At 41.8% G+C, this 140,726-nt stretch overlaps 6 protein-coding genes and 6 non-coding genes across 40 annotated transcripts in view; 2 read left to right on the forward strand and 10 right to left on the reverse strand.

The window, feature by feature from the left end:
* Positions 1-7,799: 7,799 nt before the first annotated feature.
* On the reverse strand, positions 7,800-35,766 carry DHX9 (DExH-box helicase 9). Of its 4 annotated transcripts, XM_015635657.3 has the most exons (27): positions 33,529-35,766; positions 31,273-31,413; positions 30,203-30,317; positions 29,847-29,959; positions 29,332-29,477; positions 25,975-26,021; positions 25,433-25,566; positions 24,673-24,762; positions 24,419-24,580; positions 23,024-23,101; positions 22,524-22,715; positions 21,765-21,906; positions 21,189-21,271; positions 19,922-20,078; positions 19,654-19,754; positions 18,840-19,053; positions 18,552-18,646; positions 18,331-18,404; positions 17,547-17,699; positions 15,999-16,159; positions 14,255-14,366; positions 13,468-13,629; positions 13,239-13,366; positions 11,912-12,141; positions 10,237-10,352; positions 8,761-8,961; positions 7,800-8,289 (listed from the first exon to the last, which is right to left on the reverse strand). In XM_015635657.3, exons 1-27 carry the CDS (start codon positions 33,637-33,639, stop codon positions 8,001-8,003), a joined length of 3,747 nt encoding a protein of 1,248 aa, XP_015491143.1. In that variant the 5' UTR covers positions 33,640-35,766; the 3' UTR covers positions 7,800-8,000. The 4 variants fall into 4 exon arrangements, with proteins under 4 accessions (XP_015491143.1, XP_033372375.1, XP_033372376.1 ...); XM_015635659.3 differs by lacking the exon at positions 7,800-8,289 and having other exon boundaries at positions 8,765-9,010; XM_033516484.1 differs by lacking the exons at positions 21,189-21,271; positions 21,765-21,906.
* Positions 35,767-35,963: 197 nt separating this feature from the next.
* On the reverse strand, positions 35,964-45,477 carry NPL (N-acetylneuraminate pyruvate lyase). 3 transcript variants are annotated; one of them, XM_033516499.1, is made up of 12 exons: positions 45,452-45,477; positions 44,557-44,625; positions 42,889-42,962; positions 42,451-42,538; positions 41,256-41,313; positions 41,101-41,176; positions 39,773-39,865; positions 39,311-39,459; positions 39,050-39,096; positions 38,185-38,269; positions 37,817-37,856; positions 35,964-36,740 (listed from the first exon to the last, which is right to left on the reverse strand). In XM_033516499.1, the coding sequence occupies exons 2-12, from the start codon at positions 44,619-44,621 to the stop codon at positions 36,589-36,591; spliced, it is 927 nt and encodes a 308-aa protein (XP_033372390.1). In that variant the 5' UTR covers positions 44,622-44,625; positions 45,452-45,477; the 3' UTR covers positions 35,964-36,588. The 3 variants fall into 3 exon arrangements, with proteins under 3 accessions (XP_033372390.1, XP_015491200.1, XP_015491201.1); XM_015635714.2 differs by lacking the exon at positions 45,452-45,477 and adding an exon at positions 44,830-44,959; XM_015635715.2 differs by lacking the exons at positions 38,185-38,269; positions 45,452-45,477 and adding an exon at positions 44,830-44,960.
* A 12,941-nt stretch (positions 45,478-58,418) lies between these two features.
* On the forward strand, positions 58,419-64,760 carry HEBP2 (heme binding protein 2). Of its 2 annotated transcripts, none has more exons than XM_015635720.3 (5): positions 58,419-58,643; positions 60,359-60,443; positions 60,545-60,680; positions 60,768-60,933; positions 61,334-64,760. In XM_015635720.3, exons 2-5 carry the CDS (start codon positions 60,369-60,371, stop codon positions 61,506-61,508), a joined length of 552 nt encoding a protein of 183 aa, XP_015491206.1. In that variant the 5' UTR covers positions 58,419-58,643; positions 60,359-60,368; the 3' UTR covers positions 61,509-64,760. The 2 variants fall into 2 exon arrangements, with proteins under 2 accessions (XP_015491206.1, XP_015491207.1); XM_015635721.3 differs by having other exon boundaries at positions 58,419-58,639.
* LOC117244826 lies at positions 62,828-62,902 on the reverse strand. Its single transcript, XR_004498621.1, has one exon. It is a non-coding gene; the product is annotated as a small nucleolar RNA SNORD47 (small nucleolar RNA).
* Positions 63,482-63,557, reverse strand: LOC117244820. Its single transcript, XR_004498615.1, has one exon. It is a non-coding gene; the product is annotated as a small nucleolar RNA SNORD79 (small nucleolar RNA).
* A 1,085-nt stretch (positions 64,761-65,845) lies between the features above and the next one.
* LOC117244829 lies at positions 65,846-65,926 on the reverse strand. The gene has a single exon (XR_004498624.1). It is a non-coding gene; the product is annotated as a small nucleolar RNA snR60/Z15/Z230/Z193/J17 (small nucleolar RNA).
* A 320-nt stretch (positions 65,927-66,246) lies between these two features.
* On the reverse strand, positions 66,247-66,328 carry LOC117244819. The gene has a single exon (XR_004498614.1). It is a non-coding gene; the product is annotated as a small nucleolar RNA SNORD24 (small nucleolar RNA).
* A 237-nt stretch (positions 66,329-66,565) lies between these two features.
* LOC117244832 lies at positions 66,566-66,632 on the reverse strand. Its single transcript, XR_004498627.1, has one exon. It is a non-coding gene; the product is annotated as a small nucleolar RNA SNORD75 (small nucleolar RNA).
* A 748-nt stretch (positions 66,633-67,380) lies between these two features.
* On the reverse strand, positions 67,381-67,459 carry LOC117244827. The gene has a single exon (XR_004498622.1). It is a non-coding gene; the product is annotated as a small nucleolar RNA SNORD74 (small nucleolar RNA).
* Positions 67,460-68,289: 830 nt separating this feature from the next.
* ZBTB37 (zinc finger and BTB domain containing 37) lies at positions 68,290-87,819 on the forward strand. Of its 9 annotated transcripts, none has more exons than XM_015635706.3 (5): positions 68,290-68,401; positions 70,173-70,271; positions 72,522-73,474; positions 74,742-74,841; positions 77,055-87,819. In XM_015635706.3, the coding sequence occupies exons 3-5, from the start codon at positions 72,552-72,554 to the stop codon at positions 77,541-77,543; spliced, it is 1,512 nt and encodes a 503-aa protein (XP_015491192.1). In that variant the 5' UTR covers positions 68,290-68,401; positions 70,173-70,271; positions 72,522-72,551; the 3' UTR covers positions 77,544-87,819. The 9 variants fall into 9 exon arrangements, with proteins under 9 accessions (XP_015491192.1, XP_015491194.1, XP_018863143.1 ...); XM_033516491.1 differs by lacking the exon at positions 68,290-68,401 and adding an exon at positions 68,537-70,045; XM_033516492.1 differs by lacking the exon at positions 68,290-68,401 and adding an exon at positions 68,537-69,875.
* Positions 87,820-89,187: 1,368 nt separating this feature from the next.
* On the reverse strand, positions 89,188-107,164 carry SERPINC1 (serpin family C member 1). Of its 2 annotated transcripts, none has more exons than XM_015635709.2 (7): positions 98,187-98,314; positions 94,750-95,128; positions 92,855-93,070; positions 92,404-92,541; positions 91,895-92,288; positions 91,493-91,557; positions 89,188-91,281 (listed from the first exon to the last, which is right to left on the reverse strand). In XM_015635709.2, exons 2-7 carry the CDS (start codon positions 95,122-95,124, stop codon positions 91,108-91,110), a joined length of 1,362 nt encoding a protein of 453 aa, XP_015491195.1. In that variant the 5' UTR covers positions 95,125-95,128; positions 98,187-98,314; the 3' UTR covers positions 89,188-91,107. The 2 variants fall into 2 exon arrangements, with proteins under 2 accessions (XP_015491195.1, XP_015491196.1); XM_015635710.3 differs by lacking the exon at positions 98,187-98,314 and adding an exon at positions 106,905-107,164 and having other exon boundaries at positions 90,759-91,281.
* Positions 107,165-107,264: 100 nt separating this feature from the next.
* Positions 107,265-140,726, reverse strand: part of RC3H1 (ring finger and CCCH-type domains 1) — a 57,940-nt gene continuing 24,478 nt past the window's right edge. For 5 of the 14 annotated variants that reach the window (XM_015635674.3, XM_015635675.3, XM_033516487.1 and 2 more), the window contains exons 2-20: positions 140,596-140,726; positions 132,919-133,039; positions 131,435-131,674; positions 130,148-130,323; positions 129,140-129,340; positions 127,892-128,024; positions 126,233-126,351; positions 124,574-124,686; positions 121,638-121,919; positions 121,094-121,311; positions 119,449-119,825; positions 118,311-118,442; positions 117,603-117,773; positions 114,609-114,819; positions 113,081-113,171; positions 112,830-112,965; positions 110,722-110,892; positions 110,020-110,135; positions 108,877-109,030 (exon numbers count right to left, since the gene is read on the reverse strand). The exon at positions 140,596-140,726 is cut by the window's right edge and continues 235 nt beyond it. In XM_015635674.3, coding sequence (XP_015491160.1) covers positions 108,877-109,030; positions 110,020-110,135; positions 110,722-110,892; positions 112,830-112,965; positions 113,081-113,171; positions 114,609-114,819; positions 117,603-117,773; positions 118,311-118,442; positions 119,449-119,825; positions 121,094-121,311; positions 121,638-121,919; positions 124,574-124,686; positions 126,233-126,351; positions 127,892-128,024; positions 129,140-129,340; positions 130,148-130,323; positions 131,435-131,674; positions 132,919-133,039; positions 140,596-140,726 — 3,293 coding nt within the window. Of the gene's footprint in view, positions 109,031-110,019; positions 110,136-110,721; positions 110,893-112,829; positions 112,966-113,080; positions 113,172-114,608; positions 114,820-117,602; positions 117,774-118,310; positions 118,443-119,448; positions 119,826-121,093; positions 121,312-121,637; positions 121,920-124,573; positions 124,687-126,232; positions 126,352-127,891; positions 128,025-129,139; positions 129,341-130,147; positions 130,324-131,434; positions 131,675-132,918; positions 133,040-140,595 lie in introns of all 14 variants that reach the window. The other 9 variants (XM_033516488.1, XM_015635686.3, XM_015635685.3 and 6 more) reach the window with 9 other exon arrangements.

A 140,726-nucleotide genomic window follows, 5' to 3' on the forward strand; every position in this document is an offset into this window, starting at 1 on the left:
GGCTAATGATGGTGACATCAGCTCCTGTATCTAGCATCATTTTGACTTTTTGTTGTTTCATTCTTTGGCGTAGGGTGATTTCAATTACTGGTCAATGGCTCATTTGTTAAACAAGATTCACCACTGTATCTCCAGTAGATCCAAATCCTCTGGCTCCACGTTTAGGGGTGCTTCAAAAAATATTTTTTTCAGTTACTACCTTTTGAAACAACACCAATTGAGCGATCCTTGTCCCCTTTTTAATCGTGAGAGGAGGGGCTAATGTGTAGGCACAAATTTGAATTTCACCGGTGTAATCAGCATCAATAACTCCTGGGAGAACAATGAGTCCTGCAACTCCAGTAGATGATCTTCCAATTAGCAAAGCACCAAGTGTGCTGGTGATAGAATAAGTGGGTCCTGTGTACCAGTTGGGATCCAGTTGGGATCTTGTGGATGGTACTGTCAATGAGAGTGACATCTACTGATGCTGCCAAATTAATTCCCAGGCTTCCCCTGGTTGCTGGTGGGTTGAGTTGCTGTATAGAGTTGAGCCAGCTACTTGTGTCCCTGTGTGGCGACTCTTCGCGCTCTTGTTCATGTGTTTTTTGCAAAACAACATGCAGTAATAGCATGATTATCTATCTGGCATCGATCACACCATACAGTAGCTTGGCAGGACTTTAACAAGTGGCCTCTGTTGCCACATCAGTAACAAATATTTGGAATGATAGTTAGGTTTGTGTCCATTTCCCAATCTACTGGCCGCAGCACCAAGTAAGTTTGTAGTTGGTTTTATGGCTTCTGCAACTGCATTGGCTACAAGTTGTCCTTGTTGTGACTGATTAACTCTCAGAGCAATATCCAGCATGTCTCCCATGTCTGCTTGTTTTGGGAGCGTGGCAAGGATAGGCTTTATTTTTGCACTGGCATTCTCAAAAACTAACAATCTAAACATGTTCTGCTTTGCTTCCTCTGTCATGTCATTTTGAGCTTTCAGGAACACTGACAGACAATAAAATGAGGATATAGTTCTGTGGGGCCTTGCCATACTGCTGTGAAGGAAGGATGAGGCTTGGAATCAGACACAGCATTAAAAGCTTGACGAGCAAGCTGCGCTGACAAGTGATGCGTTGTAAGGGGATAATTTAATTGTACAGGCATGTGACTGTAGATTCCTGAATATTAGTGAATATATAGCGGTGATCATGAGAGGATTAAATCCATACAGTATATCGTTTTGATCTCGAGGCCGATGGGCTTCCAAAATAGCTAACCTTCTCCATTCCTTCTCCCAAACCATAAATTGTGATGGAGATAAAAGCAGATGTGCTAAGTTCTGGCTGTCTGTGGGACTATTAACATCAGAGGTGAATAACTAATCCAATGCAGTACTTGCAGCTTCAGACTTAATGCCATGTTCAGTAACTGTCTTTTTGGCTTGCTGCAGGATTTTCCAGTCATGCTGTTCATATCGTGGATTTTGCTGGTCATATAAAATAGGGCAAGCTATTGCTCCTGCTGCTTGCCATTCTCCTTCAAGGATTGCATATCAAATGATGCCAGTCCATCTTTGGCTTGATTTTTGTTTCTTGTTCTCTTCTTCTAGGGTAGTAGTAGAAGCTGAATAAGATTGTGGTGTTAACAGTGTCTCCAAAGGTGGAACAGATGGTTCAGGATGTATCATATCCTGTAGTTGCTGAACAGATTCTCCTTGCTGTCTCAGCATTTGCTGTGGAGCTGCTTTCTCTTGATGACACTGAGCTCCACTTGTACTTGATGACTGCTCAATACGAGCTTGCAGCTGTTGCACAAGTTGTTTTATTTGCTGTTGCCATTATTATTAATGGCATTAATGTTGCATAATTATTAATGGCATATAATTAACTATTAGAGAATAGATCTTTTTTCAATGCATCATTACAATTTATTGGTTCTTCTCCTGCCAGTGGTAGCCCATCTTCTGAATGCATCAACACGTCATCATCTAGAGGGAAAGGAACGTCTTATGGTTTTCCCCAGTGAACAGTAGATGGCAGTGACGGATAGATTTTCGGCTTGCAATCTGGGGCTTTTATTTCCACTGACATTTGGGGCTCTGCCTGGCTGGGGCTGGTGCCGTCTCCTTCTGGTGGTTAAAACAGTCCCAACTTTGCTATAGTCTTTTCATCAGTCTTTGTAGAGAAAAAGAAGTTCTCTTTTGTCAATCTATGGAGTTTTCACAAGAAAACCATTTTCTCATGGTTTTCTATTTCTCTGATGCCAGCCGCCTGGAAAACTCTGCCATGAGTTCTTTCTTCTCATTCCACACCACTCTGAGGTGTGTTCATGGGCCATTAGGTCAAGGGGTGTCATTTTAAGGATGAGTTATTCAAAGCCAAAAAGTTATCTTCATTTGTCTTTGTGATCATTTCTGGAAACAGAAGTTTTCTCTTTGTCTCTTGAGGGCCACAAATCTTCAACAACTATCACTTCTTTTTTCTTGTTCCAGCATTTCATGGGATCACAACTACTTCACCATTTGCTTAGATCCACACTTGGAAATTCTCCTTTCCCCCCAAAATACTCTGTCATGAAAGGAGTTTTTTTCAGAACATTATTGTCCATCTACATAGCTTTAACAAAAGAATATTTCAGCTTATTAAAGCATCTCCTTTTTCTCTCCCCATCTGAAGCTTAATTCTCTTCTTCACTGTCTTTGATAGTTTATAAAGTCTCTTTACGTGTTGATTACTCTCTTTTTCTTTTTGTGGAAAAAAAGTATTAATCTGCAAGTCTCATCTAGGTAGTGAAAGGGTTAAAATCTTGCTCAGGCCTTGTAGATGGTCTTGTGATCTCTGCCAGAGCAGCGGCTGGAGCTGTCTTCGATGGAAGATTTTTCATGGCTGCTCTTGGGGGAGTGTGGCGACTATCTCAGCATGCCTCAGGTCAATGTATTTCCCTCCCCTTACTCAGCAGTCTCTGGTGAAACTCAGCAGCAGCAGAAACTGCAGTTGAGCCAGGGATTGGCCTGGCCCGGCAGGCCCACTGTACAAGGCCCAGCGAGCCCTCCAGGAAGGGGCTCCTGACACTTCACAGTCTCCATCCTCCCCGGGACCCGCAGAACTCCGGCCAGCCCCGCTCTCCCCGCAGCCTTGTCTGGCCTGGGCTGGGGGGAGGCTGAACTGGAGCCCTGTTACTTCTTCAAAAGCCAGAAACCAAAGAGAGCAAGAAATTCCCGGGCTTACGTCTTAAGGTGGTGTTCACAGGTTGATCTCACTTTTCAATGGTCAAAACTACTGTAAATTCTCAGAAATGACCTGTTACTGGCCAGGAGAAAAACTCCCATCAGCCTCCAGCAGATTTAACTTCCTTAGGTGTTTCTCTTTGTTTCTTAAATGCCAATCTATCACACCATCAAACAGTGAGAAGTTTTATTGTTTACTATTATTCAATTTCTGTTAAATAAACAGGTTTTTCCACTTCTCTCCAAGGAAATCTCCTTTTCCCAAACCAGCTGGGGAGGAGGGGCCATTTGAATTTTGCTTTTCCGGGGAAAACTCATTTAGAAGTTCTCCCCCAAATTTGCCCTAAACTAGGACAAATACAGAGTGAAAAGTAGAGGACAAGCAGAAAACAAATGTAGAACAATTCTTTGGGAAGGTCACTTATCAGTGCATGGAGTGAGGCAGAGTGCCTGTGTGGCAAAGTGTAGAATTAACCCACCAATAAACCCGCCATGAAATGGTGATCTGGGTTATATGGTACTCAAACTCCATTCAAAGTACTTTGGTCCTATCTATTTGTCAAACAACCGAGCAGCTGAGCATGAAATGAATAACAACTGAAGTGGTTGTTCTGCTGGAATTATACACTGAAAGATAAATTACCTTCTGAGATGCTTTACAACAAGCAACATAATCAAAAAACAAAGAAAATCCTCAAAACCAAACAACCAACACTAGAGGTACCTCTTCTTCCTCCTTGGAATCTTAAACTCCTGGGTACCACCTACCAGTTTTTTCCCAGGACTGGTAAGGTAGGTAGGACTTCTCAAGGCCAGGGTGGACTTTCAGCAACATGGTCATGGAAGGTGTCCATGCCCATGGCAAAGAGGTGCAATGGAATGAACTTCGAAGTCCCTTCCAACCCAAACCACAGCATGATTCTATGATTTATGACCGAACCTTTGACTTTCTGTTCTCCATCCATAGGTAAGAATTTTGGCCCAGCATTATAGCAATAGAGCCACATTATATATTGATATTATGCTTTTTGCTCACTATAATGGAGATTTTCTGCACTTGCCTTCTTTGGAAAATGCACTGATGCAGTTGGGACAACTCTTACTCCCCTTTCTCCCAAAACATCCAGATGGCTATTAATTCCTTTAGTAGAAAGTAAGAGGAAAAGTGATGAAATACACATCAGGCACTGACTGTAGGTCAGGAGTTAACATGTGTGTGAAACCAGTAGATAGGGGAAAAAACACAGTTCTCCATGTATTTTCCAGTACAGTCTTTCTGAACATCTCTTTGCAGATGGCAGGAGGAAAACTTGGAATTTTATAATACAGTCCTGGTATCTAAAACCTCTGCTAAAGGAACCGACTGCAGGAAACAGGGTGGGGCATATTTATAGATTGCTCTTAAATTGAAAACTTTGCTTATTTTTTTTTTTAGTTGCTCAAATGTAGGAAGTGGTACTCAACTCTGTGAGGTGGAAAATTTTCCTACAGACCCTCAATTTTAGCAACATAAATTGAATGTGGCTTTAGTAAGTGGTACAGTGGAGACCATGAGGTCATTTTGCCAGAGGAATATGAGGCTGTAAACTTATCCCTGTTAACTAAACACATTATTATTGGGCCTTAGTATTATGTTCTCTTCTAATTTACCTTAATGATCCATAGCTCAATACAGTCCTGATTAATGGTTCTCAGCAAATGATAGGGAAGTGTTAAGTTCCCCAGGGCTTTTAATGGGATTAAAAACTTTTAATGAGAAAATAAACAACAGAGGAGAGCTTGTTAGCTACTGCCTAGGCAAAAAATAGCACTGCTGGAATACAGAGAACAAATCTGTTTCAAATAAGACATGTTTATAACAGACAATGTTTGAACTGACAAACTGCTTCCGGGTAGTCATTTCCAGAACTTTTCCCATCAAAGCTGCAGGTGAGCAGACCAGATCCAGATTTAGAGGGGTCTTCTCAAACATATGACTTTCAGACTTAAATACAACCTCATGGTATTTCATGCTAAGCCACTCACCTTGGTCAAGTTGTACCCATGACATTAGCTTCCCTCTGGCTGGCACTCCTCACTCTTTTGATTTGGAGGCAGAAAAAAAAAGAAAAATTAGTGACTTGCAATCCTAATTTTGAAGATAAAAATTTAACTGTTAAGTGTTATCCTTCATATTATGATTTTGAGGCTACTCTTAATATTTCTTTTCTCCTTTTCCACTTGGAACTGGAAAACCAGAAGAAATCATTATTGTTTCAAATTCCCCTTATGAGAACTCTGTGATATCAAAAGCCAAAAATATTTGATATATGTGATATACAAATCCAAGGTGCCTCAGGTCAGTGCAGCAGAAAGCAGTCGGTGGCACCATGGCTCAGGCAGTTCTTTCTTCTTGAATTTCAGTAATTCAGTATGTTGAACAAGACCCATGAGTGCTGTGGGACTCTGGCTTTTTTGAAGCAACACACAGATCCATACACCGGCACAGTAAACTCACTGCTGGCTCTGTCTTTACTGGGAAAACATACATGTCATTTCAGGTTAATTTCTGTTTTTCTGTATCTCGATTGCTTAAGCTCCTCATTAGCATGTCAGTCCTTGTTTAGACTGTGCCATTCATCAAGTGCAGGAAAGGATTATTGCTTCTCCACTTAATTTGCCATGATGGATTAGATATTAAAAACAAGACTGAATGTTGTTAAGCAGTACTTTCATGTTTGACACTCTTTAATATATAAAGCAGTAAACACATAAATAAAACCGTAAGTTGTCATTTGTAGACGCTAAGAAGTCCATGGCTCCTCCTCCCTTCACAACCTGCAGCTGAGCTCCCAGACACACTTTCACTTTTTTCAACACCTGGCTGTTCCCTTAAGAGCTCATTAACATTTTTACCAGTTCTTGTAAGCAACGTGATATTAGAAGCATAGAGTATCCTGAACTGGAAGGAACCCACAAGGATCACTGAGCCAAATTCCTGGCCTTGCACAGGACACCCCAAGGATCACACAAATTAGACCTTAATGTGAATGAATGGGCCTGTGGTGGGCTTTAGCAACCAGTAGGGTATTAATGGTAATATTTTTTAATCTTTTCTTCCCAGTAATAGTAAACAATAGCTTTATAGTTACAAATTAGAAACAATTCTGTAAATAGACCAGAGAAAGATCAACTTCACTCTATAAAGGAAATTTCTTTAGCTAGGACTTAACATCAAATACCCCAGTAAAACCGTTTTTCACTAGTATCATAGAATATTGTACATATACTTGATAATACCTGGTATCCTATTCTACTTCCTCACCTTGCATCCATCTCTTGCATCCCATTTAGATGCTGACCGGTAACAGCCAGAGGAAATTAGAAAGTTTTAACAGATATATTAGATCATAGGCCAGACTTGTGAGTTTGATACTAAAATTAAGTAGAGTTATCTTTAAAACCACTGGACTTCTGCTTCATGCTTCCAGTTTGGTGCTAGTAAGATGACTGAGAACACCATGTGTGAGGGCCAAGCCAAGGAAAGCAGTTTCTGTCTGGATGCAGTGACTACAGATTTGCAAAGGGAAGTTGGGTAATGCTATAGCACATTTTCTAATATCCATTGGTGCTGACTCCCCCGTAAGATTTTCCTGGGCCCAAACAGGAAAATAAAAATAATTAACATTTTGGTAACAGTGGCATGGAGTGACAATTCTTCATCCATTCATTCTTCAATCTACAGAAAAATCTGCATCAGCAGAAGGAAGTGTGGGGTTTACTGCAGCAGAGCATGCAGGAGATAATACATGCTCCACAGTAAATCAAATGTGGAAATTAATATAAATCCTCTGTAATTCAGAGCAGGATTAAAGAAGCAGTGCTTCACCCTTACCTAGTTTTTAAGAACTCTTCATGAGAACACAAAAAATGTTGAACTTGCTTTGCAACCACCACCATCTCCCACACCCCAGTAAGCACAAATAATTACTGGTTCTGCAGAGGCATTAGTGGAGAGGTTAATTTTATCAGACTTGGTAATGGAACAGGGCTGGAAGGCTTTTTATCCCTTCTGTGTCAATACATTTCTGTGAGCACCAGGCAGCAGATGAGCTTCCCGTGTCGGGAATCCAATGTGTTCCCATTAAAGAACTGTCCTCTTCCACACAGATATGAAGGAATGAAACCTGACTGTTTGGGAATAGTAATGAACACTGTCTTGAATGAAGGGAGAAATTCATGCTTCTGAGATTGCTCCAGGTTCTGCAGAGGCCAGCAGCATCACAGCAGTCTTGGAAAAGGTATTCCATGTTCCTGCACGATCTGGATCACTCAAAGAACTCGGCACAGAGGGTTACACAGAATGCAGGACGCTGGCTGCAAAGGAACCTAGTGCTGCCTGGCATGGTTAGAAAACCACTGCAGCAAAGACTGTTGGTACAGCTTGTTAGACAATGAAGTGAAATCCCCACTAAGCCTAAGATGTTTGGAATCTGTTTGGCAGGTAGTAGTTTTAGACACCGAAAAGGTTTCCTCAGAATGCCTTTTATCTCCCACAGTCACAATTAGCAACAGAAACCTTTGAAATTCTAATCCAAACACAGAATCAAAGGTATAGCATGCAAGTTTTTAGAAACAAACTCTTTATTTAGAATAAAATCATACAACTTGCAGGAAATTCCCTAAGGGCGCGATATATTACAGAGCTGTAATTGTACTAAGGAACCAAAAAAGGCATACAAACTGGGAAAAGGAAGAAAGGAATTTGGGAAGGAAACACACTTCGGTTAAGTGGAAAGACTCCACTGAACTATCACTACCACCCATCCCTGCCCGAATCCCTATAGCCTCCTTGGTAGCCCCTGCCTGCTCCTCGGTAGCCCCTGCCTGCTCCTCGGTATCCTCCTCCTCCTCGGTAGCCACCCCCGCCTCCGTAGCCTCCCCCAGGACCACCAGGGTATCCTCTTCCCACGGAGTGCCAGCTGGAGTTGCCACCATAGCCTCTGCCCCTGTGGCTGGAGCCATGCACATAATCTCCCCAGCCTCGAAGGTTACTGCCATTATTGTAGCGAGCCATCTTGGGCGGGCGGGGGCCATCCCCGAACCTGCGAAAGATGAATAACATACACTTGAAGCAATCTTACAAATAACATCTTTTAAAGATGGGAAACAGCATGATCCTCAACTAAGCCACCTCAATTTTCTGTGAACACAATATGATGGTCGAAGTGCAGCTACACTTCTGCACCATTTCCACTTCAGAAAAGTTTCCACTTCAGAAGCAAGGGATGGAAACAAGGAGCAACACAGGGGTGTAAGCCCAGTCAAATATGTGTTTTCTTTCCAGGAAAAGGTTTGCCCAAAGTAAATATGGATTATCTTTTCTTTAAGAGATAATTTGTGTTTTGGAAGAGGAGATGACAGCTTTTATTCCTGAGAGCTGTGTCCTTGTGGAAACAGGCAGTGTAATGTCTCTGCATCAGGCTTTGAGTGCAAGCATTTCACGCATGCTCAGAGCATGGGACTGAAGTCAAAGCCTGAAGACCCCATCCTCACCTCCAAGCTCCGGCTCTCACCTGGTGCTGGCAGCTGTGAGTGCCATCCCTGCCGCAGCTGGCCGGGACAGCTGCCGGATCACATTCAGCATCCTCTCATATGCAGGGTCCAGCTGCCGGATGATCCCAGGATCTTTGGTCACTTCAACCACGAGGGCCTCCATGGCAGCACGCAGAGCAGTGATGCAGGCAGCTGCCAAGTGTGGCATCTTCAGCTTGATCCTGCAGCACAAAGAGGGTGTTAGAGCTGCCATGACTTCCAGAGGAGCACCTGGGAAGAAAGAGGTTCTGAAGAGTGGCTTTTCACTGGGCCAGAAACCTACATTCTCATCTCAGAAGTTCTAATTTGCCACTGAAAGTGTGAGAAATTCAGGGGGCAAATTTGAAAAATCCCTAAAATTTGGCATTGTTAAAACATAACTATTCTTCTGGCAAAATTTGCTCTTGAAATTTAACAAAGGGCCATGAAGATGTTCTGAGGGCTGAAGTTTCTCTGCTCCAGAGACAGGCTGGGATAGCTGGGGGTGTTCAGCCTGGAGAAGGAAAGGCTCCAGTGAGGCCTTAGAGCCCGTTCCAGTGCCTGAAGAGGGCTTTCAAAAAGGAGATACAGGCAGACAGTGATAGGACAAGGGGGAGTTGCTTAAAATTGATGGAGGGCAGGGTTAGATGGGATATTGGGAAGCAATTTTTCCCTGTAAGGGTGGTGAGGGCCCTAGCATAGGTTTCCCAGGGAAGCTGTGGAAGTGTCAAAGGCCAGGGAACAGGGTTTGGAACAACCTGGTCTGGAAGGTGAGATTTAAACCTGTGGAGAGATTTAAAGTTCTTTCCAACCCAAACCATTCTGTGATTCTATCATTTTATGCTTGGATAAATTCAACACGTAACCTCTTGCATCAAAACAGCAAGATACAATACATAAAATAAATTGAAAACATGAAGCTCCAAGATTTTGAAAGGTCCAACCCTCAAACTGTTAGCAAATTAAGCTTAAGGATTCTTTGTGTCTGTTTTACTGACTAGGAGGTAAAACAAAAAAAACAAAACAAAACAACCATTCAGACGGTATTTGGTGATGGCCATAACATTTACACTGCCACAGGCATTTTTCTCCTCAAGCCGTGTTTCTGTGCCTTGAAAACATGGTTTCCTTTGCCTGTGGAGGAGCTTCAAAACACATAGTGCCTTTTACCTTTCAGTTAAAGAGGAAAAAACCAGCAGTTTTTATGGAAACTGCCTTGTCCTGTTTTCAGTTTAAGCAGATGATCTGCATGAAACAGGCTCAAATTAACCTTCCTTCCCCACAGGAAACAAAGGTGATGCCTTCCCAACACACCTGTGACACATGGCTTGCTCTGGGATCCCTGTTCTATAGACATTTGGTTTGTGATAGCTGCACTTCCCCTCAGTCGGGGGGTCAGAACTGGATGAGCTTTGAGGTCCTTTCCAACCCATACCACTCCATAATTCCATGATTCTGAGCACCAAGGAGATCCATACCAGTCATCCACCAGAATGATCTCCCCATCTGACAGGACTTTCTTGGAAGCAAAGAGAAGCAGCTGCAGTGGGCTCACCAAGGTCATCGTTTTGGCAGAGATGGCTCGTGTTCGAATCTGCAAGTGAAAGAGGAAAATTACTCTTGAAATGGAAAACAGAGCTCTACACCTTCCTCTGGGCACTGAAACAAGAGAATTTTGTTAAAAAAAAACAAACCCAAACAACACACAACAAAGCTAGGTATAACATTAGGAAATTGCAAGAGTATGTGCACATACAAAATTGAATGCCAGGCAGAGGTTTACAGGGATTCAGCACTGTCTGGTGTGAAACCTCAACAAAAAATATCTTCCATTTAAAAATATTAATTTTCCATGTCTGTAGTTATGCAGCTTTTGCAATTGCCACATCATGCTTTACCAGCCTGAAAATGACAAGGGCACATCTGAATTTTCTTCCCACCCTTCAATTACTGGGGCTGTGATAAAAAGCTTTACTGGGGTCCTACTCATGCAAGTGTGGAAGTTGCCAGATGTCCAAGCAGTCGCTGCTATGTCATGTTACACTGACCTTGAGCTTGAACTGGGAAGTTGGACAACATCAAGCCAGAGATAACAGCCCTGCCACATGGCTCCTGACCCTCAGTTTAAAGAGGAATAAAAGAGGTATCTATTGGGCAGGGAGAGAGATGCATACAAATCCTTCCTGCATCCCAGCCTCACACAGGTGCTGTCTAAGCTACTCTTAAGCCACCATCTCAGTCAGTCTCCATTTGCTATATAGTATTATTTTGGTTTAATAAAGCAAAACTGTTTGAGCTCAAAAGTCTTTTGTTGGGTTTAGGGGAATCTCACTTGAGAGAGATGGTCAAGGTGAATCAAAGGTCTGACCCTCCTGGGGTCCAGATACAAAGGGTTAAGAAGCAGCAAAGCCTCACCACAGCTCTGGACTATGGAATCCAGATTGTCAAGACAAAATCCCTGTACCCAAAGGACTTAAAATTCTGGTTATTACCAAACACAAAAGCATGGCCTTCCTTTGCTCCTTGAGCAGGAGTAGCTGAGCTCACGATGGCTGTCACTGGAGTACAGGAGAGCTCACAGGTGTTGCAATGGACATGCACAGAATGTACATCAAAATCATAGGATGGAAGAAAAGGTCATGGAGACCTTTTGGGTGATGTTTGGGAAATGCGAATTACCCTTGGGAGATGACGCACTACCTATAGGCCAGAACAGGAGCACCCCACTGCCATATTCCAAGTTCCTGTTTTCTTCCTGTATTCCTAAGAAGCAGAAGTGATAAGGGTAAAAATTCTCTGATTCCCAAATAGTATGGGAGAGCTCCTAAAACAAACTCTTAAAGAAGATAATGATTTAAGTCTTTCTATCTCTATGACCTGGCTGTTGCAGAAAAACTCACAGTAACTTTCTGTAGACCTCTACTTCTACTGAAAGTGGTTGACTGGAAGTTACTAGGAGGCTGAGTAACACCAAGACCATATAACATTTACTCTCTGGAAAGAAAACCAACCAACAAACAACAGCCCCCCCCTCCACCCCCCCAAATCTAGGTAAATATTGCAGTCAGGTTTTTTTCTTATGACTTCTTTACCAAAAAGAGCCTCTTGAACCATTTGGCAGCACATGATCAAGAATAAACCCAAAGTCTCTACCTTCTCTCCAAAAACGAAGAAAGGTGATGGATACTTGATGTCCTGGCTGCTGAAAGGGCAGTTGACAGATGATTTGTGGATGAGAGCATTGTGCCCCTCGGTGGTAAGAATCTTCCTCTTCTCCTTGTGGTAGCAGACATTGGGGTAGACCCCAAAAGCCAGCAGGGAGATTACAACATCCAGGTTATTATCAGGGCCAGTGTTGTTAAACGGCTGAATCATCAAACATTCTGTTGGCAGAGAACAGAAGAGTGGCTCAAATCCATGGGACATGTAGGAGAGCACAAGACAACTATTTAGGATCCTGGATCAATGCAGGGCTGTTTAGGATCCTGGATCAATGCCTTTTCTGACTGAATCAACTGCTAGATGTGATCTCCAATGACCTCTGCACTCAGACCATTTAAGTTCTACATTCAATTTTTAATTTCTTAATGGAGAATGAAAAGCTGAAAAATACTACTACATAGAGGTATTTTTCTCTCCCAAAACAAAAGAGAAACAAAACCAAAGAGAGAAGAGTTTGCCCAGAATGTGCTGTACCACAGTGTGTTTACTGTATTTGTTTTGGAAACAAATCTTTTGGAAATGTTAAAATGAATGTTTTTATTAGTTCATTTGTTACAAATCTTCCTCAGAGTCTCTGGCAGCTTGTTTTCAAGTCATCTTGCTCAGAATGAAAGTTATGGATAAATGCAGCAGTGATCTTAACAGCATAAGGAGGGGAAAAAAATTAAAGTAATTTAAAGAGAAAAAAAAAAAATAAAGAAAAGGAGGAGAGAGAAGCATCTGCTTAATCCAGGCAGCCATGCCACTTCACTGAGCTCCTTGGCTACATTAGACAAATTCAGAACCTGGCCAAGTTTAAGATTTTTTTTCTCTAGAAAATGGAATAATTTTGGACACTGCTGTACATCCCCCCTGCAGCGCAAACCCAGGAAATCATAGAACAAAACACTGTTCAGATCATACAGACTTCACACTACGGTCTATGGAAAGAAAGGGGAAGCACAGCACATTTTGGAGATGCAACAAGTGAAGGAGAAAGGAAGTCAGGGAGGTAACACTCTAAGGACACCTGTTTAATAGCCTTTTAATCCTGCTGCTCTAACTTCAGCCTCCAAAATCTCCGTGTTGTACCACAGCCATCACAACTTTAGAACACTAAAATTCCACCTGAACGCATCTGTAAAGGTGGGGCAGTGTTATGGCAAATCCACTATACTCCCCTTGTATTGGGTGCTCAACATAGATGATCCTGGTTATTTATTTATCATCTCAGAATGAAATACGCAATCATTAAATTACTGAATTTAATCAGAATCACCTTCTGGAAAGCCAGAACTAATAAGTATGTCTTTTAGCTGGACTTTTGCTTCCCAAGTCATTCTAAGAGTGGCCATGCTGAGTCTTTTGTGTTCACAAAATCTTTTCTCTGCTTCTTCACCACCCATTCTGAAAAACAAACAGAGGGAATTAGAAGCCTGACCAAGGAAAGGAAAAGCTTATGCTGTGTTACCATAACTTCCCATCACCTACTGTGCCAGACAACATACCTTGCATCATCCCAGGCTTGGAAGACAGAGAGCAAAGCTACATGATCTGAATACCTGGTCCCAGCAAAATTCCTATGGACATAACCCAGGCGTTTGCCTTCACTGATGAAAGGTTCAGGGAAACAGGTAGCTGCAGAGATGGTACATAGAGCATCTCCTACGCTGAAAGAAACCATAGAAGGGATTAGGCTCATTCAGAGTTAGTACTGCCAGCATCTGCTGCAGGCTGCAGATATCAGGCAAAACTAAACTAAAACAGCTAAAGACCTTAGGAATTTGGCCTTTATCTGCTAGAATTTTTCACTGAAACACTTCCCTGGAAGTGGATGTTGAATTAGCTCCATCTGCCCTCCTTTCCATCCATACACCAGCTTCTTCTGGTGAAAATGTCCCTACAGTAACCACAGGATCCTACAGATATCACAGTGACAAAGAACAGATCTTATACTAAAGCAAAATGTGGAGACTGATCTTTCTCCTTATGTCATTGTTAAATTCCGTATCTCCCCACCCCTAGCTCCCTATTATACCTAAGTGTTTCAAGTCCCACTCTTAATTCAGAAATATTCAGCCTCCACTGGTGTCTTGCTGTTAACTTAATTCTGTCACCACTTTATTGCCTACACTGTAAGTTATTTCTTCTCTGGTCCATGAAGATTCAGTCACCTCTCCTCAGCTGCAGCACTTATTGCTCATCTAGATATATTAGTTTTTCTCTCTTGCACATATCAAGAGGCTCAGGAACTCAGAGAAACAAGAACATGACCACTGAGACCACTCAACTTACTAAAAAATACAGCCCATGATCATCATCTTGCCCAGACGAGGTTCAATGGGAAGTTTGGCCAGGATTCTTCCAAGAGGTGTCAACTCATCATTGGAATCCAGGGCATCAAGCTCTGAAACAAGATCCCTTGTTATCAAAGAGAATTAGCTAACCCCAGAAATCTTTAGATAGGAAACTAAGATTTTTAATAGTTGTGTTTACAACAAACCCCAGTCAGATTTAAGTTTAATGTTGGTTACACTGTTGTTGTTGAGGTGAAAGTTTTACTTAAGCTTTACAGAATTTTTACTACCTCCTCTGCAATTAGAATAATCACAATGTAATTCACATACGTAATTTTCTATTCCTTTTTAGTCTGCTTTTGTACAAACCCCTATTACACTATTAAACCATCTATTATCTAATGAATCTAAAGTAATTTTTGCCTCAGGAAAAATCAAAGCAGCCCTGCCACAACGAGCTGTAGAATCTTCATTGCCATTGCCAAATCACACAACTCTCTTCATCAAAAAGAGAACACACAAACTCTCTCTTCCTTGAGGCTTCACCTACCTTTCCCTCATCCCATTACCTAAAAATTATCACCTGTACTCATCCTTGAAGCTACTAAAGGTTTTTTCACATTAAAAAAAAAAAAAAACCAAACAAAAACATAGCAGCTTTGTAGCCTCAGCAATTAAATGGGAAAGGAAATCAAGGATTCCTTGGCCACTATCAAATCCATTTTACCTGGTATATATTGAACCCAAAAGCCTAAGGAATACTTTGAAGAATAACATGTTTCACCTTCCTAAGAACATACTAGCAGTGTACCTGCACTGAAAAATCACCCAGGAAAGGGAGACACCCGCAGAAACAGCTATTTCGTGTCAGAACTGAAGACGTTTGACTTTTCCTCTGGCTCTACTGCACAGTATGAAAAGTACTAATAATTTTCAGAACAGAAAGTCATTAAACCTGACTACATATCCCCAGCTATATTTTTTCATTCTGGTCTCCCACCTGTATACAAGCAATGTAGGCTCAGCGCACAATTTTTCCATAAAATCAACAATCAATAGATATTTCCATTGTTAAAAATTGAAGGAAGGGCTTATTTAGTGACATTTACAAAGTGTGCTGAGATTTGAGGTCACTTTTATGATCTACATCTAAAGCACAAATTTCGAGTTCTTCCCTGCTCTATTTTCTTCATATTCTAGTTAGCTCCTTGAAGAGAGTGGGGAGACAATCCACACCTCAGTTTCTTCAGTTTTCATGCAGATTTAATTAACTGGAGATTTAAGTTCTTGACAAAATCTGAGATATTGGGTCAGCAAACTGTACAAAGTGGTAATTATTTAATAAACTACCAACCTCTGTTTTTCAGTACTTTTATGGCAGCTTTCTGAATGCCTCAAGCACTGCACTGAGTCTATGTCAAACACAGCAGTGCCGCAGCTGAAAAACAGGAAGCTGAAAGCTAACATAAGTTACTGGTAAAACAACAAAATAAGTCTCAAGTTTGAAGGCTCAAGTTTCTAAAAGAAATGACACTCCACTGGGAATTCAAGTATTTCTTTAGCTGCATAAACCACTAACACATGATGACTCCAGGTTGCTCTGTCAGCCAGAATATGCTGCTCCACCAATCCCTCCAGAGATGGTACAGCCGTTTCTCAGAGATCACATACATGGAAAACCACTTGGAGCCAGTTCCACTAGCCCAGGATTACTACCTAGCCCCATCGGCACATGAGGATACCTCTCAGCATGCGTTCCGCTTCAATCACTGCGTCCAGTGGGGGCGGCTCAATGGCTTTGGCCAAAAACTGCCTGATCCCTCCCAGCCGCAGCAGTTTGATGCTCAAAGCAATTTCATGAAGTGGTGTTCGAAACATTTCAGGCGTCATGTGAGTCTGAAGTCTGGAATGAGAACAAAGTCCCATTTCTCTGAACACAGGCTTTGATCACCATGAGGAGTGAAATCAGCAGAAATCACTGCCCTCCTCTGTCTCCAAGCCCACCCATTGGCTCTCTCTGTGCTCCTGGAATTTGGGCTCTTCTATCACAAAATTCTGTACTTCTCCATTCTCCTTTGGGGTAAATTTACATTGGGAATGCAGAGGTAATAGTCCTCACATCTCCACTGCCTGCTGTGAGTTCTAGCATGAACTGACCACAGAGAGCCTGCAGGGCTGGAGCACAATTACCAGCATGGGTATGTCCAGCCCCAGATTTGCCCTTCACAAAGGATAAGAATAATTCCTTCTCTGATAAGGAAGCTCTTATACTCCTGAGAGACAACCTGCTTTCAGCCTGCCCTATGAAAAAACATTTTTCTAGTGCAGCTAGAAAAGGTTTCAAAACACCTTGAACAGACACCCTGATTCAGCTGGCACCCGATTTAGATGATTTCTGTAAAAAAATCTATCTGTACAAGTCCACAAACATTCTTTCCTAAGCACCAAGGATCTTGCATATTTTGGGTTTATATTCTCTAAATGAAGTAATCTTAAAACCGTGATTACTTCAGTAGCCTAAAATCAGTTCACTGTCAAAAACTGTTAATTAAAATCATTGCACTGTACTCAACAACAGATCTAAATAAATTCAAGGAGAGTTTCTGATCAACTGAGGCTTTCAAGAGTTTACAAGAAGTTGAACATCAAAACACAGCTATGCTGTTACAGCCAGAGAAAGGGGCACAGAAACCTTCAGCAGAGAGATCAGAGTGTAACTAACAGCTGTATTGCCTTCTCCAACCAGCAAAGAGATTTCCATGACTCTAGTAATGGAAAAACAGCCTGGCAGAGAGGTGAAAAATTTAAGCAACAGGTGCTAGAGCACCATGAAGGGGCTTCCTGGCAATGGAATGACAATGGAGAGAAAAATAACTTCTGCCGTCCCTTTTTTTTTACCACTTTCATGTCAAAATGGCCTGTTACATGGCAATGCCAGGTGCCCCCAGTGTTTGAAGGCAGACTAGGGCCTTGTCCTCATTACAAAGCTCTTTTCCTTTCCTCAATTCCCAAGCAGCATTGCTCTCCTCTTGAGAGGTTTGGTAGGTTGCAGTGACACTCTTAATTCTAAAATCATGAACTATTTATCCACTTCATACTATGGTTAAAAGCGTAACATGTGTACATTTTTTTTTAAAGCCAAAGAACTGAGGTATATCAGTGTGAGCCAACATCATCCATCTCTTCTCTGTGGCTTCTGCAGTGATTTCCCCAGTTTGACCTAAAGCAGCACTCAACAGTTCTGGGAGAATTCCCTGAAGGCATTTTATTTCTGGAGACCACAGCCTCACCTCTCAAAGCGAGCTCTGCTGCACAAATGGAAACAGAACCCGGCTCGCACACGCCCAGCTCTCCCTTTCCGCTGCTCCAAATTGGTTTTTGATGCCCAGACTGTAGCATAGTTTGTCATATTGTTGTGAGCAGTGAACAGCTTCACTTTTTGCCTGTTACAGGAAAAACACCACTAAAGATCAAACGTCTTTCATCTTAAGCCCTGCCAAATCAGTTCCTATTTTATGGCTTGCAGACACACTGCTTTTAAGAAGCCAACCACCCCCAAGCTTTGGTTAGTCAGGCATCAGTCTCAAAACTAAAGCATCACATGCTTTCTAAAGCAGTGCCCCAAACTATTGCACAGAATAATGTTCTCACAAATGTCCAAAAAGCTTAGAATTCTCATCAGTTCATGAGCTCTCCATGTGTAGTTTTCTCAGAGAGCATGCACAGCAAGGCAGGAACCATAACAGACTACAAGAATCTTCCTCTTTATCATCAGCTAGACACTGATTTGTAAAACTCCTTTGGCAGATGACGTCTATCAAACTGGTGTGGAGACCCAGTGACACCTCACATGAATACTGCCAGCGTGACCAACCCAATCCCCTGAGATGCCAGCATGCTGTGTCACTGTGCTGACCAGCTAAAGACAATGCTAATCTGTCCTGAGGGAGTTAGAGTCCACAAGCTCAGCTCAGGGAGTATGGGAACACAAGGCACTTCTGTGCACCCGCAAAAACCTCTTTTGCATTCCCAAGGGTAGGATTTATGAAACAAAAAGCTGCCTCATGAACTCACTTGCAAGAGTCAATAACAAAGACCACATCATTGATGGTAATGCTGGTCTCAGCAATACTGGTAGATAAAATAACCTATAAAAACCAGGAAATGCAAAGTGACATTATTTGGTCTGAAAAAGCTGATAATGCCCAGCAAGATAAACTACAGAATTTATTTTAAAAGCCAGCAATATGTTCCCCAAAAGCCCAAGAGAACTGCATACAGAGAAGGCTCCATACTTTGGTCACCCCTGGAGGCACAGGATCAAACACTCGACGCTGCTCCTCTAGAGGAATCTGGGAATGCAAAGGTAAAATCCTGTACTGTTGGCCTCCTACAACAGGAATACAAGAAGGTTGGTAACTACTACTATGTGAATCTCATTTCTTCTTTCCACAACATAAAAATTTCTGGACATTCACTCTCACAACAAATTAGCTCCCTAAGCCACTCATCCAACTCCCATATTCACACAGGCAGTAGTTTCCTTGGGAAAAGATTAAATATAACAAAACAGCTGCTGGTACCAAAGCGCGGGTTCATTTCTAGATGCTTCTGCATTGTATAGATTAAATTCCAGCCAGGCAAGAAAACCAGGACAGCTCCTGGGACATTCAGAGTCCTGATATAAATCAGCAGAGCCTCAATGAGTTCAAAAGAGGTTTCTCTCTCGTTCAGCTGAGCCATGGAGTGCTTTGTTTCTGGGCCATATTCATCACTGCAAATAAGGTTGCAGTTGGTCTACAAAAGAAAAATACAAGAAAGGAAATAATATAAATTAATTTACTCAAACTACAGAGATTGGCTGGCCAGGCAAATAAGAAAATGAGGTGTGTGGGTAGATGCCTTTCAAGGAAAAATGGCCATATAAAAAAAATTTAATTAAGTGACCCAAACAAAAGCTTCAAACCTTCAAATTAAAAGTTGAATAAAACTGATATTTTCTTGACAATGTATGTAAGCATTGACAATATCAGCTGCAAGAGAAGAAGGGAGAGAATATAAATTTTCACCCTAAAAAGGTACCACCAAGCTCATATTTCTCTATTTCTTCTTCCAAGGTTATCAATCTTCACATTCAAAAGCACTGCAGTTTTAGCTTTTCAGAGAAGTAGGTTGACAAAACATGAAAACCTTAGTTTAAATGAAAAAAAAAATTCTTCAGTTTACAAGGACAAGAAAAGATTCAGTTTGACCGCTGAAGTTAACAGCAATCTCAGATATTAAAAATAGGAAAGCTGCTAGAGATGTTTCACTTCAACAATGTCAAATGAATTACACTCAAGCTGGAGTACTAAAAATGGCACTTGTTCAATTTTTCATATTAAAATTTAAACATACATTGTCATCTTCACCACTTTCTTCATCTTTCTCTTTCTTTCTCTTTTCCTTTGGTGGAGGGACAAACTGAGTCATTTGAATACAATCTTCCAGAAAATAATCTGCAAGGACAGACAGATGATAAGGACTTACTGCTGGAAGCCTGTGCAAGGGAACATAATTCTTTACACCATTTCTCAAGAGTCTCCTGAAAGAAATCAAGATGTTTCAGAGTATGAATCCAAGATTGATAAAAACTCAAGCAGTTTCTGGAAGCACAAGGATTTACCTTGGACAGGAAAGGTTCTCCCATAGACCTCGATGATGGGACAGTTGAAGAAGTATTCACAAAACATACTGGTATCAATAGTGGCAGACATGAGGACAACCCTGATTTCAGGATATGCCTGAATGACATCTCTCAGCACCACCAAAAGGAAGTCAGTCTACACAGAAAGAGAATAAGAGCATCATTAACTTCGTATCTGTAAAAAACAGTATCTTCCCAAGAAACCAGAAGGAATTACACATTTACTGAGCAAGAGAAGTAACAAGTAGAACATAAGTATTCTAAAACCAGAAACAGTTGTCAGTGCTTTATTTTCAAACTACTGGCATGCCTAGGATAAGTGATTTTTAGGATATCCAGTGTAAATAATGATTTTTCTTTTCTACAGAAATAGCTTGCTTCCGTCCTAACAATACATTACAACCCCAGGTATTTTTAAACTTGGCTTACATATAAAGTAGCCATAATTCATAGAATAAACAGGAATTAATCAGTGCAGGTGTGTGTGGTGTTTGTAGTTCTGTTTAAATATGACACTTTTTAGTTCTGTCATGCAGATAGTTAGGGACATACTTAGCTCAATCTCACTCACAATTTCCAAACTTGTATTTTACATCATTAACATACATTTAATAGACAAGGAAATGCATCAGAAAAAATGTGTGTTGAAATTTTATTCAAATGAATCCCCAAATTCTGTCCAAACAAGCTCAAATAACATGTCAGAACTTCACAGTCTCTCTCACTCTTGGTATGACAAAGCTGAAAACTATACAGAATAATCAAGGGAATGCCATTTCAAATTATATACAATACCTCTACTAATTCTATAATCAACTTGTATTTTACTTCATGTAAACCCTGAATTTCAATGTATCACTATCAAGACTACAGGTTCTGTGAATATCACCAGTAATATAACAGTGTTAGTAGAAACAGCACTCCAAAATAACAGTGTCATTCACCGTGCTCCCCTACTTGGACAAGATGTGTTTGTACTGTGGTGTTCCATTTTCCAGAAAGGACCAAGATACAGGGGATCCTAAAGGGAAAATAGTCAGAGGGCAACAAGGAAGCACAGGTCCTGGCTCTGCTACTTAGATAAGGAATAAAGAGTTCTAAAAACCTTATCAAAGAAGGAAAACTCACACATCTGACACTCAGTAAGACAGTTTCCTCTCACATGTTGGCTACTACACACAAACACATACAGAAGTTAAACAGAACATAAGCATATAGAGATTAGGACTGTCATCAGCTAACTCACGTTAATGTCTCTCTCATGGATCTCATCAACAATAACATGACTAATGCCACGGATACCAGTCTCCACCTTTCTCAGAAGAACACCTAAACCAGAGAATGTAGGTAAATGTTCATGTAACAATTCAACCATCCCCCTTCCAGCCCCAAGTTTAAAAACCAGGAAGTGTGCAGGCTGCATAGCTCCTTTTCCAACCCCATCTCTAATTGCCATGCTTTCCTTTGTACAAGTGACAGCAAGGCCATGAAACATTACCACAAGAGATGCATTTCTGTCTTTCCCACCCCAATGCTGCTTTGCCTTCTGTCTTTTAAAGACAATCAATATACAGTAATTTTATCTCTTCATGGGATTATTTCTGTGTGCTATCAGACCTGTATTATCAGATTTCTGAACAAAAATCTTAAATCTTAATTTTGCTTTGCACAATGGCCTGTCAGCTAACCTTTATCCAATAAAACCTTTTCAATCTTCTAAGCAGATTTTATAAACATTTTAACCTAACCATATTTCTGCTTTTGCTGCTAACTCAGAGTTCAGACCCATGATAAGCTACAAACATAAGGAAGCAATACAGACCTACAGTGCAGAACATGATGCTGGCATGTGGCCGAGGGAGCACAGACTCAAACCGTACACTGTACCCACAGCTCTGCCCAGGCTCTTCCCCCCTCTCATAGGACACACGCTCTGCTACGGAAATTGCGCTAATCCTCCGGGGCTGAGGAGTGGAAAAGTTTTCCCGAACTTAATGATGAGGTTTTGTAAGTTTATCACAATACCACTGAAAGCGATAAAGGAAATTACAAATGCTACAGGTGTCCTGTCCTAAGATTTCTTTACAAAGCAATCATTAAACATTAATATTGTAACAGCACAGGGTTTTTTTCACAAAGGAAGGCTATAAGGATATATGGCAACAACCAGCTGCCATTTCCTAAATCATTTTCCCTTGGTCTGCTGAGAGTTTTCACCTGGGCAAGGTTCAAGCCAGGTTATCCAAACTGTAAACCATTAAAGAGTAACTTTCTAAATGAAAATACACATGATGCTGCAGTTTCTCCTATTTATATTGCTGAGGAGGTAACTTTATAAACCATGTCCTGCAATGATAATAACATTCCTCAACACATCCCTCAATCCTTCAGGGCCAGGTTGTATGAGCTTGTAGCAACCTCACCTAGTGGGTGTCATTGCTGACCATGGAAGGGTATTCAAATGAGATAAGCTTTAAGGTCCCTTCCAACCCCAACCATTCCACGGTTCTGTGATTTTATCCTAACCAACAGGTGATTTCTCACATCCATCACAGAACTCCAATGGCCACACATTCCTCACCTGTGTCACCACTATGTTGCACTCAGCAGCTCGGTTGGTTCTGATGTATTCATCCAGGATATACTGGGGCACTTGAGTAGTCTTGCCACAACCGGTGGCACCACGGATGACAACAACAGAATTGTGATGGATTGCATCCAGAATCTCACTTTCAAAATTCTTCAGAGGTAAGGCCTCTCTCACTTCTTGGATCTGGAAAAATTAGCCCAGGACATTTCCAAAACCTCCAAAAATCAGCCTGTCCTGCTCCACATCTGTACTTTGCCTCACTTTTCTACACTTTTCCTTACCCAAAGGAAAAACTGCCAAAGAACAGGTCATAGTTTGTATTTTTTCCTGGCACAGCACAACTCACCCCACATCCACCCCAGTGGAACATCCAGCACTTCTGAAAACATGGTGTGCGTTTGTGCTGAAATCCAGCCTTACACTTTGTGTTATGTTCAACCCCTTCTGGAAAATGAAGAGCAAGGATGACAGGTCACAGGAAACACACTTACCCTCTGTAATTCCTGATCCTGCTCCAGATGGTACATGAAATCACTTTTCAGATCCCTGCTTATTTGCTCCGGAGTAAGCTGGAAGTGCAAGATATTATTTGGAAGCTTTTTGACCCCTCTTCTTATCTACATCATAACTTCAGTATCAGATCAGTCACACCAACATCGTGATCCCAAATATCCATAGAGGATCGCTTCCTGTATAACTCCCTGAAATCAGTTATGCCTCTGAGCTGTTTTATTTCATTCATTCCAGCGTAAAACATTCATCTCCAAAGAAGCATCTCAGAAAGACAGAGAACACTGAAAAAGAACGATTGTGTAAATTTAAACACTTGGACTGCTTGAGAAACAGTCTATTCAGCAAGAAGCCAAGAAGGTGATGATTACACAGATGTTTTTAGTATAAGTAATGACCTAATGTAAACACAAACCCACCCTTAAAACAGTAGTTGAAAAGGCAAAAGTTTGAAGAAAATTCATCAGACAAATCCCGGTTTTCAACTGCAAAATGGATCTGAAGAAATGCAAAAATTTGTTACCAAAGTGCTAGCTGTTTTTACTGCAAGTAAGTCAGCTGTTCCAGTCAAAACTAGCACAGGTAAATCCTGAAGAGATTTGAAGCAAGCTCAGTTTGCAATGTCCATACTGGTTATGTGTTTTATGCAGCAACAGAATTTACATTACTTCCCTATATTTTAAACTCAATATATAACAATCAATACAAAATTACTGTCATTTATGAAAAAAACTCCAGTAGAAAAATAATGAAATCATTATTTTGGCTATAAGCAATCTGGATGTTGTAGGAAAATCAAGTTCCTGCCCCAAAAGTCTTTTCTGACCTGGTTATACCAGTCAGACTAAATTACCTTCTGAACTTGGCAAACCAGTAATTCTTTCCCTTCTCCTTCATTATATCATGCCACACTGTTGCTTTTCATTTGTTCTGTGCTGAATGGGACTAGAAATGACAAAAAGTAAGAAAGTTGGTTGCTTGTATAGTGGCACTGGCTTGGAGTAGTTTCTCCTCCCAGAAAGAGTCTGAGCATGGAAGTATGTGAAAGAGAAGCCAGAGAATTATAAATGATATGCCCATGAACTTACCTTTCTATTAATTTTGATTACTTTGTACGGGCTGCACAGTAACAGGGAAAAGGTGAAACAAAGAAGAAAATTGGGACACTCAAGACACTGCTGCTCAAGACCTGATAAGTCATGAAGTAAACACAAAGAACTCTCTGCTTCCAGGTCAAGAAGGGAAGAAAATTTATCAGTGGACTGTCTTCACCTTTGAAATGCCTCATACTTTACATCCTGGTAGGGGAAAAGCATTTAGAAGTTCTGGAAGCATGGGGAAATCAAGCAACAGATCCATTTTTTAAGCTGTCTTACATTTGCCAGCGGACCCTCATCAATATTGCAGCCTGTCCAAGGGTTCCAGTTGGAATGAGGTGGCGACCAGGGAACAACTCCCATATGATTTTGTCTTTGTGATGGTTCGAAATGGGCCAACTTTCCAACATTGATCAGAACTGGATTACTGGGATCTTCAGGCTATAAATCCAAAAGCAGAGTGGGAAAAGACAGATAAATGATTAAACGAGCAGGTGTGATGTTCTGTACTGAGTATCGAACCACACACTCACCAAAGGCACAATCTGCAGAGACAGTTCCCGTATAGTCTTTTGCAGATGATTCTCTAAGTCAGAAGACAGCAACACCTCATAGGGTTCCAACTAGGAAATATTTAAGAACTACATGTCATTATACACAAAAAGACAGACATTGGAAGCCAAAACTGTGGGCTTTTAGAGGTGAACCATCAAACACCTCCTTGTGAAACAAGGCTAGAGAATATCATCAGTTCAGAATTCACATTCTTGAAATAAAAGAATAATAAAATAAAATAAAAGTCAGTTTTGCTGACTTTTCACTGAATAAGGATTTGTAGGCTATTTTTAAATATCTAAGTTCAATTTCAGAGGAACACGTTCCCAAACTTGCAACTAAATACCTAAATAACATATATTCCTTAGTATGTATATACATATATTTGAATTGCCAGAAAATGCTCACGTGACAGATAATTAATCCAAACAGCTGAGCCTAAACAGAAATATTCAAGCTTGTAGAAAAATTATACTGAAAACAGCATTTGTTACAAATCCTATTTAATTTAATAGAATGTAAAATTAGTTACTACTCCAATCACATACACATGAAGTTGTACTTCTGATCCAAATCACTCACCAGAACAGAACAGAAACAGCTGCTAAAGAATAAAAATGATTAATAACTTGTAAGATGTTAAATACGGAGAGCAAACTCTTAACTCACTCCTCTTTATGAGACTGCTTCTGTCACAGAGTCAGTCAAGAGAATTCCTGTCCCTCCTGTCAAACTCACCGATTCTCCTTTCTTCTTCATCTGCCCAGAGTAAGGCTCAATGACACCAAGATGGTAGAGCTGTCTGACCAAGGAAAGGGCACAGGACTGTGCTGCCAGCTTTTTGTTTGATCCGTGCTCGCAACTGAAAATCCCTGTAGCACACAAAGGTAAGAGCTGTAGCAGTGGAAAAGTCAAGCAGCTTCCATAGAAGACACTACTCTGAACTGGGCTCTCTGACTGTACACTCAGACCAGGTTTCATAGACAGTCTCAAATCTTGATAAATCCAGAATTCCAACATAAAATCCAACCAGGTCCCTCCATTGCCCAGCTCACACTGGCTGTGTGATGTCACTTTACTGTTAAGTCCTTTGAAGTTTTTCTGCATTCAGTTCCTAAGGAAGCATGATTATCCAATACCACCCACCAACATCATACAAATGATCCTTTACCTCTGGAAGTGCCACCAACACATAACTATAATAAACTTTGTACCCACAAATGTTCCTTTATACCAACACCTATCTCTTGCTAAGTTAAAAAATAAATAGGAGCACTTACTTCTGCCCAGCTGCTTCACATAAATGTCAATTTCTGCATTAAAGCTCCTGCAAGAGAAAGAAAGAACACAAAGGTACAATTACCAATAGCTGACACTGCAAAAATATTTAGTCTTTCCAATATTTCTAGGCAAAGATCTCTGTCCTCAGTCTAAACCCCTCAATTCACCAAGGTAAAGTATTACTGCTTTTAGTCCCTTTAATTCCAAACTAGTAGCTAACAGACCTGTCATCAACAGAACCCGTACATTTGATTAGGAGAGTTCTGAATATGCCCCTGTTCAGCACTGATATTTAAAGCCATATTATTAGGAAATATGCTCTAAGCTGTCCAATTTTAAGACAACAATTATAAAGCAAGTGGGAGGTTAATGTAAAATGAACATGCATCCCAATGTACCATTAACTGTATCTCACATTAGTATTGGTATAACACTAACATAACCCAATAACAGCCTGTGATAAATGACTAGATGCAACATTTAATACAGTTACTCTGCTTTTTGCCACACATTTGGTCAGTTCAGAGCATAAACAAAACCAAACCAGGTCATTTAGGCAAAAACATGGAACTTATCTGAACAGGAGACAGAATATTTGGATTTGCATGAATTTCAATTCCCTTATTGCCATATTCTGGAAACAGCAAAACTTGAGTAACAGAGTTACTTAAGGGTAACTCTGGCAGCAAACCCAACAGTTTGATTAGTAGACATGTAACCAGTTCAGTTAAAGATTAACTGGCATATTTATCACAGAATCATAGCATCATGGAATGGTTTGGGTTGGAAGGGATCTTAAAGATCATTTCATTCCAATCCCCTGCCATAAGCAGGGACACCTTCCACTATCTCAACTTGCTCCAAGCCCTCTCCAACCTGGCATTGGACACTTCCAGCTCAGCTGCTCTGGACAACCTATGCCAGGGCCTCACCACCCTCACAGGGAAGAATTCAGGCTTTAAAAAAAAATCTTCAGCAGAGAATACAAATCATTCTCCATGTGTTCAAGAATCCCAAGCCTAAGCCTGTATTTAGCACATGAAATATTAAAACTGAATTCTTGTAAGACAGCATTTAAACTGGCAAATGTGACTCAAGGCGCATGACTAGAATTTATTGGACTGAGGTCCCCTTTGGAAACTAGGCCTTGGCATTTGCACAGGTGGAGGCTGTACCTTGCACCTGCATCCTTTATTCTTTGTTGAAAACAAACAATATAATAGGTTAAGTGAGTTATTTAAATTGCAGCTTAGACCTCCTTCCTGCACTATCAGCAAACTGACCTTCAGGCACAGTGGCTTCAGGGGTCAAAGGCCACTGGCTCTCAGGGACACAACAGCCACCTAAGACACCGATGACAGTATGTTTCTCAGCCAGGCCTACAAGTCAGCATTCAATCTCATTCTCCTCCACCTGAGGGGAGAACAGCAACACCAGAATCAGTTTGCAGCAGAATCCCACATGATTCCCTAGTCCAGCCTCAGCAGCCCATGTGTGAGCAGGCATAGGTCTGTGGTGTTGGTCTTCAGCAATAGCAGAAGGCAGTGCAGGAATTCCAACAGAGAAAAGCCACATTCCATCCCTTAATATGAGTTCATGCTTTGTATTTTAGGAGAGCCATTTTTATATTATAAAAACTTATACTCCCCTGACACAGTTGAAGTTTTGAAATTCAAATTTTCAAGAATTTCTGAGAACTATTACTAAGTTCTCAGACCATGAGTATGATTTACTGACCACAAACCTCTGAGAGCATAGCTGACATATCTGTTATAATCTATATCTGTGATCATTAACTTAAAAAAAAACCCAAAACAGATTGGCAAGATGCACGACAACTGATATTTCTTTAAAAAACCCAACAACGTAACCTATGTTCTCAAAACTCCAAAAAGATCCCTGTAACACACACTAAAGAATTAAATCCAACAGTCTCCCAACAGTCTCTCAATGAGACCAACAACACATTAACGTTGTTTCATGACTGTTTGATCTGTTGCAGCAGGCAGTGAACAGCCCCTTCTGCCATTCCATCCAGGGCAATCCACACACACTTCCCTGAATAAAAAGTATATAGGAAACTCTGAAATGCACTCCAGAAGAACAATAACCAGCTGAGAAACATATTGTCATCTGTATAAATACATTCTGCTCAAGACTAGATAAATTTAAATACATGGGGTTTAATGCTGCAGAAGATGTAACAAAAAATGAGCTATACAAATAATCCCTAAGCCACAAGATCGAAGAAATATTCAGAAGCTATGCCTGAAACAAGCATAATTTAAATTCCTAGTACTGTACAAAGTAACTTTTTATGTCACTCACTTAAGTGAAGGAAATGGCCTTGCCTGAGAAACATAAATTGAGATGAAGTGACTTGAAGACAGGTTTTAAATAAAAATTTACAACTTTCTGCACCAATACACATCTTTTAGATGTTCCAAATGAATGGAAGACTCAATAACAGAGGAATACCGTAAGTCCTGCAAGTGAGACTGTCTTTAAAGGCTGTAATAATAAGATTCTCTAGTCTTTCTAAAAATGTAACTCTCATAGAACACAAGTTTATATAATGCAAAAAAAGCCCAACCCCAAACTCATTCAGGAGAATCCAACAGCAGCAGTATGCCATTGCTTCCAGCCACAAAACATCATTATATTTTACCAGAAATAATACAGTGTCCTAATGTCTAGATGATTTCTAAATACTATTCCTAAAAGTGACAAAATAATAAAAACTATCAATTCTTTATGCACAATCTGGTACAAACTACCTTCATTTGGGAGAAGCACATGCAAATTCTCTGGTGGAATGGCTGAAAGTCAAAAAAGAGTAATATCCAGCTTGTCTTAACTGAAACTTTAGACTCTAAGAACTCCTTTGAGAAGACTCTGCCATACTGCTTTTTCAAAAGAAGATTCCATTGCCAAGAAAGTTAATTAGAATAAATATATATAATAGAATACTAAGAAAAATATAAATAAAATGTCCTTAAAGTACATTGTTACCTAAGCAAATTTAAGATTTACTTAAAACACACAAAGGCAACAACAGTCACAGAACAATTATGACAAGCAATTGAGCTCTCTTCACAGAAACTGACACCACAGCAGCTGACTAGAGGACAGAAAACAGTTTAAAAGGTGCATATCCAGAATTTCTCAGAAATGTCTTCAATTGCTCAGATCTCTACACTGACGCTCCTCACTCCCATATCAATACTCAGGGATGTTGTTGGTCCTGGCAATGAACCCTATGGCTCTATGGAGCATGGCAAGTAAATGAGAGCAACCACTGTCACCAAAAATATTTTGAACCCTTCATACAAAGACGGTGACTAAAACTACCAAACCTGTTGTGATCAGGCCCCATTTCAATGTATTTATATTCTTCCTGGATCTTCTCCTTTTGGAAAAACTGGTTCAGACGTGCCTTGGCATTTTCCAAGGTCCAACCCCCATGAAGATCTACATTTAAGTCCACTTCTGACTCTGAGGTCTAATATGGAGGAGAAAAGAGCATCACTTACAAGTTTAAAGATTAAGTAATTCACCTGTATGCTATAAAATAACTAAGACATCACAGAAAATGCTAAAAAGTCCTCAGTAATTCTTTATTTTTGGAGTAAAATGTCTATACAAAGTCCTGGATGTTCAGACTATCCAGAGTGATTTATCTGTACTTAGCTTAAACAAATTACTTTTAATAAAAAAAGTCAGCAAATCTGCAGGTTTAAACCTGCAGCTTAAACTAACAGTAAAATATCAAAAGAAAACTACAAGCTTGATTATAAATGCAAATAAAACATTAAAAGGGATGTAATATACCTATTTAAGACCTAAAGGAGAATTCCTCTGCATGACTTACCTCATGCGCTTCTTGCTCCTCTTTCCTGGAATAATAATCTTGCAAGTCTGCACCCTGATCCCACTGAGCTCCACAACTGCCACAGTTTCCAGGTGCTGCACCTGGTCCATTGCCTACCACACAGAAAAAAAATTAAAAAATTTAAATAACTCCCCAAACCATTTTCTTAGCAATGGAGAGGCATTGCTTGCCCATCTTGATAGGCCATGACCAGTCCCTCAGATCTCATGCAGTTATCCACACTTCTGCTTCAAAACTATGACTTCAGTGTCTTGTCTGCAGAGTGATGCAATTTGGGGGAAAAATCACTGCCAAAATACATTCAAATACACAGAAATTACAGTTTTCAGTCTTACCTACTTCACTTTTTAAAAGCAAATGTGGAGGAAGAGGTCCCCCCACAGCTGAACTGGAACCAATGACATCTCTAGCTGCTTCCTGTCCTCCAGTGGGGATATCACCTGCTGCTGGCTAGGGAAGGGAATGAAGGAAAACCTCAGCACATCAGTGCAGAATAAGTAATTTTACTATTTAGCTAGAAACTGTTCAGGAAGTTTGCTCAGGTAACATTATGCAACAGTTAATCCCCAATAAATATACAATAGTTACTACCCAGTAGCAAGCCAAATAGTAACACAACTGTCAATTTTAACACTCAGCTGCCATGAAACTAACTGGCACAGCAAAACGAAAATACCAGCGTGTTCCCATTGGGTTTCACCTAGGTTGATGAGGCAGGGAGGCTGCTTCCACTGAGAAAACTCATATATCCTCAATGGAGCACTAGAAGAAGATTCTTTCCGCTCAACTTCATGCTTTATTTATTTTTCTAAACTTCCTGTAATGAGAGAGTTACCCTCCTCTTCCTCAGCCTTTAAGTGAACACTGCTGAGTGTTCACAAAACATCATAAAAAGCAGCAATCCTGTTACACACCTAAAGCAATTATGATTTAAAAATGCCAGATTTTCAATGTCTAGTTTGATATATCTGTGATAACTGTTTTTGGGTTTGTTTTTGTTGTTTTTTTTAAAGCACACAGGATTATCTATATTATATATATTAGAACATGGGTATAAAATTTCACAGTGTCAGGTGTGAATACTCAGCAGTTGTAAAGCCAGGCTGCACCTCAGGGACTCTGAATTCCTTCCAGCCTCTTCAGTTTTGCAGCCCAATAGACAGCTGTATTTCCCAGATTAACCTACAACACTTGGACTTGATAATCTCAAAAGTCTTTTCCAACCTAAATGATTCTATGATTCCACTGATGTTCTGTATGTGCCCCAGCCTTCCAGCAGTGCAAGAAGTCCCTCACATTCATCACTGCACAGGGGCACCAGACTGAACTCCATGGATGAAACACAACCGAGAGCGTGGCAGCACAATGATAGAGTAGTCTTTGGTAAGGAGAAAGAGCAGCTTACTCCAAAAGCAGGAATTTCATCCTTCTTCATTTCATTCACCCGCACTAAGTAGTTGATGAAGTCTCGGGCAGCATTGCTCTGCGCATCCTTCTTGTTGGTAGAGTTGCCCATGCCAACATAGTTGAAGCCTTCCACTCGAACCTGCAAGGAAAAGCACACATCTCTGGCACATGCAGCTGAAGGGGGCTTGGAGGCCAACAACACTGATTGGAACACGAAATTCTGGCTGCTGATAAGTACAGGAAAGATAACATTACTAAGTATTGTTACATATCATTATATACAGCTATATATTTCTGTAGGTTTCGAAAAGCAAACCGCCACATTCTGAGAACTTCTCAGAGCACAAGGGTTTCCCAAAACCTTATGGAAGAAGAAAAATCAATGTAGGAAGGGACTCTGGCAACACACAGCAGCAAACTCTGCACAAGATCACTTTCCTCAACCTAAATCCCAAACTCTTGGACAACAAGGACAGGAGTGACCTTGTGTCCACTCAGCCATAGCTCCATGTTATTCCAGCTACACAGATGTGATTTACTTCTGATTTTTTTTTTGTATTTTTAACTTTAGAACAGCAATTCTATGCCCTGGACAATGGTACCTCCAACCACATAGTAACCATACAGGATTTACAGCCATTCTACTGGGCTGCAAAAATCAGAAAGAGATGTTTCAGTGAGTCTGATCCTTTCACCTGTTAAGCTTCCATGGATAATTAGGAGGCATCAACATATCAAAACCAGTACAGTACTTATATATTGTATAATACAACATATGTATGTATAGTGTGACTTTTTACAAAAAGCATGGAGTGACAGAACAAGAACAGCTTCACATTGACAGATGGCAGGGTTAGATAGGACTTTAGGAAGAAACTGTTCCCTGTGAATTTAGTGAGGTCCTGGCATAGGTTGCCCAGAGAAGCTCTGGCTGCCCCATCCCTGAAAGTGTTCAAGGCCAGGTTGGATGGGGCTTGGAGCAACCTGGGATAGTGGAAGGTATCTGTCCATGGCAGGAGGTGGGACTGGATGAGCTTTAAGGTCCCTTCCAACTCAAACCATTCCATGATTGTGTGAATATATCTATTCATACAACCATTCCATACTTAACCAGTTATAATACCTTGAAAATTACTTTAATGCCACCGTGTTTCTTAGTTTTCTTATTGACACAGAAGATAAACAGGGAAGGAAAGGGTAAAATGACAAATTTAAGGTGTTTAGTGCAAATCCATGGCATTACTCATGAACCGATGTGTTCTACACATGGCCTCACACTTGGTGCCAGCTACCTGTGAGAATCAATCTGAATTCACAGCTCCCACATCCCCAATATCTAGAGGCAGGAGTAAAGTACTGTTACAGGAGTGCAGAGTAGCAACCATTCCAACAAGAATTCTTTAATACATGTCATCTCAAGTTCAAGACCAGACCAAAGCTCTTGGCAAAGGTGACATACAGTACCCCATACCAACTATTTTTACTGCAAGAAGGATCACACACACTGAACACACATACCACCCTTAAATACACCAATCCATCTTCCCTGCAAGAACATCACTCGGGCTTCTTCCCTCCTTTCACTCATTTCACGCCATGCACACCTAGCCAGGATACTGGCTCAAAGTGGCCCAGCCCTCCCTGAACCCTCGGCTTCCAGTAACTCCCAGCCAGGTCGGGCAGGGGCCAGACCCCGGACAGGATTCCAGACTCCCGGTGCTATCCCCAGGTTCCTTCTGACAGAACCTAGACCCCGGATGCACCCGCAGCAGGGTCCCAGGTTCCTTCTGACAGAGCCGCCAGACCTGCTCCAAGACCCCCAGCACTGATTCCACGTACCCTGAGGCAGAGCCCCGGGTGCGGCCCGGCAGGGTCCTCGTCAGTACCCCAAGACCCCTGACAAAGCCCAGACCCCGTCATGAACCTCAGATGCTTGGCAGGGCCCCATTCCCGTTGACAGGGTCCTCAGGCGCTCGGCAGAGTCCAGGTCGCTCCTGGAGGCGAACCCAGACTCACGGTATGGTCCAAGTTCCCTCTGGTAAGAGCCCAGGCTCCCGTCGCGGCCTCGAACCCCGCAGCACAACCCCTAGACGCCCGGCAGGGCCCCGGACACACTCAAAGCCCTCAGATCCCCGACAGAGTCCGGGCAACACGCCCAGAGCCCAGAGGGCCCAAGTCTCCCTCTGTGTCCCCAAACCCGTGGCACAGCCCTAAGTCCCCCGCAGCTCTCAGGCCCCCACAGGGCGGCACGCACCTCGCACAGGAAGGTCTGCCGGCCGCGGCCGCCGGTGGCGCGGATCTCGTAGGCCGGCATCACCCTCCTCCTGCCGCACCAGGCGTACAGGTAATTCTTCACTTCCGCCATGATCGGGAAGCGGGCACTGGGACACGGCCGCCTGCTCCAGTCGGCGCCGGGCACGCAGCAGCATCACACGGAAGCGCCTGCGCGCGGCCAGAAGGCTGCCGGGAGGGACCCAGGAGGTGCCGGGAGCGTTCCCTCCGCCCTCCAGCGCCCTTTGACCGGGCTCTCGTCTCAACCGTCATCTTCTTGGTTTCTTGCTGAATAGACTGTTTCTCAAGCAGTCCAAGTGTTTAAATTTACACAATCGTTCTTTTTCAGTGTTCTCTGTCTTTCTGAGATGCTTCTTTGGAGATGAATGTTTTACGCTGGAATGAATGAAATAAAACAGCTCAGAGGCATAACTGATTTCAGGGAGTTATACAGGAAGCGATCCTCTATGGATATTTGGGATCACGATGTTGGTGTGACTGATCTGATACTGAAGTTATGATGTAGATAAGAAGAGGGGTCAAAAAGCTTCCAAATAATATCTTGCACTTCCAGCTTACTCCGGAGCAAATAAGCAGGGATCTGAAAAGTGATTTCATGTACCATCTGGAGCAGGATCAGGAATTACAGAGGGTAAGTGTGTTTCCTGTGACCTGTCATCCTTGCTCTTCATTTTCCAGAAGGGGTTGAACATAACACAAAGTGTAAGGCTGGATTTCAGCACAAACGCACACCATGTTTTCAGAAGTGCTGGATGTTCCACTGGGGTGGATGTGGGGTGAGTTGTGCTGTGCCAGGAAAAAATACAAACTATGACCTGTTCTTTGGCAGTTTTTCCTTTGGGTAAGGAAAAGTGTAGAAAAGTGAGGCAAAGTACAGATGTGGAGCAGGACAGGCTGATTTTTGGAGGTTTTGGAAATGTCCTGGGCTAATTTTTCCAGATCCAAGAAGTGAGAGAGGCCTTACCTCTGAAGAATTTTGAAAGTGAGATTCTGGATGCAATCCATCACAATTCTGTTGTTGTCATCCGTGGTGCCACCGGTTGTGGCAAAACCAAAGTGCTCCAGTACATTCCTGATCTCTCTTCCCTCCTTCCAGCCCCTCTGCAATCATTCTTCTCATGAGGAGCAGTTAGGGCACGGGACACCTCGTGTGTCAGGCACAGGGACCATCAGCCAGCATTCAAAAAAATGCACCTTTCAATCTGACAGCAGGTGACTTGCACAGTTGAGACCCCACCTGCAGAACTGCCTCCAGCTCTGTGGCTCCCAACATCAGGACATGGAGCTGCTGGAGTGAATCACCCCAAACCTGGCCAAGAGACTCTTCCAAGACAAAGTCCAAGAAGTGGGTATTTGCTTTATTCAGTGGGCCGGGATCACTCCTCCTAACAGTGCACACCCAGGCACACAGCAAATTAAAATATATGGTTATACTTTATGCACATTGTTTTCCTTAGAAAAGGTGTGGTTATGCAAAATATTTCTTAGCAGGCATCATTATCAGTAGCAGTGCATCCTAGTGGTTGCACTGAGAAAGGCTCCGCGTTTTCCTTGGTGGTTCTTTGATGAAGGCTTGATGTCTTCCTCACCATTCATTTTTTCACCTTCCTCCTCTAGGCATGTGTTGTCTCTTGGCAGCTGTTTCAGTTATTTCCTCACTAGTTTTAGCAAACTTTGTCCTTCATTTTATGCAAGTTTTGTTCCCTATTGCCAAGTTTCATCCTGTGTTTTTAGCTTGTGGCTTGATATTTGCTAGCTTCTATATAGGTTATGATATATCTTATTCTTGCCCAAGTATGCCTAGGCCCAATGCTTTTAACCCTTTCAGGAGCAAGTCCAGAGAAGGCCTTGAGGAGTCCCTCAAGGAGGCTAGAGTCTCTCTGCTTTGGAGACAAGGCTGGGAGAGCTGGAGGTATTCAGCTTGGAGAAAAGAAGGCTCATGTGAGACCTTAGAACCCCTTCCAGTGCCTAAAGCAGCTCCAAGAGAGCTGGAGAGGGACTTGTGACAAGGCCTGAAGTGATAGGACAAGGGGGAATGGCTTCCCACTGCCAGAGGGTAGAGTCACGTGGGATATTAGGAAGTTCTTCCTTGTAAGGATGGTAAGGCCCTGGCACAAGTTGTCTGCCCCATCCCTGAAGTGTCCAAGACCAGGTTGGACAGGGCTTGGAGCAACCTGGGATAGTGCAAGCTGTCCCTGCCCATGGCAGGGGATGGAATGGGATGATTTTAAGGTCCCTTCTATCCCAAACCATTCTAGGTTTCTATGATTCCATGGCTTCCTAACCTGCATGACAGCATTCTGCACTGGCACATGGAGGTACACAGCTCAATCATGACTTTATTTTGGTCCTAAAGAAAAAAAAAATTGAGAAATAACTGCTTATTAGTGATCCAAATCTTGCTGTTACAAAAGGGATTTATTTTTTAAATTTTGTGTTAAGGTGTGTAAACACAGAGCTCAGACAGAAGCAGGATTTTATATGCACAGACCATGTCCCAGTGACTCTGATGAACAGATACCAGCCTGAGCAACCTGATGGTGTCATACTGTTTAAACCCACAGTGTAGTGTCCTCATGGAGAGAACAAAACACCATCCAGCTGAGAGAGGGCAGACACAGATCTTCCTCCTTCCTAGGCAAAAGTCATCAGCCCTCTCCTCCAACTGGGAAAAATTGCTATTTTTTTTATTAAACAATCCCAGCCAGTTTTGGAACATGCAGAGCTCCAGGGGAGCAGTGTAAAATGTCAGGCCATGTGTGCCCCAGCAAAGCCAGCCATAACAGCAAGTGGCTTGGCACATTACCAGTTCACAGAAAGAAATCCTGCCCATTATGTGGGAGATGTGCTATATGGTAGAGAATCCCAGAAAATGAATCTCCAGTTCAACATGGAAGTGAACAACATCATACATGTGGCACCTGGGGATGTGGCTTAGTGGTGGACACAGGAGTGTCAGGTTAATGGCTGGACCTGATGATCTTAGAGGTTTTTCTCAACCTTAATGATTCCATGACTATGATCAATCACCATTAGGCCACACAATGCTGTCCAGCTTGGCTTTGGCCTTGACGATGAACTCATTGGAAGCATCAACAAGTGGAAGCCGTGGAGGTCCCATGGGAATGCCAGAAACAAAAGTCATTACAGCTTTAGTCTGTGCAACGCCAAAACCTGGGCAGACAAAAGCAAAATCAGGACATTTACAGACCAACTTTCCTTAAACAAGCCTCAATACAGGTGTCAAAAAAAGCAGCAGTACAGATTTTCTGTGTAATCCAGTATCAAGCAGGCTTCAAACACTTCTTAGAATAGGGATATTGAAAAGAGGTAACTGCTTGCAGACAGGAATGACACTGCAGTAAAAATTACTCCCACTTGCTATATTAGTTCATAAATAAGCATCCCCCAATGCAGACACACAGAGCCAAGCCTTGGAAGTAGCAACATCCTGCTCTCTGTCCATAGCTTACGAATTCTTATGTACCTTTGGATATTTAGAGTTTGCATTTTCATCTATAAGGCTAAAAAATAATGCAATTTCTCTGACTTTGAACCCAAGAAATACAACTAGGCTCTAAAGCTTGGTGAGATTCATCAGGACTTGCATATGTACAGCAAACCCACAGTAAACAGTTCTCTTCATAAAATGGCTGATATAATTTAATGTAAACATTTCCTGTCTGTTCCCTACACCACTCTATTGGTCTTAATAGTTTTTTATATTTAAACTTGATTTTGTTTCTAGAAATCATTCAATTTTAAAATGTTTTGCCCTTGTATATAGCCTTCAACAAAATTTCTGCTTAATTACAGCAAGGCAGGAGAGAGAAGTATCAGAGCTATTCTTCTACTTAGGCACGACCATTTCAGAAAAATAACTGTAGAAATAAAGCTGGAAATGAGCTTTTGGAGATAGAAGGAAAAAATCCTAACAAATAAAACAACCCACAGAAAGAGTCAGGATAAGAACAAGGGTAAATCAGGGAGTCACAGCTTTAAATCTGTGAGACTTCACAGCAGAAGGAAGAAAGAGAGAGTGGAATCTGTCCAGCATGCTTGGTCAGCAACCTTTGTTGAGGTCCCAACTGCTACTAAGTTGGGAAACAGCAGATGCAAACAGTTTTTCACTGCAAAATCTTTCAGGAAGGAAGTTCTAAGAGCACAGCAACAAGAGAGTTTGAGAAGCAGAAAGTTTGCACTTTTAGACATAATGAGGGAAATAGGTAATGTTTACCCAGTTTACTTACCCAGTTTGATGACAAAGTTGAGAAATTCCCCAGTGAGTAACTAGAAAAGACCAACAATAATTTATTAACACACTCAAATTTGAAGGTGTAAAAACATCTGAAGCTACTATATTTATATCTTATATCATTGCTTACTTGCATGGATGAGATTAGAGTTGAAGAGTAAGTCATTAAGAGGTCTTGGTTAAAAGGCAGTGAGGAATGGTGAAAAAAGTGAGGAGTGAGTAACAAAAAAGGGGGCTGAAGATGGAAGAATTTTTCTTTAATAAAGCTGCCTCAGTATGGATGAGAACCACATGGGAAACAGCCACAGTAAAGCTCGAAGAGAAAGAAGGTTGCTCCCAGTAAGGCTTGGGAAGATGCTGTACCTGATACTGCTGTGCCAAGGCAAAGTCTGGCTTTGCAAAGGCTTGCAACATAAGATTGGTTTGTCGGCCCAAATAATTGTATGTACTGTCAAAAAAACCAAACCAAAAACAGAATTGGTAGATGCAAAGAAGGAACTTGAAACCAGTGAAACAAAAGAAGTAACCACAGGCTTTTGCTGTTGACATTGTCATTATGAGTGAAATTTGTGGAATTTATGTGTGGTGCAGTCTACTGTCAAGCATCTGAAGTATGCCAAGCTCCATGGAAGAGAGACAATTTCTCTTCCCAGTTCTTTCCAAATGGAACTGCTTTGCAAACTAAAAATAAAAAGACATCATCGGATAGTAAGTAAAGTCAATCATTTCATTTTCCAGTTGCTTGTTCATTTAATGGATTGCCTAGATGGGAACACAGGTATCACACAATAATTCATCTAATCAACCTGATATGAGGGGCAGAGGATAAATTAGAAATTCAACTCAGCACAGCCTTTTTCATCACAGACTGCTTATGTCAACTAACAGTTTTAATCTCTCTGGGATTTGGTTCCTTACCCAGTACAGACAGAAGTGATTACCTACTTCAAAAGTTGCCATGTGGATAAAAAGTACATTGAAAGCTTTGTGTGAGCTTAAAAACCACAACAATGATCACCCAAAGGAACATAATCTGAGATCCTGGGTTATATGACTGTTCCATCACTAGGACTGGAGCTAAATTATGTGTCTGTTTGCCTCTGTACATCCCTATCTTGCAAAATCCTCCACTGCCATGACTGAAGGCAGTCAGGGAATACTATGCAGATAGTGAAAGATAAAACAGCATAGTGTATGTGTGACAGGAAGGAGTCCAAGCCATACTGACCTTCCAACTGCTCCATTTGCCCCTACTGCCAGTGCAGCCAACAGTTGCTAGTTTGGGGTGGAGGGAGGAAAAAAAAAATAAAAAAATTTACTTCATGTAATAAATCAAGGATTATAAAAAAAAGGGTGGGAGGGAACAGCAGAACTACTGAGTGTCCAGGGTTACTTCTTCCCCAAGGCTGAAGCAAGAGACAATTTTCTTAATCCTCTAATAAGAAGAGTTATTTCTTAAAAGAAATTATTCTTAAGAAAATGTTCTTACCTCATCCACCCCATAAAGGAATTCAAAGTCCCCTGTTTCGTTCTTGTTTATGCACTGTGCCAGGTCCAAGAGGTCTGTGTCACTGAACTTCACACCCTGGAAGGTGGGGATCTGTGCTTTTATCCCATCCAGCAACTCTTCCACACGAACTGTGCAGAATAGCAATCTCATATGAAGGAACACATGCCAGTTCTGGGAGAGTTCCTTCCTTGTCCCCAAGAGAAAGACTTCATATTTTACAAGTTGTTTACTTCCAGCCTAAGCCTAGTAAACTATACAGCTCTAAAACAACAAGCAAGACAGCAAAGAGTAAGACTTTTTTTACCAGATCAGAAAAAGTTTAGGAATGAACCGGCAACAACACATTTAAGACCAAACATAAATCCTTTCAAAATGCTTTCAAAAATACCACATAACCTGCTTTCCAGACCAAATAACCAAAGATCTGTACTCTGTACTTACTCTTTACACCCGTCAGTGGAGGAATGTGATAGTAATAAAATGGCACCTCAGGGGCTTCAGATGCAACCTTCTGTAAGAAAGCAACCAGCTCATCTAGAAGGAAACCATCAAGTATCCCATAAGAGAAACAAACTATACATAGGGAGACACAGTTCAGATACACAGCACAGGGGCTGTGGAGGGGCCTTAGCTTGTGCACCACACATAGCAAGTCATACAAAACCCTTCACAAGTCATAAAACATTAAATGTGCCATAAATCAGAGGAAGACCTTAAGAAAGGCAAAGACAATATTTATTTCAAACCAAACTAGTTTCAATAGCTCCCACACATCCTCTTACAGGTGTAACTCAGGCATGCTGTCACATGTGCCAGACCTGTGTGCCAAGTGGTCTCATCAGGATCACTTGTGTGCAACAGAGGACAAGGGATCAAGTTCATGTTCACCTCCCTGGGGTATTTCTTGGTGAGGATGATGAACAGGGTTTTGGACAACTTCTTTTGCACCATTTTAGGAATCAAAGAGTTATGGTTGACATTATTCATGAGAATCTTGCTCATTGCATCCTTAATAGATCTTAGGCAATTTACTCATTTATACAGAAGGAAGAAGAATGGCAAAAAACAGTGCTGAACCCTCACTGCCATCCTACTCTTAGTGAGGTTTCTGCTGACTTTTGTGCTATTCCTCTGTGAGTACCCGCCTGATTGCCACTGACTGTGCTCTGGCTGTCACTATCAGCCATTCTGGCAAGTTACTCTGGTTTCTTCTGGTGCTTTCATGTTAGCATTTCCATTCAGACAACATTTAATATTTCTTTTACAGACCTCCACATCATGTGGTTCTTTTATGTTATTATCAGGATCTTAAGGACAAAATACTCAGTTTGCAAGTTTTGAAGTAACCTTAGACAGACAGAACCAAAGCTGATCACCTCAGTAACAAGAGACTGTGTATTAGCAGTTGCACAACTTGGAAAGTGGTCAGCATGGAACCAGTTGCTTCCTAGTGTGGCCCAGACTAAGCATGAACAGCAAACTATCCATTCAGAACAGACTAGTTAACTAAACTATTCTTTCCAAAAGCAATTCTTGTTACAAAAAGCTAACAAGATGCATCCCAAAAGACATCCTTCCCATTTCTTACCAGGACAATTCTGCTATCTCTCATCTTAAAAAAATGCTTCTTGAAGGTTTTGCTTCTCCATTACAGTTATGCAAACATTATCATCAGAATATTTTCCAAACAAAATACCTGGCATTAATCCTTTATCAATTATGAAGGTTGGGAGGGCAATAAAAAGGCCTGAGAAATCACATCTACTCACCTTTGTTTGTGGGTTTGAAGAAGAAGGGGGCTATGACAGCAATGCCACCAGCACCTATGGCTGCTGCATGTCTTGCCTATAAAAGAATGGAAAGTATCTGAGGGTCCATCTGCTTCTATTTATCACACACAGAGTGAAAAATATCATATACACACCAGCTCTTGGCACTCTGGCAGATTCAGTGCTCCCACATGAATGATCACATGGTCCAATCTGCACAAAAAAACAAATTCAGAATATTCTGCGGAGATTTCAGTGATTGTGAACTATCAGACTGCCAAAATTACTCACTTCAGCCTAGGCAGCCACAGAACAAGAATCTAAAAAAAGAGTTGAGCCTGTGTCGACCTGATGAGCAGAAACACAGAGAAAATGCTGACAGTGACAAGTGGCGGTAGAAGAAAGACAACACATTTGTAAACATGAATCACATGTGACATCTTGCTGTACTTGCAAGGCTGTCAAGAGGGATGAATCTTAGCATTTTATTAGGAAATTGAAATTAAGACATTGAGGATTTAAGGGGAAGCTGGGAAGAGTAAAGGAAATCAAAGCATATCTTTACTTTCTAAACCTATTTCTCTGCAAACCTACCAGAAGAGTTCAACCTCACAATAGCACCTTTGACTGCTTGTCTCCTGCAAAGGGGAGCCTCCATTCTACCTGTCAGAGTGTATCTGGACTGGAGTTCCAGTCTATCAGCCCCATTGCTGTTTTTCTCCTTTATATCCATAGGAGACATGGATATAAAGGCTATGGATCTGAAGGCCACAATCCTACACACCAGTTTATTTCTCATCATTATCGTTGTCCCCCAAAACACCTTCTCTTCTGCATATCCTCTGACCCAGCATCCAGGAGAAATGCAGCAGCAAGGGGTACAAGGCTATGACAGGTACAAGAAAGGGAGAATGAAGCTGCAATAGGATACACAGCTGCAGATCCAGACTGAATTCTTTCTTCTGTTACTAATTTTGCACCTTTAGGGAAGCAGTTAAGCACTTCACACCTCAACTTCAGTCACATCAAATAATGTAATACATTAAAAGGTTCAGAAATGCTCTTTATTTTCATTTCTTCTCAAGACTAAGCAAAGCAGCTTTTCCAAGCCCTTTCTCATCCCCCCACCTCTCAGTGTACCAAAGTGAAGGACTCTTGCAAGCTCTCCAAGCAGCAGGAACAGACACCAGCTAACTGCCCTGGCAAAAACATACATCTGTGATAAAGGAGCTGGGGAACAAAGCCCAGCAACAAAATACGTAAAAAAAAGAAAAATAAAAAAAATCATCTGCAATCAGGCATTATTATAATGTAAGACCTGGAATCCCCCATTCCCTTTCAGTTACTCACTTGTCTTTCCCCTGGCACATCCACTCTTCTGCCAATTGCTTCCTCTCCTGGATGCTAAGGGACAGTCCTTCTCCTGTTGTGCCATTCACTGTTTCAACACAACAACACACAACACACTGGCTGAGGCCGCATCTACACACATTGGTTTCTAAAAAACTAACATTTTTGAGTTGGGAAGAATCATTCAGATGAGTCTTCTCTATCAACACAGCATTATCCATTAATCTCCAGGAATGCCACCTTATTTTATTCCCCACAGAAATGGGGTGTGGGCAAAACCAGATTCCTTAAGTACCTCTTGCACTCTCTCCACTGGTAAATATAAATGGCCAGGATGATCCCACATCCACATTTCCTCCCTCTACAGCTCCTATCAAGTGAGACATCACAGGATTCCCATCCAGGTAAAAGGTCTGTAACATAGTTTCTGTTACTTACCAAAAACGTTCTTCACATTCTGCTCATTTACCAGATAATCCACATATTGACGAATCACTGGGAGGTTAATTTTTCTGCAATAAAAGGAACCACAGCAACCATTAAGTCCTCACCTACAGTTACTTCAAACATAGTGATTAAGAAACAGAAAAAAACCCATGTATTTTGAACCCTTGCATTTGTACACACACAGATTACCCAAGGGTTAAACACCCTTGACATCTGTTTAACATCTGAGGGTAGCAGCTCAGCCTTGAATTCTCTCTTGCAGTTTCTCTTCCTCCTGAAGTCTGCTATTCCAAACTTTTATTGGGAATTGCTGCAGGTTTGTCACAGCAAAGAACTTTTTTGGGAGATATGAGAGAACAGGAGACACTTAAACCTTTTCCTCTTTTGAGGGAAACAGGAGTCCTCTTAAGAGCACAAAGTTATTTGTGCAAGTGCTGGCAAATGGTTAAACTGCTGGATGGTTGTAACTGCTTGATACAGAAACAGCATTCACTGGATGTGACTTTGACCTCTCTCATTAAAGGATGAGGGGAGTAAGAGGATTCCCTGGAAAAGAGGGGAAATAGAGTTCTTGGGTTATATTCTATGCACGACAAACTTATTTTGTTTATTAATGTATAATATTTCAGTGTTGTTCTCATTTGTCAAAAATACAAACCAAACCTATGGTCTGGAAGTAAATTCTGATGCCTTGATAGGTTTTACACAATACTTAAAATTCCATAGATGCCTTCCCAGAACATATCTGACAAGGACCATGCAGTCCTGGCAAAGGGCTCAGGTCACTCTCTAAATACCGTGTTGCAATAAATTTGAGTCATAATAAAAAAAAAAATCAGAAAAAAGTTTCCTTTAAAGCAAGAATCAAAGCAGTGACTGCAATGGAATGAGTTCCATGACTGGGATGAAGCCATGTTTTTCAGTACTTAAAGTTCACTTTTTGAGATCTGTACTAGTAAATCTCCACTGTCTCTCTCAAAAGCACATACAGATCCTGAAACATCCTCCACGAGAGCTAGGGTCTCTGCTAACTCCAGACAACTCAGTCTTGCAACATTAAAATGCAGTGAGGAGGCTTTTGTTTTCCACCCCTGGTCTGAAGAAAGCTGAATTTCAAGTTTCAGTTTGATGTTATTTTCAAAACTGCGCTGTCCTTGCAGTATTTTCTTCAAGTTTAGACTAATTCCATGCACTCATACACATGACTGCATGCATGACTTTAGCTAAGGTACAAAGAAGTCTAAAAGGCCTTCAGATTCTGACAATTATTTTCTAGCTCTCAAGAGCTCTTTTTAACTAGGACTGCAATTTTCCTTAACAAATGCGAAAACACTGCAATGCTCTACACATGTAACTGCACTATGATTTAATTTGCACGTACAAAGCAACAGAAAAGGAGATATGAAACTCTCTGAACACAGAGGCAAGGTACTTGCTGGCAGCAGAAGGAAGGAAGCAGAGAGAGGGGGATCTCAGTCTGGTCCTAGTCGGACTAATTTAATAGTTCCCCCAGTCCCATCAGAGATCTGCTTTAAAAAAAACAAACAAAAAACAACAACAACAAAACAGCAAGAAAGCAAGCAGATCAGTTCTGCAAATGAGAAAGAAGGAAAATAGGGGTGGAAGGAAACAATAATCAATGCAGATTTGACAGCTCACCCATCCGGAGTCATTGGAGTGATGGTAGCAGCTACAAGACCCTTTAACTTCTTTCGGGGTATCATTGAGCTGTTTGAGGGGAAAAAAGTATAAAAGGGATTATTACCATCTCTCTTCAAGTGCTTCTGTGAAAGGATAAAAATGCCACGGGCTGTGCAGCCGAGCCCTCCGGGCAGGGAGGGCGGTTCTTCAGAGACGCAGACCCCGAGCTATTCCCGAGGGAACGGATGGCAGGGGAGCGGGGGACAGCTCCGCAGCAGCTCCCCCCCTCACCTCGATCAGCCGCGACAGCGGCTCCCCAAGCCGCTCCTCCAGCGGCGCTGTGGGAACGGCCAGGCGGGAAGGAGGCGGGGACAGGGGCGGGGACAGCGGCAGCAGCTGACGACTGCACAGCCAGCCCTATTCAGCCCAGCCTCTCGACCAGTCCAACCACACCCTCCTCATCAGCGTCCCCATATCGGGCCCATCTCCAGCCAGCCTGCCCATGGCTAACTCATCCTTTGCCTGCCCCGCAGCCCCCCATGGCCCCTCAGCACAGCCGCGACCCCTACGGGCTCCTTCTGCCCATGCTTTGGCAAGAGATAAGGCTGGTTTGGGTTATCCATCATTATCTGTAAAATTCAAGATAAAAATAAATAAATGAACCTTTAAATATTAATAAACAACAGGATGGAGACAAACAAAATCTTGGAATGCTTTGGGTTGGAAGGGACCTTAAAAGGTCACCCTGTGCCACCCCCTGCCATGGGTCTCTTTCCACTATCTCAGGTTGCTCCATACCCTGTCCAGCCTGGCCTTGGACACTTCCAGGGATGGGGCAGCCACAGCTTCCCTGGGCAACCTGTGCCAGGGCCTCCCAATCATCACAGTGAGAAACCTTTTCCAAATATCTTACCTAATATTGTCTTCTCAGCCCTGCCGAGATGGTGGAAGTGCTCCAAATAACAGTGCAGTGTCCCTGCTCTGGGACAGATGGATCTATGTCCCTGTGTGAGAAAGGCAAATGGAGCTCAGGCTTTCTTCTCCTTGCATGCAGCCCAACCTGTGGTTTTACCAGATGTGTACCATGTCCATTGTGGAGTGTGAGCTCCATCACAGCACAATCCTCCCCATCCTACCAGAACTGCATCTGGGCCAGGATTCAAATCTGTTCCCAGGAGACCTGACCAATGGACTACTAGCAACCTGTAAGGCAAGGTACTGCCCTGAACAGATTAATACCAATAAGCTTCCAAGAAATATTTTTAAAAATTGTCTTCATTCGGTGTGCACTTCCAGATCTTCTGTTAGAGCGTGTTCTGAGAGCACCCAGTGCCTGCAGAGAGAATAATCCCTTGTTGTGTGACCCAGGAGCACATTTTTCACATATTCACTTAATAACCTCAGGAGTTTGAGGCTGTGGGATTCCTCCTCCATGACAAAATATGCTCACTGTGGGCTGTTTGCATGCAGAGATCACTCTCTGGGTTTTGGCCTTATTAGCAGCTCCTTACAAAGCACATATATTTCCCTTTCCTTAGAGGGACATCTTGTTCTTCCAGAAATCCCCTTTCTCTACACTCTTCCATTCCCACAGTTAATTTATCTTTTTCCAGGCTCAATAGTTCCAGCTCTTGCAACCTCTTCCACCTCCCCAAAGCACCAGTGTATTTCTGGAAGTTCACAGACAATTCAGTGCTGTATAGAGCCATTTAGAGGAAGTCCACAAGATTTCCCGAGTATTTTAATGCAGTTCTAGTGCTACTTCATGGTGTTGACAGCACAGGAGAGAAGCTTTACAGTAGTCTGGAGAAGTTTAGAGCTACTTAGAATTCTGCAGGAGTCACAGACTGGCACAAAAGGGTTTTAGAGCTCTTTTGAGCTCTTCAGAGGAATTTTAAAGCTTCCTGGAGGAAAGTTGTACAGTAGAGATTTAGAGGCATTTTAGATGCATTTAAAGATATATTAGTGCTGCTACACCAAGATAGAACAGCTTTAGATCAGTTTAGGGGAGCTCTGAGGTGTCAAGAAGATGTTTAGAAGATCAAAAGGAGTTTAGTATGTTACAGGAGTTCTGGCACGTTTCACAGGACTTTAGAGCTGCTTAGAACAGTTTTTGTAGGATGTTTAGATCAACCTAGAGCAGTTCAGACTGGTTTTAGCATTGTCTCTAAGCAAAGATTCCAGAACTGCAGGAAAGAGTTCTAGACCTGTTGCAAGGAAATGTGTAAGATGGTGCTGTGGGCAGCCTCACCCTTGATGGGCTGCAGTTGTGTCTAATGACAACAGAGTAAAAACAATCTTGCCCTTGTTGAGTTGTAGCTGTGTCTAGTAAGGAGATCTGTTACAAAAGAGTGGGTTGCCCAATTATGAGGGAGTGGAGTGAGTTGGCTACCCATGCTGTCTAACAGAAGGAAGGTATGAGAGCTTTGCTGTAAGAGCATAAGCTGCTGATACATATACCTGCCTTTGGTGAAGGCACTATGTTATAAATCCATATTGTGATATTGGCTTTTGCAAGTATTGGGATGAATATTATATGTTAAATACATTTTGGCTATGTATGTACTTTTTCTCATGCTAACAAGTTTTAAGCGTAAAGGAATTTCGTGGTACAAAGCAAGGAAACCCCAGAGAGCAAAAAACAGTGGGGCCCAAGCTGTTATCAGCAGAAAGACAATGAAGCCCAGACTGTTTATCAGCAGCAGGACATGGAGACAAGGCTGTTATCAGCAGCCAGGACCAGGCCGTTGGCAGCAGAAGGACGTGAAGCCCAGCTGTCACCGGTGGCAGGAGGAAGGGGCCCAGACTGTTATCAGCAATGACCGCTTGCAAAGAAAGGAAATTAAATTCAAATAAAATGATGATCAGCAAAAATAAAAACCATACGAAGCATGCTCTGAAGAGGCGAGTTCAGGGTGTAACCATGCAAAATGTTTCTTAGGAAAGTTTGAATATGCATTAAACCCTCACAGCAGGAGGGGATAAAAAGGGTGTTCGAAAGATACCAGGTGTGTTCCTGGCAACACCAGGGCACTTGGCTGTTTTAACCCTTTGCTTTATTTTCTTTGTCTCCTAATTGGTTTTTTATTTATATTAAACTTTTTATAATTTGTTAAGAAAGTGAACCTTGTTTTTCACACACTATTATTCAGGGGAGCTTTTACAGAGTCTTTTGAGTGATAAGTGACTGAGTGTAGTGGTTTGACACTTAGCAAAAATAGTAAAAGCCACCTACGAAAGTGATTTCTTTGAGAAAAGCTGCTGGGAACTTCCTCTGTGCCTGAGATAGGCCAATAGCTGCCCAGTTCTGGGAACTGACAACATTTTGCACCATTGAAAATTAGGTTCATCTTCTAAAAGGTGAATGCCATCTTTTAAAAACCATAAGCCCGGGAACTCTCTTTTTTTTCTGGCCTTGAAAAGTACCACAGCTCTGATGAGGCCGGCCCTGCTCCCCCGTGGCCTGTGCAGCTGTGGGGTGAGGGCTGGGCCGGACCCCAGTGGCTCCCAGGTGGGGGATGGAGGTCGCGGGGCAGGGGGTGGGGTGGGGGTGTCCGGCCCCGGGCCGGGCCATGGATGCTGACACTCGCCAACACCTTCCACCCCCCCCCAGCATAGACAGCTGGGCCAAGGACCGCCCAACCCTCTCAGTGGCTGCTGGGCTGAGGGAGGCACCAGTTCGGCCTGAAATCCAGCACCATGACTGCTGTGGCACTAGGCGAGATTTAACCCTTTCACTACACAGATGACACCTGCAGATCTTGTTCTTCTCTCCAGGGAAAGGACACATCGACACGTAGGAAGACAGCATGAAAACATCAAGGTCAATAAAGAAGGAGTCTGTAATAGATTGCTATTGTTTTTTAATCAAATTTAAATAAAACAATATATTGTGATTGCTTTGCTTTTAATACATATAATTGGTGAGACAAGTGATTGCTAAAGCACGTGAGTGCTGAAACTGTAAAAAGGCCTGACCACAGAACCTGGCTGTGCAAACACGAATAAGAACATCTCCTTGTTATGAGGTATATACTGTAAATTGCATAACTGATATAGGACCAACGTCTGAGCATGGACTGCGAAAGACTACAAGCCTTCATCCCACGATCACCAGGAGGCAGAGGACGACCACTTAGCAACAGGTGGCATAAGCTCAGATGCAACCCAGGAAGAAGCAATGAAAACACATACAGGAAATGTATATAAGGGGGAACCTCCTCAGCTAAAGTGCATGAGTCTTGGGTGGAGCAGAGATACCCTGGCTGTGCCCAGCTCTGTTTTTGCTTGCTCATCGCTTGCTGAATTAATAAAATTGATTTTCATGAATGATCATTTAAATTGGCTCCTTGATTTAGTCATGACAATTTATAACAGAGTCAAGCCTCAGATGGAAGAGGGATGAGGAGATGCCAAATGGGGCTGAAATATTCTTTTGGTAGGGCCATGGAGATGAACAATGATATACTGAAAATATGTCCTTGATTAATGAAAGAGTACTGGGGGAATGAAGTATTCAAGCTGTAGATCTGAGCAGAGGCATCCATTGATGAAGCTAAGCAGATATTGGAGCTGTGATCCTGTGAAGCACTTGAACAGAGAGAGAGAGAGAGATGAGAGTTGATGAAAACCCTTTGCCCCCAGGGAGAGAAAAAGAAAACCTCTGTTCCCAGAGATGATCACAGAGACAGATGGAGAGAACCTTTGCCTTGGAATAACTCATCCTTAAAATAATACCACTTGAATTCATGGCCCATAGACACACCTCTAGGAGGGCTGTGATAATGGGAGGAAATGTCACAATGGCAGAATTTTTGCCTGGGCAGCTGCTATTTGTAGAAATTAAAAGCCAGAGAAATCTGTTTCTTGTGGAGAAGTCTCCATGGCATGACAAAAGAAAACTCATCTCCCTACAAGGACCGATGAAAAGACTAATGTATAGTTGGTACTGTTTTAACATCCCATGTTTTGTCTCTATGTTGTCAGTTGGGAAAAGAGAAAGTTGGGTAGGAGGAGGAAAGGTTTCTGGTGGTTTTATTCTGGTTCCTTATTCTTGTAGTCCTGTTAATAAAGTTTCTTTATTCCTTTTAAGTTTTGAGCCTGTTTTGAGCCTGTTTTGCCCTCCTTCTTCTAATCCATATCTCACAGCAAGAAATGAGTAAGTCCCCATGTGATTTTAGCCAGGGCTAAAACCCACCACGTTATTTGGTGCATTGGCTGGGAAACTCAAATTGGCAAATCTAAACCACTACACTGAGGAAAGGGCTGCCTCAGTGTTGGAATCCAAAATAAAAGCCTGAGTCCCTCAGAGAGAGAAAATAATTAAAATATATTAAGCCATAGATATAGGGAAAGAGTGTAGGTTTTAGTTTTAAGTAGGTAGAAATATAGCTTAAATGCTTTAAGAGCTTGTGTTAGCTAGTGAAAAGCCTTATTTTATTTCCCAGTTTAAAGTTCAGTGATACCCTTCACAGATTCAACTTAGCTCTAAACATAATGAAAACATAGCTTATATTTCTAGATAGAACAGATAGGATTATTCATGTAAACACCCTATATGTAGGATTTAGGTAAAGAGAACATTGCTTTCATTAGTTAGAATTAAGCTTGGATTGATGTAAAAAGTTTTGTTTTAGAACCATGTTTTTAGCTGATTGGATGATTTATGAATTTAATCCCCTGTATTGGGGATCTCTCTCAGACACAAACCCATCTGAAGAACAGCAGCAGCATCATCATCACCAAGAACTACTGCAGCTGCTTCTGCGGCCTGGGACAACAGGACTCCATGCCAAGAAGCTGCTACTCAGGACATCAGGACTTTATACTAAAAGCTTTTAGCAAGGACTTTAACTCTCTGAACTCTTTGCCTTTGAGACTGATGCTTTTATACAAGAAATGTATTTCCAGCAACCAACAACTGCTCATTTCTCCTTGAGACCTGGAAAACCCCTTGTATCCCCTTTGATGTGTTGACACCTCAGTCATGCCACCACAGTTGATTGATGCCCTGTGTGGGGAGCAAATCAGTTCCCCACAGAAATTGAGAAGGCCTTGTCATCTGTTTTGAATCATTTTACTGCTCCTTTAAGCATCGTGGTAGCAGTGTTGTTTAGAGGATTTCCTGGAAATTTTAGAGGAATTTATGACTTCCCACTGTTTGTAGCCAATTAGAATAGTTTTAGAGCTGTTGGGTTGTAGAGCAGTGTGGTGTATTTTAGAGCTCTTTACGTTTTCTAGAATATTGTTGAGCCCTTTAAAGAAGTCCACACTGGTTTAGCACTCTGGAGTGTCTTAGAATCAGACTTCAAAAGGTGTAACTTAGGGCATATAAAAAAATAGCTCTTTCAGAGCTCATCAGATGCATTTTGTAGCTGTGTAGTGGTATTTTAAAAGGGTTTAGAACACTTCACAGCATATTCAAGGTTTAGAGGTCCTTAGAGAAGTTTAAGAGGCCCAGAGGAAGTTCACAGATCTTCAAATCAATGTAGAGGAGTTCTAGATATGATCAGAAAAAATACTCCTTAGAGGAGGCTTAGAAAGATGCTAATGGAGTTTAGAGGACTCAAGCACTCTACTAAGGGATATTGCAGCTCCTCAGAACTACTTAGTGAGCTTCTGAGGAGTTATGGAGGAATTTGGAGCTATTTTTCTGATCTTTAGAGCTGCTTCAGGAACTGTAAAGGTATTTTAAATGTGGCAATAAAGTGTTACAGATGTTTAATATAATTTAATGGCAGTCTAGAGCTGATTAGAAGAGTTTTAGAGTGGTTTAGAGATGGCTTAGAGTTGTGTAAATTACATCTGGTTTGAGGCAATTGCCTTGTTTGAGAAATATAAGCGTTCCCTACAGCTCTTTAGAGCTAACTAAAGGATTTTAGACCAATTCAGAAGACGTACACAGAAGTTCAGAGATGCCTAGAGGTGTTTAATATCCTATAGTTCAGAGATGTTTTGACAAATTTTAGTTGGTCCAGCCAATCACCTCCCTCAGATCAAGGTTGGAACTGTCTTCCCACATCTGGTCACTGTTTCTGACTCCCCTCACTACTACCCCTGTCCTTCTCCTCCACTATCACACACTAAAGATTTCCTGTCCCAGGGCAGTCATTACTAATCTGTGGAAGGAATGCAACTGAGAAAATGATGGTAAAAATTCTAAGACTCTCAATCACCAGAAGAAAAAAGAACTGTGCTCTAGCCAAAAGGAATGCTTCAATGGCTGTGGGAATGCACATTCAGAAGAACCTGAATACATGAACTGACATTCAGATTCCAAAATTTGCACTGTAAATTCTAGGCAAGACAGAAGAGAAGTTCAGGCTGTCTGCAGCTGCAGCATCTTGTGTAGTGACTGGAAAAGTGTCTTCCATGAAATAAGCAGTACAGTGTCAGTGGTGCTAAGACTCAGAGGATAAGGACAGCAGGGAAAACAGCAACAAAAATCAGTTGTTATTTTTCCAAAATAAGTATAGCAATAAATAGTTTTTAATAGATTTAAGCAAATTTTCTATACGGAAAAGCACATGAATGTCAAAAGCTTATCCAAATAACTTTGTAGGGTAATTTCAAATAGGGAAGTTATAAACGCTTTTGCTGCCATGTGCCAACAAGATGGATTAATATATTTAATGAGAACTTCATTATTCAAGTAACTGATTTGCTGAAGGAGCTCAGTAACTAAAGCCAAAGGCCCTGCAAGTTTCCTTCAGACTTTTTGTTGTTGGTGTATTAACTTTTCCATTACTTTCCAATACACCACCAACAACTTACCATCCCTGTCCTTTACTTCAACTTTCCCCAAATCACATACCTATACATATTTTTGACATTCAAGCTTTCACATTTCTCAAAAGCAGAAGGGGATTTCTGCTGTAGCATAATTACACTATACTCTTGCCTCTTTTTCTCTGCAATAAACAAATGTATCCAGATGTAATTTTCTTTAAAAGAGAGACCCAAGTCTATTTTCAGAGAAATATGAAGTACTGAAGCCTAAATGAAAATTCAGAAAGACAGTATCTGTGAAAGTGATAAAATTCTGTTAAATGCCATCATGGCTGGCTGGTATTCAGGAGTACATAATCTGGAGAGTTGATGTGATGTCATTATCTACGTATGTATCTATCTACCTACCTACATTTACTCTGCTCTAAATCAAAACCTGCAAAAATCAAAATAAATAATGACCTCTTGGATATTAAATTTTCATTTTGAACTAATGTCTTGGTTTGAAAAGACAGGTGTCTGCTAAGGAAGGTAGGAACCTCCCTTGAAATGGAAAAATATAACCCTCCCCTCTGAATTATTATAGTTTTGAAATTGAGGGGCTCTCAGATATGGGAATAGGAATAACAGTTATTTATTAGTATACATATGTATAAATTTTAAAAAACCACTACAACTTAATAGGAAAATTAAAATAAAATGCAGTAGTACAAAAACCACTGACCAAGTCAGAATACAACCTGACACCCTGTTGGTCAGGGTGTTGGTAGCAGTCTGATTAAATGGTGGCTGCAGTCCTCCTGGAGTGACAAATGTGGTTCTGCTGAAGCAGTGATCCTGTAGAAAATTGTAGTTTTCCTCTGAAGGCCCAGTGGTGGTGTAGTTGGGTTCAGTCTTCCTACTTCCAGTAGAGGAAGGCTGACTGTGGTGTTCCAAGTCTGATTATATCCAGGTAGGAATGCTTGGCTCTTCCCCCTGGGTGGAGCATCTCACAATGGGGTGATGATATTTTATCAGTCATGCAGTGAGACACAATGGCCCATTACCAGAATATATCCCCCTGGAGGGAGGATGGGTTGTGGAAGAGATAAAGAATACTGCAACACCAGGTTTTAACAGATGGTAACAGAATACATACTTTTGGTTACATCTTGCATTGCAACCCAATACTACTATTAAGTTTGCTGTTGATTCTACCCGAAAACTTACCAGTTTAACTGTTCTAGAGTTAAGAGTAAATCCTTGAGTGTTGCTGTTGGACACAATGTAGAAGTGTGGATTCATTCACAGCACGCACCAGAACGAGTTGTTAGGAAAGGCCTTTATTCCCTGAACTTTTCAGACTTTTATAGGGTATTACAGGTTTAACGTGATTGGTAAAGGGACCACCTCTTATCCCATTGGTGGGATAAGAGAAAAACACACTAACCACAGCTGTACAGAACTGTTTTGAGAAAATGAAATTGTTTACAAAGATAGACCTTGAGCGAGAGACACCCTCAAGAGACATTCCCTTGGGAACAGGTCAGCCACTGACAGGCTGTAATTCTTTCAGGCTCAGAAAAATCAGGTCCGCACTGGAGGATTTTCCTACCTTAGCCTTTATACAGACATTCCCTGGTAGGGAGCTGGAACTATAAGCTCTTTAAAGTCCTTCCAACACAAACCATTCTGTGATTCTGATTCAGGTTGCTGTGTCTGCTGCATAAAAGACATTGTAACATGCCAAGTTTGTTATTTTTTTAGATGTTAAGATGCTTTCCCATTAGCAGTCAACGAGAGTATGATCTATACAAAAGTATAATCTATTTATGTCTCTGGAAATAGAACTATGAGGGTGCACTGGAGCCAAAGTATTATTGGCAACCAAGAGAGTATCAGGGATGTTACTCTTCAAGTAAAGCTCACCACTGAACACAGCCGACAGTGCCATCTGCTGTAGAATGCAGCATTGGCTCATTCTCAGAATGGACAGAAAGAGACCAGGTTGTTGAAGAATCCATCTCTGACGGCCTTACATCATCTAAAGAACAGAAGTGCCTGCCACCCACTACCAGTATCCCTACTATTAGAAGATGGGAGACTTCTGATATGATCCACACTCATGCCAGTAAGATGAGGAAGAAGCTTAGGAGATAAACCCTCAGTTCCAGCAACTTCTTCATGGCTTTTTGGAAGTGGAAAATATTATTTTAAGGAAAATATTTCCTTTAACGTATTAATCCCTATTCTCTGGGCATTTTTCCATCATGTCTGGACATGTTCTCAGGTTCTTGGGACTACATAGGGAAATCCTGAGCTCTTTAGTGCAATTTCTTCATATCAGGGTCTTTTTCAGACATGTGGGACTGTTCCCACCATTTCAGAACAACCCTTCAGCAGTCAGGAGCTTAACCCAGGTCCTTGGTAGAGGAGCTGCCAGGTGGTCTCACTCCACACAGCATATAGACTGGAGTAGGCTGAGAATGAGAGGGAGGAAGAGAAGGGAGGGGGCCAAAGCAGGTAAAGAAAAAGAGAAGGAAAAGATCACTTCAAAACTCTGGAAAGAGGGATCAAAGTAAAAAAATGCAGTGCCCACTGTGTTTCTGCCCAGAAAGCTGTTGCCTCTTCAGAGCTATAAGTTTGCAAATAAGGTGGATTCAGTCAGTTTAGGCTTAAGTCTCTCCTACACCATTTAAAAAAGGAAAACCAGCAATGCAATAAATTTGTGTCAAGACTTTTTTTCTAGCAAGCAGTATTACCTCTTTCCCTTAATGAAACATTCCTATCTTGAAGATAAAAAATTACCTTTTTTATGTTCTTATTTCTGAGAAGACTCTATCAATAACAGAATGTGGATCAATTTGTAGGGGAAGATGAATTAATTTCTTCTCAGCGCCCAGAGAGGACTGGAATTTTCTGTGGATCTGTGTAACTTCTTTCACAGGCTAAAGTTTGCTGAGATAATTGCTTGTGGAGTCCAGTTTCTAGTTAGATCCCAGAACAGATCCACATTGAAAATAAGCCTTATTGTAGAAATAAAGAAGTATATAAAGCTGAGATAGCTTGTCTCTGGGCTGCATGCACAGAAGGCAGGAAGGTCTTCTAATGTTTTCCATGGCAGCTGGAAGCAAGGATCCATTTAGGATTAATTCCCCAAACCTGGAATGGTTTCAAAATGTGAGCTTCAGCAGAGAAATCTTGGAAAATGCTAAGTCAGGAGTACTCTGGAGTGGTGTTTGGCATAGGAAGCTTTTTATTTGGTCAAGAGCAGCCAGTTCCAAGCATTCTCTGAGGAAGTAAGCACAGAATCACTCATTCAGCAAGATTAAGGTAACACTGTCACTGAGTAAGCAGGAAGATTCAGTAGTTTCACATATCACTTGTAACAAACTAGCTGGAATCAGGCAAAAACATGGACAAAATCCACATACACATTTCCAGAAAGCAGATGATTTTTGGCTAAAGGTGAATCCAATGGTAACAAATTCCCCCACTAATATAATATGTGTAGGTCAGAGCATAAGATCTAAATACCATATTACTGCAGTTAGAGATTTCCTTTCCATAATTTCTAAGGATAATAAGGAACCTCCTTGGAACAGTACTACAGTACATTCACCTGCTCCTTTAGAGGATGGTGTGTTTATGCTTCTTCATTTTCCATGCTGGGAGTGAGAATATGATATAAAATGGAGGCTTTCTTTAGAGCAAGGAGGCAAGAGGCTTCTTTTGGTAAAGGAATTTGCAGTAAAACATAGTTCATCTAACAACATATAAAGACACTTCTACTGCTGTCGTCAGTAACTACAGTAGCATCACCTGCTCAACTCCTTTGCTGTGAAGTGAGGTTTCTGCACCATCAGGTGAGTATATGTTTACAAAAGTAAAGGCCATTTATATATTAAGAGACTCGGTTATTTTCAATTAAAATCATTGTCAGAGATTCTCTGACAGGCTTAGGCAGCAATGCAAAACTGCCTGGAGCTTTGGGTTGAGACCACTTGATAAAACATGTGAGTGGCCACACATCCCTGACGGTCTCTCACAGCCCCATTCTTCACGTTATACTACAGAATGTCAGCTACAAGAACATGACTCAAGAGTTATCATTAATCACATTGTAACAACACGTTTTTTTCCTGGGTTCCTCCAGTCCTGACACAGTTAGGTCAGTGGAAAAGATTCCTGCTTGTGCAAACAGTCTGTGTTTACCTCTAGGGATAAAGGTAACTTATAACACAACTGCATTGATAGGACAGCAGCAACTGTAATGCTGCCAGATAGCAGATGGAAGCATTTTTGCTGCGGAGAATGTTAAGGTTTCGTTATAGAGAGGAAAAGTGGAAATCACAAGTCATCATTTTACAGGGTTGTGCTTATCCATTCTAAGTTATTATTTAAGTACCATTTCATTACAGTGTTCCTGCACAGATGAAGGCAGTAAAATTAAGGTACAAACCACATGCTTTTATCTGCTTGTGCCCTCATCTCTGCTCCTTAAGGCAAGGGAACAGAAAAATATTGCTTTGTTAGCTGTTCTAGAAAATGCCAGCCAAGTGTCGGACATGTACTTATGCCATTACACAGAAGTCAAGTCACAGAGCCTTTGAGACTTAATGGCTGCTGTATACTTGGATTTTCCTCTATTTGGAGGTACTAGTGAGACTGTGTATCAGCTTGCACCATAAGCCCATCCCCATTTTCTAAGTTTTGTGATGTATATAAACAGAATATCTCTGCCCTACTGTCTCATGCAGCTGTTGCCATGTTCTCTCAATGTGAGATGTTTTTATGTGTAAAAACAAGAGTGCTGGAAAACAACCTCTTGGGAAAACACCAAGGATTGTTCTCCAGCCGGGGGGTGATCCACCAGAAACAGTAACCTCTTTGTCAGGGACATCAGCTGAATACAAACTCATTGGGGGTTTGTGCTGGGCCTCTCTGCTTCAGAAACCAAATGAGAATCCACTGTGGGCTTGTCCTTATCTATAGAGTTATTGCCACCCTTCCAAGGTAATACTTCTCAGCGCTCACCAATGAGGTAAATTTGTGGAGATTTGCCAAACTATTGTTGCTGGGTATTGTTTTTCATATGGCCTTTTCTACTCTGAAGGTGTTCAAAAACACTTCCATCCCTGGGGTGACAGAGTAAGGTCACAGGCCACCTTATACCAGCCCATGCCTTTGCGTGCCTGTTGCTCCCAAGTAAAGACCAAGCAGCATCTGCTCCTCCAAACACCCTCCTGATGTTCCTGTTTGACCCAAGCAGAGCACAGATAAAATGGAGAAATATTTTACTCCCTAAAATAAAAAGCACAAAGCATGCAGAGAACTGGTTACACATTTCAGGCCTCAGTCTGTTTGAATGAACTCCAGTAGCAAATGACTGTACGCCACCCTCTTCTGCGGCTCTGGAGAGATCTGTGGCTTTAAATTCATAATTGTTATTTGGCATGGTTTTACTTCCCTTTTCAGAACAGGACTGAACATTCTGATGAAGTTCCCTGCAAGCAAAGTGGGTTTCCTGTAAAAAGTCATTCCCAGCTATTGATATCAAATGCCCCTGAGAGCTCAGCTGAATTTGGCTGCAAAGAATTTGCACAAACCATGACTTAACTGAGAGGTGTTCTCAGAATACAAACTGTCGAGTTTAATCTACCCTATTGTGCTGGTACCAAACTATGTCTGGAGCTGCAGCTGGCTAATTGAAGAGCCCAGCTTTGCTGTGTGCATTATAAGCAGGACAGGATTTCACAATAGCTTTGCATAACCCCTTTGTGCAGCTATCCAAGGGCTAAGAGGACCGATTAACCTCAAATACAGATTAGAACAGCCAGGCATCAGAGAACACTGTCTCTTTCATAACATGCCAGCAAAAATCTCGTGAGGATGGTCTCAGCAGAGTATGCAGCCAGATTTCTACCTACCCTTTTACCTCTGCAGCAAAAAGAAGCTGGCATTCTGTATAGCATCAACTCTCTCATAATCCAAACCGAGTGGTGGGACAGATGTTATTTATGTGAAATCCTTTCCCCCAAGGCACAAAACCTGCCACTGACCCTGTCGTAAGTAGTCACACAGCCATGGCAAAAGGGAAATTACACAAGAGTGCAAAACTGTTTATGGAGCCAGATCACACACTAGTCCCAGTGCTGCCTCATGAGTAGTAGGTGGGGCTTTTGGCATTTGTGTGAGGGCTCTCCAATGAGACTCACAGCAGGACAAGGCTCCAGCCTTCTGTTTTTTTTTAACAGCAGCCCCCTCCAGTAGGGTTGGGGCATGGGAGGAACCTGCCCAAACTCAAAAAATACTGATATGCAGCACCTTATGAGGATGTGCAGCCTAGACAGGACACACTGCAACATCTAGAAGGACAAGGACAGCTGAAACTGTAAGTACGTCTACCTTCTCCACTTCTTTAATAGCACGAGTAGTTTGTGGAGTGGCATGTTCTGGCTGCACTTGTGCTAGCAGTGTAACCTTACTGCCTGTCCCTTTGGCCCATGTATTAACAGCTGCAGAAAAAAATCTAAGCACCCTATAGACATATTTATATGAAGATATGGAAATTTCAAAGTTCAGCTTTCCTGTACATCTAAAAAAATTCAACTGTATCTGGAAGATTCTTCCATTTGTCTCTCCCATCCTAAAGGATTGATTTAGGTATTAAAAAATATTTCTAACAGGCAGTCACTGACAGTACTATCCATAGTTACAAAATCCAGAGCTGTGAGGGCTACCCAGTAGTAGTTAAGGAAAAGTATGTTGGGAAGCAGCTGGAATTAGCCAGCAAAGAGAAACTAGCTCATTCAATAGCCAATAGAAGTGATTAAGCAGCATCTTTGTCTTTGAAGTGGCAATAAATTGTTGTAGGAAGTTTCAGTGTAATTGCTCCTATTTGCTTCTAATTACATGGCTTTCTGCTTCATGATGCTTTGTTGACTTGTTAACACCACGGACAAGGTCTATTAATAGAGTACAACTATGCAACAGTCTCTGGTAACCATCATTCTGGTCAGGGCTGCTGGAGATGATGCACCTTCAGGCTGGGACAGAGAAGGAACAGCACCTGCCTTTACTACTAGTAACTGAATCCAGCTGTTTGATACAGACCTTCCCTTGATCTATGGTGATAACTGCAAGTGCTGCTAGAAAAAGTTCAATATTTAAATGGCTCCACATACTACTTTACATTCTAAAGGAACACAGTACCACCAGGGTTTGTGACCTTTTTATTGGTGTGCTTTAATAAAAACTTTTCAACTTCAGATCCCAAGAACTCTTTATAGCCACCTCTAGGCAGGGTATGGAAGGGGATTAATAGAATTCAACAGCAGTCCAGATATTGCAAGAAGATGGAACAGCCAAGGAAGTAGTTAAGTAGCACAAAGCAGTTGGTTTTACAAAACTCACATTGTTGCCCAAGAAATAGGTAATTTAGTTATAGCCTGAGAAGACAACATTCTATGACCTAAGAACCTAGATAATCACTGAATTATGTGCCCTTCACAACACAAAGGGCAAAGGACATTGTAGTATAACAGAAGGCAGAGACTGTCAGAATGTAGGTGTCACACTACAGTCTGCCTGGTTAACAAAAGAAGTTACATACGGAGGCCACTAAAAGCTCAGCATCTAACTAGATCTGATTATTTCAACAGTGGTTTTGAACACTTTCACTCACTTTGTTTGGGACAGTGTTTTTAAGTTTTCACCTTTTTTCTCTCACATGTGAAGGCTATGGAGGAAAATAGTTATTCATTCAGAAATGCAAAAACTCATTTATCCACAGGACTCTGAGGCTAAAGGCCTTTAAGAAAGTCATCAGCTATCATGATAGGCCAAATAGTTAAGGACACAGTCAACACCAGATCACCCACCAAACCACTACTGGTTTTTCATCCAGAAGGGAAGACTTAAGTCCTTTTAACTTTCAGATTTTCACAAAATTCCCTTCCTCCAGTAGAGGTAGTTTCCTGGTCCTGGTGCTCTGTTCCTGCAGGACTAAATGGGTTTCAGCCTTTTTTCAGGCCTTCCACCAGTTCAGCTACAACTGAAAAGCCCTAGTGCCATTTTTAAGAGATGACAATGAACTGTGTCTCCCTTCCAGCTCTGGTAAGATGATAAAGTCCTTCAAGCAAACATTTCTGTCCCTGGACCTGACGTCCCCTCGCTGGAGCTCAGCAGAGGCAGTGGTAACTGGAACAATACTTGTATGCTGATTTGGATAAAGTAGCTACTAATTTCTGTTAACACCTGTGAACATGTGGTTTCTGTGACTTTTGCTGCCTTTCAGGCAAAGGACTATGAACTGCGTCAGTATGAGACAGCAAAGTGGGTCAGCACAGTCATTAGGGGAGAAACCCAGAAGGAAGCAATGCGCCAGGGCTTCTGGAAACTCTTCCACTACATCCAAGGAAAGAACGAAAAAGGTAGAACATGACAGTTTTGAATTGGAACAATTATAAGTAGAGGAGCTGGGAGATGCAGCTTAGACACCTGGTTTTCCTTTCCCCTAGAAATGAAGATTGATATGACTGTGCCAGTGACCTGCCTGGTAAAATCAGGCTGCACAGACTTCAAGATCTCTTTCTTTGTGCCATTTGAACACCAGGACTGCCCCCCACAGCCCACTGACTCCAATGTGTTCATTGAGGAAAGGAAGGCAGCACCTGTCTTTGTCCGGTAAGAAAAACCAGCAGCTGACACCAGAAAGACACCCAAGCGACCAAGTTGTGAAACACTGATTTTTTTTTTTTCAAGACCATTGAAAATTGCATTGATTTTCATAGAGATGCAGCCTCCAGAATCATCTTCTGATGACAGCTTGTTCTACAGAACATCTAAACCATTCTCCCAGCACTCTTAGTTGTAGTCCTGAACTGCCACAACACACGCAGGGCAGTTGTTACCTGGGTGTTTGCTTTTTTTAAATCTTTTCTTTGAAAACAGACAAAATACTTGTGTTACTCAACTAACTACAAACTGTATCCGAAGTGCTCAAATTAGCTTTGCAAACCTCAAGTTTCTGTCTGAAAATAAAGCCAGGGACTTGAACCAAAAAATTTTCCCTCACTTTTACCAGGTCCTTCGGTGGATTTGCCACCCCAGAGAAATATGCTGAGGAAGCTGACATCTTGGCCAGAACCTTAAGAAACAGAGGCCAACCATTCCACGAAGACTTCTTTTACACTGCAGGCTATGACAGTCCCTTCAAGCTCTTTAACAGGCATAATGAAGTGTGGTATTTTAAAAAGTAACATGATGGGAGAATATTAAGAGGCTACTAATCAGCTCTGGATGAAAACAGACCTTAGTATTGGCTTTTTGCTCTAGTGCAGAAGGGCATTAATTTGAATAGACACAATGTCTTTACTTTCTCTAGGATGAAGCACTCTTCTGGCTAAAACCAGTTCAAAATGCAATTCAAGACACCAGGTGGACAGAGCAGGAAACAAACTTACTCCTCTTATTGAAAGGTTCTAAGCAACAATATCTGAAAATAATCTTGTTGAAGTTTAGCTACATAGCTTTACTTCCTATTAGACATGCTACAGCACTAGTTGAAGTGTTATGGAAAGGGAGTTCTTCCTAACTGACTTTCATAAATTGACTTTCCTCATATTGACATCACCCTTGACACCAGGGATATATTTAAATGAACTTTTAAGAGAAGCAAGTTTCCATTAATGAGCATTAGAAAGCAAAAACATCTTAGCAGATGTTTTTTAGTGACTCATAAACAGTAACTGTTATTAATCAGTATTATCAAAATCTCACACCTCTCCAACTGAACTTTTTTTCCTCCTGAAGACCAAATGTGTTGTTTAAATTCAGAACCCTTGGAAAAGGGTTACCAAGTCCAAGCTGTACACTTGTTCTGAGATCTGCACCTGAACATGTAATACCAGGATTACTAGTAGACTATTATTTTAGTAGCAAATAAACAAGTTTAGCTCTTACCTTAAACACTTGAAATACTCCTTAAGTTATTTAGCTTTGTCTAAATATGGTCACCTGCAGCCTGCACACCAGCAGTACTTGACACCTCAGATAAGACTAGGTGTCTAATATAGTTTAGTCCCTGCACTAAATTAAACATTTTCAATCTTAATATAGCAGACTGAAGGTGTTTTACATCAAGTTGTTCCAGCCAGAAAGGATCTCACAACGCCAGGTAGGGTTTGCAGATTTTTATTGGCTCCAATCAGCATCAGGCAAACATTACCAGTGAGGTAAGAACATACTGGCTTTTTTAGTGCTGTTCATGCAAGTGTAACCCATTTATGAGCAATCTTCCACCTATTAAGACAGACGTAAGAATCATTATAAGGTACCAAACCAGCCCAACACACTGGATGGGAACATCTCAGACCATAGATTTTCATCTCTGTTCAGTGAGAGAGTTCAAGCTAAGGTTGTCATCACTTGTTCCAACAAATAACATAATTACAACAGTTACACTCACCTTCTCAAATCTTCATTTGCCAGCTTCAGAGTTGCCGCTTTACCTAAATTAGAAAAAAACCAGTTTGCATACATAGCAGCACAACTGCTAAAAGCTCCACAACAGCTTTGTAACCTCAGATGGAAAAGGAACGGAAAGGGTAATATCACAGTAACTCATTTGGCAGAATCAATTTCATCAGTGGCTACAAATATTTCCAGAAGTTTTTAATTCAATTAGTTTGCTGTGTGTACTTACCCACAGTGAGGCTGCAGACAGAAGTCCCTTCCTAACAAAGAAAAGTACTTTCAGAATAAGAGCAGCATTATATATGCAAAGTTTACTTATCCATTAATTTCTATTCATCAAACTATTTTACATAAAAGGAAACTGACTTTTAGCTGGCCTCTTATGAGTTCAACTTGCAACACCCAAATAGGATACACAAAGCTTACAACTGCTAACTTAATTGGAAATACAAAACTGCTAACATTGGAAGAATCATTTTATTTTAATTCCAGAGTGCCATGTTACAGTAGTGCCCACAGAACAGGCACATACAATAAAGGGAAGACAAAGCAGGTATCTTATAGGACTAATTCTATGCACCACTATTAAAGCATTCAGCGCAATGACACTATTCCAGAAATTATTAAACCCCATGTATTCTACACTTACCTCAGACACATCTATCTTGTTTCGTAAATTCCATGCAAGCTTCACCCTGTGAAGATGTGAAATTGTACTAGCATATTTTTGGCAGTGGTTTTAGAGTGTGATTGTGGGTACTGTTTCAGCACAAGAGTTCTCCTCAGCCTCTTTCAGAGAGATTCCCATTGCTTAGAATTCATCACAAACAGTACATGCCAAGACCAGGTTAATGTTAAATCTCTGGTTTGTCCTTTAAAGGGGATCTGACCTTGAAATTTGGGACCTTACTCCCAACCGTATCTTCATTCACTTCACCATAAGAGCTCTGATCTAGCCATTGAGATAAACCGTTTACCACATAAGCATTCAAGATCAGTGCTACTCCATGATAGAGTCCACTAAATTTAAACAGCAAGAAGTTTAATAGCAAGTAATTGTATTGCATTTGTTCAGCCCAGAATGTGTGGCAACATGGTAGCATAGAGCTTTTTTTAACAAACAGGAATTTAAATAGTCCACAGCAGTTACACATTTTAAATGGTCACCACTATTTGTTTTTAGTCACAGAAAGCAGATAATTTTAAGTTTGAGATATGCAGCACCTTGGGTGAATGAATCCTACAGGCTGCTGGCAAATCTGTGAGCTTTTTACCTGGAAAGTATAATTAAATCATCAAGAACCCTGCTTAATGCTGCAGCTGCACTGTAAAGGTAAGAATCCAGTAACTTTCTCATTCCCTGTATCACACAGTTCTAACCAGTCACTCATGTGTTAGCAACTTACTTTTGCTGGGAGCACTACCAGGTCCATCACTTCCCAGTTCCATCACACCTGGATCAAAGCAAATCATTAGGACAGTACAGAAACAAGCACAGAAGGAAGACATTCAAGTCAGGTGCCTGCAGTCAGATAGAGCTAATTAAAGACCTCCATGATTGAAGTCAAGGCAGTCATATCTCATCACACAGGCAGCTCACACTGTCAGCCGCTGTGCAGCCTTGCTAAAGGACTAGGCTGCTATGGGGAAGAGGGCAAATACTTTAAATAGTGCTAGCAGAGCAAATTCAAGAGCTCACAATGATAAGTTTAGCACACACCAGCCTGTAAAGACTGGGCACCAGTGAGCTGTCCCCCTTTAAAACACCCTCCTGTTTTGGCCAAGATGCAAGCCACTACCAACCTTGCCCCTTTTCCCCTAGCTGATAAGCTGTTAAAAACTTACAAGCCTATGATGAAGTCCTAATTCTTAGAAGTTAAAACAAGTACTTACTTCACAGTGAGAAACATTAGGAAGTCTGCGAAGAAGAATTTGCTATTAGGCAGGGTCCAGCAGAAGTTATAGCAGTAAGAACAGTTAAAGTAAAATACTGTATCAGGGTTTGGTCAAGTTTTATCCTCATGGGGATCAGAGACCTGATTCAACATCATTTACAGTAAGCTGCAACACTCCCATCCCCCCTCTGAAGGCAGGGTGTAAAGCCATCTCCTAGCACTCTCCAATGCTGCTATGTTCATTATGATAACATATCATATGATATGTTCATTCCTCAACTCCAGAATGTGCTGAAATTGCATGAAGGAGCAAACTTTTGCAATTGCCAAGTTCCGTGACCTGAGCTTTGTGTATCGAAGTTGTGCATGTTAAGGAAAATAATTTCAGTCACTAAATTCACAGTAATGTGGCATTCACCATTTAGTTTCAACAAGAAAATTCTACAGATCATTAACACCACAATTATTTCATACTCTTACTCTGAAAGACAGTAAGCTAAAGGTACACTTACGATACTAATCTTCGCCTCACATTTTTTAAGAACAAAATGCAAGCATCTCTAAAAGCAAACTCTCAAATGTGGCACAGACAAAAGTAGCATCCATCTGAAAAACAAAGGTTTATTAATTACTTTTAATTAGAAAGGTCTTGTCTTCACCATCAGTGACAGGTGAAATAGTTTCTCACACAAGAGACATAGGGCTTTTCCATCCAGGGCAGTCCACAAAGCAACAAAAGACTTTCAGAACCTGGAGTACTAACACCTAATTAACCTCAATTTTCCTATATTCTGTGCTTGACTTCATAACCACATCCCACTCTCAATATTTCCATTCATCTTACTAGACTTTTTTGATGTTTAACCAACTTACTGGTCTACTTAGATACTTTTAAAACACATTCATGGAACAAAATAAAGTGTTTCACCTTCAGCTTCCCACATGATTTGTTTGAAATAGCCTAAGCTACAGGAGGCTGAATCAGACAGGAAGGTTAAGACAGTAACTGTGATCACCACAGGTCATCTGCTGAACTATGCAGTCATCACACAACAGCCTTTCCAGACAGCAGGGATGAAATGAGTTTTCACAGATGCCAGTGATGCAGTATTTACCTTGTAACAGCTTAGTTTAATCTCTCAGTGCCTGCAACAATAGAAAACAAAATCAGATCCCTTCAGCCTTTGCACCCAAGCCCACAGCTCCTATTGGGAGACCACAAGAGCCAGATACATCAGATAGGGGCGAAGAACAAAAGCGTTCATCACAGGATATTCTGCTGAACTATGCCATCATCACTGTATCTGTATACCAAGCAATCACCTCTTGTGACTGCTTTGACAAGCAAGTTTCCCCAATTAAAAATCTAATATTTAAATTTTGAATACTAGCAAGTATAAATTGTTTCTGTTCATAGTAGAAGTTAATAATAAAATGCATCCCCCGTCCTTCTTACTGATGTGTCTAAACAGCTCAGTGGAAGAAACTTCAACATGAAGTGCAGATTTCTCACCAGGTGATGTTTCTTCTATGTATCTCTGAAGTGCAGGATTCAAGTTCTAGAAGAAAAGAACTTGTAAACAGTATATTCAGCAATCAAAGCATCAAGGGGAATTTTATGTTGCTGTGCCTCAGAAAACTGTTATGGTGGTAAAATTGCTCATCACTCTCTTGGTCAAGAGTAGCAAATAAGTGTCATCACTGTGGCACCAGAGAGATGGCTTTGCTCAAGGAATTAAGCTGTTTTCTGATATCAGAACAAAAGATGCTATCTAGACAAACACTAAGCATAATTTTATATTTAATTTTCAAGATTTTTTTTTTTTTTTATTTTACCTTGGGATGAAGTAGCTTTAAGTCTCCACATTCGGGGGCAGATCTGGAAGAGATAAAAGTTAGAGATGTTTGCAGAACTAGGGAGCTTCTCTGGGGGAACCACATCAGAAAGCCTCAGAACTGAGTTTTCAGAAATCACTTCTGTCCACTACTCTTATACTGAAACCATCACAGGCTTTGAGATTTACTTAACATCAATCCCTGTAATTATCCATTTTATACAACATACTCCAGGCAGTTTTTTAAAAACATTATTTATTGCTGTGAACAAAGAAACAGCAGTAAGGAAGGAAAAAAAGGGACCCGGGGGTACTCTTGTAGTCTGGTTACAGCATGAGCAGTAGTTCACAGACACGCTCCAGGACAAATGAACGGATGACTTCCAGCAGAAAAGTGAGGCCTGCCCCAAGACACTACAGACAATACCTGAATTACAACTGCTGATACTGTAACTCCGTGATACAACAGTACTCCAGTCTAGTTGGTATACACAAACCCAACATTTGTTAATTTTAACACTGTGTTTCAGAAGCAACATTTACCTGTACTGAAGCCACAAGAAGGAAGAGTGTAGCTGATGCATGTTGAACTGAAAACAAGAAAGCATATTAGTTTTTCTTCTCCCAAAAATAATGCAACATTCACAACTATTACTTTGAAAAATCCAAGCAATGTCCAAAATACTTTGAGTTTGAAGATTTCCTCTGATGCAATCTGAATTTCGGCTCTTTGAAGAATTGAAACCACAAAAATTAATTGCTATTAAGTATTTTTAAGCAGGATGTGATTACTAAACTACTTTGTTTTCTACATCATCGATTCTGGCGTTTTATCACCGGGGCAGCCAGGCACGTGTTGAACTTAGGCTGCTTAGAAAGGCCCAGTGGTGTCTCAGCCATCCCGGATAGGCTATCAGAAGCATTCCATGCCCAGCTCAGATATGTTGGCATTCATCAACCTCTCAGATGTCCCTACCAACATAGTTTTCATCATGTGCAGAGCATACGGAAGTGAAGTCAGCCATTTTTCTTTAAATGTGCTGAGTGAGGACTTAAAAGGACCACAGAGTCCAACTCTTAGACTTGTAAAGGACTATAGCCAAGAGCCACCACATGTGCTTGAGAGCACTGTCCAAATGCTTCTCAAAGTCTAGTAGCCTTATAACTGTGAAGCCCGTCCTTAACCCTTTTACAATACATGCACTCCCAGCTGGGCGGGTATCCTTAATCCTTCCATAATGCTACTACTACTTTTTGCACGACGTTTTCCATTTATCTGCAAAAACAAGCTCCTTAAAGCCCAATGCAATTTAAAAAAATCCAAGCCCACAAAAAGCGGAGACCTATGGCTGGTATTTGCAGCGGGCACGTGACTTTGACATAGTGCTCACGACCACATCTTACACGTAACAGACTGGTAGACAAGACCCCGTAACTCAACGCCTGAGGTATCACCCTGAGCCGTTACTCTCCCAAACCCGTGTGGGGCTTTACAGAATCCCCCTCACACACCCCCAAGGCCGCCATGAGGCACAGCCCCCGCAGGCCTAGGCCGCGAAGAAACCCGGCCACGCAATCCACTTTAATCCTCCCTCGCCATCTCGCATCGGCGACCGACCCGCACTCATGGGGCCCTTATGCCGTTCCCCAGACCGGTACCACCGCACCCCGAGCGTGGAATCGGCCCCCACTCACCGGCGGGGCCGTAGCCAGGACACAGCACACCCAGCGCCGCGGGACCAAAAAAAGAGGGAGAGCTCCTCGTGACCGTTCCTTATATAACATAAGTCACGTGGTGATGACGCAGCCACACCCACTGGGGTGTGCTCCGCAGGCAGGGGCGAGGCGGAGGCCTACAGGCCTCATGGCGTTTCCTTCCGGGGCGCGGCTGGCGCTGGCGCGTTTCGGTTCCGGGCCGGCGCTGCGGGCCCTTCCCACCCCCGGCAGGTGAGGCTGGGCCGGGAGGGGCAGGCGAAGCCGCCCGGGGCTCCGGGTGTGCGGAGGGGCGGGCGCGGGCCGCCGCCTCGCGGGGCCAAGGGTGGAAGGGGCGGGGGCTGGGGGAGGTTGGCCCCGCCCGCCCCGCGCACTCCCGGTCCGGTGCGGCGTGGCTGTCATGGGTCAGAACGAGCCGTGGGCCCCGCTTCAGAAGGGTCCCGGAACGATGGGGCGGGGAGACACCGGGCTTTGTGAACCGGGTCCCGTGCGCGGGGTGGGGGCGGGCGAGAAGCCACCGCCGCTTGTCTCAGTTCAGAGTTACGTTTGTTTTTATAGTTGTTGGAATCCCCTTAGAATGTGCAAGTAGCCAAATAGATTTATTGGAAAGAAATTGTTACCTGTGAGGGTAGTGAGGTCCTGGCACAGGTTGCCCAGAGAAGCTGTGGCTTCCCCTGGATATCTGGCAATGTCCAAGGCCAGAATGAACGGCGCTTGGAGGAAGCTGGGCTCTAGTGGAAGGTGTCCCTGCCCATGGCAGGGGGTGAAACGGGATAAGGTTTAAGGTCCCTTCCAACCTAAACCATTCTGGGATTTTAAGTAGCTCTCTCTGGAATCGGGGACAGGACCCGTGGAACGGCTGGAGTTGTGTCAGGGGAGGTTTAGTCTGGATATAAGTAAAAAGTTCTTCCCCCAGAGGGTTGTCGTGCACTGAACAGGCTCTCTGGGGAATGGTCACAGCCCCAAGGCTGTCAGAGCTCCAGTGGTGTTTGGACAATGCTCTTAGGCACAGAGTGGGATTGTTGAGGTGTCTATGGAGGGCCAGAAGTTGGACTCAGTATGAGTCTCTTCCAGCTTAGGATATTCTGTGAAGCTGCCCAATTACAGTAAATCTCAACCCAAAAGCTGAGAGTATTCAGTGCAGCTTCCAGGGTGACATCATCTGCTGGGTGGTCTGTCTCTGCTTCTTACCTGATGGGTCAAGAATTCCACCCCCTCCTGGTAGTTGCCTCACAGGCTGGGTGACATTTGCTGACATAAGTAAAGTCTGAGTCTCAGCTGGTGACATTTCAGATTTTTAAATGGCGGTGTCTCAGTGTGTGCCCTGTGCTGACTCAGCTCAGCCTGCAGGTAAAGGTGGGTGGAGGTGACAGACTTCCCAGAGAAGAGAGAAATCAGGATGTCATTGCCCTGTGGCTGAGGTGCAGAAGCTGACTAGAGGTTCCCTTACTCAGGGGGGGGGTCTGTCAGGGACTGGTTTAGCAAACAGGGTAGTTTGAACCAAGAGACAGATTCCCTCTCACCAGTCTCTGAGTGGATCATAACATGGAGTTTCCTTGACACTGAAGTGAGCAGAGCTCTGTGGGTTATAAAGAATAGATGGATTTTCCCTGCCTTCTGAGCAGGAGCTCACAGATAATTTGTTGGGCTCTCTGGGGAGCAGCTGCCTTCTCTCCACAGCCATGCCCAGCCATACTCATCAGTTAAGGTCTGACTATTTTTTTTGGCCCTTCTCTTTCTGTATATCCGAAGCTCAGCCTCTGCCTCTCTGTTGCCTTCCTGGGTGCTCATGGTCTTGGCAAGGGTGTTTCACCCTTGCCTTTCTTGAGAGTGTACCCTGAGGCTTATTGCTTTAGGAACAACTATTCTGGGGAAATGGTGAGCTAATCCTGCTGCTAGATCCTCCACCAAAACCAAGAATGACAAAGCTTGATGTTCACAACTGTGCTTGGGAGAGCCCAATTCCTCTGCACTTATTTTTTTTCTTTGTTTTTGCCTCCTAAAGGGGAAGGGGGCAACAAGTTTTCTTCTTACTACATCAGAAGAAAAAGAGAAGGCAGTACCCCCATTTCCTTCTCACTGCATGTAATTCACAGCATTCCAGGTAACATGTTGGGTTTTCTATTTCCCCTTGTTCTGTGCAGTTGATGTTCTGCTCCCAATGCTGTGTTGACAGACCTGTGCACTGTGGTTTCCTGATTTTTGTGGGGTTTGTTGCTTTGTCCTAAAAGGGAAGGACATGGAGCTGTTGGAGTGAGTCCAAAGGAGGCACCAAGATGATCAGAGAGATGGAGAAGCTCTGATGTGAGGAAAGGCTGAGAGAGTTGGGGTTGTTCAGCCTGAAGAGGAGAAGCTTCAGGATGACCTAACTATGGCCTTCCAGTTGAAGGAGCTGACAGGAAAGATGGAGAGAAGCTATTTACAAGGGATGGAGTGACAGGATAGGGGGTATGACTTCCCACTGACAGAGAGTAGGTTTCAATTGGATATTGGGAAGAAATTGTTTCCTGTGAGGGTAGTGAAGTCCTGGCACAGGTTGCCCAGAGAAGCTGTGGCTGCCCCTGGATCCCTGGAAGTGTCCAAGGCCAGATTGGACAGGTCTTGAAGCAAGCTGGGCTAGTGGAAAGTGTCCCTGCCCATGGCAGGGGTTGGAATGGGATGGGCTTTAAGGCCCCTTCCAACCTAAATGATTCTGTGATAGGGGAAGGAGAGAAAAAGCCCTAAGACCTGGCACTGTTCAGCTGCACCTTGTGAAGCTTTGTGCACTCTGATCTGACTTCCCCAGGGACACACAGCCATCCTGCCACTCAGAAATCCCTTGACACAACTCCACAAGATTGAGAGGCTGTCCTGCAGCTTCATGCTTAATAATTGGGTTTGCCAAGTTTGCACAAAGCCTGCTTGGGCATATGGACATGTGCTATGCTGCAGTGTTCAGAAATTCCAGATAAAAAGTCCTCCTAAGGCAGACCGTGCTCTTCATGTGCCAGTCCCTTAGATTTGGAGATTCCTCAGAGTGGGCACTGTGTATTCCCAGCCTGCTTTAAATGATTTTGACATCTGCCGGACTCTGCTCAATCCACGCTTCAGATGCTATCCAGCTTGGAAGCTGCTTATGCCATGAGTGGACTTTAACAAGCTTATTTACTCTTTTTTTTTTTTACTTTTTTTTTTAATGAGTTTATGTCTCACTTTATTCATTCCAAATGTTTAACGTATATGGTCAGGGCTTCTTTTCAAACTTTGACAAAATGAAATGTGATGATGTGGTGGTGCATCCCCAAGCCGCCCTCCCTGGCCCTGCTCTGAGATCTCCTGATAAGCCTTAGTGGACTTGGCTGAGTGGTGAAGGGTCCCTCATCTGCATCAGCTGGGCTGTGAGGTGTTCCCTGAGCCTACCAGGAGCTCTTGTGTGGTAGAGGTGGGAATATCTAGGAACATCCCAGCCAAGATGGAAATCAAGGGATAAGCCACGTGTAGCTTGGGTAAACCATTTATCTGGATTGCAGCCCAAGCAAAGCAGCACCATTGTGAATTGTAGCCTGAGTGGAACTGTCTCATCATTACTCTACTTAGGAAAAAGTCCAGGGGTTACTGACTTAGGGTATGGTCAGGATGGGAACTTAGGATGACCAAATTGAAGTCTCTTGGGACCCTACAAAAGTGATCCTGAGATCCCTCTGAGCCCTCCTGGGCCACAGCATATTTTTTCACCCTCCTGTTATATATTATATTGTGTTATATATTTTCTGGTATGTATCAGAAGTGCCACATACGATGGATATCTCGGGTTAACAAGGCACTTAGGATTCCTTGAGGTCAGATGTGTGCTTTTCCAAAGTCTCAGGAGGATTTAGGTTCCGGTGTCTCCTTTCCAGTTCCTGTTTACAAATGAGCTTTGCTTATTACTTTCTCTTTTCAAAATGCTTAGAACATACAAATGGTGTGTATTTTAATATGTTATGCAATCAGGTGGCTATTTTTAATACCTGTGTCGTTTTTAATGTTCTTTTTACATGCAGATGTGTTTTTATTGAGGTTGGAAGAACAAAGTGTTTCACATGCTAAAGCTGCAGGGAATGGGGGGGGGGGGTCTGTCAGGGACTGGTTTAGCAAAGCTCTTGTGCAAGGGGATGCATACCATGGAGAGATCAGAGAGCTTTTGTAATGTTTTTTTAAGCAATCTCAAACGCACTTGTTCGTGACAGAGCTGCTGCCAAGTGTGTGACAGTTCAACAGGTGAGGAAGGTCTCTAAAAACTCCAGTGTTTCAAACTGTGTGGAAGCAGGTGAAGAATGTTCTAATTTCAAATGATTGGCTGTGCTAATCATGGGATCTTTTCCCCCTTTTCCAGCAGAGTCGTGCACCTGCAGCTGGGACAACCATGGAGAAGAGTGGAAACATTCAGCTGGAGATTCCTAACTTCAGTAACTCTGTTCTGAGCCACCTGAACCAGCTGCGCATGCAGGGTCGGCTGTGTGACATTGTGGTCAATGTGCAGGGCCAGGCTTTCCGTGCACACAAGGTGGTGCTGGCTGCCAGCTCGCCCTACTTCCGTGACCACATGTCCCTGAACGAGATGAGCACTGTGTCTATCTCTGTCATCAAGAACCCTTCTGTTTTTGAGCAGCTCCTCTCCTTCTGCTACACTGGCAGGATATGTCTGCAGCTGGCTGACATTATCAGTTACCTGACAGCTGCCAGTTTCTTGCAGATGCAGCACATCATAGACAAATGCACGCAGATCCTTGAGGGGATTCATTTCAAAATTAATGTGGCAGAGGTGGAAGCGGAATTGAGCCAGACCAGGACAAAGCATCAGGAGAGACCACCCGAGTCTCACCGGTCAACACCAAATCTAAACCGTTCCCTGAGTCCACATCACAACACCCCCAAGGGGAGTCGCCTGGGCCAGGTTAGCACAGTGCTGGACATTCGGGAGTTAAGCCCACCTGAGGAGTCCACCAGCCCCCAAATAATTGAGCAGAGTTCAGATGTGGAAGGCAGGGAGCCCATCCTGCGGATTAACAGAGCAGGACAGTGGTATGTTGAGACAGGAATGGGAGAGCGCGGGGCACAGAACGACGAGGAGGTGCGAGTGCTGGGAGGAGTGCGCATTAAGACAGAAAACCTGGAGGAGTGGCTGGGGACAGAGCACCAGCCCTCGGGAGAAGATGGGAGCAGCGCTGAGGAGGTCACGGCCATGGTGATCGACACCACGGGCCATGGATCGCTGGGCCAGGAGGCTTTTGCCTTAGGCTCCTCTGGAGCCAAAGTGGTCAGGCCGACCAGCAGCGAGATTGACAGGTGGGTTTTCTTAAACTTAATTATTCACCTTGGCTGTAAGAGGAGATTATGCAAGATTCTGACTTGGCTGGGTCAGTTGCTTTGGAACATTTCCTCTTTCTATTTCCTTTGGCCATCTTAAGCATTGGCTGGGTAGTGATCAGACCAGGATCTCCAGGTACAGGCTAACTGGGGAAATTACTTATTATCTCTTAGAGGCTGGGATCTCTACCTCAATATTTCAGCTGAGGTAGGATTTTTTTTTTGAAAGGAAGATGTTCAGTTCAGCCTCAGTAGATACCAGACTCAGCATTTGGATTAATAAGGCCATATGCAATATATGTTACATATCTCCATTGCACTGGTGCCTTCTGTCCTGAAGATCTGGAGATGGTTCTGGCTGAGAAACAGTCCAGACACCAGCTGTAGGTCAAGGTCTTCCCAGTGGTCCATGACATTTTCTGAGGCAGTTGAAATGGGGAACCTAGTGGCCTCCACTGTTGTTTTGGCTTACATGAGAGAGCAGAAAGCCTTTGTTGAAAATGAGAGGTGAAATCTGCTGTGTTTGGATTCTCCATCTATCTGCTTCTACTCCAGTCCAGCATTTGCTTTCTTGCTCTAAGCTTGGGCCAGAGAATGGATTTGATAAAGGGCAGGTCTGCTTTATTTGGGGAGGTTGTAATTCTAGGGTTTCCCTTCACATCTGCCTCTCTTCTAGTTCAACCCCATGGGGAAACAGCTACCTGGAAGCAGCAGATATTCTATCACTTGTCACTTAATAAATCAATCAGTGGGAACAGTGTTGAGCTGGCCCTTGGATAGTGATGCTTTCCTACTTCCTTAGCTCTTTTCAATGGATCAGCTAGTCTCTAGCATCTCTTTTTGCACTGCAGTCAGTATGCACTGTTTCCCACCTCTAGTCCATCACATCCCTTAGGTTTCACACTGGGAATGGAGGAGGAGGGTGATGGAAGAGAGGTGTCCTCTGAGAAATGGTTTCTGTCCTACTGTACAGTTCCTGAATTACCAGGCACATATTGGTTTATTCATTCCTCTCTGTTGCTGAACTAGAAGCCAAATGACTCAGTTTTATTTTTCAGATGTTCAGACTGAAACAATAGACCAGAATGATTTTGGTTTTTCATTTATATTTCCACCTCTAGTGTTTTAGCTGATGAGGATGAAGAGATGCTATACAGGTGCCTCTATTACTCACCCATTGTTCTAAATACTGTAGTGACCTGATGCCAGTTAGAAATTCTATTTATGTTCTTGCCCCACCCCACAGATTTAGCCCTTCTGGCAGCATGGTTGCTGTGACTGAGCGGTACAGGTCAAAAAGCGAGTCTCCCGGGCGGATGGATGAGCCTAAGCAGCCCAGTTCCCAGGTAGGCAGATCAAGACATTTGGAAGTATATGTTGGCTTGAAGGTGAAGGGGACTTTGTTGTGATGAAGTGTGTCATATTTAGTATTTCCAAGCAATAATGTGTGTGATACAAGGACCTTTTACTTTGGCAAAGGATCTATTTGCTCACAGGAGAACATGTGCTGGCCATGTATAATTTAAAACTGATTCTGGCTGTTGTTGGGATTTTGGCGTGATACCTGGAAAACAAAAGGAGTTTCTCTTGTTGTTTGAGGGCATAAATATCCACTGTTATTCTTAGCAGGCCACCAACTCCTGAGGAGAAGCCCCATTTGCCTGCAGAGCTGGATCTGACCTCAAACAACTCACAGCAAATAACTGAGCAGAGGGAGGAGGTGTGTCTTGGCTTCTGTGGAAGATAGGTGACAACAGCTGAACCTTTCTATGCCAGTACCAAGACCATTTCCAAAAGCCCTCCAGGCACTAGACCAATAAACCTTTTGGGGTGGAGTGTCAAAGAGCTGTGGAGTTTTAGAGAGGTCTCTGTCTTTTCCAAGTGACTGTGTTGCACAGTGGACTTGGCAACATAAGAGCTCTGAATTCTCTGCTTTCTTGGGCACAGTTTTGGGGCAGAAGGGAGAGATGCACAGAAATGGGAAGGCAGTGGGCTGGTAGAGTGCAGCAAAGTAGGACATGGTATTAATGCCTGTGCCTTATCATTTTGATCTAATTTAGTTGCATCCAGTTAGTGTCACAGTGCCACTGTAGTGCAAGCATGTCAGCCAACACAATACAGAAGGACTCTTGTGAGCCTAGCAGGTAGGGAATGTGTCAGTGTGTAAGCAAAGGACTTTGGCTGGAGGTGGGTAAGGAGATACTAGGCTGCTTTGCCCTTGAGTGAGACCAAGTGAAGCAAGGAGGGGGAAATTGTGATTGCTGTCTGCTGACTTTGTTAGACGCTTCCATAAAACGACAGATACCTTTTTGTTCTTGTTTTGCAAAGCTTTGTTTTGTGTCCCCAGAAGACATTGCAAAAATTTCAGGTCAAACCAGCCCTCTAGGGGAAATGTGACATACTAAGTAATTTTAGCTCTGCCTACAGAACAGCTGCTCTTATTTCTCCATTGTGAGGCAGCCTCAAACATGAAACCTTAGGCTTTACACACCATGGGGAAGTATCTTCCTTTCACTCTCTTGGCATTGTGATATCCATACTAAAATAGCCTGCCTGTGAACCCTGCCCAATGGCAATGGTAGAGTGGAAAGGAAGAACCAGAGCTTTGTGTATCTCCTTTAATCCTCAGCAGCTTCCCTATGCCTGTACAGCTGGATTCAGCAGCACCTGGCATGAGTACACTGCTGCTCATGCCAGTAGAGCCCTGGCTTGTGGAGGAGATGCCCTCCTGCTGTTACATTTGTTGCTTCTCCACATTTGGCACCTCTGGGAAACAGCTCTAGGGGAGTAGATAGTAGATATTCCTGCACAGAAGCATTCTGGAGTCCGTGTGTTTCTGCTCAGTCTGAATACGATGGACAGAAGTATCTGTCCTGAATCCAGGCTTGAGGTTCAGGTTGCCCTTGGCTGTTTGTCTGTGTGACTTCAGAAAATAGAGTCCTTGCTATGCAAATTGGGTCAGGCACATCCTTGCCTGCGATGCCATGGGGCTGGGATGGGTTACACAGCCAGGCAGGCAAACTAGACTCATTATAAAATGAACTCTAAGTGATATGTGAATAAATACCTGTGTAAAATTACGTCTGAAGACTTGCAGATGTGATTTGTGGTCTGTTCCTCCTTTGTTTTACTGCAAGCTTGGCTTCTTTTTTTTTGAAGTAGTACTCCCTTTCCTTTTAATAAGGAAAACAGAAGGTGATACACCCGAGTGTTTTAATAAAACTGGCACAAATTTTTAAAAAAGTAACAAGTATTGATATGTGATCCACATCTGAATTGGTGGTCAGGTGCCCTTGTGTGAAGGGCTGTCTTTTCTTCACCAGAGCCAGGGAATGGCTTGGCAGAAGGGGCCTCTGTAGCAGTGGTTTCTAATTGATTGCTTGTTTGTCTGCAGCCCCAAGGCCCCAGTTAAACACTTAAATGTGTGCTTAAGATTGCAGACGTTAGTGCTGCTGATTTTGAGTTTTGGCACATGCTGTACTGGCTGGACCAGGCCTGATCTTCTCCACAACTTGTTTTAGGCTGCTTGTTATTTAAATTTATGCCATTTCCTTGGCAGGGGGAGGAATCAGCCATGCTTGGAATGAGTGGTTACGTGGAATATCTGCGGGAGCAGGAGGTTTCGGAGCGCTGGTTCCGGTACAACCCACGGCTCACATGTATTTACTGCGCGAAATCCTTCAACCAGAAGGGGAGCCTGGACCGGCACATGCGGCTCCACATGGGCATCACACCTTTTGTTTGCCGCATGTGTGGGAAGAAGTACACCCGCAAGGATCAGCTGGAATATCACATCCGCAAGCACACGGGCAACAAGCCCTTCCACTGCCACGTGTGTGGCAAAAGCTTCCCTTTCCAGGCCATCCTCAACCAGCACTTTCGCAAGAACCACCCTGGCTGCTTGCCCCTGGAGGGGCCCCATAGCATCTCCCCTGAGACCACCGTCACATCACGGGGGCAGGCAGAGGAGGAATCTCCTCCACAGGAAGAGGCTGTGGCAGTGGGGGAGACAGCACAGGGATCTGTGTCCACAACCGGGCCAGATTGAAATGCGGCTGTGGAGTCCCAGGAGAAAGGACTGTTCCCATTCCTGGCTCTAAAGAGTCAGCACCAACCTGGCAGGCTGGTACTGTAATTAGTGCAATGCCACCACTGAACAGAAAGAAGCTACCAAGATGTTGCCAAAATAGAAAAATCTCTTTCTCTCTCTTCCTCTCACACACCCCCACACACACACCAATAGAGTGTTAAATGTTTCTCTCCCTTATTCCTCCTCCTCTTGGAGAAAAACAAAACGACTGTGTCAATCAACTTCTTATTCAGGGATCGACAGCATTTTAAATTTTTTTACTGTTCTGTAGTGATCTGGACAAGCAGTCATTTGTATTTCTGGACAGCACTGTGGCCCAGCAGGGTATCCCGCCAGCAGTGCCAGGTTCAGCCACAGAGCCATATCCACTGCTCCCGCTCGAGGGGAGAGCAGGGGCAAGGGGCTGTTGCCTTCTTCCCTTCCCCAGGTAGTTGCCAAGCAAAGAAAACAAAAATACTGTCCTGGTGGAACCTGCCTTGCCCAAGTGTATTTATCTGTGTCTTATTTTTGGTGTGTCTCTTTATTTAAACTGTCATTTTAAGCTTTGAGCTTGCCTGTTCTAGGCATGTGGCTTACATTTTTATTTAAACTGTTATTTTAGGGCTTTGGGCTTGTCTGTTCTAGGCATGCGGCCCTGGTGCCCGTTGTTAAAGTGGGCACAGCTACAAAGTGGTATTCCAGAGGTCAGCAAAATGTGAAGGAAGCACTTCAGCTACTGAGAGTGGAATTTTGCAGCTGTGAAGTTTGCATGGGACTCTGATGCATTGGGAGAAGGGCTGGAGAGGTCTTCCAGAGGAGGTTGTCCTCTGCTGGAGCTGAACTGGAGAGCTCAGACCACTCTGAGGTCCTGGCTGGAGCACTGTCGTGCTTCAGGTGTTGCTAAGGATTAGGAAGAGATTTTCTGGAATTGCTGAATTGTGGAGTTAGAGGCTGGCTACCAAAGTCCTCTTTCACCCCTGCTTCCCCCTCGACACGCACTTGATCTTTTAGAACAGCAATATGGGATATGGGAATACTGCAATGCTGTTGTCACAGCCGAGCAATCGCAGGTGGTTGCTTTTAAACCTGTTTCTACAAACTAGTTTGATAACTTTTTTATCAATGAAATGCAAAAAGAAAAGAGAACCTTACTCTATTTCCTTATAACAGTTCAGGAGACTTAATAGTGGATGATTCCTAGAGCAATCACAACTCTGTCCCCTTGCATGGACTTAACATTTTTGTATTCTGAGTAGCTCTGATGTTTAGAGCAATTTAGCAAACCTGGAGAGATATGCCTGCGTGTGTATTGTGGGTGTTTGCACGGGCTTACGTGGTTCATAACCAGAAAAGCATGGGACAGGAAGATAAGTGCAAATATCCTGACATCTTTTTTTAAAAAAAATATGCAATATTTTAAGTTTTCTCTAGTTCTGATGCCAAGTTGTTAATGATGAAGGCGGGGAACAACAGGTTGCATGTATCAGGTTTGGTGAAGGAGTACTCTTGAGGATGTATAATGTGTATATGATAAGGAAGGGTGAAGTTCTGAACTTTAAGGCGATGGGAGGAACAAGGAGACATTGGAAAAGAAATAACACTTCATCTTGCATCAGCAAGAAAGCTGGATTAGTGGTTAGAGTGGGGGCTTAGCAGGCTGGAGACTGACCAAATGACAATATAGCTTGACCTGCTGTCTGACTGCAGTTTTGTGCACATGGAAACATCTCTAGCCCTTGCTTTACCCATCTGCAAATTGGTACTTGGGATCATTTTCCTGCCCCTTTGGAGGGAATAATTTGGAGAAGGGTGATGTATTCTTGCCTTGCTTTATAGATTTTTTATATGTGAGGTGTCTCACTGTTCTTCCCATCTCTCCCTCAAAAAGAGATGTGGCTCTAATGTGTTTTTGTGTTTGGGAAAGGGCTCGGTGCCAGTATCATATGTAACAGGGATGTAACAAGAGGAACCTTTCCCAGTGTTCTGAGCTGGGAACCTGCAAAGTACCATTTCATTGACCGTTTCAAACAGGAAAACTGATATTTCACCTCTGTTTTCCTTCTGTACCTTCTTCCTCCTCTCCTGTCAAGGGCATCCATCACACAGGGAGTGGTTTGGCCACTCAACCAACCATCTCCATCAGGTTTCCTGGCAAAGGTCAAACATCATGGTACCAAAAGAGTGAGGTTGCCAGAGAGTTGTGACAGAGGATGAGGTGAGAGGGTGGCCAAGGTAGGATTTGTTGCAATCAAGGTGCAGGGAGGAGTGGAGATATGCTGCTTTAGTCATAGCTTTTGAAGTTACCAAAAATGGAAGAAAAAAGTTAAAAACTTTGAAATCCTATCCTGTTCACACTAGAGAGCGTAAAAAGTTACTTTTAGTCGCATAAAAGATTTTTAAGTGTTTTAAAATAGAAATTTTAAAAGAATACTACCAAACTATAAAAAACAAAAAAATATTTATATACATATATTATATAAAAATATAGTGGGAAAGTTTCCCTGCTAAGCTTGCTGTGAAGAGAAGGGTGAAGGTGCAGTAACTGCTACACAAGCAACATTTTTCTGAGAGAGGTGGCAACCGTAGTGAAAAAAGGCTGACATAAAATGGTGAATGCCTTTGTTTTCATGGCATAGCTGTGAGTTTCTGGAGCAGGTTTTTATTTTACTGTATCAATACTGTGAACAGAGGAGCATCCAAACAATACAGGATGCCAGCAGTGCATCCTGTTTGCTGATTCACTACTTCAAGTGGCCTGGTGAAAATCATGAAATTAGTCCTTCATACCTTACTAGGCTGAAAACAAAGCTTGTGAAAGGTTTTCAGTTTCTCCTTTGTGTTTGCTTTTCTTTTTGGGTTTTTTGGTTTTTTTTGTGCAGAGGTTGCCACTGTATAAATGATCATATCTGATTGCATGCAAAAGAGCCAATATTCTTGCCCAGGCCTCGCTGAGGTGAAGTTTATAGCTTGTAGCTAGAGTCAGTATAAGGTATGGTAGTGGGAATCATTTTGATATTATTTCTGTGCATTTAATGTATCTGTATGTATGTGTGGGAATCATGATGACTAATATTTCTTGAACAGTGCTGAAAACAGTTCAGGCCCATCCACACTAGACATTGGAACCAGTTCTGAAGGAATTTTTATTAAACATTTCTTTCAGTGGTTGACTTCCTGAGTGCAGATGAGACCAAGGTTCAAGAAAAAAGGGGTTGGAGGTTGTATAAGGTATGGAAAACCTCATTAATTTTCTGGCAGTGGTGTAGCTACTTAGAGGTGCTTTCCCTAACAGAATGATACTGTGTCCCATTGCCTCTGCATTGGTGTGGCTCTTTGCAGTTGCACCAAAGCTGTGGAGAATCAGATGCCAGCTTTCCAAGCGTGAATGTTTCTGTGATGGGTTGAGGCAAAGCTTTTTATTCCCATGTCTAGCTGCATCTTGTTCTCCCAAAACTGTGATTTCAACTGTGATTTAAGGAGGATGTGAAGAGAACTCTGATGTTTTAATACCTCTGTACATAACATTTCTGTCTGCTTTAGAGTTAGAGCTTACTAACCCATTTGTTTTCTTGCCTCAGGCAACAGGGAGAACACACTCTGGTTTTACAGTTTGCTTTCTTGGAGGTGGACATAGTTCTTTGCTGTCAAAGAACTTACCTCCCAAATGTGAAGAGTTGTGGTTATTTCCTTAAGCCTGCAGCAAGCCCTGGTGCCAAGTGTCAGCCAAGTGACATGATGGTTGCCACGGCTGTTCCCTGGTGCTGCCAGGTTCCCTGTGAATAGCTGTGGAAATAGCAAGAATTGTTTTAATACTGTGTTGCTGCTTTGGAGAAAAGATAAACCTCTTCGTCTCAGGAGGATGACTGATGTGAAGCTGGGAAAAGGAGAAGGCCAAAATACAGTGAGAGGATGTGAAAACAAATTGTGCTTTTTATTTTCAGCAGCTAGAGAGGGATGAATGAGAGTTTTTTTGGGATGTGAATTTGTTACAGGAGGCTAAGAACATGCTTAGAGCTAACTTAGTAAGATCCAGGGATAGCCTGGTGAGAGCCAGAGCAGCCGGTGCAAAGGGAAGCCTCTACTTGTCCTCTCAGTATTATCTACCATCATCTTCTCTACAATATTCTCAAGCTGTGATCTGTATAATTTAACTTTAGTTTGGGTGCTGGGAAGAACAGAAAGCATGTTGTGACTCTGCCGCTGTTTTAAACCCAGAGAGGTTGGCAGTGACTGACCCTGTTCCCATCAGACAGCTATTCAGAGCTTTGGGAACAAGCTGCAGCCCTTCTGAAAAGCATCTTGGGGCTGGCTCGGTGCAGAGGGCACAGGGCCAGGATTTCAGCCCTCTGTGAGCTCAAGGTTGAAATATATGGACAGGATAGCTCTGTCTGCTCTCATTGCTTGTCCTGCTCTCATTTTGTGACAGCTCCATGGCTGTGTTTCCCTCCCACACATCTGCAATAGGAATGTCACTTAACAGTGATATGCCCATTTCAGGAAGTGATTCCAAGCAGAATTATTTTTTTGGAGTAAAGTCCTGGCACTTTTGGGTGATTCAGCCCTAACAAGGCCTTTGCAAGTGCAGAGTTGTAGCTTTTATTTGCTGCTGACTTCATGTCTCCTGCAGAATCCAATCCATAAATAGGAATACAGCTGCAAAGGTGCCATTGATTTGGGTGGTAGGTTGATTGGGAGGTAGATAGGATTGTGCCTCTTAAAAGCCAATAAAAAACAGCATTGAAAATTATTTAAACTTCACCAATATATTCTCTTTGATCCATGACTTGCCTGCCAATTTAGCCATGACAGCATCTAAATGTTTCTGCAGATTAGTGACATCAAATGTTGTTCAGGCTCTGCTGGAAATATTTTGGGGATAGAAAAAGTCCCTGCTCATGGCAGGATGGTTGGACTAGATGACCTCTAAAGGTCCCTTCCAACCCCCATTCTGTAAGTCAAGAAGCCATCATTCAAGGAGACTTTTTGCCAAGGTCTGGGCTTTGAGTTTTCCCAGGGAGCTGAGCCTGTGGCCAGGACTGCAGTTGGAAAGCCTGCAATCCACTGCCATAGCAATATAATTGTGGTGAACATCGCTTCTGTCACAAGGTGAGAGCCATGCACAGAGTTTTGATATCAGCAGTTAAAGGGCCTAAAGAGTAGCTCAGAATCCTTATTTTAATCACTATCATTCACAGGATATTTTAATCTAAAATACATATGTACCTGTGTATGTATATATGTGTGTATATATATATATATATATATATATATATATATGTATTTGTAACCAAATAGAAGTTAAAACTATGCAAGCAATACTGGCTACTTCTTTAAACTAAAGTCTACCAGAATATTTTGGAATAGAGTAGATTTGGAGTAGACTTGCTGTGTTTTTTTGGTACTGTTTTATAACCAGTAAAATTCAGCAGGCCAAAGTTTTGCTGCAGTTAATCTTACTAGAAATTTAGGTTATTCCTAACCTGGAACCCACTCAGGTGGATTACAAAATTATCTGAAGAGTCCTACCATCTCTAAAATATTTCCATCTGCTGAAAGGCTTTGGCTTGGCAAACATAGAAAAACACAGAGGCTGGGAATTAGGAGAGATTGAATGTGATGCTTGGGCTGATGGAATCGAGAAAGGACTGGGAGCATTTACTTTTGGATGTAGGATTGAGTTGGTTTAAGGGAATCTTCCTATTTGGGAAAATATCCATTGCTGAGATGGAGGCAGTGATCAGAGCATCCTTGGGATGAATTCTGGTTTTGATGGAGGTATTGGAAAGCTTCCTGCTGAATCTGATGGTACCAGAGTTTAGGCTGCTGGGAGAAATTCCACATGGTTTCTGCCATTTCTTTGTGTCAGATCTGATATTTGCTTTTAGAATTAACTGCATTATATCAACATGTAACTTTCAGTGACCTTTGGCTTTTTATTCCTGGAACTGTAGACAATTCAGGTTTCCCATAACATTATCTTCAGCCCAACTGTGAACAAGTTACTACTGCTTCTTATAATTTATTGTCTTTCTGTTCCTGAATGTCTGTGTGATCCAGCTGGTCACCAGCACCACCTTCCAGTGTTTCATTAGCTTTTATGCACAGGGAATTGTTGCAATGGATAAGTTGACCATGCTAGTTGGAAGAGTAGAAGCCATTGGAGAATGACTTTTGCTTCCTCTAGCTGTCACTAGGGAGTGCACACACACATACCTGTATATACACATATAGAAACAAATATAGTGTGTTTCAATATAAACTCATTTAGCATTATTCTTATTTAATTTATATTTTAATCCAGTTGTAAACCAAAGTATTACAGCTTGTGAAATGATCCTCTTGGAAATAGGAGGAACTTTTTTTTAGGTGGGAATTCTGAAAGGTCTTTGGTGACATAAACATGGATACAAGTAAGACTTAAGAACTTGTGATGCTGGGGAGTTGCAGCCTTGAAAGAATTTGAAACTTCTGGGTAAAGTTGGATGGTGGGGGCCTTTTGAAGGTGTTCTTCATGATCCTTAACAGTTTTGTTGTAAAACAAGGACATTCTGGCAAAGCTAGAAATAAAATGGTAGAAATCAGTAAATCAAACTGTGATCTGGCACAGGTGGGAGCTGGGGAGGAAGCCACAAAACCAGCCACTGATGTATTTAGTGTCTAATTTAAAGTTTTAGGAAATGAGCCATTGCTATTTTCTGATGTCTAGAAGTGTTTGGGGGTTTGTTAATAACTTCTGTGAAGGCACATGTTCTGCTGTCACCAATGGGAAGAATGGATTTAAAGATAAGATCTTGCTGATTTTTTTTTGTGTCAGGGAATAATTTCCTTTCTGAGGAATTAGCAAGTGCTAAGAACAAATTCACCTCTAACATGTCCTGCAGGCTTGGCCGTGGCTCTTCTTTCTCTAGGGAGAAAGAAGACAGCTGAAATAATAAGAGAGCTTGCCTGTTTTCAGCCGTGGCTGGTGCTGGTGGCACTGGAACTGCACAGGGGGATGGGTAGAAAGGTGGAACAGCAGCAGAGCATCACTGGGAAGAGGTAGTGCATGTATCTGGCATGTCATGGATGCTGTGGGCAGGGAAATGCTGGGTTTAGAACCTGCACGGGGCAGAAGCATGCAGGAAATGCTGCTGCCTTGTGAGACAGGTGTCCAAAGATGCCTATCCTGCACATGACGGCTGAGCAGCACCAGTGTTTTACTTGCTGGAGAAAAAAGGGCCAGTCCCCTGTTGGGGCAGTTTTGCTGTGAGCATTTAAAAAACTCCATTGGAAGGAACTGAAGGGTGAGAAGTAAAGGGTGGAAAGGGTGGTACCAGACTTCAAAATGCCATTTTCTGAGTTTTCTACAAGTGTTGAACACTGAAGTATGTTTTTGTTTTAGTGCTTTCTCCTTTACCTATATCATTTTTCCTATTTAAACTCCACAGCTCAGGGGAGGGTGCAGAGAAGATGGAGCCAGACCCTTCCTGGAGGCACATGGTGGTAAGAAGGAGCAGCAATAGGCAGCAGTTTATACAAGGCAAAATGAGGTTAGGTATGATAAGACATTATCTCACTGTGAGTATACTCAAACAGCATTGGATCTGGTTGTCCAGAGAGGCTGGGAAATCTCTATTATGGGAGAGTGCAGCCTCCAAGTTCCTGTTTCCATTAGACTGCACCAAGCTGTATTTTTGTTGCCTTTTTTTTAGTTTTATCATGTAAAATGGGAAGCTTTACTGCCCTTCCTAGTTCATATAAGTTAAGCTTTTGAAATACGTTCAGGTATTTTCAAATACTCCTGTGTAAGTTCCTTATTTAATCTGACATACTCTGATTTATTATTTTACTGCAGTTACCTAAGGCAGTACTTAAAAAATCAGTGCATTATTTTTTTTTTGCAGACTTTCAGCTTAGCTATTGTTAACGTACCTAACACCCTTCCTCTCAGATCTATGGTGAAATGCCTGCATTATTTTTATACTGCAGTAAGGCTTACTTATTTAAACCTTCCCATTACCTTTGCAGTCAGACCCAATACCATTGGCTATGAAACTGTGAAACTAATGAGAAATGAAAAATTAAGTTGGATTGATTAATTTACTGCTGATCATAAAATACAGAAAGTGGCAGTATAAAAAGATAAAATACATTTGAAATTAGTTACTCAAATCACAGAATTGTGGAATGGTTTGGGTTGGAAGAGACCTTAAAGCTCATCTTATTCCAACCCCCTTGCCATGAGCAAGGTTGTCTTCTGCTAGAATTGCAATAGAAATTACTGAGTCTGGGGCAGGAGGAGGAGTCACAAAACTAGTCTGAGAGAAACAAATTAACTTGATGATGGCAATGAATTGGTTCCCCATTTGGTCAAGTTTTAAAAGTTGTTTCTTGAGGTTTCCCTGGCTCTGCTCCTTCATCTACATGTCTTGGGCATTGGTTTGATACGGGGGTTTGTACCTCTGAGAGTATTTCTGAGAGTTTACATATGTAAAACTCTCTGAATTACTGTGAAGCTTTTTCCTGAATCCTTCCTTGCCTGTGCATTGGTAACTGAACACAACTCTTGCTTGCAAGAGGCCAGTGGGAGGAGGGTGGCAGCTGTGGGTGACACTAACAAGTGGACAGTGCAATTCTTGGGCTGACAGATTGGATTTTGGGAAGAGGCATGAAGCCTCAACCCCACTGTGGCTGTCTCCAGCCCCAGGGTGTTCTTTCAGTCGATGTGTGTTTGCAGAGGCTGTACAGGACAGCTTGGATCTCCAGAGATGCAGGGAAGGAGGGTATAGGTGGCATGCAGGCACTTTTCTCATGTGTTAGAAGATTTCTTAAGCCAGGATTGTGACATTGGGGGAAGCACCCCAAGTGGGATTGAGAGTAGAATTTTGTTATACCCTTTGCTTAAGGCTAATTCCTTGGGCTTCCCTAAGGCACTGGCAGAGAGCTGACACCAGACAGTTTTTTCCAGGGCTGTGTTTTCATGGGGCAAGTGCCAGCAAGGAATATTGGGAAGGGAGAGAGGAGTGTTGTTCAAATAAGGCATGGTTGTTTTGTGTTGGTGGGTGATATGGCTGACATTTAGGATGAGCAAGAGCAATCCTGGGTGGCAAAAAAGACTTTTCTGAATAACGTCTATTAGAATCTGGATGAGGAGGAGAATAACATGCATCTGTATGTTCTTGCAGTAACATATTCCTCACCTCATGCCCCACACTTGCAGGGAGAATTAGCAATGGATGAGAAGGCTGGATCAAAGCACTACTTTAGTCTGAAAAGGGAAGGGAATGAATGCAGTTTTCCCAAGTCTCTAGTGTGTTAAACACTAGCTGAAGCTTCTATGAGCTGTGACCCCATTGTCCCCAGAGCTCCCCTTGTTTCCCTGGTGTCCCTCCAACTTTCCTGCACAACACTGTGAATATATCTGTAGCTTTTTTCAAAACTTTGGGTTTTTCCATTAAAACTTCTCAGAGCAGGAAATGCTGTCCTACTGCAGGAGCAGACAGGACATGACCCCCAACAGGGCCCAGATAGTTGAGAAGTGGGAGAGAAAGTTTTAAGAGTTAACAAAGGAAGTGGCTTTGTACAGCAATTTGCTAATCAAACAAACTTGTCTTGTAACAAACTTAACTGACAATCAATTTCTAAAATACAAAAGCCTCTTAGAGGAAATAGTCAAGTGTATCTTTACCAGAAAGATTTAACTGGGATAACTTAATAAAGAGAATAAAGAGCACAGGATTTTGGGATTTTTCCTTTTTTTTTTTTTTTTCTCTCTTTTGAGCAATCACTCCAGAAATGTAGTTGCATTCAGCAGCAATGTATTCACAGGACAGTAACTACCTCTCTCTCTTGGAGTGCTGAGGTTACCACACTACACAACACACTCTAGCAGCAAAGCTTTCACTTTAAAGAGATTTGTTTTCCTTACCTCTGTGGTTCAGAAATGCAAGTCTGCTCTGTAAAGTGACTCTAATGAAAATGTCATCTGGGAGGGGCAATGGGAGTCCTTTGGGGTACACACAGTCCTTCTTGGCCTCCAGTTCCTTGCTGTGACCCTTTGCAGGTTGGCCATGGGGCTCTGACAGTTCATGGGGACTTTGTCACCTCCTCTGTGCTGCCTGACAGTGAACTGTTCTCTGGGCTAGAGCTGTAAGACGACATTCCTGCATTAGGAAATCAGTTAATGGTGGGGAAGGTAAAAGGAGTATCCATCTCTCTCCTGCCTCCAAGGCAGCAGGCAACAGTAAAAAAAAAAAAAAAAAAAAAAAGAAAAAAGCAGAGAAAAGCAATAAGATAATATAGAAACACTTTATATATTGTTCATTAGTCCGCAGATCTGACTCTGCAAATATATATATATATATACACACACACACACATACAGAGAGGAAATCTCTCATGTGAAAAGGTGCCATTGTTTTTTCTAAACAGAGTCCCTTTCCAAACTAGAACAGCACTTTAAATAGGTTCCTCTTAAAAAAAAATAAAAAATAATAATAAAAAAAAAAGTAAAAAGCAAACCCTTTTCTGCCGCGACGCACTTTAACTGGTCAGATGAGTACAGCTGTGGCTGGCTTGGGACACGGCTGTACGGGCAGGCAGCTCCAGGGCAGCCACAGCTTGGGGGGAGCAACGTTGCCAGATGCTTGGGCATGGCAGCTCTACCTCCAGCAGCCCCCCAGGCCAGCATGGCCCCCACACCACCTGGAGTAGCCCCACTGTGCCCAAGCACTGATGGGGCTGGTGGCTGTTAAGGGACTTCATAATGTGTCAAGAGAAACCCACCCTTGCCTATCAAGAAGATTTAAACCCCATTTTTTAACGGGTCAGAAGTTGCACCCAGTTACAACCCAGCTGGTGGCCCGGGGCTGAGCTAAGCTGAATAGCAAAGCTAAGAGAAAACTGTTACTGGGGTTGTGGGGTTTTTCCATAACATGAATATGGAGACCTTGTCAGTTCCGTTTGGTTTTTTTTTTTTTTTTAATCCAAGTTTGTGTGTCCTACATTGATTCTGCTGTGAGCTGGTTTGCAGAGTAACCATTTGTAACAGAAGTTTTGCTGTCACCTTCAACTAGTGACCTGTAAACCAAACCTTTTTAGGACAGGTGTCCTAATACTCAAGACTTAATTTCACAGTTAAGAAATTTCCTGCTGTACTAATTATTTTTATTATTTTATTTTTGATTGCCGTCCTTATTTCAAGAAAAAGAAGTCAGTGTTCAGACTAGTCTAGAGTAGGCTGAAGCCTTCTGTAACTTGTGGATATCAGACTGTTCTTCAGTGATTTTGCAAGCTGTTTCCAAACTGGTCCTCCATGACTGCTTCCCTTTTCCTCTTCCAGCTCCATGGCCACTGTGTCCAGGGACAGCCAGCACTGCTGGAGGGGAGTGAGCAGGGGTAGAAGGGGAACCAGAATTGGAAAAGGGGGAAAGAAAACCAAGGTAGAGGGGACTGGACAATTGCATTGAAAGCAGTTTAGCAAAAAGCGCTCTCATTGGACAGCTTTAAGAAAATGTGAATGAAAATTTAGCAACTTGGGTAAGAATTTGGAAAATGCTACAAATGTATACTTGAAATTCTCTTTGTATTAAAAAAATGAATTTTCTTCTTTCTTTTAACACTGTGTAAAAGAACATTATGCATGTGAGTGGTTTGAGAATTAAATGGTTTAATACTCAGGTCCTTGTCTGTGTCTTATGGCTGACTGGTACTGACCCAATGTGGATTTTCCACCTGATCTCAGTTGTGGGCAGCTCCCCACTGTCTTAAGCTGCACAGCTTAATAGAGGCTGCACAGTGCCAGGCTGTTGTTCCTGGCAACTCAAATGGCTTCTGTCCCTATTGCATGAGTTTTGTCTCACCTCTTCAGCAGGCTCAGCCATTTTCAGTTTCCCCAGGAGAACAAGCCCTGTGCTCTTGCTGCAGGTCAAGTTTTGGATGTTTTCCCAGCTGCCTATGGCAGGGGAAGCATTTTGGTTCAGTGCCATGCTAGGGAGACCCAGGCATTTCCTCAGCCCTCCTCTTTCACCAGTGTCCATCTCCACAGCTTGGAGCACAACTGAAAAAGGCAGAGATTACAGGAGGTTGTGTGTGTCTCTCAGTGATGTTCACAGGCAGAAGATGGGATTCATCAAGAAATGCCACAGTGGTAACTGCCAGAGGAGGGCAGGGAGAGGGAGAGGAAGAGGAAGAGCTGCTTTCTGAACTCTATTTTCAAAATGCTTCCCCTTTTCCTCCCAGGTTCCCAGTCCTTCACAGCTTCTTTCCAAGGTACTGCTCCAGGGGAGCATGTCAGCCTCTTAAGGACACCTCTCAGATGTGTACAGTTTGCTTGTGGGACAGTGGAGGAGGTGGCCCTCCATGTCCTAATCACACACTACTTGCACAGATGCTCAAGCAGTCCTGCTAGGAACAGGAAAGAGTCAAACCACTGATAGCTTCCAAAACTAGAGACCCAGTGACCAAAGATCTGACAAACCAGCTCTGTTCAAGTTAACTCCTTTACTACTTGGCTACTCTGGTAATTCCTGCCAAGAGAAGCCTTTACAAAGGTGGATATTTTGCTGGTCCTACACAATCCAGAGTAAATGGGCCACTGGGGAGTGCAACCCTCTGTCTGCACACACCACTTCCATCAGCTCCTGAGGACAGGAACTGCTTTCACTGTCTGGTTTCAAACAACTGCCTGAAATGGAGAAATCTTCTGCGTCTTTAGGACAACCCTGCCCTAGGTGCTACAGCAGTACAGCCTGAGAAAACAAGAGGTCTGATCACATGCAGCCTCACAGCAGGCCAGGACACCTCAGCTCCTGGAGTAAAATTGCAGGTAAAATAATAAATTTTAATCAAAGCTACAGCTACTGGTTACATTACCTGGGCACTGTCATGGTTCATGGGCACTGCTGCTATAGTAACTATTAGATGAAATCTTAATATTAAAAAAGAGTTTCAAAGCCTTGGCTATGCAAGACTGTCACTAGTGACTCTTAGCACTTGGGCACACAGGACATACCAGAGCAGCTGGCAAGCAGGGCACAGCTGTTTGGCAGCTCTTCCACCCACACAGAGCTGCAGGAAGGTGTTCCTAGCCCAGCCAGCGCATGCCTTATGGCTGCTGCTGTTCCACTCACCTTTCTGGTGTGGGGCCCCATTTACTGGAAAAGACGAATTTAAATCTAGGAAGTGGCTAATGTAAATTGTGCATTCAGAGAGCAGTTTGTTACATACAGATCTATAGGTTTTAATGAACCAAATAATCAGAGTTACAGAGGGTTGGGCACAGGAAGGACAGCAATGCTGGGCTTGGGTGCCACAAAAATACTGGTGCCAGATGAAATTCAGTTTTCCTTGCCATGGAGGACAGGACAGGTGAGGTGACCTATGAGCCCCCTCACGTGACATGGCAGGGAAGAGCAGGGACAGCCTAGTTGGATGCAGTCCCTCCCTGCAGCTGGCACCAAACAGCAAGACCAACCACCCCAGGAGCAGCCCATGCCTTGTGACAATAACCCACCTCCCCTTTTCCCAAGGCAGAGGAGGGAGAAGTGAGGCCCTACCAGCTCCTTTAGGAGCAAGGATCAGCTATCCTGCCCATGAAGATGATGGTGTTGAGGGTAGCTTCCCGGATGAAAAGCAGGAAGGGCCTGTTGGCATTGAAGATTTTTCTGTTCATAGGGAAAGAACGGCCAGAGATGGTGACAGCTGTAGCAGCTGAGGCCTCACTGCCTTCTTCATTCACCTGCCAACCAAGAGAGAATATGGGATTAAAATACAGGCATTATGCAGCATGGAGAGAGCTCACCTTCCTCCTCCACAGAATGCAGGGGCCAGACTCGCTCCAAAGCCCAAAGCTGCTGAGAACCGAACACTGCAGGCTCAAAGCTATTTTCCCTTTAATATTTGTTTTTAAAAAGCAAGAGGAAGACACACTGGCACAAAACAAGGCTCACCTCAAGGAAGGCTTTGTGGAAAGCCTCAGACACATACAAGTCTGTGCGGCCCTCTGCAATGATACCTGAAATACAAAAATATACAAAGGTAAAACTGTGAGTTTAGAGACAGCTCAAGAAAGAACATATATCCATCCTTCATGGCCTGGGATCAGGCAGAAGGCATGGCTTCCCTAAAACAAAAACATTCTCCTCCACATGCAACTGACTGCTAAACTCAGTGCAGAACAGGAATGAGTGTCCATGGTAGACTTTACCAGAGAGTCCATCACTGACTGCAGCAACATATAAATGCTTTCATGTTCTCGTTCCTCATGTGTTGTTGCACCTACTACCCTGCTATCTAGGGAAGAATGGCTGCCCCTCACCTCTACCCTGCACTGCCCTATCTCCATATCTCACCTGGGAGTCTAGCATTTTCTGGACTGAAGAGATCTTCCAGCCCCATTTTCCTCAGCTTTTCCTTGACACTGAAGCTGTCCTCAACACGGAAGCGAGGGAGGTAGACAAAGAGAGACATCTCCTTCATGGAATCTATCCAGTCCTGCAGCTTCTCTGATGTCAAGTCTCGCTCCACTTTCTCCAACAGTGTCCCGGCACTGGGCAGGACCAGCACCATTGTGATATCGTCCCCTTTGTAAGGCAGCTCCAGCACCTGGACTTTGTCCTGGGCGATGAATGTGTAGTGGAATTTGGACTCCTGGTACATAGTTGGGACTTGGCAGGTCTCACCACTGGCTTTATGAAATATATCCAGTTTTGTATTTGGAGCTGGGAACTGTGATTTCCAGTGCCCCTAAAAAGGAGAGGGGGAAAACAAACATGAGCACCATGTCTCCTCCAGGTAAGTGTACTGTTCCCCAGTTTTGTTAGCTTAAAATATTTTAAAGCTTTTTGTTAGCTTTTGTTACCTTAAAATAAATGGTGTTGACCAGGACCAAGACAGTGAGATCATCAATACCATTTTCTGGGATCACTTCTGTAATGCGCTTCTCTGTCTTATTAGCCACCCACTCATTAATGATTTGCCTGGAAAGTTCTGGCTTCTCCTAAAGGAAGAGACAAAAAAAAAAGTTTAAACCAAGGGTTTTAAACCCCTCTTTGTACCCCTTCTGCAGGAGAAAGGTTCAAAGAGTATGTGCTGGGGGAGGACAATGGAGCTTAGGTATGACAAGTGGGGATGTGGCTGTGGTTAAGGTGAGCGGAAGTGAGAAAAGCTGCATCCCAGATTCCCTTTTGCTTTCACTCATGTCACACACACCCAGAGCAGAGAACTTCCTCTGGACAAAAGACAGGGATGGACTGGGGGGTGGGGAGGTGGAACCAAACAAAAAAGCAAAATCCTGAGTAGTTCTAACTCACTTTGAAGTTCAAGGGCCAGAGTTTTGCTCCATAAACGATTTCACTGATGTTCTGGTAAGTCTCATTAAAGCTTAAAGATTTCTCCCCGAAGAGACGATTGGCTGATACCAAATCTGAGGATTTGTTTGCTTTCTTGTAAAGGCGGCAGTTCAGCTTGGCAAAGAAGAAATGGATCTGATCTGATGTTTTCTCTGAAATGGTGTCAAATTGAAAGACCTGGACAAGCCAAACACCAACAAGGAATCTGTGAGAAGGTTCTTGTGCTCCTGGGCCCCAGAGGAAATGGTAGTGCAGCCTTTGCCTCAACAGCAACAAATTTTCAGGCCCTCAGAGCTTCACCCTCCATGTGTGGGAGCCCAAATCTATAGAAAATCAACACATCACTAGCCCAAGGCCTCCTTTGGAGAGTCCAAATGGAGGATTAAACTCTGCTTAGATGTGGAGATGCCGCTCCTCTTTCCAACACCAATTTTCTTGCTCTCTATACCCCGCCTTTGACTGGTCCCCAGCTTCCCCTTTAAATGCTGTTAAAATTAACACAGTGTTCATAACCCCCTACCACACCCCAAGATGAGCATTGCACCAACAGGGCCTAAATCTTGGGTCATACCAGGTCATGGGAGGACTCACATGTGCTAAGCCCTCCTGTGACAATGCTAAAGGCTACTCATTCCCAGGAGGAATTTTCATGGCCTGTTGGGTACTTCTGGTACATTTTTACAGGGAATGGGAATATGTAGCTATCATTTTTGCAGCCCAGGGAATTTTTTATCTGTTCCCAGCTGTCAGCTGGAAGGACAATTATTATTTGTCTACTACTATCCAACTTCAGAGATTTAAGGCATAGAAAATCCCACAGTACATTGCTCTTTATGAACCTCCAAGATCTTTGGCACTGTTTCCTGTAAGGCAAAGCTGGTGTTAGCAGCCATTTCATAGGAAAAATGGAGATTAGGAGTGCAGGTGTGTGTGGCTCAATGGGAGAAGGCTCCCCTTCCAGTGGGAAGGGCTGCCCAGAGGGGGACACACAAGTAAAGATTTTGGAGATGTGGTTATAGCTGCTCTACTTGGGCTGTGTGGAGAACCCCAAACATCATTTGTTCCAGAGGTAGGATCTGTAATGACAGCAACAGAGGGGACAAGCAGAGCAGTTTGATTTACACCTCCTCATTGCAGGGAAAAAGGCTCCTCGGGCCGAGGTCTCCCATTGGAGAAAAAGGTATAGGCAGCATCAAACCCCACACAGCAGGTAAGTTGTCAGGCGAGTCTGACATTGAATACTGGGAGTTAAATTAGTCACATGGAAGAGCCAGAACTCAGAATTACCTCTTAGTCTGGGATCAGAACTATTCCCTGAGTATAGGGCCAACAGGTGGAGGGAGAGGCTCCCCATGTACTGGCTCCCCTGCCCTGGAAGTCAGATGAACTGCAGGATCTCCCATGTGTCCGATTTTTGTCCCAAGGAAGAGAGAGAAGGAATGTCCCTCTGCCAATGGGACTTGATATCATGGCTTTTCCTGCTTTTTACATAAGGAAAAGCCTAGCTCAACCTGCAAGGAGAAAACTGTTGCCATTCCTTTCCCTCGCCTTCCAAATGGGCTTTCAGATGAAAACTGATCTCTCAAACCCAGGAATACTGGATCCAAATAGGGACTAAGGGGAAAGAGCTGGAATCTAAACAAATCCAGAGACAGGGCTTGGAGCAACCTGGTCTAGTGGAAGGTGTCCCTGCCCATGGGAGAGGGTGGAACGAGATAAATTTTAAGGTTCTTCTAACTTGGGATTTCTTTCCCAAGGCAAGAAGCCATCCTGACCCTGAGAGTAGCCATTAGCCATGATCACCTTTCCTGTCTTTCAGATCTGCTACAGGAAAAGGCTGAGGAATCTCCACCAACCTCCATGAGCTGCTGGAGGGTGTTACCACAGGCTCCAAGCTTGGTCATGGCAAAAGCTGTGGAAATGCTGAGGGGTGACATGAAGATGTTTTCCCCATTGTCCTTGGAGTCAGCCAGGTACTTGTAGAAGATGACAGCAAACCGAGAGTTGGCTTTTGATAGCTCCCAGACCCGGGGGTTGGTGGACTCTGGGAGCTTGTCCTTTGCTGGCTCTTGCCCCTCACTCTCCTGAGGGTTCTTTTCAGGGTTGCGATAGATGCAGATAGGGTTCACTGGGATGTCACGTGGCTTTGCAGTGCAGATGTCTTCCACGGTGTAGTGCTCAGGAGCAGTCAGCCCCAAGACACTGAGCAGACACACCACAAAGAGACACATTGTCCTGGAATCAGAGAGAGAGCTTAGATATGCTGCCTGTCTGTGAAACCCGTGCTGCTGCCAAAGCCCACCAGCCTGTTCCAGCCAACAACACAGTGATAGGAGCACACAAGTCTCTCCACTCCCACAGTCTTCTCCAATCATCTTTTGCCCTGGACTTGCAGTATAAACAAGGACAGATAACAGGATAAGCTTGCCTGTGAGCACACAATACTTTTAGAAGCAATACACTGAAACTAGTGTTTTCCCAGTGACCTGGGCCCCTCTTTTTTAAGAAGCAGGCTCAGCCCTGACAAGTTTGTACCAAAATGGATGATTTGAACTTTTGAGTCCTCCCCATTGGCAGGTGAGGTGGCTACAGTGTAAGGAACCTGCCAGGCTCACCTCAGCTTTACAGTACTTTTCAGTTATTGATGTAGGAGATACTATGGCAGAGAAGAAAGGTGATAAGGAAAAGGTCTCCAAGGAAGTAGGTCCCTCCATGGACCGAGCATCTCTAATCCCCCAAAAATGTACTTTATAAGCATGTATGGTGTAGCTGGTGCATCACATCAATTCCTGTCCAAAGTTCATACCACCTCAATGCAAACTGGTTGTCCTTGGTACCTAAAGAGTGCAGCAGGCTAACGGTAATTACCGTGTTCCAGCAAAAGCTGGTCTCTGAAAATCTCCCAGCAAGAGAGAGATAATTTTTATTTTCCACTTTGCTAAAGCACAATGAACCTCAGAATGGTTTCAGTTAAAAGGAACCTTAAATATCATTTGGTTACACCCCCTGCCATAGGAAGGGATATCTTTGCTAGACCAGGTTTTTCCAAGCCCTGTCTGACCTGGCCTTAGACACTTCCAGGGATGGGGCAGCCACAGCTTCTCTGGGCAACCTGTGCCAGGACCTCACCACCCTCACAGGGAACAATTTCCTCCTAAATCTCATTACCTACCAGCTCTGGCAGCAAGGTCTCATGAGCCATCCCAGGGCTGACAGAGCATGTCCTGCATGCTGTGGTCCTAAGATGCCCTTTGCATGACTGCCTTATGTACCTCATGGGAAGAAGCTCAAGCACCACAGCCACAAGTTTGGAAAACTGGGAGGGGCTGGCAGCCTGCCCAAGTCTTGCCAGCTACCGGGCACTTTTTCAAACTTGTGTCTTAAGTCAGGTAAGTCTCTGCCTGCCTCCACATACTGCCATGGCTACCAAGCATTGCCTTCTGAGAAACTAAATTAAAAGTCACCTGCATTTAGCACTGGTGACCTTCATATCTGTGATCTTCCAGTGCTGGTGGGCCAGCACCTGCTGGAGGAAAACAGGAGCAGCTCAAAGGCTGATCTGGGATGAAGGTGACCTCTGGGTTCTTCCACAACCCTCCCCCTCTTGGCCAATGACTTCATTTGTGCTCCAGTTCTCTGCAAAAGCAGAAACTACCTCATCTGGCACTAAGACTGTCTGGAGCCCCAAGGCTGTGTGATAGCACAGCAAACCAAGAGGGGCTCACTCAGGCAGTGGCCACAGCTCTCACTGGTAATGACATATAGATTATCTTGCAAAAGGTTTAGGACAGATGCAACACTACAAAGGGTAAAAAAAAAACTAAAAAGGAAGGGAAGTTAACTAATTACAAAAGTAAAAATTAACACCCAGGGCAAGAGAAAGAATATTAAGACAATTGAAAATACACCAGGAAGTGCTGTTCTTTCAAACCTTTCAATCCCACAGGAAAAGTCAGCCAGCAATAAGCCAGACACACTCCAGAGTTCTGCAATCCTGGGGCCACGAGCAGAGTCCTTCACTGCCTGCAGCAGTCCTCCGTCACCCACACTTGGTCCTGCAGCTCCAGCAGCACCAACACGCAAGTGGCCAGTTCCACCACGGAAAGGACAACCTCATCATGGTCCCTGCCCTGTTACTCCACTCACCTCCAGGGAAAGGCATGTCCTGACCCTGTCTGTAAAAGGACAAACACCTGCTTCTGTCAAGCAAGAAGAACCTTGTGGTGTTTACCATCACACAAAGTGCTGCTAATCTAATCTCATATTTAAAGGCCAAAGCACAAGAACGGGGAGGGCACCTCCATCCTCACCTTGTCCTCATTAAATAAGAAAGGCTCCCTGTTTTTACTCTGCAGTAAAGTCCCTGCTCCATAAATTCAGAGCTTCTGACACATCCAATCTTGTCTTTTACAGGCAAGAGTCCCTGCTGCTTCTTAGACCAGCTCTTTGTCATAGCATTTGGCCAAAACCCACTCCTCCTCCCTACACAGCTCTTCAACACTCCCTTTTTCCTCTGCAGCACTGACACGCAGTCCATGTGTCAACCTGGAAGGATAACAAAAGTATTCCCACAACAGCAGTTCCTGAAAGGGTTTACTGGCAAGGGGGAATGTAGAAATTAGAAAAGGTTGTACCCAGGGTGAAGCAACAAAAAGTGCAGAAAGCCAAGAAATAAGTTGCTGATTCAGCTCAAAATCAGAAGGCTCTGGGGAAACATCAAGAAACTCCCCGATCCCTCAGCTGCTGTGCAACATGGCTGGGCTATTACCAGCACACTCCATTTCCATCCTACTGTTCCATCGCTATAGGACAGAATGATTAACTGGGCTTGCAGAACCCTAGCACCCACCCTACTGAACCTACTGGGATTACTGGTAGTGGTGAGAATGTACCACTGCACCCACACACTGTGCTACACAGCCCAGCTAATGTAAAATAGCTCAAACCATTTTGAGATTAATTTAGGCTCTTGAGAAACCTTCCCCACTGCCTCACACCCCAAAACCAGAGTCCAAAGCAAACCAGCAGTGCTCTTTCACAGCCAGCAATTACTCAGGGCATCCTGACTTCATTAACTGCCCTCCACTCCACAACTGGTGCAGGCTGGCAATAAAAGTCAAGCCTGACAATTTAGAAAGCCAGCCTTAATGAAAGCTAGGGTGGGAAGACCCTCTCTAATAGAGCAAAAAGCCACTCTGGCAGCAGCTAAAATTCATAAGCTCCTACTGAAGGAAAAGAAGCTGTTTCAAGGAATTAATTAACAATGAAAATGAATGGCATCTCTTTCTCTTACCTGCCCCTGTACCTCCAGCTTTCTGCTTTTAGGAGGTAAAAGCAAATTTTTGAGAGAACAGTCCTGCTTGAGCCCAAAGCAGCTTCCCCACTGGATTTCTCTGCTCAAACAGAGCTGAGACAGCAGCAGGGGATGGTGGGAGGGGAGTAGGATGCTAAGGCCAAAGGCTGATGACCAGCTGCTGAAGGTTAAGCAAAGAACAGGAAAAAAAGAGGCAATGTTTAGTTTGAAAGAGGTCTTAAAGTTCAATCTGACAAGGGAGAGTTTGACCACCTACCCCACACGTGTGCCACATGCCCTCAGTTTTTGCCAACAGAAAATGAACTGCTTATCCCATGAAACAAACCTCAAACCCTTCAAGAGTTGGAATAAAAATTATATTAGGTATTTGTAGATCTAAGTTTAGGATCTTGTAGCTAAGCAAAATGTTTTCCCCATCTGCCTGGGACAGCCCTGTCACCTCTTTCCCCATTTCCTGAACAGACACAAGTTGGAAGAAATTGCCCCACTTCACATTCTGCAGTTTCAAATGCATCCCATCTTAAATACACCTGGAACAGCATCCACAGGGAATGGTTACAGCCCCAAGACTGAAAGAGCTCCAAGAGTGTGTGGACAACACTTTCAGACACAGGGTGGGATTGCTGGAGTGTCTGTGCAGGGCCAGGGGTTGGGCTCTGTGATCCTGGTGGGTCCTTTCCAGTCCAGGTTATTCTGTGATTCTGTGACCTTTCACTTGCACCACTGGAAAGCTGAGTATTAAAGCAGCTCCACCAGTTCCTGTCCAGATTCACAAGTCAGAGTAAGTGAGCAATACTGAATGCCATTTCTGATCCAGGATGCTCTACAACTTCTGCAGCATTGCTCCCTGAATTTCAAATCCCAAAAGCAGGCTGGCTCAGCAGGTGCTGTTTCTGGCCTCCAGTAAGAGGAACATTTTCCCTTAATGGAAATTTAATTGCAAAATGATTATATCAGTATGGGACACAGTTAAATGGGGCAGAGATTGTGGAGATAAACTGAAGGGTAATGTAAAAAATGTCCTCCATGAGAAAGGAAGAACTCACATACTGTACCTTGTTATTTCAGGTGGTTGCTGGCTTAATTTTTTGAGGTAACTGACATGCTCACAGGTCCCAGGGTTTTCAGAGTGATTAGGGATGCTCCACACCCAGGCAGACATCCCAACCACAGGTTTCCATTTACCCAGTGCTCAAAGATAGTTTAAAGCAGTAAAACCAAAAGCAAACAAATATGCACATCCCAGAGTTCCCAAGGTATTTTAATCTAGGATAGCTGAGTAAATCTATCTTTTGAATGCAGCATGTAAATGGTAATTTATGGCTTATTCAGCTCCAAGCAACAACCCAGCACTTGCATCTGAGCAGCCATCCCTAAGGAAGCACCCAAGATGGCCAGTGTCTTAATAGAGCGCAGAGCTATTCCTAAGGAAGCACCCAAGATTGCCAGTGTCTTAATACAAACTGTTAGATACCTCATTTGCTCTAATATAGAGGCTGTTTTACTCAAAAAGCTGCTGCTCTCAGACCCAAAGCAAAGATCAGAGACTCAAAATCATCCAGCACCAAAGCCTGTGGTAAGACAGATGAAGCATCACATTTTGGTTTTAGTCTCTCCCACACTTTCTGTCCTGGAGATAGGGAGTTGGAGTTCACAGTTAGGAAGAAAGAGGTTACAGAAACAACTGAACACATCCTAGCTGTAAAGAAACAGTTCTCAAACATACTTGATTGGCAAGGAGGAACATAAATTGCCTTAATTTTGTTTTGTGCTTTGGGTGTTCACTGTTTAGTTTCATGGCTATGCACAGGAAAATGTCTCTTGCACTCAGAGCAAGATGGGATCAAGGAATCTCATGAGCTAGCCTTTTCAAGATTCTTTCTATCCTGCCATCCATATCCAAAGCAAAAAAAATTCCAGCAGGTCCACTTGAGCTTGGTCTCCCCTCTTTTCCACATAAAGAAACCCAGCAAGTTTCCCCCAATCTCTCTTGATGCAGACCACCCACCACTTCATTCCACAGGGATCTGACTCTCCACAGTGCTACAGCTTCCTTTTAACAGCCGACCACTGTAGGAATTCAGCTCCCTTTTTTTTCCTTCTGAAGTGAGTCACTGCATGAGGATCCTGAATCCTCAGATTAGTGGGAGAAAGGGTAAGGAAATCATCATCAACTGAAACTGTTGTTTAGTTTTCTGCTGGATTTCCCTCTAAATACAAGTCCTTTATAGGAACTGAATGTTTCAAGTCATCCATCCAGCAAGTAAGTGTGGAAGTGTGAGGGGACCTAATAATGAGCAGTGATGGGATTCAGCCCAGCAAAACACACCTTACCTTGATCCATAGTGCCCAGGCTCAAAACAATGAAGACAATAGTAATGAACATTATGCACAAACTTGAGGGGCAGAAGGCTGTGCTTGCCCTGGAGTAGGAGAAGGAACAGATGAAGCAGCAGCTTCATCTAATTTCAAATTTACAGACAATAACTTGTTAATGACCATAAAGAGGTGTGAAAGGAGAAAACTAAACATTGTAAAGTAGACTGTGGAGCAAAACTTATTCTCACTTTAAGGCAAGTTCCAAATCAGGCTCAACATTAGACAAATGCTGCTCACTCCTTGCGCTGAAGGGTCTGGTTTGCTTCTAAGCAATTAACAAAACAGATTATTTTGAGTATCTTTTCTTATTACCTCTGGTGAAAAAGTGAAGGAGCCATTTAGTTTACAGGTGAAGTCAAAAGAGGTCAGGCCAAACCCAGAAGACCTGTGGCTTCTCCGCCATTTGGCATCTCTTATGCTCATCTCTTATGGAGCATATAGCCCAGCAGAGAACACACACACTTTGAGCTGGTGAAAATCTTATTTAGATGGTCTGACAGTCATACACCTCACACAAAATTTAGAGGAATGTACATGCATCACAGACAGAAAATAAGGGATATTTCAAAGCATTCTTCATTATCACTTAATATAAATGCTGACAGAAAAGCAGGTAAGACCTTGTAGACACTTCCATCTATCTACAAACCAAAGAGTGAATCACTTTTCCACTTTTTTTTTTGTTCAATCTGCTACTTAAAGGACTCTCAGACATTCTGTGAGAGCAACGTGAGGTTGAGTCAGCTTTAAGAGGGAGAAAAGCACAGTGAAGAGGGAAGAAATAGCATTTCATCATATGGCATTTTCTATATAACTGCTATGTATGTACAGTAGGTCTCCACTCCCTTGTTCTTTCACGCAGAGTAACACTGTTGGCTCCATAGATTTGAGAATTAAATAAAGGAGACCAATACTGATTTTCAAATCTCTGGATTCTCTTGCCTTTTGCCTCCTTCAGTGCATTCTGTCCCACTTCAGCAGAGTATCTAGAACGTTTTTCTTTCAAGTCTAAAAAGTATATTGTAGGAGTTGGATATAACATAGGGAGTTGGATATAGAGAACTTTCTTCTACTCCTTTTGTTATCTTTTTGTTTTGTTTCCCCAAAAGGTAGCAAAGCATCCAATCTTTCCTGGAAAAGATAGCAATTCCCCATATACCACTGAACATCTTCCCCATGACCAGGCTTGTATGTACAAAACTTCATAATTCCCCTAAACTTCCAAAGAATTCAATTTATGGAATTCTTCTCATACATTCTACTTCATCTCTGCTCCAATTGCGAATATTTTGGTAGTTACAAACAATAAAGATCCACAAAATCAACCCAGAGTCAACCACTCCCATGAAGGATTGAAATTTTGTTTATGGAAAAGAGAAACAGGAAAGGAAGAAAAAATAAAGGAGAAGAAAAGCAAGGAAAAACACAAGGAGAATGAATGATATTTTGTTTAGCACTGATTCATAAAACAGCAGATGGAATTTCACTTATCTAGGATCCTAATAAATTTAAGAAATAGTTCATAATCTGACTCAACAGATCTCAGTCTCCTTTATTACCTAGACTATCCTTTATTTTATTTTTTGTTAAATATACCTCTGCAGGGCACAATCACATACAATCAATACGATTGGATAATTACATGAGCTCTATCCCAAGCATATATGTACCAATGTTAAAAAGTTATTTAAAAAAAACCAAACAAAACAAACAACCCAAAAAATAAAATAAACTCCACCCAAAAAGGTGATAATGACTGCAGAATGTCTCGGGGAGACTTGTAAGGAGCTAACAAGATCAAAGAAAATTAGACTTACAAAAACCACCAAAAAAAATCATATATCAAGAAATCCCACAACTGGAAGTAGATGATTTCAAAGAAGTGGGAGCTGTCATATAGATCCCACAATTCTTCCTCCCTCCTCTCACACATGTCTTGCTTCACCTCTTTCTCCCCATAGCAACAAATACAGGGATAGAGGGTGAAGAGCTTAATACAGCACTACCAGCTAGAAAAAATAAGGAACAGCCAAGCTACACAACGGTTGCTAAGCTGACTTAAGGAAAGATCCTTTTAGCGTGGAATGGAAGCTGCTTACACAGCAAGCAGAGGCTAAAAGGGGAATAGGAATTCCTTAAAATTAAGAAAAACTCTAAAACTGATTAGTTTTGACCATGTTGATCTTCACTTACAAGAGGCTGCAGATGAACGGCATCAGTTGTGAGCTGTGCAGCAGCTGTGATGTGAACAAGACTGCTTCTTCCTCTCAGGTTGTTCCATGCATTTATTAAAGGCTGCTGCCAAATTTCTTTTTAAAAAGCTACAAATAAAGAGGTCAGTGCACACATCCAGTTGTGGGATCCATCTGATATACAATCTAGTTTGGATGCCAAAGACTTGTGAGTACTGTCTGCCACATAACTATTAAGAAAATCTTTTTAACATTATGAAGAAGCAAATAATTTCTTGAGCATCAAATACTCCACAGTATTTTCTTTTTTTTTCCACTTACAGATACATTTACTCCATATACATTCCACATGTAATCCCATCATGTCTAATGCTTAGACTGCACTATGTGTTGCTTCTGTCTCTCCCAATACTGTATTTTTCAAATTGAAGTGGACAATTGTGTTTTCCTAAAACTTGCAGGTCTTCAAAACAGTTTTTTCCTGGCATATGAAAACATCCAACCAGTATATCCAAGGAAAGCTGCCCTGCTGGATGAAGTTAGGCACCTAAACCTTCCCAACTGCTGAACACCTTGCAATTAGGACTAAAAATCATACACAAACTCACTGGAATTGCAAAGATTGCCTGGGAAAGATCATTTATTTATTCATGTTACTAATCTACAGGCATCCAATTTTGATTAAAATGACCACACATTTTAAGCATTAAATGACTCTGATGTTCCTGATGCAGACAAATTCACATTGCCATGCACTCTTTATATTAGGAAATTTCAGAAAAAGCTGCAGCCTCTTTGCTTGCCACTTCCTATGGCACAATATTACACTTGCCAATAGGAAATAAATTATAAATGTTAAGTTTGTTCTCCTCTCTCTGCTAACAAAGGCTCTACCTGCATCATATGAAGTGCTTCGAAGACTGTGACAACACTAAGCAGTTACATTCTTCTTCCTACAGAAGAATAAAGGCCACATGTTAACTGTAGAAGGACACTGTGTTGGGTGGGATAACCTCTCCCCAAATCCCTTTCTTATGTTTTAACTGTAATTAACTCTAGTCTCTGTCATCCCCTGACATTCCAACAGAAAATAATGCAGTTGGTAACTGATGACTACAGAAATGAAAATTCCCTATGAATTTTTTGACATTTTAAGTCTATTTGAATTGAGAGCAAATCAATTTGTACTACATAATAATCTGTATGTTGATTTACTACAAGTAACAACCATTCATCTCTTGGCACCATAGCTACACACAAAAGGTGGCTTAGAAGCACTGCTTCATTTTCCTCAGAAATTCAGTTTACACTTAAGCAAGGTGGATGTTTTTCTAGTTCATAACTCCATTACCATGTAGGCAACTCAAGAACTCTTGCTCCATTTTTTCTCCACCCAGGGGAATTGATTTATTGTGATACAAGAAATTAAGTTGCTGACATGCTAACTTTTTTTGCATTGTTTTTAAATCAGCAACATTAGGAGGCAGGAATGGAAGGCTGTGTTTTGGAAAGTGAATGATGACAAAATTTTAGTATGAAGGTAACACCATGCCCCAGCAGCACTGTTCTGTGTTCCTTCTATCTGTCCTATGACCAAAACCACTTCTCCACACATACACAGACAAGCACAAGAACTTGCACATTGCATATGTTTGGGTCTTTTCTCCCATTTTTGAGCAGAGAAGGTGGCTGGCACCCCCACTGTTGAGCCTCCTGAACACTGGCATAGCATTTACTGGACCATAAAAGCAGGTCTGAAAGAGCCCGTCCAGGAAAGAAACTTTATGCTGGGGGTCTTTCAGATGACTGTCCTGTAGGTCTGCTTTATTACAGTCCAAAATTATAAATGGCAATGGAAATGAAGGTTTCTGCTACTCAGACATTTAGAGATTTCTCTTTGAACCTAAAAACTTTAGTAACAAGTCTATAAGAGTTTGAGTAGCTCAAGAAAGGGAAATGCCAGCAGCTTTCTTGTATTATCAATAAAAGCCTCACTCCTGGCCCTTTCTAATACAAAATTTGCCCCACCTTACTCAGTCAATGCTCTCAAGAGACAATATCATCACAAGTTTGGTTCTTCCACATCTAATTTAATGCAATGCTAGTGTTCCACAATTTTTTTCGGTCCCAGTGGACATAGAAGTCAGTCACATTTGTAACACAGATTTATCTTTTACTGTAACTGAAGAAATTTCAATCAGTATTCAGTTTAGAAACACTTAAAAACAAGGCTTCTTGGATTATAACATTTCTAAGTTCCTTCTCCCTCTCTAAACGAGCCATTCAGTCAGCGAAGTGAATGCATGAGAGACTGAAAACACATCACAACACCTCAGATACATCTCAGTACACTGCAAACTGTATGACTAAATGGAATGATTTTCCACAATTCAATGTACGGGCAAGGCTTGACAATCATTAACTTCTGGAAATTGTTATTAGGATAGTACAGTCACACAATATGCTACACAATGTCTGACAATCAAAATGGCTATACCAGGGGAAAAAAAGAAGTATAAAGCACAAGTCTTTGGCTCTCCTTTAAAGAAAAACAGCAGTTTACCATGTTTATACAGATCCCCTGTTTGCCTACCAGTAGGGGCAATATCATATTTGTGCATCACTGAGTAATAACACCATTAGAAAAGGCAACTTCACAGAAGTTATTGGCTAAGCGAATTCATTTGAATGCTCTGTTTTGAGGCAGCAAGCTGTCACTGTTACACAATCAGGGAGGGTGGATGGGCAAGCCACAGGAGAAAAAGACACAAGAAGGGGAGGGACAGCTCAGAAAAATTACACAGAGAACTTTAGAAGAACAGGGATAAAAGTGCTGCTAGCTTGAAAGGTGCTCTGATTTGCAGAAAAGAAGTCCTGCTCTGAAATTGGACAGCATACAAGAAAGGCAGAAGAAAAAGGTTTAAACTTCTCCTATTAAGAAAAGAGAACTAGGTCACAGGACAGACAGATGAAATGTTGACAGGAGGGAAATAACACCACAGAATAAACAGATATCACCTATATACTGACTGAATCACTGACACACTGAAGCTAAACCTACCACTTGAAGCTTCCTATTCTGAAGGTTTGTCCATGCTGTCCATCTGGCTGAAACCAGTTATCAATGAGGGTTCAGAGTTCCCTGGTGCAGCAGAAAATTTAACCTACCCACTGAAGGACACAGCAGTGGCCTGACACCATGGTAATACTGCTTCTTCTTGCACAATAGAAGGAACTAAATTGCTTGATAGCCAAGACCAATTTCACTGAGGTGGCCAGGATTCCTGTATTACTGAGACAATGATAGGCTAAAGGAGTAAGTGTAGCGAGATACAGAGTCACTCCAGATATTTTCATGTTAGTTAGCTGTAAACACCAATACTGCCACTACACACAGGGCTATCTGTCCCCCACAGTCTCCCAGTTTTTTCACAAAACTAGAACATTTTAAGTGCAGTTTCCAGAAAAAACTTAAGTGCATGCACTGCATTTTGCTGTTTGATTTGTTTAATCAACTAAACTTCTGCAAAAAAAAGCAGAAAAAGGTTAAGAGGAGGAGGGGGATAAAGCAAAGTAGAAAATCAATACTGTTAGTAGATATTAAGCAAACTATTTAACAAGCCAAACTAATTTTGGGAAAACAGGGCATTCACCTGGGCATATTGATCACAACAAAGACACTATGCACAAAGTACAGCATGGAGAGCTCGATGAAGGAGAAAAAAAACCCAGTAAGGTCTTCCTTCTAATCCACAGATTTTGGAAGCATTCATCATATGTAGGCCAGCAATCTAAATAGTGCTTACTGAAAAATTGCAGGAAAATGTGGAGAAAATAATAAGCCCTAACCTGGTAAGGGAACTAGGAAACAAAAGGTAAAGGGGTTTTTGCCCCTCCAGATTTTCTTCCTAGTATTACAAATAAATCTGTAGTGTGCAACCTATCATAACCATCTTTGAAAATTAATTTTACATCCACAATTAGTACAGTCAAAAAAAGGCACGTTCTCGGCTTGTCCTCCTAGATTAGAATATTGCACTAATTATCTTGACTAAGATGAGCTCCCTGTGTTAATAAAGACACAGCAGAAAGGAGCAAACTAATTAAAATTAAGGAAAAGGCTGACCTGAGGGTCGTGCTCTGCACTGAAGGATGAGAGGGCCCAGGGCCTGCATCAGGAAAAGACCTTCATCCTCCTCATGCCCAGATCTGAGAAGGGAGGAATAGACCTGATGGGCTTCCAACTGCATCACCTCATTTCTGCTCAGCTCCAAGGGGAGTGGCTGGAATACTTGGCATCAAGTAGGAGATACAGATGGATAGGGGCAAGGGGAGATGAAGCTGTTTCAGTGCAAAGTTGATTCTTTGCAAAAAGTTAAAAGAGGCATTAGAAAAAAAGCAAGCTTCAAACTACTGTAGGCAATTAAGAGGCCAAAATTCAACTAAGAGTGAAATAAACCCATGTTAAGACACGTGGAAAGTAGGGGAGGGGGGTGTGGTGAAAAATGCTTTTATTTTCATTCAGTGCTTCTACCTCCCAAACATTTGATCACAACAGCTGCGCTCATGCGAAAAAATTCTTAAAACATACCCAATATATATACAGATATAACTATGTATATGTGTATATATATATTTATATATAAATTTTTATTTAAATAAAAAAGAAAGCTCGAATCCCAAGCCAATATGTGTATCAAATCCTTGACCAGCCAGGTCTGTAGGGCACAATCAAATTCAATGTGAAATAGTATATAAATGCGGTGCCTTGACTGGGCAAATTAAATAATTGCTACTCAAAAGAGTCTTCTGTTTGGACTCTCCTACTGGTAGGCAATAGTGAGACTGTATCCCCTCCCACCCCCCTTTTGTTCTATTTAACAATATGATGAATGCAAAGCTTAAGCCCAAGGTTGCTATAACCTCAGCAGGAGTTAAAGTTAAGAAAAAAAAACTAAAATCCAAGAAAATTTATTAACTCTTGCTTTACCCAACCAAAGCAATGCAGCAATTTATTACATAACCAGTGCTTTCCCACTTAGTAGTCTAACCCAGAAAGAAAAAATGAGCACAGGCCAAGAAGGTAGAGAGGGAGCAGCACTTGAAAAATCATTCTCAAGAGGTCTTCATATCCAGGATCTTACCTTAGTGTAGGCCAAAAAAGTAAAAAAATGTGCAGCAAGAACAAAATCTTTTAATTCAAAAATAATCAAAAGGCATGGCTTCTCCGGGTTATGCCTACAAAGCATCTACTTACAGAAGTATCAGATCTATCAGGCAAAATTTGCTTCTCAGTACTTCTGGTAAGATCTGTGCTGCACCCTCAATGGTTACTTTGGTGCAATTCTTCCCCCATGAAACAGGAATCCAGAGTGGATTCACTTCAGCCCTAACAAACTGCAGATTTGAGATACTCAGGTGTCAGATTCTAATATACAAAGACCTTAAACAATGCCAGCCTTTAAAAAGGACCACACCTTTGCAAAGACTGTCATTTGTATTTTAAATTCAGCAATTTAATCAAGAAGCTCAGGTTAAGTTCCTGGCCACAATAGGAGGAATTGTGTTAAGCATGAAGTTTGCTGCACATCTGTTGACACTGCAATTCACAGCTACTCTCCAACCCTCATTCCTTGCTCACCCTTAACTCCTACAAGGAAGTGGCTAAATTGTTTTAGTAAGGTAATAAGGAATTATGCACTGGGTATGTAATAACACCAAAATATAAGAAAAAACCTACTTCATTAAGATCATACAATTAATCAAACAGAGTATATATATAATATCTTTTTTTTAAGCCCTGGGATTCAAGGCGTCCAAAGTTATTAAAATAAAGTTCATTCACAGAACAAAAACAAATTTAATTTGAATTGCTTGCAGATACTGCTAATTTTCATTTTTTTAATTAAAAAATGCGTTAATGTGAACTATGTGCAGGATTTGTTTCTAGTAGTTGTGTTTGTGCACATTGACTCTGGACCTGCTGCTCTGCTACTGCTGCTGCTCCTGGGTTTCCCCAACCATCCCTGGAAAAAAAATACAAAATGGAAGCTGCCGACACCCTAGCAGAAGGAACTCCAGGGTGTGCTGGTCTTGCTTCATGGAGCAGATGTGGGTGTCACTCCCACTCGCTGGGAGTCATGGCCATCTCCTCCTCCCTTAGGGTCCTCCGACAGGCTGAGAGATGCCATATTGTTTGACAGGAGGCCAATGTTGTCTTGGGTCAAAGCTGATCCATTCGGAACATCACTGCTGAAGGGAAGTTGAGAAGAAAGGGGAAGTGGGTGAAAAGAAGCAATTACTTAGATTTTTTCCTTTATTTTTAAGCAAGAGAACTTCAGTGTACACATTCCAGAATATTTAACTTACCTAATAATAATTTATCTTTTTTTCCCCTAATTCTAAAAATACAAAAAATTGTTTTGATTTCATTACTTTCACAGCACCATATAGAAAAATTAGTTCCTGCCCTGGAGGTCTCAATCTGATTGTGCAGCACAGAACCTCAGAACAGGTTGTAAAAAGAAGGTGCAGACTTCATCAGCAATAGTGTATTTATTCAGAAAATGCTTATTCTGAATAAATATTAATATTTCAAACTGCTCACATGAAGTTACGTAAACATCCAAGCTTCTCTGCTTAGTGCTGTCTTGAATACATGTAGATGTTTATGGCTGCTTGAAAATACTTGCTGTACAGACTTCCAGCACTCCCAGCCAACATCTTATTCCAGCTATTAAATGTGAACCAAAATCAATCCCAGCATCTACACAGATAGAAGTCCACCGACAATTGAAAGTGAACTTAGTTTCAAAGTGTGTGCCTTCCTAAACAATATCCACATCATAAACCTTAGCCGGATGGACTATCTTTCACATTTGGGAGATTATTTTATTTGAAACTAAAACAGCAGATAAGGATCTATTTTCTTTCCAGGGAGGCTGCATAACTCCTGCTTCTCCCTACTAATCATCCAATACTGACTAGACAGATTCCTCTCTGACAGACACTGCAAGTCTTCTGTCGCATTAATTTATATACAGTCTTATCCCAGTCACCTACTCCACAGCTGGAGAGACCCTTAATTCGTGCCTGCACTATAAAGACATGATTTGTATTCTCTTTTCCTAGTAGATGCTTCCTCATATCATAGTTGATGTGAGGCAAGGGTAATTATTCAATAGGAGTGCAGCCCTGAAGAAGTCTCCTATTACACAAAGATACGTTCAAGGCCACGTTACCTGAATGTCAGTGTAAGGTCCTCAGCTGGAACCTTGTTTTGTGGTTCTAATTGTCCATTTTCTGTCTGTTTAGCAGTGCCCAGCTTGTTTTTCATATCCAGTGAAGACTGGCTCTCCTTTAAAGAAAGGACAGATGAAAAATTCTTTTAAGAGTGTGTTGAAAGAATTGGAGACTTCATCCCTTAGGGATGATGAAGAACACCCGTAAATTGCAACCATAGTTCAACCCACAAAAGCCATGAGACAAAACCAGACTTTAAGATATGCTCATCCTTTCAGGACACAGTATTTTCCAAAAGGAAGGGATGATTCTTGTAACAACAACCAAAGGCCACAGACTGTAACAGCACACGGACTGCTGAACACTAGCTTGTATGTGCAGATGATGTTTCCTATGTTAAAGCAGTTTATAGAACTCATGGCATGGTGACCTTGGAGACAATTTGGTTTCCATCAAATTCAACACCACACTTATTTCAAATTGTGCCAAATTAACAGCATTTTAAAGTGGCTACATTAAACTTCATGAAGAAGACTCAAAAAACTCCTCAGGACGTTTTGAAGAATAGAGGTTATGAGGAAGATGGATAACTCCAGCTGTGGGCATCCAGCAGGGAGCCTTTTCTGCCAGGGTGAAAGAGCTGCAGCCAGGTACCTAGCTGTCCACTCCATCTCTCTGCCTCCCATACCCCCAGCACTCACCATGCTCAGCTCACGGGTTCGCTTCCCAATTTCCCTTTCCACCTGGTGCAGTTCCAAGCTCAGCTGCTCACTTGAGATCATCCCAGGCCACTTGGGAGGTGGGGGTGGGGGTTGTGGTTGGCCTGCCAGGGTAGTCACCTCTCTCTGCAACAGCAGCCTGTTACTAACAGCCTAAATGCATAAAGCCAAGCACATACACAACTGAGCACACGACAGACCAAGCACAGACAGCTCTAAGGCCATAATTCCAGAGTATTGCTCATTTACAAAACCAAGGTCACTTCTCACCACACTTCACAATGTCCCAACTGAAATCACTTCCAACACAAGTTTCAACATATTTCTGTATGCATGAACAAGTATTTTAATTTTTAAACAAGTAGTATTAAATACCTCTTACTGTCATAAATTTGCATGTGTTTTCTTACATACCACTCCCTTCTCAAAACTATGACTAAGCCCATGAACAAAAACACTGCTCTCAACTGAGCTCTATGTTCAACAAAAGAGAACTGCAGATAAGCAAGTCTGCTACTTTATTTACAGCAGTAGAATTTATCTAATTCTACAGCAGAGACAATTATTACATCATCTTGAGAGATGTAGTTGTCAATATGTAGGTCTCTACTGACCCACACTAGAACACAGGAACAGAGAGGGGCAAGTGACTATGGTCATTTACAAGTTGCAAGTTACTAAAAGCAGTAGCCATGCCAGCCATTGTAAAAATCTGCTAATACTTGCAAATCAGTTCTGCAAGTGTCTGCTCTGCATTTAAATACATCATCTTGTACTCCACACAACCCAACACCTGGCAGGTCTTTAAGTAGAAATGCTCATGCAATGCAAAAGCAACATGATCTAGTTCTTCATGCTCTGGCTGAATTGATTGCTGCAACCTTGTAATAGGAAAACCAATGAAGACTCCTTGATTTCCAGTATCTACAGGTAGCTTTAAACACAAGAGATAAAATGAAAGCTGTTCTTACTCAAAATAACTGACTGATTCTGCAAAATTCATATTATGGCAAAATCAAGCCTCAACATTCAGCTCTGTAGGATTTAACAGACACACCCACAACAATGATGAGCAGAAGGCCTCTTACAGGTTTTGCAGCTTTCCAATACTCTTGTATTATGGCAAAAGCAGACATACAAGATGTAAACATTTTCTCCTCTCATTCCCAATCAAGAGCACAAGAACACAAGCTATGTTTCAAGTAACTAACAAATGCATATTACTGCAACTACTGCTGTGATTTAATTGTGAGCTCTTAAACTAATCTGCAATAGCCCTCCTCTGTAATATGTGTTCTTAACTAAACCATAGCTTCAGCAGAAGTTGCTATACACTACTTATAGCAATTTCTTCTGGGAAAATGTTAACACAAATAGTTGCTGAGGTACCTAGAACAGTTTTCTGGTAAATATTTACTGATTTTTCCTCAGAGGAGAAAAGTAAAGCTTTCTAAAACCATTCATTATGGCTTGATATTTCTCCTTCTGTCTCACAAAATCAGAAGATTTCAGCTCATTAACTCTTTTACAAGCACACACTCATCTTTCCTTATGCTACAACTATGTTTCTTCTAAGCGAGGAGGCATAAAATATTAAGTCTTAATTTTTCAAACTAAATATATTACATATTTACTTCCTTGACTCTTGTGGTTTGTGCTGCTTAAGAAGAAACAGGTACAAACACAAAGCTGTACACAAAACAGATGAAGCTCATGGCTTTCTGTACAGAAAATGAGACATTTTCAACAGCAGTAAAGCCAAGAAGAACAGGCACCTACAAGGTGCCTCCTGCAAACCACAAGTTTGCCTCCGAGTCGAACAGAGGGGGAGTGAGAAAGAGAATGTCAGCAAACAAGATTGAGCACAGACTGCAGATTAAATATGGTGTTGATGTGCACATGGAGTGTGGTGGGAAGTTTCTCCTGCTAAGCAGAAAGGCTGACACTTGCACCACAGCCCTAATGCCTGGCATTACAGGATTAAGTACTGTTACTGAGCATCACTATAAAGGTCAGCCAACGAAAAGCCTTACCAGCATCATCTCTCTCCATACCACCCACCCTGTGCTGCTCGAAATGCTGGTACCAACCTCCAGTCCCCGCATTTGTGTCTGCTGGCTGATCTGATGGTCAACTTGCTGCAGTTCCATGCGTAGCTGCTGCTCTCGTTCAGCTGAGGGCAACTGCTTCCCATGACCAGCCACATCTGACATGGACAGTCTCTCCCTTTGAGATTGAGATTAATGAGATTTAAAAAAAAAAAAAAAATCTTTATTCAAATGGCACAGAAAAAAATAGAAAAAAGAAAATTTAGAAAAAGGCAAAGAAAAATAAATCCTACCTGTCATTGAAACGACCCTGAGAAGGTATATTTTGATGAGGAGAATATGGAGAGCCTCCCCAGCCACTGTGGGTTTCGTAAGGACTGTAGTCTACCAGGGAATAGAAGAAAACCATGTTGCATTACTACAAAATCACCCTTTCAGTCATTCAGCCAACACAGAACTAGACAGAGAAGAAGAAAGGCCAGCCCTCTAATTATGAAAGGTTCAACATTTCTTCTGATTAAATGAACACAGAAATACTCTCTGTGACTGGTCTTACATGTCTAATACTGTAACAAACAGTTAGACTCTTCTTGTACATCTAAAAGTTTGCGATGGCCTTCCAAAGTCTGAGATTGTGAAGGACTTCAGATACTCACGCAGATGAACAAACACAAAACAAAACTTACAGACATGATGACTGCAGCTATTTTTACTACTGAAGTTCTTAAAAATCTCAGGAGTTCATTGATAATTCTGAAATACCTAGGTAACTACAGTTTAACAATTAAGTTTTCAGAGAAGTCAGAATTCTACCTGTAGTAAAGTCTAAAAAATTACTGCCTGAAAAAGCTAGAAGCAAGATTGGGGGAATATAATAATCAGATATTTTCTTAAGGTTATTATTCAGTGCACCTCAAGAAAGAGACAATCTTATGAAGCAAGACAGAAAGCCATATTATACATGTGATTGGAAAACAGATGTGTTGGAAATGAACTACTCCTATTTTTTTGCTTTGCCTGACAGTACACGAGACAATGGCTGCATTAAGCTTGCAGGACCAGCTACCCATAAAGTAGGAGAGCAGCAGTACAGTACTTTATCAAGATGGTTTTTCATTATATGTATTTGGGAAAGTGCTAAGCTTCTGGATTCTGCTGGTACAGATTTAAAGTAAGTTTCATATCAGAGGGACTGGCAGAACAAAGTAATTTCTTCCAAACAGCAACAACAGATCACTAACAAATATACAATGTAAGCACAAACATGTCATGGAATCATTGAATATCCCAAGCTATAAGTGACATGTAAGGACCATGGAGTTCAACTCCTGGCCCGCCACAGACACCCCAACAATCTCACTCTGTGCCTAAGAGTACAGGCACAAACACTTCTAGAGCTCTGGCAGTCCTGGGGCTGTGACCGTTCCCTGGTCAGTGCCTCACCACCCTCTAGGGAAGAACCTTTTCCTGATATCCAACCTAACCTTCCCCTCACACAGATCCTATCACTGGTCACTAGAAAGAAATCAGGGCCTGCCCTACTGCATACCCTCAGGAAGAAGCTGTGGACTGCTATGGGGTCTGCCCTCAGCCTCCTCTTTGTTCAGACCAAGTGATCTCAGAAAGCTGTGGCAACCTTGTTCTGAATTCAGTCTTCTCAGTTTAACCTTACCTGAAGTTATTTTAAGTGGCATTAACACACACTGTAGCTGTATTTCTAAGACAAGATAGAAGTTTACAGGGTTTGTCTTCAACCTGTACAACACTGTGGCAGTAAAGAAAACAGCAACAGCCAGCAAAATCCAAGAGCACAGATCCTACCTGAAATGATGGATTTGGTGGCAGCTCCCTGAACTGCCAGGGCCTGCATGGGCCCAGAGTTCTGGTACACGGCTTTGGAAGTACGAGAGATGGCCCCAAATCTTGACACGGTAGGTCGGTCTCCAAATGGAATGAGGTCATCGTCCCCTGTCTCAGCTGCTCGTCGCTGCATGTCCAGTCGCTGCTCACGCATGGCTTTACTATCCACATTCTGGACAAGACATGGAAAAGGCAGTCAAAAATTCATTCAGAAAGTAACAGGATCACATTCTTTTCACAACAATTTGGTAAGTGCAGTAAGTTTCTCTTGTATTCTCTATTCCCTTCACTTTTCAACTAGTTTTCCTATTCTTCAGTTTCTAACTCCACTGTCTCCTTGATGGTCTACCTTAAGATGACCATTACTACACCACAGTGAAAAAGCTGCAAAATTAATTGTGATCGAGTCCAGAAGAAGAGAGCAGTAGCAAATGGAAACTGAGACAGAGGAAGTCCAATGGGAAGAAAACAGGGAAAAAACCTCCCCCTTACAGAAACCCAAAGAGACCAGTGAGCATGTCTGAGGACTACATCTTCTTTCTAGAATCCAAAAGAAATTTCTCTGAAGTCCATTGTTAAGAATTGCATCACCTAACAGCCTACAAATGACTCAGAATAGGAATTTTTCAGTACCGCACTTACTTGGACATGTCTAGTATATTTTTTCAGGCATTTTTCATTTAGCAGCAGTACTGTTTGGAACATCCTGGTTTCTAACTGAGTTTCAGACTCCAACACCTTAATGGGTCAGCAAATGAAGAGAGAAAGTGTTCACTCTCTCCTCAAAGAGCTGACTTAAATAGGAAAGCTATCTGTTGGCTACCAGAAAATGTAAAATGATAAGAATTGCCAAATCAAGTTAAGACTTTGCTAAAGAAGTAAAACTGTACACAGTAAAATACACTGTACCCAGTAAAAAAACTGTACACAGTAAAAAAAGAGCAAGGTCAATGGGGCCACTAGACCAAGAAAATTATCTGAAGGCTACAACCTTTGGTACAGTTCAGTATTAAAATAAAACTCTGCAAGCTTTCAGTAGGGATAAGGATTGCTAGGAACAGTGGACATACCCAAGGCAGGAATAAAGGGGTGAAAATGGCAGTAACAACTAAGTTGGAAGCTAAATTCAAGAAATGTAATACTTAGAAATGAAAACCTTATGGAAAATTTACTTTGGAATCCTGGAAAAAAAAATTACTTTTTAATCTTTAGGCCATAGGATGCTCGTACCAATTTTAATATACTTCTATTTACTCAGTGAATCTGCATGTCATCTGCAGAATATTCAGCATTATGCACTCTCAGATGATACTACTCCTTCAGGTGACACACAGTCCTTCAAAAAAGGAATTCAGTAAAGGTCTCCTGATATTTTTTCCTGTGAGGGGACAAAAACTGAAAAGCAGCAGAGATCCCATTTCGCTGATCTGAAAATTAGCTCTGGGGCAGAAGAATACTTCGTTTATCCTTGAAAAAGGAGGTTACTTCTCCAGAACCTTATTACTTCTCTTAACTGAGCTGCAGGTTTTTTGCACAGTTTTCTAGCAGCAGGGATGAAAGCCAAGACCTGTTTATCATTCCTGGATGCTGCAACTTGGACAGCAATGAGCTGATTCCAAGTAATCTCAGTAGATCCCCAGGTCAAACATGGCAGTGTGATAATTCCAGGCAACCACACTGTGTAGGACTGAGAGCAAGAGGACAGGTTAAAATGCCAAAGCTGCAGATGAAATGCAGATTTTTGCTCTGCTTTTTTTCAGGAGAAAGCCTTCTTTTTGGGTCCATTTCCAGCTGTGGCTTCAAGGTTTTAAAAGGAAAGCAATTCAGCAGACAGAAAAAAGACAAATTTAATTCCAATGGGGCAGAGATAAAAAGGGGAGCCTTTTTGAGGATAAACTAAACAAAAAAATCCTGATTTAATTAAGTGGTTGCAACTGGTGAGCATCTGTCCACTGAAGAATAAATTCTGATTAGAAATGTTCCCCCCTACCTATTATTTACCAAAGAAAGGTCAACATGACTCCGACAATGCAAAAATAAAAGTCAATAGATCACTTTTGCACAAGGATGGTGAAGGAGAATTGATGAATCTCTGTAAAAGTTCCTCAGGCTAAACACTCCTTTCTCTTGAAGAACTTGAACAACTTCCTATGTGCATGGGCTACTAGCCTACTTCTCCTGTTAAGTGATGCCCAAATGTTAGGAAGAAACTGAATAGTGGTGGTATGCAAGACTCTTTATTTTCTTCTCCATTCATGATTCCCAATAGTAACACCCAAGCAGCCCCTTCATTTTGCAACACTGACCTAGCAAAAATGGAGCAACAAAAAACAAGATCACAGCCCACCTCTCAAAGTTCATTGAAGGGCTGAATTAGGGCAGCATAGAGCTAGAAATTGCCTTCAAAAATAAACAGCCTAGTACAATGTTTTGACTGTGCTTTTCTCAAAAACTTCATGCAAGTTTTGGGTACTCTTGTGACTAAAAATCACAGTCCTTCAAGTAAAAACTACTAACACCCTTAACAGCAATAACACCCACCTTAAAAGGAATTAGTTGCCTAAAGTTATGTTACAGCATCTTCCTCTAACAGAAAGAAGTACAGGCAGCAACAGATTGACATGCTTAATTAACATGCTGCCAGGACAGAATAATTTTTGCATTTCAAGTAAGTGCAAAGAATAATCCTTGTAAAATATTCTTGCTATCCATGGCTTCAGAGCAGAGTGGTTATCCCACATCAATATGCAGAATTTTGTAACAGCTACAAAAGAGTAGTACTGTCCATAACTTGGAAAGCAAAGTGCTTCACACACCTGCAAATGCTTTCTGTGATTGCAATGCACTTCTGAGCTTAAATAAAAGCATTGCCATCATGGTGAAAAGCAAATGAAAGTCCTTCCCAACCCGCAGAAATATCCACTTTTCTTCTGTTTTCCCCTTATCCCTGCATACCGCCATCTCCACACTTCTTGCTGCCACAACATCTTTGGGTTTTGCATCTTTGGTTCCAATGTAGGAGCCGATGGTGTCACAGGACCAGGGAGAGTACTGGCTGTAGTCATTCCCTTTGTATTTCCCAGCTACCTTCAGGTCTTCATCCAAGTACTGTACAAAAACAAAAATCTGGTTCTGTAAGTGAAGGGAAGAAGCAGTTTCACAGCCATCCTTCTTCACTTCAACAGTAGTGAACTGGAGAAACATCACCAGGATTATTTTTAATCAGATACATCACCCTCTGGAACTGGGCATGAAGTGTGTGAAATTTTGAGCCCCTGGCTATGCTCCCCGTGTTCATTTGGCCAGTTTGAAGGTGATATTTTGACACTGGTTAAAAAAATAAATCTCTATCAAGCTGTTACTTCATTATAAATATGTCAGGAGTAAAGTCTAGTAACTGTGAAGAGTGATTACTTCAATTAATAATGGCTCAAAATTAATTTTCTTTGTTGCACTGAAAGCAGAGAGCTTAGGACCAGTGGCAGATCAACAGCCAACTGAAATACTGGAGACTGTACTACAAGGGCTTCCCATTTAGGCACAAAATCTACTATCTCCAACACTTGCAGTGCTGTACTGTTCTGATTTTCTTGCTGTCTACACCTATCAGCATGTAAACACTAAACATGCCAGTATTTCATGTTTTTATCAAAATATTCTTACCTCCTCTGGGTGAAAAGGATGAGGCAAGGTTGGTGATGGTGCAAAAGGAGGTGGAGAAATCACCTTCCTCTCCTCCAGCTGGGCCATGATCTCTTTCCTTCGTCGGTGAAGTTCATCCAGGCTGGGATGAGGCTGAAATGAAGACAGGAAAATGTTTCAGAGCTCCTGAAGCATTAATGTATAAAATGAGTAATTTTCTAAGTGTTGTTTATGTGAACAAAATAAGGTAGCTATATACTGCAAGGAGAGGGAAATACAGAGGATAGACAGAATCATTACAGTAATAAGTAATGGTCACAGTTAAAGTCTACCTGTTAACTTTCATATAGGACATACATATTCCTACACTGGCCAGTGTTAGTTCAAGACACCCCACAAACAGGGAATGTGTTATAACTTCGCAAAGTTCCCACTGGAACGCGTTCAGCATGGCAAGTTCCCATTACAGTCATACAGGATAAATTGATAAAACTCTACAGGTCACTAGTCACATTTATTATTCCCTTTGCAATAGAGTTAAACACAAACACGGCACACTTAAACTGCTAAATCTGTAACTTATGTTAAAAACATTTCCTGTACAACAGGATTCAGAGCCTTTAATCTGAATGACCTAAGTCCAACTATTCTACAGAACTCAATTCCAGCTGGTGAGTTATCAAAACAAACTTGTAAACTTACAATAGGAAGACCCTCCAGTTAGCTATCCAACTTGAAAAAATTCAGACAAGCAGATTTTTTAATTCTTTTATCAAGGCAGGTGTGTTTAATATTTATTATTTAGGTACAGAGTTGATCAGTATCAGAATGCACATGTGATCATTTCCACACACTGAACTTGAGTCTCTCTAAGACTCTCCAGTCTAATCTTTGCTGGAGAAGTCAGAGATTTACAGTATTTCTGAAGTGAATTACAATGCCTTTCTACTTTGAGCACTAAAGCAGCCTATTTTACATATAAACATCATTACAACTGCAGAGTTGACCAGTAAATAAATTACCTTCTAGTTTTTGATACACTTCCTAAAGTTTAGACTTTTGCAAAGACCACCCCCTTAGTACAAAAATATTCAATTCCTCAAGCAGCTTATAGTTTCTCTCTCAAAACAACTACAAAAATGTAGTGTAGAACCCATACCCTGTGGCACGAAGGTCTGATCTGACCAAGATGTGGAGCCACTGCGCAATAAGCCTCTGTTTGCTGGTATCTGTCTCTGGACTCAGGTACGTAGAGGGGCACAGCTGCTTGTGGTATGTCGATGGGCACTGGGCTGCCCCGCACCACATCCTCCCGCTGGTAGGGCTGCACGGGGGGGTACACGCGGCGGCTGTCGTAGTGCGGTGGGTACATGGGCTGCGCCAGGGTCGGGTACCCCTGTGGCTGTGGGTACTGTGGGCTTACCACACGCTCTGGCAAATATGGCCCGTAGTGCTCCAAGTATGGTATACCTGGTTCGGTTGCTGATGGAGGAGGTCGGACAAAGCGAGACATGGACTGAGTGGGATAGTACACTCCTGAAGCAAGGCAAGGGGGAAAAGATCACAAGATACAGAAAGTGATTACCACAATTGTCCAAAAAAACTGACTGCAGAAAACCCTGAAGAAGCAAAAATTGATCAAGTGTCATAATGTAATTATCTAATTATCAATACTGTAGCATTGACACAGCACAGTGAAGAGCTGGTGAGATTCAGCCCACCACAGGTGCCCCACAAGTCCTGCCAGCACATTAAATAGAAATAAATCACCAGAACATCTCTGCAAATTGCTACAAATGCTTTCAGCTAGGTAAGATGTAAAAAGTAAACTGAAGATTGGTCTGTACATTTTCACCCATGCAATTAAATTCAATTTATTTCAACATATCTGTGCCACTGGCTGGGTAAAGGAACTTGGATTATTAGGATTTAAAGTTATCTAGAGATTTGTTCTAAATCTTGAACAGGAGAAAGACATTTCAGAACTGTAAATCACCAAAGACTTGTAATATCAAACTGCCCAGTTATCTGAAGATTTTATCATTCTATCTGTGACTTCTGGATAATTTTAAAATAAGCATGACATCAAATTTTGTGGACAACTCAAATGTTCACTGGCACATAATGAACAAATTTAAGTAGTTTGGTTTTTTCAAAATGCTCTTCAGCTTTCTCAGAAATGGCTTCCCCCCATTTTGCCTTCCCTTTCTAGAGCTTTTTCTGCTTTTAACTTCCTTTGGTCTTTCATTGCTTGTTTTTCTTTTGCATTAACTTCACTTCATCTCATTTCTCTCTGCAACCTCACATTGCCTAAGAATCATTCTCTTTTTCACATAGATAGACATATCTTCTCTTTTTAATCCCCTTCAATATTATCTTTCTCCATCTGCTCTCTTTATAGTTAGAGTTTTTCCTCTTAGATCCCTTTTTATGATGTTTTATTTTTTTGTGAACAGCCTTCTCTAACTTCATTCATCTCTATCATCAAACGCACTTTATTTCTATTTTCCCTGAGTCAAACTGAATTAAGGTTTATTATACTGGATCCCTCATCCAGCCCAGTTAGGAAGAACTGAAGACAGAAGGACTTGCAATACTTGGACAGAAACAAGTATTATTTTCACTTGCACTGAAGTCCTCAAAGTATAAAATCCCACCAATTTCCATTTTATTATGATGTCACCCTATTAGTGTCTTTTGTCCATGTCATTTGTAAGAAAACTTTAATTAAAGGGCTTAAAAAACAGAGTGGGAAGAAAGACTAAAATCAGCATGAGGATGAAAGAGCTTGGTGTCAATCTTACCTTGTTGGTAGGGTGCTGGCTCAAACGATGGGGCGGCCCCTCTGGGGTCTTGATAAAATATATCTGCTTGCTGTGCACTGTACAACTGAGACCCTCGTGGTACCATCTGCAACTGCTTGGTGACAGACACCGAGGGCAGATCTGCTGGCACCCGAGCAGGAACAGGATGAGGGTTCACTGGCAAGGCAGAAATAGAGCTCTTGGGAACAGATTCCAGCCTAAAAAAAGTGGAAAGACAGTACTGCTCATTAAGGCCTGGTATAGCACACTGTACTTTAACACACTGTTCTTTTGTCTACACTCCACTTTCTGAAGGCTTCTATCACCTTCTCCAATTAAAATATAAACAAACAGGGAATTAATGCAGCTTAGAGTTTAAGCTTTAGCTTTCTACTCTACTATATAATCACTAAAAAAACAACCAACCAAACACAAGAACAACCACAACTCCCATTCTGTTTATTTTTTAAAGAACTGGTTTACTTTGTTTCTACTCCACATTTACACACACAACAATTTTAACAACAGGTAGGAAGACCCGTACAAGTCAGGAGGGGATCCAGGGGCACTGCTACTCAGATGGTCCATCTTCCCTGGTTTCAGGGCAGTTTCATAACTGGAGTCAGTCCCTCGAGAAATTAGTTGCGTCACTGTGCTGCCTGTTGACACAATTCCATTTGGCAGAGCAGAAGTTTTCCTATTGGGCAAGTCCACTCCCCCTTCCTCTGAGAGGATAGCTCCTGAAGGCAGGCCCACCTCATTCAGCTGGCCCAGGGAAGCACTAAGGGGTCTTCTGGGAACGAGACGCTTGTTCATTTTACGGAATCTTCAGAAAGAGAAGCCACATATCAAAAATTGAAACAAAACGACAACAAAAAAGAGCTGTACTTTCAAGATTTTTCAAACATGGATTATACTGAAAGCCTCCTTTTAATTCAAAATCCCCAAGGGGCTTGTGAGAATACCTCTTAGAATAAAACTGCCCTGACAGCTCATCTATTAATAGGAATTTCAAGGATGGACTTTTAATGAAAAATACATCAAGAATTCACAGGTAAACTTCATACAGTAAATTTACAAATCTTACTTTCTTTATCCAAATGCATTCAAGAGAAGAAAACCAAAACTAAGCATCACATAAAGTACTATTATCACATAAAATGCAGTAACACAAGCTTCTGAATAAGAATCACAGACTGTTCAAGCCTGTTTTATTCAGAGAAGAAACTAACAGCAGAAAATTTATGTGAAAAAATATGAAGTTATACCCTTTTACTCCATTTGTCCAATAATAAGCCAAGTGTTTACTACCATGTGATATATTTTAAAGCACAGTTTAAGATTTATGTTACTGTATCAATATGCAGCTCACACCATCTCTGTTGCTTGATAAAGTGATTGCAGAGATAAAAACTCTATGAACACACAGCAAGTCCAAAAATCTAACTGCTTCAAACTAAAGTCTGAGCAAATACAGGCATTTTAACCAAAGTTCCACAGAAACCAGGAGGCCAGTAGTAGAAACCAGCAGTACTGGAGAACAAATTCCAGTGCTGAAGGTCCTCCCCTAAACACCCTGCCATTAGTTCAGATCCAAGAATACAAGTGTGAGAGCATATTTGCAGATCTGAGTGCTCTCACTGAACAAGAGGCTATTTCTACAGCAGGGCTGAAGCCAACACTTTCATATCATAAATAACAGCCAGAGTGAGATGGGAACCCACACTAGGAAAGCACACAGTTTACTGCAGAAAAAGTTGGCAGTTATTACTCAATCTTTAGATAAGCTTTGTAGCTTCCCACATGCATTAGCAGCAACACAACAGAGATAAAAAGGGGCTTTATTGTTGGGGCTGTTTTGTTTTTTAGATGTTGCAGTCTCCACATGAGCAGGACACAAATTAATTTTAAAAAGTTCAGTGCTTGTCTATATACACAGGCTCTTTGTCCCTTGTCAAGAAGGGAATGAGCTGCTGTTTAAGCAAGTTTACATTATATCTAAATGCTATCTAAAACATTACCACACATTTCCCCATAACCTTCCTCCAAACTTAAAGCTATATAGAGAGATACAGGAGTCACACAGGACCAGCAATGCATATGATTCACACTATGCATTTTTAAAAGGAGGAGCACTAATCCAGTAGCTACTTAAAGAAATTAAGCAAAGATAAAAGATACAAGGAACAATAAGAGCTCCCAAGTTCCCCAACAACCCACAGAAACTGTGGGAATCCGAAACTGAACAAACATTTTCTTCAGCCCAGGGTAACGTTAATACCAAGGCATACAAGTCAGTCTGGCTGCAATGGGCCTCTTCCCCCCTGCAAAGCTGACAAACAGTCCTTGATACATACAACTGGCTCAGAGGTGTAATGCTGACCCACCACTCAACAGGTTAACAAACCCATCCCAAAGCATCACCCCAAAGCAGCACTTGCTATCTCATTATATCATTAGCATGATGACAAAAGGCAAAACACTCTTTAACTGTTTCTGCAGCACACAAGTATTGAAGTTCTATTCCTTGTTCATATGAATAACTCTTTATAATTCTAACGCCATACACTTTGCTCTTTTCTTCCTGTTTTGTCTATGCACTGCATGCTGGATATACAGCCCATGAACTGACATTAATGCTATGAGTTTCAGATTAAGAAATGAAAAAGAAACACTGCATGCCAACTCCGAGCCTTTGCAGTATTCTTCTCATTAAATAGCACCTTTTGTTTGAATTATTTTAGACCAAAAAGCAAATAACCAACTAATATACTATATAAAATACACTGTATTTATTTCTTTTAGCTCCTAAATAATCTATTTTACTAAAAAAAAAAATAAATTGTAACAACCTGCAGAACAACAGCATCTTGCTCTTGCATAACTGGTAGCCCTCCTAAATCTGTAATGCATCTAGACTGCAGACTTGAAATGACCATCATTTTTTAACTCTACAACAATAGATGTAACCAACTGAAGTTACCTGCATGAAAATTTCTGACAGATTGCACAAAGAACTATTGCAGGAAAAAATCTTGGAAAGTTTATTTTTAGGTCTTTGGAGAGCTAGCAAAACAATCCTTATGGAAATTCCTTTGGAAAACTGCCTGCAACCTACCTGAATAAAAAGGGAATATGTGAAGCACCCCCAAATAACAGCCATAGCTGTGTATGCTGTCACACAGCACATTTAGTCACACTTAAGAAGTAGGGAAAACCGCCCACCTCCAAAAACTTTGGATAATACTTGTGTAGCATCAAACTTTCAGAGCTGCATTACTGATGAACAAAGCAAATACCCTTCTGTACGGAAGAAGAAAGCTCAAAAACCTAAGAGATGACTGTTACAAGTTTATCACATTATTTCTTGCTAGTTTAACAACCAGGGAATACTTCCTTTCCCCTTATTCCTAGATATAACTCTTATAGACAAGATGAAACGAAGACTGGACTACTTTCTACTAGGAGAGGTACACTTACTTTTCCAGCTCCTCCTGTGAGTGTGCGAAGGTGCAGCTGGCCCCCCGCGGACATCCTCCTCTCTGCTTCATGTCTCGGCACATATATGTCTTGTACTTGCTGTGCTGAGGGGGCTGACAAGGTTAAAGAAACCAGGTGAGACACCTGAACATGAAAGTGCACTTAACCAAGCTGAATGTATGATCTTATCAAAGGCCTGATGTTTGACCACTGATAATTCCTCAAATTTAAGTGTTTCTGGAATATCTGACATGAAATCAACAACTGAAGCACTTGTGTTTGGTTCTTTAACAGCCAACAATTCAAGAGTATGTGCTTTGACAACTAAGTCACTCTCAGATTTCTGCAGCATTTTTATTCAAACTCCTTACTGGAGAGTTTGACTGGAACACAGCTGTACATTTTAGAACACAATTAAGTGGACAAAACTGATACAGGATGAAAAAATTACAAATAATCAGATATACCCTTTCAATAGTTCCCATCAAGGGAAAGGTCTGTAAAAGTCAATGTGCTTTCTGAGAAGGAAAAAGGTGTGTATCTGTAAGAAGTCACCTGCAAACTCTTGGGGTTTTTTTGGTTTATTTGTTTTCTGATTTGTTTTTTGCGGATTTTTTGTGTTTGTTTTTGTTTAGTTTGTTTGGGGGTTTTTTGCCATCTACTACACAGTGAACATAAGCCATATAGCCTTTTACTGGCCACTGCCGCCAGGTAGCACAGCCTTACCCAGAGCTCAGCAGACATCCCCTTTCCCTACTCAGGAGGCTTCTTGCAAGCAGCACAGCATGTTCCACAGGCTCTTCACAACAAAAATTCTTTTTCCCCTCCTGGATTCCCACTTATGCATTTCTACTGTTTTTCCTTTTCCTGGTGACAGTGCTATTGTCCATCCCAAGTAATGCAAAAAAGGTGAAATAGCAGAAATAATTCACTTTAATTTGGCCTTTTTATTGGCAGAGATAATCTCTTTACTAGCTCAGTTCCCCAAACCAGCTCTCCAAGAGGATGAATGCCAAAGTGATGGACAAATGGGACTGGGACAGGCAGCTCCATATTTCAGCAGCATTTATATCAACTGAGCTACACAACAAAATGACATCAAAGGAATGTATGATAAGGTAACTATGAGATAAGCTAATATACAATTACATTGCCATTGGTGAAACAAAAAATTTGTTTCAGGAACTTGGATTGCACCTTCATATGAACTATTCTTAAATCTTCAAGCTTGACAGACCATTAAGCACAGGTATAAGGATGATTTCATCAACAGAGAGACAGCTGAAATATGTCACATTAAAACAAATCTAAGAAAATTCCCATAAATCACAGCAGCAGCCAACATCCCTTCCCCACCCTCTACTCAGTAAGGCTGTTATTCATTTCCCTAGGCCTGTAGCTGGATCAGACTGTCCTCCTTCCATCCTAGTGAGCTGTGAAAATAAATTCAACAGGTTTTGGAGGTAAATATGCGATGTTATGTGCTGTTTAGCATTTTTTCCTTTCATGTTTCTTTTTTGGTAAATATGACTCTGCAGTGATGTTTTCAGCAAGTTCCTTGTCAAACCAAATCTTTCCATATGACATTAGTAAACCTCTACTACAGGATACAGCAAATAAAACTTAGGGGTATATATTTCCAAATTATTTAGCTTTTACCTGTTGTTGATCTGTTCCTTTTTTGCTGTGATTCTGGATATAATCAACTAAGCCATGAACTACAGTCCTCACAGCAACTAGCCCATTTTCCAGTTGTTCCCATGTTGGAGGTGGAGCATCTGTTGCATGGACAGCAAACACCAAATATAAAAAGAAAAATCAGAAAGATTTTCCAAAACCAGGTACAAAACCCTGCATCAGTATCACAAAACTTGACTAGCCAAGTTTATAAGAAATGTTTCATCAGTAGAGAAAAAGCATTCAGCACCTTAATTCATTAAGGTCTTATAGACATTTAGCTCTTATAGAATAGAGGTATCTGTAAGCTTAAGACTGAACTGCACAAAATACTGAATGAGCCAGTAAGACCATTTTCAGAATGTCAAATTATTTCTTTTACAAGAACCTTCACATCTCACAAGAACTCCAGAGTAAAGGCACTGTACCAACTCTTGTCATTAAGAAAAAACATCAGGTTCAAAATCCTTCTTTGCATTCAGACTCCTGGAGGTAAAATCATTCCATATGAATACAGTCATCACTGGCCTGATTATACAGGAACAGACATGGAACAGCAACAGAAATTAATGCCTCTCATGTGGAAAAAACATCACAAGGCAAATCTATGAATCAGACCACTATCTAAAACACTGTGAATAAATTGTACAGTCTCAATTCTATAGGAGCACCTTTTCTTTTTAGCCAATTTACTTTTCTAAGTTTTTGAATCTGTTCCAGCAGCTGACACTCCCACTCTGTGCCTGCACACTCTGCTGCAAAGCACAGTATCTCAAAGAGCCTTTCAAGCTCTTTAGCATATAATTACATTATATTCCACTCAGAGGGACTAAATTCTTCTAGAAGTACTTCAATGTCCTTCCCTGCTGTTCTTCAGGCAAATCAATACTATAGAAAAAACCACAAAGACCAGTCTTAGCTACCAAAATTAAGGGAGGCTGTTAGTGGTGCCACCTTACATACCAGCTTTTTGCAAACAAATTTGCAGTACACAGGTTTGTCTGCAACTTATTCCAGTATGAAAGATTTGGGAAGAAAGCACTGCATCTCCTTTAGCTGTGAAGTACAACTAGTCCTCATTGGAAAGGAATTTTAACTTGTGTTTGTTTAAACAAATACGAAGTACAATTTTTCATCTCGTAAAGTTGTAGTTTATATCTTTTTCCTATTTTGATACATAATATTGATTTTACAAATTTTAGGAGGTATAAAATAAAACTTCAGCCACAGGACTTTGTTCTGTCCCTTCCCTTCTCCCTCAGGTGGTCCATCCTTACAGCACTGCTGACTTTTTCAACAATTTCTATCTTTCTCTCCTCCATCAACAGCTTATGTTTTATTTCCCAGTTAAATTCTTTCCATCTTCTACTTCCCAGACTACTTCCTAGTTTTGCAGAACTACATGTGAACAATACTAAGAAAAATACCAAATTCTGTAGAATAACAAACCATTCTTGTCTAGACTGACTTTTGCCCAGCTTCTCTCTATTCAATCTATCAAAATTCTACTTTGAAATCCAAAACTCTTAAGTTGATCAGTAAGGAGGATGTTTCCTTACACTTGACACTTGACCAGCCTTCAATCCTTGAACAGCGTTAAGTTCATCTTGCTAAACTTAATGTAAAAACATCCAGATTTACCTGGACTTGGATCAATATTTGCTAGAAGCTCTAGGTGAGGTCGAAGACGATTCAAGTTAGCTGGATCTCCGGTCCTCTGAAGAGCAATAGTTAATTCCTGAACACTCTGTGCAAATGAGGCTGGGGTCTGCAACTTAAAAAAATTATCATAATTAACTTTCTAAAGGCAAAGTAATCCTCATGGTTTCTGAAGGCTGCTTCACAAGCTCACAAGAACTCCCTTCCAAAACTGGAGATAAACATCTTTCAGAAAAGCCCATTCCAGTGAACCCTTTCTGTTAAGAATGCAAAGTTCTTTGACATTGCATTAAATTACATTTCTAAACAGACAAAATAAAGGTTGGTATCATTTCTAGCAATGAAAGCAATTTCTTTTGTATTGCACTACCACTCAAGAAAAAAAATGGGCCATATTAGAAACCATTTACTTATGATTTCTGGAGAGTCTAGTATCCACAATCCCCAAATCAACAGGTTTGCATCCTGCTTTAAACTGGGTACAGCAAGCACAAAATAAACAACAAGGTAGTTCAAGGAAAAGATAGCTAGCAACATTCCATTTCCTAATATCACACAATTCCAGTATTTAAAACTTAATTCTACCTAGATCCTTCGGAAGATGTTTGGCAGGAAACTTCAAAAGTTGGGCAAAGGCATAAAGACACAACAGAAGCTGTCTTGAAGCTAAATCCTCTTGCACAGCAGCCAAAGCAGTTGTTTCACAGCTTTCATAACCATTGAACAAGATTCAGCTCTTAACACTCAATTTAGGCACTTACAAAAGCACCCCCTAATCTGAAAGCCCGTTTATCCTATGTGGCTTCTGAGCACAGAGAGAGATCTGGGCATTTCCAGAGTTTAGGTATTTTATTTATGAAATGTGCTTTCACCTCTCTGCCTTACTTCAGACACAGACAGGTGGACTAACTTCCTGCCTAGAAACATGGACCATTAGCCTCTTGTCACTACATCAGCACTTATCAGCTGTTCTTAGGTCACCCCCCAATTATTCAGCTAAACTTTGTGAATTTCCATCTGCAGAAAGAAATAAATTAGCAAAAATGTCAGGATGGCAGAGGGAGCAAGATTCATTAGATTACAAATAAATATTCTAATTATTTGGGACATAACGGGTTTTGAAATAACAGGACAAATTACTAGTGGGCACAATTTCTAAGTTCAATGTTAAAAACATAATCTAGTACAGTTGCAAACAAGATGGACTGGGTTGATTTTAGATGGCTTTACCTTGTCGATGATACTCTGCATGTGGGATTTGTGAGACTGGTCTCCATATAACAGAGAGGACCACTGGTCTGGTGCAATGCGCAAACCTGCTTCCATAGCTATTTGAACTATCTGGGAATCATGTTCCCTTCTCAGAGCTTCATAAGTCCGAAATTCCTCCTTCAGTTGCATCAGGGAAGAATCTTCATCTCGCTTGGTCACCTAGTAAGGAGAAGTGAGCCAAATACAGTTAAGCAGGATAAGCCCAAGATTATGTGAAGTCCGAGGCAAGTGACGTCTTCAATCAGCAACTAAGTCCCTTTCCCAAGCTAAAATCAACGATGACACTACTCACTGAATGCCAGCTCCTACTAAAGTAACACACACTTCATAGAGTGGAACCACTATAAAATGGATACAAAACATAATTTACTTGGACTCTGACTCATATATAAGTTAAAGTGTCACACTTCCTAAATGACTTTACAGTATCCACACCTTCATCAAGATATTGTTTGCATTGCAGAATTTTGGGGGTACAATTACCAAAACCCCAAAGCATTTTTCTACTCATTTAACAAGAGTGAATGACATTTAAATTGAGCATCTAGTAATAGATATTAAATACTGTAAAGTCTATTAAGCAGCTTTAAGTCTCCTATTTCTTTGATTCTAACCACACCACAACCGAATTAACAGAATTAGGGTTTTTTTAGCTTTAAGCCACTTCTAAGAAGGTAAGTATGCTGCCTTACATACAGGTTTTCTAACTGTGCCTCTATGAAACTGGACAGATGCAAAACCTAACTTTACAGCTTCAAGTCACTGTTTTAGCCTACATATATTGCCATTATCATCAGCTCAATGACTAAGAACTCTCTAAAATTAATGTGGGACTTAATGAGCAATACTTTCTCTAACTATGCATATTTTTAGGCACATTTAATTTTACAGGACAATGAAAATTGAAAGGGAAAACCAGTGGTTTTCATAGCATTACAAAACCTTTGGGCGGAATCTTCTTCATACCTTGAAGCATGAGGCTCTGTAAAGGAGCTGGACAACATGCCCAATGCTAGTTTTGGAAGCCTGAGGGAATCGCGGCTCCAGTCTTTGCACCACAAAGAGAACCAAGACCTTTCGTGACAGAGCAGATCCATCTTCCAAAGCCAGCAGAACTAGCTTTAAAGCCTCCTCTTGCATTGCTGACAGTCAGAGGAAATGCAAAAAGAGACAAAGGTTGAGAGAAGCCCAAGTAAAATTCCTGCAGTTCCTTGTTCTGGGAACTAAAAACTAAAAACTCCCACCAACAGACACACAAACTCACAGAGAAAAAAGGGAGTTGAGCACGAACAGAGGGCAAAGAGAGAAGGAACCCTTCCAGATTCCCAAACTGTGGCCTGGGAAAACAGGAGTTTTTACCTTTAATATTATTATCATTATTATGATCTATTATTTTCTATTATATTAATATTATTATTACTACTACCACTACAACATTTATTTTGGGTATCATCTGATAAGAACATTCCTGTCTGTACATCTCTTGATCTTAATAGAAGTTTTCAAAGTGTATTGCCTACATCCCACACTTGTCCCAGAAGAAAAAGCTGACAGGCTAATGAAGAGCAAGGTTCATTTCCATGCACTTAAAAAAAAAGAGTGCGCACACAACCAGACTACAGCACCACTATTTTGCTACGTTACCAACCTCTCTCTTCCTTGAAGTGGTATGAAAGTTAGTATCTCAAAATTAGCCTTCATCTGTTTCAGTCAGGAAAAGCTGCACTATTTTTTCTTTAAGAAATTGGCTTCATATTTCAAGACTCAACAAATGAAGTCTGTATTTTCAATAATGAGACTTCATTTTTTTTTAAGCAATATTGATTTCTTTCTAGTATTTTAAGCAAAGGAATTTAATTTATAAATGCACAACTTGTTAAAAATGTGTACACACATCTGTAACAAATCTATCCCCACAATTGTTTTCTATGTTTATTGTCCTAGAGAAGAAAAAGAAGCTGTGCCAGTTACTTCCAGTAACCTTATTTTTTCTCTTCAAGGAATAGCAAGTGAGAAGCAGCTGGTCATTTATCTTATGACAAGAACAGAAGGACACCTATTCTTGAAAAAGCTTTAAAAATACAAGAAAACCCAAAAGCAGCAGCCCAACAGACACATAATTAGTTCAGAAGACTATTACTAAGAAATTAGGCTATTGTTTAATAAAATCACTTGGGCAACTGGACAGCTATTTATCAACAGCTCAATTCTAAACTGCTTCTAATACAGCAGTGATACTGCGATGCCACCTACCTGGCCCAAGGAACTGGCACCCTCTGGCTCTCACTGCAGCCCAGAGGTTGGAGGAAAGCTGCTGAGGGTTTTGATGCTGAAGAATGAGCTCTGTGACTGTTCTTTCACCCAGTGACCGTGCTGCACGCATGGCTCTGATCCGCCCTTCCTCCTCCACCAGCTGGCAATGGACTAATGTCACAAGTTTCCTCTGCATGGGACGACTCAGCACACTCTGAGTAGTACTGTTAAGACCCACACCTTCAAAACAAAATTAAACAGAATAATAAACTACCTCATATTCCTCTTCTTGTGCCAGTCTTCAGTGACTGTACTGGACAAGTGCAAACCTAGCTCTCCTGGTGTCCATTCTGTCAAAGCGAATACTAGTCAAGACATACCAGAAGTTAATTTCTGCCAGTTTGTTTCACTTGGCAATAAAAGTAATTTTCTGGTAGTTGGCTTCCCCACAAGACTTAATCTTGTGATTGACTGATCTGGCTTTTTAAGAAGATGGGACCTCTAATGAATCCTTTCCCCATGCTGGTAGTTTGTCCCAGACGCTCCCATACAGGTTCCCAGTTCATCCCTTATTCATGAACTTTAGGGATCACTTGGACATTTGTTTGTTTTCACAACACATTTAGTTTCTTGCCAACATGTGGTACCTTCGCTGTTTTGGTTTAGAGCATATATGAGTCCCAAACTGCTTGGGTGATGTTTAATTATGTGGCAAAACTCTGATTCACAAACATACCGAAAGCCACTTCATTCAGGTTAAAGGAACAAGTGACTCACTAGATATACAGCTGCTATGCTGTGTTTGTTCTACAGCCAGAGCTTGTTCACTGGGCCACCAATTCCCAGAGTGACACTGCTGTCACACTGCACTGGTTGCAAAAGATTCAGACAGTTTCTAAAAAAAAAAATCATTTTTGATAACCTAATGCCCATGATGCTCAACTCTACTACTTGGGCTGACAGACTGCCCAAATCCAGCACATGTAATATATATAAAACACATACCCTTCAACACAGTGCAAGTTTTCTAACTTAGAATTACCCAGATTGACCAGCTCTTGTATATGAACTTGTAGGAATAAAGTATTATAATTTTCCTTATCTATCTTATATGCAGTTACTTTCTCATACCAGTTTATTCATCTTCTACGGAAGAGCTGCATCACTAGAGTTATCACAAAGCAGAAGTGAAAAAAAGGGCAAAATTATCTATTTTTACTTACTCTGCAAAGATCAAAGTTTGTCTCAACTCACTATGCCAAACACCTCAGCCTTTTCTCTAAATTATTTTTGACACCTTTCAATTCTACATCCCCCTCTTCCATGAAAACATAACCTTAATGTTGAAGAAATCTGTTTCAATTTGTTTCTAAAGAAGATTTATAACCATTTTTCAAACATACTAACTAATCATTTGGATAGTTTGTTTTGCATCATATTTGGTTTTTTGGTTTCATTTTCCAAGGAAGCAATGCAGGAACTACCTCTTGCACTGCTGAGTGGTTTGAGGTACAATGCCAGTTCTTCCACACATTTCTTGCCTTCCTCATAATGCTTAGTATCTTCAGCTCCACTGCGTAAAGTAATTGGCTGCTGCTCAGGAACCTGAAGAGAGATGACATGTACATCTACTATGAATATATATATATATATATATAAAAACATGTAAGTGGCAACCATGCTTATAAACACTTACTACTATAGCACATTTCCTGTTTTGTTCTTCTTCTGAGATTTTTCTATATTACTCAGCATTTTTTCAACTTATTTACTGAACAAATAGCATAAAAAACCCAGCAAAAAAGAAAACAAAAAAAGATAGAATTTATGTTTAACAGACTTCTTTTATTTAGTGGCTGACATGAACACAGAAATAGAAGCAGAAGGCTTAACATGGTACTTTCTATAACTACAAAACTGAACACATTGAAACATCCCCACAGCTTACTGGCCAAAAAACCCAGGGAAAAAAAAAAAAACAAAAGAAAAAAAAAAAAACAACAACAAAAAAAAAATCCACAAAAAAACCACCCTGGTCTGCCAGTAAGTACAAATCTGTATCTACAGCCTCACAGCTCTAAAATCATTCAGGCATAAGAGACTGCAGCTACTTAAGATTAGTGGAAGAAAGACTTAGCAGCAAATACACTAAGACAACCTTGGAACATATTGTGACTAGACCCAGTCACAAAGCAGCATGACCAAGTTATCCTATGCAGTGGACATGAACACACCCTGTGAGTATTTATCTGATGACAGAGGCAAATTACATTCTCGGGGTTTTGTGTTGTTTTTTTGTCAAGTGACATTTATTTCTTCTTCCAGATATTCACCAGAAATCAGGATTTTTCCAAGGGATTTGCACCATCCCTCCCCCAAGTTATAATTTTGTTTCTACTTTCCTCTTGGCAAATTCTTAAAGCTTTCATCAAATTTGAGGGTACAGTATAGCACTGTACTAACACTTCTCAGCATCACTGCTCAGCAGAAAACCCAATATGACAGTATGGAGAACTGGAATTCCTCAGAAGACTAAACAAAAGCACTTTTTGTGTATGCTGTCAAAGTGCAACTTCTATTTCCAAGTCAATCCCTGTCCCAGTGGCAATAACAGCATGCTAATCTCACATAGCTGCTTACAGGGACCAACCCAGGCCTTCAATCTAAAAGCAAAAACCTTTAATGCTTCAGTTAAATACAGCAACAAACCTGCTCACTTTCACGTGTAACCAACCATGGCAAGACCAGCATTATGATGGCAGCACCAAATAAAACCAGAAAAATATATAAAATATATACAGACACACGTATATGGTTGTCATCACCAATGTAAACAGCTTCTCAATTTTAATAGAAAGCAATCCTTCAGCCTTATGATTGTATTTTTTAGACAACAGTCTCACCATGCTACGGTTCTTCTTTGACACATAGAGCAAAAGAAAAAGTTACTATCTTGCTTTTCCAGCAGGTAACAAAGAAAAGACTCAGAATGCAACATATCAGCTGCAATTAACAAAGTATCATCCCAAAACTAGTACATGATAGAGGCTGTGTCTGATGGAGGCTTTCATTCCTACTAAAGAGAAAAACCTGATTTCAATTACATTTAGACAACAAGGTTAGCATCTATACTTTTCACTGATGGAAGTTAACTTGTGATGTTCTGTGGGGTTTTGATTTTAATCTTGGGCCAGAACTTGTTTGGGTATTTTGGGTTTTGGGTTTGAGGAGTTTTTGTGTCTGTAAGCAAGAACATTGTCAGCAAAATGAGATTCTGCAACTCTGTATGTTAAGAGTGGTCAGCTGTAAACTGTCACAACAGCCTTGAGTGGTTTCTTGGGGTTTGGGAAACAATTATTAACTCCTGCAAAATCTGCCTGCACCTTAACAGAATATTCCACACCTCCTTTTCAAAGGCACTGCCATTTTAGCAGTTTGCTTCTGCCAGGGAAGTTACACAGTAGAGAACTGACTTATTGAGTAACTAACACATCTCAAGCATATGTATCCAGACACTGCACAGTCTCTGCCCTATTTACTGCAGTCATATATTCTGTGCAATTTCCTACTTGCTCCTGCAAACATTCCATCTAGCACTGCTGACAACCCAAAATACAATGACAGTGTTGCAACCCCCAGCAGACAAAAGGGGCTCAGAACAGACATAGGACAGGAAGCCGATGTTCAGCCCTGGATTTTGACCCTGAATTGAAGTGGGTTTAGCACACATTCAAAGCAGTGGTTTGGAATGCCAGAACATGCACAATTCCACCAGTGAGACACAAGGACTATCTAGAAACTAAGAGAAAGCTTCCCCTACCCCCATGGAAAAGCTGGCAGAGAAAAAATTTCAAGAGCTCATCAAGCTATTCAAACACTATCTGCGTTTTGTTCCCATTCCCTCTCTTTTGAAGGGAAGCTTCAATGTAAAAATCTAAATGTTTTATACAACTGTACTGTTTGCAAAATGAGCCCAAAAGAGATTATTTTTTTATCAGAAGCTGGAGTAAGTGTAGTACTGAAGAGTAAAAGTAGTTTTTCTGTAGTTTTCAGGAGTGTTCAGGAGAAGAAAATTTATTTCTCATGCAGACACACTTCACTCATGCAGAAAAAATTTAGAAGTAATTTATAAGTAATTTTGCTTTTGCTGGTACTATTATATGCACTTCCAAGACTTACTAAAATATTTTAGGGTTAGAATGATTGTAAGAATAGCATATACCAAGAGAAAAATGTGAATTTTGACTTTGGCTCCATCATGGAATTGGTGAGGAATAATTTAACTTGAAAGCATTTTCACTTCCCCTTCCCAAAATATCCTTTTAATAGCATGCATGACCCTATGGTCACTGCTGTTTACAATGCCTCTCGGGAGCCTCAGAATAGATGCCCCAGAAAGTGAGCTCATTATTGTCACCGTCATTCCATATTCCGTTGTCTCAGATATCACACGCTTATGATAGTCTCTACTGCAAATGTATTCACTTCATGTAATCAACACCTTCCAAAGGGGATGAGTGCAAGACAGGAAAAATTATCCCAGATGTTTAATTGCTTTAAATCTGTGATGGTTTTGCATGTATGTACTTTGGTAATGACTGCAAGTATCCTGGCAGTGGAATGTTACCCATCAGCATGGCTTGTGGCTGTGGGAAGACACAGGTTATGACAGCATAAGGAAGGGGACCAGAAAAGAATGCTAAAGCATCATCTCATACCAGGCAGTGATTTTGAAGTGGTGATTTAAGTGTAATTTGATGAAGGAAGTCAGCTTGAGTTGTCAGTAATGATCATTAGACATCTAACTGCACAGAATAAGAACATGTTAAATAGACCAAATCCCTCTTTGTATGGTTTGAAAACTGTTTCTAGCAGTATTTCCCTCCCCCTCCCTGCAAATGAAGGATTTACTTCCTGCCAAAAGAAACCAAACAAAATCCAAACCCTACCAACTTTAGTTCCTCAAAAGTTTACATTAAAGACAACTTTTTAACAGATAATTCCTTTTGTGGCACTTCATTCCATCAAAAGTTTAAAAATTATCAAATGTGCCTCTAATAGCTCTGCACTTGAAATCTTCCCCTTTTGAAAGTGCTGTGAGTTAAGATGACCCTGTCTCTCATCATCTACAATTCCAATGTCTAAAATCGTATTTATCATTTCCAGCAGGAGCCTATGCCAAAATTAAAACACCACAGGCATTTCTGCCATGCTATGTCACCTGTTTGGAATGTGCCTGCTGCTGTTTCATGGGTTAAAAAAACATGAGGGAAGAGCTTAAATGACAGATTCATGATCAGGTACCTTCAAAACACTGGCCAGGTGAATGCTTAAAATAGTTGCATATAGTGAGTAATATGTGGATGCTTGAATAGCTAAAATTCAAAATGTTATTCCCACAGAAACAAACTTGACGGATTCCTTTACCCAGGAAGTCTAAGAAGCAAGGTAACTTATGAATACCTTGCTCATTTGTGTCCAAGGCCATCGTGTCTCCCTTCCCTTACACCTCCTGCTTAAGTACTCAGTTGTGTTCAGCTTTCCCAGGAATAAATTCTCATGTTCCCCTTATGATCCCTTTCCTCTCCTTATCTTATGTAGCAAAACGTATGTGGACATGATCTGAACTACCTAACTAGAGGCTGTGGATATCTCATCCCTGCAAGTGTCTAAGGCCAGGCTGGATAGGGCTTAGAGCAACCTGGTCTAGTGGAAGGTGTCCCTGCCCACTGCACAGGGCTGGAATGAGATGGCTTTAAGGTCTCCCCTAACCCAAGCCACTCTGTGATTCTATGACCACTGTCTTCCAGAACAGCCCCTATAACCAGTGTTGATGTGCACCATACTACAGGGGAACAGGTAGAAATCTGAATCTGCAACAGTTAATTTTCACATCAAGAGTGGCTACAACCTGGGCAACAGCTTTCATCAGAAAGAGGTGGGAGAGTGAAAACTGAAAAAGAGTCTAATTCAAGTAAGAAACCAACTGTTTTCACTGTTAGAGTGACAAAATCTATCCAGAGAGAGAATGCTACTGTCAGAAAAATATGTTATTACTTTCCTGGGTAAATGTGTGACAAATTCAGTATGTTTTCCCCAGAAGTACAGTCCTGCTTATTTTACTCGCTGTACTTGTGCAAAAGCCAGAGTGACTTGCCCTGGAATCCTGTCACTGCTGTCAGTCACAGCAGAATAGATCTATTTCTTTAAACTGCCTGGTCTCCTCCTCCACCTCCAGCAAAAAAGCACTTAACAAGTATAAATGTGTGAATTCCCCAGGAGTAACACCAAAGGGAAAAGAACAAACTGTTTTTCCCCCTCACAGATGAAAGCTTTAGTTGGGCTTCACTATATTTCCTTCAAAAATGAAACATTTTCTTTTGGAATTTAGCATTTACAAATAAAGTATTACAGGTCTCTGTGGACTCGGGTTAAGGTGTAAAGTGGTTTGCTGGAGATTAAGGGATGCTAATGACACATACATGCTCCTGAAACTAAACCCAGAGCAGAAAAACAAATGGAATCAGTTTCAACTGAAGTTGACACTACTCCTGCTTTGAAAGCTGGATTCCTGCTCACAGACCATTTTTGCTGAAATAGCACAAGATCACACTCCCTTAGAAGGAGTTCAAAATTACTAATTTGTCTAAAGTACCAATTTTTTAAACATTTGTCCTTAAGCAATCCTTTTTTGGTAAAAAGATTTTTTAAAAATGGCCTTAGACAGTCTATTGGAAGATAGCAATTGTTTCCCTGTCCTTCACAGGAAAGTAGTTGTATTTATTTTCTAGTAGTCCAGTGTCTGGTAAACACTGCAAAAGCTGCCAGGATGGGAAAGGGAAGAGAAAGGAGAGTGAGTTATACTGAACTCATTTCATTCACATGCTCATTTGAAATTAGGAGCTGTCAGGGAAGGTGGTTGAAACTTCTCTTAAGGGGAAAGTTTGTGAGTAACAAATACTCAGCTAGGATCCACAGTTATTGTTACAGGTAACAGAATGCTGGAAGCAGCAAACAACCAGAAATGAGTGGAAAAGAATGGGGGTGGGAATAATGTATCTTTTGGTGGCATTTGCAGCTTTCAGGTCATGCTGAAACAAGGTCCTGTGAACCTTAATCACACAAAACTTTTAGATAAAAAGGGAGCACAAAATGATGTCATTAGTGCAAAGTCAGAACCTAACTTTTAGAGTGCTCTCGAGACTATACGGTAAAACTTTTCTTCATACCTCACACATACGGATAAGATAACTCTGGCTGGCTAACTAGTAAAACCAGAAAAGAATTCTCAGTTACCTAAACAGAGCATGGTGGGTTTCCATCCCAGAGAACCTTGCTTTTATGAAAATTTAAATTCTGGCAGAGATCAAGTTTAAGCTATCATACAGCATCTCATAAAGCTTAACAAACACACACAAAACAACCAAAAAATGCAAGGGGAAAAAAAGACATTTATCACAAATGTGGACATTCAGATGCAACTGGAAATATACAAGAAACTGCAGAGAGGGATAACGATCATGTCATACATGAGAGAAAGAGAATGACAACTTTTTTTAATGACATCACCCAGAGATTTCATATTGCTTGGAAGCTCTTCATAGATGGCAGCATATCACAGGAATGGGAGAGCACATTCTCACTGCTTCCTCCTGCAGCGCAGGATGAATCACTTAGCATAGCCAGATACACCATTTGATTTTGAGCTTCTTTAATAACATCTATGCCATACACCACAAAAGAAAAAATAATTAGCCATATTACTTGATAAACTAAGAAGTGGCAAAAGCATACATGGACCTGTAAGTCACAATACCTAATAAAAAGCAACATAAAAAGAGCATCTCTTTCCTCCACACCTTTTACAGCTCTTCCACAATTATTTCCTCTTCTACAAACTACAGATCTCATTGAAGTTTTTGCTGTGTTTAGTTTCACTTAGCCCAGACACCGATCAGTACAAAATAAAACAGTAACCTTTGGACATGATTTTCTGAGCCTAAGAGCATTTTCAGCCTCTTGGTGGCTGATCTGCTCCCAGGGGAAAGTTTCTTGAGAACATTTTCTCTCAAGGACTAGTTTTTGTAAATAGGTTTTTGGTTCCCAAAACAGTGGTGTACAGATGTCCTAAATGTGTTTCTCTTGTTCCATCAATGGGACAAGAGAGGTGTTGTTCCCTTTACCAATCATGTTAAACCTGTATCAGAACACCTTACAAAAGGGGCTTAAAACCCCAAAATAAAGCCTTCTGCCTTCTTTGGATGAAAACCTTTGCCTGCTGTGATTGAATTTTGTGTCCACTAGTGACAGTAACCGCTTTACGGTAACTACATCCCATCTACATTTTCTTCACCTGTAAGTTACACGATTGCCCTTCGTCTCCTAAGACCACAATCCTGTCCACAAGCCTTGAAAAGTGTGGGTCACAGGGAGCTACCTGAGACCTAACATTGATAAGCTTTTGCCAGCTTAAGTCTGTGCTGCAACTGAACAGGTGATCCTGCTTTCCCCACATCCCTGCCCTTTCTTGGGGCTGTTGTCAGTACCAGTGCCACTCATCCCCATTTCAATTGACCTCACCAGTACCTATTCCAGCAAAAAACGGGAACCTCAAGCAGGCTTTCCCCCCTCACCAATATGGATTTAGAGTAACACGTCATCTCAGGAAGTTTTATTTTCATTGCATAGTTTCAAATAATGCTGTATAAAGGCTGCTACCAGAGAGATCTGTCCCATATCCTTTACACTCCCCTCCTGCTTTTGGGACAACCAACCACAGGTCTCACAAAGTGAATACAGTAAAGCACATAACTTACCACAGAAAATTGTCCTCCCACAAAATAAGCTCACTGATCCAGCTCATCCTTTTCTTAGAGCATGGCTAGGTAAAAAGTCAAGGAAGAAGGAAGGAAACACAACAAACCCATTCTGGTGACAGCCCACAGAATTAGATGTAACAAAAGTTACAGTCACCAGCAGAAGAAAGATTTAAACTATTGTTCTAGGCACCTTTACTACTTCTTGTAGACATCTATAAAAAGGTAGTTGCCTTCTCTTCACATCATTAAGACAACATCATAATCTTTATTATTCCTGATTTGTCCTCCTAAAAGTAGGAAAATACCAAAACAGATTAAAAAAAAAAAATAAAGCACCAATACCTGAGCACCCACAAGTTGCAGCAAGGCTGAGTTCACAGGAAGGAGTTCAATGTCTGTGTTGATAGTGGTCTGGTCAAAGGGACATGCCTTACGGTGGAGCTTGTTGAGGCACATCTTGCAGACAGTGTGGC

The sequence above is a fragment of the Parus major genome, chromosome 8 (genome assembly GCF_001522545.3).
Source record: "Parus major isolate Abel chromosome 8, Parus_major1.1, whole genome shotgun sequence".
Taxonomy (NCBI): domain Eukaryota; kingdom Metazoa; phylum Chordata; class Aves; order Passeriformes; family Paridae; genus Parus; species Parus major.

Coding starts and splice junctions, on each gene's coding strand:
- DHX9 (XM_015635657.3), bottom strand. CDS start 33,639: ATGGCGGAAGTGAAGAATTACCTGTACGCCTGGTGCGGCAGGAGGAGG. Junction 21,272..21,764: donor CATCATGTTCTGCACTGTAG/GTCTGTATTGCT, acceptor TCTCTGGTTTAG/GTGTTCTTCTGAGAAAGGTG. Junction 19,755..19,921: donor GAGAACCTTTCCTGTCCAAG/GTAAATCCTTGT, acceptor CTGTCCTTGCAG/ATTATTTTCTGGAAGATTGT.
- HEBP2 (XM_015635720.3), top strand. CDS start 60,369: ATGATAAAGTCCTTCAAGCAAACATTTCTGTCCCTGGACCTGACGTCC. Junction 60,444..60,544: donor GGAGCTCAGCAGAGGCAGTG/GTAACTGGAACA, acceptor GCTGCCTTTCAG/GCAAAGGACTATGAACTGCG. Junction 60,681..60,767: donor CCAAGGAAAGAACGAAAAAG/GTAGAACATGAC, acceptor CCTTTCCCCTAG/AAATGAAGATTGATATGACT.
- NPL (XM_033516499.1), bottom strand. CDS start 44,621: ATGATACCCCGAAAGAAGTTAAAGGGTCTTGTAGCTGCTACCATCACT. Junction 41,314..42,450: donor ATGTGCCAGGGGAAAGACAA/GTGAGTAACTGA, acceptor TTTTTTGTGCAG/ATTGGACCATGTGATCATTC. Junction 36,741..37,816: donor CAACTTTGTCATCAAACTGG/GTAAGTAAACTG, acceptor TTGTCTGCCCAG/GTTTTGGCGTTGCACAGACT.
- SERPINC1 (XM_015635709.2), bottom strand. CDS start 95,124: ATGTGTCTCTTTGTGGTGTGTCTGCTCAGTGTCTTGGGGCTGACTGCT. Junction 93,071..94,749: donor CCCTCCAGCAGCTCATGGAG/GTTGGTGGAGAT, acceptor TGGCTTGTCCAG/GTCTTTCAATTTGACACCAT. Junction 92,542..92,854: donor TCTGGCCCTTGAACTTCAAA/GTGAGTTAGAAC, acceptor CTCTTCCTTTAG/GAGAAGCCAGAACTTTCCAG.
- ZBTB37 (XM_015635706.3), top strand. CDS start 72,552: ATGGAGAAGAGTGGAAACATTCAGCTGGAGATTCCTAACTTCAGTAAC. Junction 73,475..74,741: donor ACCAGCAGCGAGATTGACAG/GTGGGTTTTCTT, acceptor CCCACCCCACAG/ATTTAGCCCTTCTGGCAGCA. Junction 74,842..77,054: donor CTAAGCAGCCCAGTTCCCAG/GTAGGCAGATCA, acceptor TTTCCTTGGCAG/GGGGAGGAATCAGCCATGCT.